At 46.0% G+C, this 144179-nt stretch overlaps 1 protein-coding gene across 1 annotated transcript; it reads left to right on the top strand.

Moving 5' to 3' along the window:
- Window positions 1-23363: 23363 nt before the first annotated feature.
- On the top strand, window positions 23364-115526 carry URI1 (URI1 prefoldin like chaperone). The gene is made up of 11 exons (XM_083164940.1): window positions 23364-23514; window positions 68153-68187; window positions 74585-74663; window positions 76406-76541; window positions 104460-104551; window positions 104657-104717; window positions 108509-108686; window positions 109058-109304; window positions 109517-109659; window positions 111473-111704; window positions 112275-115526. Exons 1-11 carry the CDS (start codon window positions 23443-23445, stop codon window positions 112458-112460), a joined length of 1461 nt encoding a protein of 486 aa, XP_083021066.1. The 5' UTR covers window positions 23364-23442; the 3' UTR covers window positions 112461-115526.
- Window positions 115527-144179: the final 28653 nt, after the last annotated feature.

Raw genomic sequence — 144179 nt, 5'->3', positions numbered from 1 at the left:
AAACTGCAGTTTTCAGCTGAAAATCGTCTAGTGTGTATGGGCCTTATGGGAGATTTTCATTTCGAAAGACTTTGACAAAATTTCTGATAGATATATCTTTCACCAAAGTAGTGCATACACACTGTGAAATTTTCCCAAGGAGCAAGAGATTTTCAGGAGGCGAAAGACTTTGCTGAAAATCTATCATATAAAAGGATATTTACATAATGGGCTGGGTTTGAATTCCAAGGGTGGGAGCAGCGGCCATTTTATTCAGTGCATTTCTGTTCTTGGGGCCTGATTCAGAGCTGATCATTGGGCTGCATATATTCAGAGCCCAGCATTCAGTTAAATGCCGCCCTGCCCACGGAAATCCCGCCCATGTGCATAGCTACAATTTTATTTGCAGCAGCGCATGTAGGGAGAAATCCATTCACCTGCACCGTTAGGGTGTATACGCTACTTCCATAATAAAACTGTCGTTACCACCTTTATGTTGAAAGATTCTTAGATAGTGGCCCGCTCCTTGCCCCGCCCCTTGCCCTAACTTATCATGGTTTTTTTAACCTTTGCTAAAATTCTATTATTGATTTTGCACACCATAATGACCATTACACAAAATGCCATAGAGCATGATGCCTATTACATATTTTACCACACACCATAATGGTTATTACATATTATGCCACATTAGTGCTGCTTACCTACATATTACTTGGTAGGGGTATCTTGCTCCATGCCAGAGGCTTCATGCTCAATGCCAGTGGCTAAATGCTCAATGCCAGCGGCATCATGCTTGATAACAGGGGGGGAGGGGGGGATTAAAGTGCTCATTGCCATGGGGGAGTTTAAGAGTGGCAGCCAGGCAGCTGGAGCGAGAGCGTTGCGCAGCCATGAGTAAAATAGCAGCTTACCTACTTGTTGGGCCAGCTATGTCTCCTGGCAGTGTGCATACACAGTGCATCTCAAGACCCGTACACCCGGGGCGATTGCAGCCGAAATTGCCAGGGATATGGTCGTTGCATGCTCCTGCAACCAGAAGCTTCCCCCGTTTTCATCAATGATCATCGCTGGCCGCTGTTGAAAATGGGACACTCAGCAATTTAAATACTGTATATCGCTGAGCGACCAATCGCTCCATGTGTACAGAGCTTCACTCTCAGCACAATTCTACATCAGCGGCTGCGGAGAGTGAGTAGATAGTGTTGGCGCCTTTGCCTGTTCCCAGACATTTTATATTCCGAGAACACCAACAATCTGGACTCCGGACACCTGCACCAGCCATGTATACGTTACCGCCATACTAAAATAGACATTGATGGCCAGTGGCGGAGGTAACATATACATAGGTGGCCTCCGCCAGCAGTACATACGTTGCCGCCATAAAAAATATACATTGGTGCCCAGTGGTGCCAGTAATATATACATTGATGGCATGTGTCAGCAATGTATATATATTACTGACTTAAAAACATTGGTGGGCAGCGACTGTGTGTATACTCCATACAGTGGAGCAGAGGGAGTGATGTCAGCTGGGGGCGGGGCGCTCTGTCAGGGGCGTGTAGCCAAGGGGAAGAGGAGACAGTGCTGCGTGCAGGAATGCAGCATGTGAGCCGGGCAGCGTGGGAGCGTGGCGGGGTGAGTATGAGCAGGGGGAGGGAGTGGGTGGTCAGCTGGGCTGAAAGTCTTTCAGCCCGGTTGCTGTACACATATAGGGCCGCATTTATCAAGTAATATTTGCGTCTCAATCCCAGAAAACACATGTTTTCGGGGGATAACCGCAAATATTAAGTAACCCCCTAATGTACCAAAGGGGGACCGCAATAGGAATCTCCGATCTCTGCTGCGACCCCCCCCCCCCCCCTGCAGTTTCTATGGGGGATGCAAAGCTGCCCGATGTATCAACATTAGGAAGCCCGGCATCGCACCCCTGGGCTATCGCCATTCTGATATGACGATAGCCCATTGTAGCCTATGGGTACACATCGCAGATGCGCGCGTGGGGGGGGGGGTCAGGGCATAAGCGCGCATGCGAAGACCCCCCGGCTTCCGGGTCAGGCCTTTGCAGGGAGCCCTGTCCCTGCGCCCTAAACATAGGTAAATACCGGCAGTATTGCGCGATACCGCAATGCGATGTCTGGCAATGTCACCGCGCCGGCATCGCTCTCTAATGATAAATGTGCCCCTTAGTGATGATGGCTGCAAAACATCATCACTAGTCATCATTACTAGTCGGCCGTTGCTGGGGCATACACACTGAGCGACCTTCAGCTGAAAATTGCCTAGTGTGTTTGGGCCTTTACATTTGGGTGTTGTGTGTTCAAACTGAAATCTAAATTGCAGTGTAAGAATAAAGCAGACTGTATTTTCCCTGCACAGAAACAATATAACTCCCCCAAATCTAACTCTCTGTGCAGATTGTACATCTGCCCCACCTGTACTGTATTGTTTTGGCCATTAAAGAAGGTATTTGCTTGTGCAAACTAACCAGAATAAACCCCTGAGTCTTCTGGTAACCAAAGATCTATATTTCTGAAGTAAGGCTTTGGGCCTTATTCAGACTTGGTCACCATTGTGGGAATTCGCAGATGGAGCGATTATTTATTGACTGCACATGTGTACGCATCATAGTGCACATGTGTGAGCCCAAACAGCGATATAAATAGCGTATGGATTGTCATTGCAATCCCCTCACAATCTGACTGACAGGAAGCCCACGTTTGGGAGTGGACATCGGACGTTTCTGGGAGTATCCGAAAAAAGGGATACGGTCACTAGGTCGACATTGAAAAGGTCGACATGCATTAGATCGACCACTGAATGTCAACAGACCTTAGGTCGACACACTGAAAAGGTCGACATGGCTTTAGGTCAACAGGGTCACTGGGTCGACACAAGCATTAGGTCAACATGGGGAAGGTCGACAGTGAAAAGGTTGACATGGGTTTTTCTAAAATGTTTACAGCCGACATGTGTCGACAGGCGGTATTTCATGCCCTACCATCTACTAGGGGTGTGGAGGTAGAATAGAATAGTGTGCCGAGCGTAGCAAGGCACCGTGTCCGAAGCATGGTGAGTGCTGCGAGCCATCGAAGGAGAAGAGGTGCACCGATACAGTGTCTATGTCGACTGTGTTGACATTCGGGACAAAAAAAACCATGAAAACCCATGTCTACATTTTGCTTTTGTTGACCTAATGACCCTGTTGACCTAAAGCCATATCGATCCTTTGAGTGTGTCATCCTAAGGCTTGTCGACCTTCAGTGGTCGACATAATGCATGTCGACCTTCCTCTGGTCGACCTAATGATCCACACCCCTGAAAAAATGCAGGCGTGCTCAGGTGTTTCAAGGGAGGGTATGTGATGTCCGCTCCGGCCCCGATCCGCCTGTCTCCGGCGCAGATGACCTTATCCACATTTGCACAGACTGGGAAACCATTCGACGGTTTGTGAAATCATTTGCATATTTGCACTGGGCCGGTTCTTTCCCTGAGGGTGATTCAGGCCTGTTCGCTAGATTGCGTGTATTCGCAGCCTAGTGAGCAGTAAACGCAGCCCCGTTCTCCCTTCATTTTTTTTTTGGACAGCAAATTCTTTGCCTATAAAAATATATCCTTCAAATATTTATTTTTTATTAAGAAATTAGCCAAACTTCCATCCCTGAGAATATAATCTCTTCAAACCACACAGATCAAGCTTCTATAAAAAATATAATTTCTATTCTCTTGAATGCACAGCGAGAAAAAAAATAAGAAAGAAAGAAACTCATTTAGGCAGAAAAAAAATTAGCATTTATGATTAACACATATTATACCTACATTGCATTTCTCTCTAAAAAAATAAAAAAATAGGGAGAAAAAAAAATCCTCGAAACATCATTTTTAATTAACTGATAAACTATTAATCACATTTTTGCAATGTTAGGTGACACATTATTCATTTAGATAGGATGACTGTGAACTTAAACTAATCACATCTGATTTGCCCACATAGACTTGATTGAAATACATTTAACTAGCACATACAGAAAGAAAATGTGGGTTTTTTTTTCCGCTAATCTTCAGAGTATGCTGCTGAGTTAATAAGGGCAATTTTTCCCCCCTTAAATGAGACCACCATTCCTTAATCTGCATATCAAAATCAAGGGCAACTTAATTGCAAAACACATATTCCTGAAATCTAATCACCGTACAACTTTAGGGTATTTTATTGAAGCATGCTAAATTATGGGCAGAATATTAATGACGGAGCTAATCAAACCCAATTAGTGATTTCTAACAATAGTCACATAAATATACAAGTCAGGTATTGAAATGCTGTAGGAAGCTGTAACCCTGCGTTTGCCGGGTTGGGTTCTGCTGCGCCGCTGGTTTGTTTTGCAATAAAAGTGTAGGCTCATTAAAATAGGCTTACAGCTAAGGAACGTGTATAGAAATGATGCCAGTTATGTTTTTATTTTCCTGCCGCAGGATGAGGCCATATTTCTCTCCGGCCCGCTGAATTCTAGAGGTACCTTTTCTTTTCCTATCATTTATTTTTATTTATTTGCTATTGAGTATAATAATAATAATAATAATATACGTGGCGGCATGCAAATGGATGTGTACGCTCCCACATCCATTCACATGCGAGCGTATGGAAGAAAAATCGTTAGATGGTCGCCGACCATCGATTGATTTTTTTAGACATTCACAAATAAAAGTCAGTTTACATTGTCTATTTTTTGACCAGCCATGTGACCTCAGGCGTCTGCCCCATGCAGGCTGCGACCCGCCTGCATGCACATGGGGGTGGCCATCGTTTTTCTGGACGCACCCACCGTTTTAGTTGGCATGATCAGGAAACACTGGGTGTCCCCACGCACCAGCCCCCTGTCTCCCCTGTCCACCCACTGACCGCACCCCTCGAATGCCTCGGCAACTGTGATAGGTGTTCACACAGCGGCCCTGCACAGGCGTATATTCTCCGGTATGTATATGCAGAGCTGCATCATTGTTCCTCACAAGCGAATTCACTGCCAGACGAATGAAGCTGATTCACCCCCTCAGTAAGGATCGCATCTGAAAGGCTTTTTGCAGCAGTTTGGCATAAGTGATACGTATAACCCTTTCACACCAGCCAAAATTCCCGGGTTAGCACCAGGAACTACCCAGGACTAGCGCTGGTGTGAAAGGCTCCCGGGACCGGTGTGCTAGCTAGCAGGGATGCTCCAGGGTCCTTACCGGGATACAGGCCAGTGTGAAAGGTACTTACCTGGCTTCCCGGCTTGCTGTCGCTGGCTTCGGTGCAGGAAGAGAGCACCGCACTGCTGCAGAAGCCACCGGTTTCTGCTTCCCGGGAGATGGACGTCCTTGCCGAAGCTGGAGCTGGGTCAGGGCTGGCACAGGTGACTCTCCGAGCAGCGCAGGTGACTCTCTGGGCATCAGCTCCTGTGTGCTGGAGCGGCACGCACACCCCCCACATCCCACTCACAGCTCGGAGCACCCGGCCAATCCCAGGCTGGCCCCACCAGCATCATCCCACTTACCCCGCCTCCCACCCCCTCACATCAGAAAATGCAGGGACTAGGCTGGTGTGAAAGGGGCCAACCCTGGAATGTCCCTGCATGATCCCTAGACTGTATTCCCGGGTAAGTCCCTGCATTTTCGGGTGTGAAAGGGGTATTAGCATACCACCCCCCTGCCTGCATTGGGATCGCATCAAACGGCAGTTTAAGAGGAACATTGTGACCATCGGTCGAGGTGTCCATCTGCAAATGCAGCCTAAGTCTAAACTAATTCAGGCTGCCCGTCGCAGGGCAGCCTGTAAGGCCTGGCCTCTCCTGGAAAATGGGAGGGGGGGGGGGGGGAAACGACATGCCCCATTTTCCAGATCCGGACGTCTCTGCCCCTGTCTGTTCTTGTGAACACTGCTGACTGTCAATCAGGCAGAGGCGTTCAGTATCCTGCGCTGTGATTGCTGGACCCTGGTCCCAAACAACGGTCAAGCTGAAGATTGTATCCAACCTGAATCAGACCCAGAGAACTGTAGATTTTAAAGTGAAGTCCAATTGGAAAATTCATGGCTGCCTCTAAAAAATCATCTGCCCCTTTTACTGTTGAAAATATATCATTGTGAAGCATATTCCGCTTATTACACCAGTTATCTCCAAGTCCGGCATGGAGTTCTATAATATCTCAGCATGCAAATAATTTGTTTAACTAGGGATGCCAATCCCGGAATCGGCGGGATCCTGGTATTTAGACCATTGGCCGTGATTCGAATCCTGGGTATGGAGAGAGTTGGTAAAATAACGAAGTATGAGGGACAGGACCCAGATACCTATCTGTTCTCTATAAAAGGATTGAACAAACTAAAAATGGAACAAGTGGGACAGGTATGGAAACAGTATGGAGTCAATAACATAGGACAGATAATGGATAAAAATGCAATAAAATCTTTCTCATCTCTGCAGGCGGAATATGCCATACCCAAAGGGATGTTTTTTAGGTATTTACAGTTGAGGAGCGTATTGTATCCTTATTATAGAACAGAAAATATTCAAATTACTGAGACACCAGTAAAAAAAATTCTGCAGAATCTGGGCGACAGGAAGAGAGTCTACAAACTCTATAAATTTTTACTGGGGTATACTCAAGGGGATGACCTCCCAGAATTAAGAACAAAATGGAGGACTGACCTCCCAGAAATTAGTGAGGATGATTGGAAGACAGCTCTATTAACTCCAAGTGTATCCACTAATTCCCTTAGAATACAACAAGTCCAAATAAATATTGTACATAGGACCTACATGACCCCGGTTAAGATCAGTAAATTTACAAATAGTTATTTGGATAGCTGTCCAAAATGTCGTGAATTAGGATGTACCTTTTTCCACTTGGTAGGGCAGTGCAAACAAGTCCAAATATTCTGGCAATTTTGATTGAACTTGGGGTTCCTACCCATAGTATCCAACCAATAAGCTGCATTTTGGGTATCTGGCCTAAAGCCATTATGAAAAGCGATTTAATACAGAATGCCATTAATCTGTGCTCAATAGCAAAAGTAATTATAGCTCGATCTTGGATGGCTAAAGAAGGCCCTGAGGTTAGGGATTGGATAAAACTGGTAAATAATACAATGGAGTATGTATATACAGTATGACGAGAAAATCAGTTAGGACATTTTTTAACATCTGGGGGGGATGGTACCATAAGGAGTTTGGTTAGGGAGGAGTTTGAGCTTATTCACACATAGGTATATATAATTATTCTTACTCTTATTAATTAACAAAGGCTTTAGATTAATATTATGATAGATAGGTTAGGAAATCCATAAAGGTCTTAACACTTGGTATAAAAGCACTTTAAAAAATATCACGTATAAATATAATATAGATTTGAATAATAATTTGACTATTAAGGTTAATTCAAAAATTATTCTGTCAAAGAATTGCACAAAGTATGTATTTATATGTAGGTGTATATGTGTGTATGTATATGTGTGTGTATATATAGGTACAGGTCGAGTATCCCGTATCCGAATATCCGTTATCCGAATTATTCCGAAAACCATACATTCCAGAAAGTGAAGAAATTTTTTTTTTTTGATAAAAACTCACTGGGGATATATGTAACAGCACTACTGAGGACATGACATGTAACTGGCACTATATATGTACAAGAAAATGATTGCTTGCCATTCAAATTCAGTATCTGAGATAGTACACAAATTTTGTTTCATGTTTTGAAACCTTGTTTTTTGAACAAATAAAATATATTTGTGTGTATTTTATGTGGTAATAAAATATATATGTGTGTATTTTATGTGTTTATACAGCATAAATGCAAGATACTTCAAAAAACATCATTGAAATATTAAAATATTCCGAAATACGGAATAATCCGTTATCCAAAATTCTCCTGGTCCCGAGCATTTTGGATAAGGGATACTCAACCTGTATATATGTATTTATTTATCACTTTTTCTCCCTTGTTTTTTCTTTTTTTTTTTTTTTTTGTTGGGGGGGGGGGAAATATCCCCCTGAGATATAGTCTTCAATGGAAGGCAATAACCAATCTCGAAAGGTTAAGATTAATGGCGGAGCAGTAATTAGGACTGTTGAATATAAGTAGAAGAAAGCTCAGATATAAGGGACTTTGGTCTTTAGGTTTTGCAAGATCCTTACATATCTGTAATAACAATATATCCTGTAACCCTGTAATGGTTGTAGTTTTGTATGTGATGTATGTATGTATGTTTGTATGTATGTCTAACTTTGTCTAACTTTGTTATTATCTTTATGTATTTATAATTAAATAAAAATAAAAAAAATAAAAGAAATGTTCGTGCGCATTTCATCCTTTATTGCTGGGCAGCGCTCAGCTCAGGCGCTGCCCAGCATCCAGGATGTGCGGCTGTGCAGCGTGATGTTAGAGGTTCCACTGCACAGTGATGCACCTCCCCACTCCCATTATGCTACATCCTCCCACCCACCTAAGGACTGCATCACAGCAGTTCTTGGTGCTGCGCATACAAAGATAAAATCGACCTGTTAAGGACCACCAACCAGTCCACAAAACAGGTGACACCTACATGGGTCCCATTAATAATTTATTTAAAAGTCGCTCCCTACCAGCCACGCGGACTGTTGAACCTTTAAATCTCAACTGGAGAGTTGGAGGCCACATCCATCAATGGTAAACGCAGGATTTCTATAGGGGTTTCCAAATGCAGTTCACAATATCCCTCTCTGTGGAACAAATGTGAAAGTATAAGGGCGAGATTCTCTATCACAGAAATGCGGTAAAAACCCCGTTATCTGGGTTTTTACCGCATTTCTGTATTCTCTAACCCCCCTTCGCAGTGTCAGCGCTGCGGAGGGAATCGCCAGAAAAAGCTGGCGATCCCCTGCAGAAGCCTATGGGCTTCTTACCGCAGCGATGTGTGAGGGATCCGTCACGGATCCCTCCCAGCATGCCCCGCGGCCGGAGCGTCGGTCTGCGCATGCGCAGACGGACTCCCGGGTCATAGACCCGGAAGTCCAGCAACGGCGCCGCATCGCAAGGGACAGCTCTTACCGCAAGAGCTGTCCCTTGCGTTAATGATCGCATATTTTAGAGAATATGCGGTCATTAGAAATGCGAATGCCGGCGATACTGGGCTGCGGATTTTAGAGAATCCCGCCCTAAGAGAGCAATAGAAGAACCTAGTAACCACTTTTATACTCTGGATACTGTATGGAATACAGTACTACACAAACATCATAGAACCAGTGCTGTACTTTCTAAGCTCACATTATCCCACCTCATGTTAAGGCTCCTGTCTCTTCTACCTGGCAGCTGCTCTCTGCTCCAGTGCACTGATTGAGGACTCAGATCCACACATACAGCAAACTTGGTAGAAGAAGCTGCTACCACTGGACATTTGCAGCAGCTCTGCTCTGTCCCACAAGCCCCGTACACATGGGGGAGATATATTGCCTAGCCATATATTGCTGAGCAATATATGGCTGAGCAATATATTGCTCAGTTTCCAGAGATGGTCGCTGATGAAAAAGAAACTGCCGGGGGAGCCCGGCAGTGATAATCAGCTGGTCGCAGGAGCATGTTCCTGTGACCAGCGATCACTACAGGGGTAAAAACGGGAGCGCGCACCCGGCGATATATCGCCGGTGCACACTCCCATTGTGGGCAATATGGTGGCTTAGCGACCATATTTCCCGCGATATTATACAAAATCGCCCCCGTGTGTACGCACCTTTACACTGCATGATGTGGCAGCAACTTCTCCGCACTCTCCTTGGACTGTAGGCATCCTGAACTACATTCCTGCAACTGCTGTTTAAATTGCTAAGTCTTTTAATGTAATGTGATATATTTTTGTATCCTATCTCCGTTACCTTTCCCCTATCCCCCCCCCACCCCCATCCGGTTGCATTCCACACCAACCTCTTTATTTGTTTCTTCTATTGCTGTAAATTGCTAAAAGTAATAAATAAAGGAAGCTAAAAGTAAGCCTAGAAATATGTAAATGCCGTTACTTAACACACCGCGATGCATATTATAGTGACATAACTGTATATAAATGTAAACCGCATACACATCTAAACTGCTGAATTCCCTGTTGCCCTTTAATTACAGAATATATTTAAACATTTCTTTGACATTATCATTGATTGTTAAATAGATACAGGTGCAGGCTGCAGATTGCTTCCCACTGACTGAACAGATCCTTCTGTCTGTGGCAGCGAGGTGCACATAACACAGACAGATTCTGGGGTGATCCGTCACTTTTCACTTATTGGTTACCAGAGGACAAACTTGAGATACAGGGGGGCTTTGTTCTAAGCCTTGGAGAGATATAATGTCGACAAAGATAAAAAATATCAGCCAATCAGTCCCTAACTGTCATTTTTAAAACACAGCCTGTAACATGGCAGCTAAGGGGGGATGCGGTCATTTGGTCTACAGCATGATGGTCGACAGTCATTAGGTCGACACCATTAGGTCGACATGGGTCTAGGTTGACAGTCAAAAGGTCGACATGGGGTTTTTCACTGTTTTTTGAGCCAACATGTGCCGACAGGCAGTATTTTATTCCCTACCATCCACTAGGGCGAGGTGGAAGAATAAAATAGTTTGCAGAGCGCAGCGAGGCACTGTGCCCGATGCATAGCGAGTGAATGCGGTGCTCTTGAAACTTTGTCCATGTCGACTGTGTTGACATTCAGGTAAAAAAACTGAAAAACCCCATGTCGACCTTTTGACTGTCGACCTAGACATTATCGAACTAACGACCTGCCGAACTAACGATCCATCGAACTAATGATCTGTCGAACTAATGAACCGTCGAACTAATGACCTTTCGACCTAGAACCATGTCGACCTTTTCTCATGTCGACCTAATGGTGTCGACCATCATGCTGTAGACCAAATGATCCCAAACCGCTAAGGGTTGTGTGGTGTTGTCATCTATCCTACCCACAGCTGCCTTTTTTAAACGCCATTTCTAGTTCTGTAGCTACGATATTATGTACATTCTATACCAGTGAAGGCTAACCTTGACACTCCAGCTGTTGCTGCACTACACAACCCAGCATGTCCTGCATCAGTTTTAACATGGACAAATAGTAACACTGTAGCAGGGCTTGCTGGGATGTGTAGTTCAACAACAGCTGGGGCGAAATGTAATAGGGTCCGAATTTGTGACTTTTGCGATAAAATCACAAAAAAATCGCACTTTTCCCGCACATTTTTTAGGGTGCGATTTGCAGGAAAAAAATCACACTTTTTGCCGCAAATTTGCATCTCATTAAATATGCGAATTTGCGACAAAAAATGCCATTTTAAAAAGCGCGATTTTGGAAAATGCCATAAAATCGCATCCTATTACATTTCACCCCTGAAGTCTACTTACCTGTGCTGCTGGAAGCCAGGGACGGGGACGCAGAGGAGGCAGTGCCTCACCGGTCATAAATTATTAAAAAACATATTAAGATGATATTTATAACACATATATTGTGTAATAGATATCTTTATTGTTTTTTTTTTTTTTATAATTTATGGGGTAACACACTGTGGGGAGGCTGGGACGCATTAGGAGCTGTGCATCCCGCTGACAATGGAAAACTGTCAGCAGTGTGGGGGGAGGGGGGGCTTTCAATGTGAAAGCTGTTCTGCCTCAGTGACAGGGACATGTCTTCAGCCTACATCAAAAGCAAGCCGGTGGGCACTGGCTGTAATGTGCGGTGGTGGTAGCAGGCAATCATGGTGGTGTTAGCGGGTGGCAGTGGTAGCATTCATTGGCAGCGGCCATCAGCGGCTGTGGCGGCAGTAGAATGCGGTGGCGGATAGTACTGTTCCACTTTGGAATTATGTGCATTGGACGGTTGAGGGGCATTTTTTTTCCATTAGGAATGCCAATCCTGGGATCTTTGGACTCCTGGGATTGAGCATTATTCAATCCTGAATCCCAGGATTGAAAAAGATGCCCCATAGTAGAAATACTCTAGATCCACTCCCCTCCATTTACTATTTAATACATATTTTATTTTTGCAGATGCTGCCAACTTGAGTTGCAATTCCCCAAAATAAGATTGTAGCAGAACAAGAATAGGCCACACCGATTGTATTGTGATGTTCCACCAATCCTGTCTTTCACAGAGTGACTGACAGCTGAGCACTATTGCGTTGTAGCGGTCTTTTAAATCGTCCACATATAAAGCAATAGACGTTCAATGCATAGCACCAAATGCAATGGTCCTGTGTACACTTTTTTCCTTCCACAGTAAAAGGAGTCGTCATAGTATTGTGGTTGGATACAATGGCTGTGTAAGGGAATTAATGTGTGCAGCCAGCTTTAAAATTAATTTATTACAGTTTCTTACAAAGTACAATGCAACTGTAAGGCGACAATGAGATGAAAGCAGATTATTAGGTGTTTGTCTCAAACTTCAAAATGTGTTTTATTGTAATCTTGGCTTCATTATATGATAACTGTGGTTTCCATAGCGCTGGTTTATGTTTTATAGAAATCTTTATCACCACCTTTGTATTCTTCTCTCCCACAGACTCTGTGTCCTCTGTTATATCTGTCACCTGAAAACAAGAGAATCTATACTTAAAGGGTCATTTGGGTTTACTGAGTGGGTGGGGAGTATCCGACCCTCGTTTCTTATACCCGACCTCTAGCAAATCATAGTTATATATTTTTATATTAAATGTTAATGGAGCCATCTGAATTATGCTTTCATATTGCTGCTTTTTTAAATGCTGTAATTATTAACCCACGCAGGGCTGAAGCTCTCCACAGGACCTGCTGCTACAGAACGGATTCGCTTAAAAGTAATCATTAAATATGAAAAGCATTAAATATAAAAACTGATGTTTTTTATTATCTGCAGAAAGTCGACATGGGAAATGTTGACATTCTGCACAGAGTGGAGGGCTAGGGTTAGGGTGGGGGAAAATAAGGGTTACGCACTAGGGAAGGTTAGGCTAGGTAAGGGTGGGTTAGGGTTAGCCGACAGGAGGGAAGGGTTAATGTTAGGCACTAGGGAGAGGGATAGAGTTAGGCTGTGGGAGGAGATGGTTAGGGTTAGGCACTAGGGGGCGGGTTAGGCAATAGGGGGAGGGTTAGGCACCAGGAGGAGGGTTAGGCACCAGGGGGAGGGTTAGGGTTAGGCACCAGGGGGAGGGTTAGGATTAGGCACTAGTGGGTGGGTTAGGGTTAAGCAGACGGGGGAAGGGTAGGATTAGGCACTAGGAGGAGGGTTAGGGTTTAGCAGAAGGGGGAGAGTTAGGGTTAGGTACTAGCAGGGGCGTCGGTAGGGCAGAGCCGGCGGAGCACAAGCTCTGGGCGCCAAGAGACCAAAGCTTTCCGGAGCTGTGCAACGTCGGCTCCCCTGCCCTGCTCGCCCGCTCCCCCACTGCTTCCCCCGCTCGCTCCCTGCTCTGCCCGGGAGAGATGTGCTGTTGACCATTATTTTCAATTAAGGATCACGCTGGACTGCTAGCCAATAGGTGCTTGCGGTCCAGCAGCCAATCAGAAGCAGCATTGATGGCTGCTGGACTGCGAGCGCCTGTTGGGTAGGGGTCCAGCGGGAGACTTAATTGAAAAAAGCAGGGCAGGCTCAGACATTGTGTAGCCAGGGCTGCAGGACGTGGGCTGCGTTGGCCGACACTCAATAAGACTAGCACTGCCCCTTTTTTCCTACCACATCACATGTTTCTTCTTCCCCCTCAGAAGTCTTCCGCCCTTGTCCTTCTTTCATCCATCATTAGAACAGAAAAGCTTACCTAATTCTCTCTGCACAAGTTATATCTGCCCCACCTGCAGTGCACATGGTTTTGTCCATCTGAGAAGGAATTTTCCTCTGAGAGTGAACCAGAATAAGGCCCCATATCTGTTGCAGCCTACCCTCTGACCCCTCCCTACCTGTTGCAGATTGCCCTCTGGCCCCTCCTTACCTTTTGCATCTAGCCCTCTGACTCTCCCTACCAATTACAGTTGTCCACCTGACCCTTCCCGCCTCTCTGAATGCCCCACCCCCAACTGTCACAGCATGCGCTCTGCCCTTCCTGTCACAACCTGCCCTGTGCTTCCTACCTGTTGCAACCTGCCCTCTCCCATATACCCAGTCAGGACTGGATCCAGGGAGATTCCCACAGATCCGCCGTATGCAGGCGCCACACACAGAGTTGCAGATGTTGTCTGCAATTGACACAATTGGAAGCACCAGTAAGTATTGGTGCGGGGGTTTGGTTATTTATTTCCAGCGGGGGAAAATGTACTTTATTTTATTGTATTTTTGTGTGTGTGGGGGGACAATGAATATGAATATAGGAAGCAATATATTCTGTGTTTTTTTCTTTGGAGGACCAATTTGTGTGTTTTTTGAAGCTCCAATGTGGGGGGGGGGGGGGCAGCATAGATGCATCTGTACCATTTTTGGGGCAGCTGCAGAACGTCCCATGCAGCCGCTATGAGACAAAAATTACAGCAATGTATCAACCTTCACAGCTAGGCTACCCTTAATGCCTGGATCTGCTATGTGATTGGCATTGCAGGGAAGAACTTTGGGCATTACGGTTTGTTGATAGGCTATGATAGGGGAGGGATATGTACTAGGGCAGTGGTTCCCAAACTGTGTGCCGTGGCACCCTGGGGTGCCTCAGGACACATGCAGGGGTGCCGCGGCTTGGTGCTGCAGGACCAACTCAAATTATTAATGGTTAATTATTCATGAGCAAAACCAGTGCTGGTGGCTTCCAATGATAGAATGTGTACAAACAGAAACAAATCCTGCCCTTTACCACATAACTGCCGCTAAGAATCGCATATAAACCCAATCTAAATAATTTTTTTTGGACCTAGGGGTGCCGTGAAAATTTTTTTGATTCTCTAGGGTGCCCTGAATCAAAAAAGATTGGGAACCCCTGTACTAGGGGGTTGTTGCTAGGCTACGGTAGGGGAGCATTAGGTACTAGGGTGGAGGTTTAGGGCTAGGCTATGATAAGGGTGGGGGTTAAGTACTAGGGGGGATTAGAGCTAGGCTACGATATGGGGATAGGTTCTAGTGGGAGGGAAGGTTTAGGTTAGGAACTAGGGGGAGGGTTATGTACTAGGGGGAGAGGATGGTTAGGTTAGGCACTAGGGGGAGGGTTAGGTTAGGCACTAGGGGGAGGGTTAGGTTAGGCACTGTGGGTGGTTAGGTTAGGTACTAGGGGGAGGGTTAGGCACTAGGGGGGAGGGTTAGGCAGCAGGAGGGGAGAGTTAGGGGTTAATGTCACTTACCACCAGGAATCCCCTGACAGCTAGACCCAGAAGTCAGCACCATAGCCGCTATCTAGCAAGTGAAGCCACTGCATCGGGACACACTGTTTTGCCAACTGCATACCGTGCACATGCGCGGTCTTCCGATAATCGCAAGCAGGTCTGAATCAATGTCAATGTCAACATGACAAGAATGTTGACACAATACAGTACAGTCTCTTACAGAAACTCGTGTATGTGAAGGTATTGGCTGTACTGGGGAGAGGCGCCTTCGATCTCAGCCATGACATGTGCAGAACTTGCAGAGATTGTAGTCACCACACAATGCAGGCAACTTCTGCTAAATACATGCCATAGAATAGGAATTATTCCGTTACAGGTGGGCTCCCGCAGGATTGAACATATGGAGGGTGCACAGAGAAGTAGGAGGCAAATTTATGGCTTTTCCGCAGTCATAAATGACATTACAAATCAAAAGTGCTGTAATGCAGTGAACTTTAATAATGTGTGTGGCAGGCACTGCGGCGGGTGGCGGTGTGTCTATAGGCCCCACATCTGTTCAACGCTGTCTAGAAGCAGCAATAGCAGGGAACAGAAGCTGGGAGGGTTCTCTGTCCTTTGTCAGAGCCACAGGTTTGTCCATGCAGCCTCTAAACTAGCAAGTACCCCCGGCAGTATCGGATCGGGATGGTGGGGTAGGGATATGGGGGCAGGGATACAGAGGGCAGGGATACAGGTGGCACTGTGGCAGAGATACAGGGGTCAGAGATGCGGAGCAGGGATATGGGGTAGGGATACAGGGGATAGGGATGCGGAGCAGGGATACGGGGGCAGGATACGGGGCAGGGATACCAGGGGTAGGGATGCGGAGAAGGCATACGGGGGCAGGGATACAGGGGACAGGGATACAGGGGGCAGCAGGGTTATGGGGGAAGAGATACAGGGCAGGGATATGGGGGTAGGGATACAGGGCAGGGATACAGGGGAAGGGATACAGGGGGCAGAGATACGGGGCAGGGATACGGGGCAGGGATACAGGGGAAGGGATACAGGGGGCAGAGATATGGGGGCAGGGATACGGGGCAGGGATACAGGGGAAGGGATACAGGGGGCAGAGATACGGGGCAGGGATGTAAAATCAAAAGTGATCTATATTTCTGGTTTGCACCATAAATCTCTCCAGCAGCTCTTTACCTGTACTTGCTGACTTTTCAATGGTGGTGGAGGTCAAAGTGGGTATCACAGGAAACATGGCGCAGTGAGTGCAGTTATCGCGCCCACTCCTCCATTGCACATTTTCACTACTTGCTAAAGCCCCCAGCTGTCATCGGGCAGATGTGACGCGCAGAGAGAGTTTGTGGGTAATTTTACTAACATCGAATTGGTACAAATGCAGCTATTCGTAGCCACTTGATCTAAAATACGGTCGGGACCGTGACCAGCTGAATTTTAATCAGCCGAATGCGGCCGATCCACCGTATGTATATAAAGCGGGGTCAGCCGTATTCAGCTGTTATGAATGGCTACGCCATCGATAGAACATGGCTGTATGTGGCCATAGTGTTCTATCTGATCAGCCAAATTACAATCATTCATACTGGTGAATTTGGATACGAATGTCAAATAGACCATGTTTTTTGGTCATATTTGATTGAATGAAGGCCCTTATTCGGATCTGATTGCAGTACAAATTTGTTCTCAAAATGGGCAAAACCATGTGCACTGTAGATGGGGCAGATATAACATGTGCAGGGAGAGTTAGATTTGGGTGGGGTGTGTTGAAACTGAAATCTAAATTGCAGTGTAAAAATAATGCAGCCAGTATTTACCCTGCACAGAAACAAAATTTCTCACACAAATCTAATTCTCTCTGCACATGTTACATCTGCCCCACCCCCAAGTGCACATTCAAGTCTGAATGTCTGAATGTTCCCAGTTGTGTGTTTATTTGCTTTGCTGAATGAGGCCCAGTATATGGAATAGAGAGCAGCAGTCTGCCTGTATACGGAATAGAGAGCAGCGGTCTGCCTGTATATGGAATAGAGAGCAGCAGTCTGCCTGTATACGGAATAGAGAGCAGCGGTCTGCCTGTATATGGAAAAGAGAGCAGCGGTCTGCCAGTATACGGAATAGAGAGCAGCGGTCTGCCAGTATACGGAATAGAGCGCAGCGGTCTGCCTTTATACGGAATAGAGCGCAGCGGTCTGCCTTTATACGGAATAGAGCGCAGCGGTCTGCCTTTATACGGAATAGAGAGCAGCGGTCTGCCTGTTTACGGAATAGAGAGCAGCGGTCTGCCAGTATACGGAATAGAGAGCAGCGGTCTGCCTGTATACGGAATAGAGAGCAGCGGTCTGCCAGTATACTGAATAGAGAACAGCGGTCTGCCTGTTTACGGAATAGAGAGCAGCGGTCTGCCTGTATACGGAATAGAGAGCAGCGGCCTGCCTGTATACAGAATAGAGAGCAGCGGTCTGCCTGTATACGGAATAGAGAGCAGCGGTCTCCCTGTATACGGAATAGAGAGCAGCGGTCTGCCTGTATACGGAATAGAGAGCAGCGGTCTGCCTGTATGCGGAACAGAGAGCAGCGGTCTGCCTGTATGCTGAATAGAGAGCAGCGGTCTGCATGTATAAGGAATAGAGAGCAGCGGTCTGCCTGTATGCGGAATAGAGATCAGCGGTCTGCCTGTATACGGAATAGAGAGCAGCGGTCTGCCAGTATACGGAATAGAGAACAGCGGTCTGCCTGTATACGGAATAGAGAGCAGCTGTCTGCCTGTATACGGAATAGAGATCAGCGGTCTGCCTGTATACGGAATAGAGAGCAGCGGTCTGCCAGTATACGGAATAGAGAACAGCGGTCTGCCTGTATACGGAATAGAGAGCAGCGGTCTGCCTGTATACGGAATAGAGAGCAGCGGTCTGCCTGTTTACGGAATAGAGAGCAGCTGTCTGCCTGTATACGGAATAGAGAGCAGCGGTCTGCCTGTATACGGAATATAGAGCAGCGGTCTGCCAGTATACGGAATAGAGAGCAGCGGTCTGCCAGTATACGGAATAGAGAGCAGCGGTCTGCCTGTATACGGAATAGAGAGCAGCTGTCTGCATGTATACGGAATAGAGAGCAGCGGTCTGCCAGTATACGGAATAGAGAGCATTGGTCTGCCTGTATACGGAATAGAGAGCAGCGGTCTGCCTGTATACGGAATAGAGAGCAGCGGTCTGCCTGTATACGGAATAGAGAGCAGCGGTCTGCCTGTATACGGAATAGAGAGCAGCGGTCTGCTTGTATACGGAATAGAGAGCAGCGGTCTGCCAGTATACGGAATAGAGAACAGCGGTCTGCCTGTATACGGAATAGAGAGCAGCGGTCTGCCAGTATACGGAATAGAGAGCAGCGGTCTGCCTGTATACGGAATAGAGAGCAGCGGTCTGCCTGTATACGGAATAGAGAGCAGCGGTCTGCCAGTATACGGAATAGAGAGCAGCGGTCTGCCTGTATATGGAATAGAGAGCAGCGGTCTGCCAGTATACGGAATAGAGAGCAGCGGTCTGCGTGTATACGGAATAGAGAGCAGCTGTTTGCCTGTATACGGAATAGAGAGCAGCGGTCTGCCTGTATACGGAATAGAGAGCAGCGGTCTGCCTGTATACGGAATAGAGAGCAGCGATCTGCCTGTATATGGAATAGAAAGCAGCGGTCTGCCTGTATACAGAATAGAGAGCAGTGGTCTGCCTGTATATGGAATAGAGAGCAGCGGTCTGCCAGTATACGGAATAGAGAGCAGCGGTCTGCGTGTATACGGAATAGAGAGCAGCTGTTTGCCTGTATACGGAATAGAGAGCAGCGGTCTGCCTGTATACGGAATAGAGAGCAGCGGTCTGCCTGTATACGGAATAGAGAGCAGCGGTCTGCCTGTATATGGAATAGAAAGCAGCGGTCTGCCTGTATATGGAATAGAGAGCAGCGGTCTGCCTGTATACGGAATAGAGAGCAGCGGTCTGCCTGTATACGGAATAGAGAGCAGCGGTCTGCCTGTATACGGAATAGAGAGCAGCGGTCTGCCTGTATACGGAATAGAGAACAGTGGTCTGCCTGTATACGGAATAGAGAGCAGCGGTCTGCCTGTATACGGAATAGAGAGCAGCTGTCTGCCTGTATACGGAATAGAGAGCAGCGGTCTGCCTGTATACGGAATAGAGAGCAGCGGTCTGCCTGTATATGGAATAGAGAGCAGCGGTCTGCCTGTATACGGAATAGAGAGCAGCGGTCTGCCTGTATATGGAATAGAGAGCAGCGGTCTGCCTGTATATGGAATAGAGAGCAGCGGTCTGCCTGTATACGGAATAGAGAGCAGCGGTCTGCCTGTATATGGAATAGAGAGCAGCGGTCTGCCTGTATACGGAATAGAGAGCAGCGGTCTGTCTGTATGCGGAATAGAGAGCAGCGGTCTGCCTGTATACGGAATAGAGAGCAGCGGTCTGCCTGTATCACCTAGGCTGCTTGATCTACATTGCGCAGTCAGTAGAGGGCTGCGATTTATGTCTGTGTAAGTAGTGATGTTAATTAGTTAAAAATCTGCAGGTGGATTGTTTTTAATTCTGATCATGCTCCGTCCTTGGGGTCCTGTAATAGGTGACACCTAGCGCTCCTCTCTGCATTCTAGCGATGCCCCGGGGTACCAGGATTTAGGGTCAGCGGATGAGAGATTTATGGCACATACTGACATCATGACAAGCACATTAATAGGGGCTCTCAAATGTTATATATGGACAGCTATAAATATCTAGTGTGAGGATCCCATGCGGGATTCAGGCTGCTCAGTGCTTATTACCAGGTCACCGGCACAATACACTTATGTGTAAATCCCCTGCATTAGCCGCTATTGCGATGAGATCTGAGTGGGCACAGAGGATCAGGAAAAGATATAACAGCCCTTCATATATAGAGGGTGATTCTGGTTGGCTCGCTAAGTAGCGTAAATTCGCTGCTTAGCGAGCCACCTAACCCCGCCCGCTGGGGAGAGAATGCCCGCCCCCTGCCGCCGTGTGAACATCCCTGCCGCATTGCGAATGGATGTTTGGCATAAGTCTTGACTGACCTATACTGTATTAGCGGCGTATGTCTGTGAGAATGGGGTGTCCTGTGACATCAGCTGCCCGCCCACAGCAGGCATCGGCCTGCCCGCATACCCAAGGGAACGCCCAAAACATTGGTCCTGGTGTGAATACGCCAGGGGGGCAATCAAACCTGAATCAGGCCCATTATCAGCTTTCTCATTGGCATCTGGATGCATTTGCAGAGAGAGGGGACCTAGGAAAACACATCAGTTACATGACGCGTAGGTCATAGGAAGCAGCACAAACTCGCGGCTTCCTATGACCTACGCTGGATTTTGGGGGTCTCCCCCAGATTTCCTTAACAGTGAGTGAGATTCTAGCGTGCCGCGAAGAGGACGGCCGGAGGTTTGATAATGTGATTCACATTGAATTGCATCATCGTGGTGCAGCTGCTAACAGTAAGGACAAGCCCAAATTATGCAAAAATAGAACAATGACCCCTCAGATGTGCGGTATGTACAGTAGGTACAGTGTGGGGCAGTATGTATAGTGCAGGGTACAGGGCGGGGCAGTATGTACAGTGGGCACAGTGCGGGGCAGTATGTATAGTGCAGGGTACAGGGAGGGGCAGTATGTATAGTAGGTACAGTGCGGAGCAGTATGTATAGTGCAGGGTACAGGGTGGGGCAGTATGTACAGTAGGTACAGTGCGGAGCAGTATGTATAGTGCAGGGTACAGGGCGGGGCAGTATGTACAGTGCGGAGCAGTATGTATAGTGCAGGGTACAGGGCGGGGCAGTATGTACAGTAGGTACAGTGCGGGGCAGTATGTATAGTGCACGGTGCTGTGCGGGGCAGTATGTATAGTGCAGGGTACAGGGCGGGGCAGTATGTACATTAGGTACAGTGCGGGGCAGTATGTATAGTGCACGGTGCTGTGCGGGGCAGTATGTATAGTGCAGGGTACAGGGCGGGGCAGTATGTATAGTGCAGGGTGCAGTGCGTGACAGTATGTACAGTAGGTACAGTGTGGGGCAGTATGTATAGTGCAGGGTACAGGGCGGGGCAGTATGTACAGTAGGTACAGTGCGGGGCAGTATGTATAGCGCACGGTGCTGTGCGGGGCAGTATGTATAGTGCAGGGTACAGGGTGGTGCAGTATGTACATTAGGTACAGTGCGGGGCAGTATGTATAGTGCAGGGTACAGGGCGGGGCAGTATGTATAGTGCAGGGTACAGGGCGGGGCAGTATGTACAGTAGGTACAGTGCGGGGCAGTATGTATAGTGCAGGGTACAGGGTGGGGCAGTATGTACAGTGGGTACAGTGCGGGGCAGTATGTATAGTGCACGGTGCTGTGCGGGGCAGTATGTATAGTGCAGGGTACAGGGCGGGGCAGTATGTACAGTAGGTACAGTGCGGGGCAGTATGTATAGTGCAGGGTACAGGGCGGGGCAGTATGTACAGTGGGTACAGTGTGGGGCAGTATGTATAGTGCACGGGGCTGTGCGGGGCAGTATGTATAGTGCAGGGTACAGGGCAGGGCAGTATGTACAGTAGGTACAGTGCGGGGCAGTATGTATAGTGCAGGGTACAGGGCGGGGCAGTATGTACAGTGGGCACAGTGCAGGGCAGTATGTATAGTGCAGGGTACAGGGCAGGGCAGTATGTACAGTAGGTACAGTGCGGGGCAGTATGTATAGTGCAGGGTGCAGTGCGTGACAGTATGTACAGTGGGTACAGTGCAGGGCAGTATGTACAGTAGGTACAGTGCGGCGTAGTATGTATAGTGCAGGGTACAGGGTGGGGCAGTATGTACAGTAGGTACAGTGCGGGGCAGTATGTATAGTGCAGGGTGCAGTGCGTGACAGTATGTACAGTGGGTACAGTGCAGGGCAGTATGTACAGTAGGTAGTAGGTACAGTGCGAGGCAGTATGTATAGTGCCGGGTGCAGTGCGGGGCAGTATGTACAGTGGGTACAGTGCAGGGCAGTATGTACAGTAGGTACAGTGCGGGGCAGTATGTATAGTGCAGGGTACAGTGTGGGGCAGTATGTATAGTGGGTACAGTGTGGGGCAGTATGTACAGTGTGGGGCAGTATGTATAGTGCAGGGTACAGGGCAGGGCAGTATGTATAGTGCAGGGTACAGTGCGGGGGTAATATGTATAGTGGGTACAGTGCGGGCAGTATGTATAGTGCAGGGTACAGTGCGGTGCAGAATGTGAGTGTGGTATAGGGTACCGACAGTCGGGATCCCGTCAGTCATTAGCCTGACGTTGGGATCCCGACTGCCTGGACTCAAACAGCATGGCGAGCGCAACAAAGCCCCTTGCTATGCTCGCCACCTATTCTATTCACCAGAATAGCGGGTGGCCGTCGGGAACCCGTCTGTTGGAGTTTTGACAGTCGGGATCCCGACGTCGGGTAAATGACTGTCGGGACCCCGTCCGGCCGCACCCGCAGAATGTACAGTGCAGGGTGAAGTGCGGGGGCAGTATGAACATTGCAGGGTGCAGAGAGGGGGTAGTATGTACAGTGCAGGGTGCAGAGGGGGGTAGTATGTACAGTGCAGGGTGCAGAGGGGGGTAGTATGTACAGTGCAGGGTGCAGAGGGGGGGTAGTATGTACAGTGCAGGGTGCAGAGGGGGGTAGTATGTACAGTGCAGGGTGCAGAGGGGGGGTAGTATGTACAGTGCAGGGTGCAGAGGGGGGTAGTATGTACAGTGCAGGGTCAGTATGTACATTGAGGGGGCAGTATTATGTACAGTGCAGTGACACGGTCATTAGGTAGATCCTATTTAGGTCAACGTCCATTGGGTCGACCACTGAAATAGGTCGACATTTTTGGAAGGTCGACACAAGCATAAGGTCAACATTGGCCAGATCAGCAGTCACAAGATCGACTTGAGTTTTTCATGTTTATCAACCTTAGCCATGTCGACCTAAATGGGGTCGAACAATTTACCCATACCAGGCAGCCGCAGCATATGTAGTACAGTACAGAGTACACTAAACCCCCCTCCCCGCGTGTGACGGTTCTCTGTGAGACATCTCGCGAGATGATGACGCTGCGCTGTATGTACGTATCTCGGAGTGAGGGGACCGGGAGGAGGCGGAACCAGGAGCGGGTGTGAGCCCGGAGCATGGAGGGCGCAGATGGGGGGAGGCGGCTCAGCACCCGGGAGGTGACCCGATTGCAGCAGGAGCAGAGCCAGGTAACCCGAAGGGAGGAGGGGCCTGCGCCGTGCACATGGGGTGTACACCCGCTGCACGTGATGATGGGTGACCCGTGTGCCCTCTGATACTGTGCCCTGGTGGTAACACTGCTCAGCCTCTCACATGGGGCCACAGTACTGATACAGGGGCCCCAGCTGTCACCCGTGGCCACTGTATAACATGTGCATCCAATCAGTGTCCAGCAACACCACTCTATATACTATACACTGCCCTGCCCCATCTGTATACCCCACCTATAAATACTATACACTGCCCTGCCCCCATCTATATACCCCACCTATATATACTATACACTGCCTTGCCCCCATATATATACCCCCACCTATATATATACACACTATACACTGCCCTGCCCCCATCTTTATACCCCCACCTATATATACTATACACTGCCTTGCCCCTATCTATATACCCTCACCTATATATACTATACACTGCCCTGCCCCATCTATATACCTCCATCTATATACACTATACACTGCCCTGCCCCATATATATATATATATATATATATAAATATATATACACACACACACATACTCACACACACACACACATATATATATATATATATATATAAATATATATACCCCCCCCACACACACATTATATATATATATTTCTCTTTCAATGGTCCTGGTGACACAGCTCAACACTGGGATGTAGGAGGGTCCGAAGGAGCCAGGCACCTATCCTAAAGCTTTAGAGGGTAGGCTCCTCCCCTACTGCATCCCTGGACTCTTCAGTTCGTGTTAGGTGCCCACTGGAGTGGGTGCTATTCTAAAGGGCTGCAGGAGCAGCCGAAGAATTAGAGTAGTTAGGGGATTTTTATTATTTTATTAACTTTTACCCTAGCTAGGTAGGCACAGTGTGAGGATTCTCATAGTGAATCCTCACACTGCTTGCGCAGCAGGAGCTGACAGAAGCGCGTCCTGTCAGCTCACTGTGCACAGGGGAGACACTGTCTGGTCTCCCTGTGCAGCGCTTATAGCCTTTTCTAAAAGGCTGCCTGGGCTCCGGAGTACCCTGAAACCGGCTCCACGTTTAGGTGGGGATCATGGGGGACAGGCGCTCCGTGATGGCGGCGGCCATTTTATGCGGAGCTTACACGCTGAGCTCCTAGATGAGAGGACAGCAGCGTTGTGACAGGCATGTTCCAAGTGATCCCCATTTGAGGGGGAGACACTGGAACTAGGAAATCCTACCTAAGGAGCGGCTTGCTGGGGGTGGTTGGCGCCAAAAGGTCACGGACCCCGCAGCAGCAGGGACCTGTGGTCTCTTCCTTCACTCTGACTTTGGCGCCTTTCAGAACGCTTGCAGCGGAGCTGAGCTGGCTTACTGATCCTGGCAGAGTGACTTGGATTTCCTGGGCATCGCTTCCCCGCAGTTGAAACCTACAGACAGATAAGTGACTGGGTGCATTGCTCTGTATAAACGCTTGTACATTGTTTGCACTGTGTATACTGATAGATATACATTTATCACTTGCATCATGTCTGAGCATCAGGCTGTGGTTTTGGGGGAGGGAGCCCTTAATGCACTGAGCGCGTGCAATGTTTGCACACAAAAATTTGTCCCTGAGCAGATGGCCAAGGGGGGCTTATGTATTACTTGCGCTGATGTGAGACCCATGGGCAGTGATCCCCATAGGGCAGAGCATATGGAACCTGCGTGGGCCAGGGCCCTAGGCAGGTCAGTAAACGCTTTGGTGCAGCTTTTGGACAGGCAGAGTGATGGGCTGGTAGAATCACAGAGACCTATGCCATCATCTCAGCAGTCGTCTGGCTCCTTGCCTCTTACCCAGGCAGATCCTGCACTTATCCAGGTGATGCAGGATACTGCAAAAGGCATTAACAGGTTCAGTGAAATGCTGGACAAAATGGATGATGTGGCAGGGACCCCTAGAAGGTCTTATGCTTTAACTACTGTGGTAGATGAAGAGGAAGGAGAGTATACTGACATCCCCTGGGATCAGGGTGATGATTTGGAAGAGAACTCTGCTGCTGGTATAGAGGATCTCATTGTAGCTGTGAAGCAGGCTTTAAAGCTGACTGTGGAGGATAAGACTCCTGTTAAAGGTGTTTTTAAGCGACAGCGGAAGGAGGCTGTTACTTTTCCTTCAGATGAGGGGTTACAGGAATTGTTAGAAGGGGCTTGGAAAACGCCTGATAAGAGGCTTCAGATGCCAAAACGATTCCTTAATCTGTACCCCATGCCAGAGTCTCACGCGGAGCTCTGGGAAAAGGTCCCAGTTGTGGACGCTTCAGTGGCACGTTTGTCCAAGGCTACTGTATTACCAGTACAAGGCGGTGCAGCTTTTAAAGATTCTGTGGATAAAAAGCTGGAGGGAAACCTCAAGGCTATCTTTGAAGGGGTGGGGTTTACCTTACGACCCCTTATTGCTTCAGCCTGGGTTTCTAAGGCCATGATAGAGTGGGCTGGTGAATTATGCACCATGCTGCAGGCTGACCCGGGTGCATTACTGCTTGCAGAAAAGATTAAGGCAGCAGCAGAATATGCAGTTGAAGCAGAGGAGGAAGCTATTAAAATGGCAACCAGAGTGTCCACAGTCTCCATTAATGCCAGGAGAGTGCTTTGGCTTAAAGCCTGGGAAGCAGACAATGAGTCCAAGAAGGCTCTGGAAACATTAGCCTTCAAAGGAAAGGTACTCTTTGGTACCGAATTAGAGGAGATTATAAAACAGGCCACAGGCGGCAAAAGTACATTCCTGCCGGCCTCCTCAGCAAAGCAGACATCCAGATTTTCTGCTTTTAAGCCGTCCTTTCGGCCCTCCCCTAGAGGTGGTGCGTCCTTTCGAGGACAGTCTTTCAGGGGAAGGTTTCAGCCCTCTAGAGGCAAGACACAAAAGTCAAAATTTGGCTCTTTTCACAAGAAGCCTGCCAATAAAGGAGAGGATAAACCCTCTGCATGACTGTCAGGGGCTTTGCCCGACAGTGACAAAAGTGGGCGGGCGTCTCACACACTTCAGGGACGCTTGGGCTTCTCTAGGCCAGGATGCCTGGGTGTTAGACATCATAACACAGGGTTACAAAATCCCTTTCAGAGGGCCACCTCCGAAGAGGTTCATTCCCACATCCTTACCAAAGGAGGCACGGCTGCGTACAGCTCTTGTGAGAGCAGCGCACTCCCTTTTGGAAAAAGGGGTGGTTACACTAGTCCCCAAGACAGAGTGGAAGAAAGGCTTTTACTCCACGCTGTTCCTGGTGCCCAAACCAGACGGGTCTTTCAGACCAATACTAAATTTGAAGTCTCTAAATGTTCATTTATGGGTAGACCATTTCAAAATGGAGTCTCTACGGTCAGTACTCCTGAGTCTGGACCAGGGAGAATTTTTGGCGTCCATGGATGTCCAGGACGCATATTTGCACGTTCCTATACACCCGGAGCATCAGACCTTGTTGAGGTTTGCCATAGGAGACCTGCATTTACAATTCCGGGCGTTACCCTTTGGGCTAGCAACCGCGCCAAGGGTATTCACAAAGATAATGTCAGTAATGGCGGCGGTGCTGAGGCTCAGGGGAATCACAGTAATACCCTATTTGGACGATCTCCTGTTCAAAGCAGAGTCAGCAGCCATGCTGCAGAGTCACTTGGCAGAGGCCATCAGTTTTTTGCAGGCTCACGGCTGGATTTTAAATTTGCAAAAATCTCAGTTGGTACCGTCACAAAGGCTCCAATTCTTGGGAGTCATACTGGACACCCATCTTCATCGGGTATTCCTCCCGGAGGTAAAGGCCAGGGATCTGGTCACCCTAGTCCAGGAGATTCTCAGGGCTCAGAGCATTTCAGTATGGAGGTGCCTCAAGCTCCTGGGGAAGATGGTGGCGTCATTCGAGACGCTTCAGTTTGCCAGGTTCCACTCTCGGAGGTTCCAATGGAACATTTTGTCAGCCTGGTCAGGAAACACTTTGACCATGAAATCCGAGATGATAGTGCTGTCTTCGGACACCCGAGAATCCTTGAAATGGTGGACAGAAGTAGATTCCCTTCAGTGGGGTCGGTCATTACAGACCTGGGACTGGTTGATAGTAACTACCGACGCCAGTCTCAGGGGCTGGGGGGCAATAGCCCTGGATCTCCGGCTTCAGGGCCTGTGGACGGCAGAGGAATCAGCGTTACCAATCAACATCTTGGAGCTGAGAGCTGTCTGGAAAGTGATTTCCTTGGCGGGAGACAGGTTACAGAACCTCCCTTTGAGGATTCAGACCGACAATGCCACAGCTGTGGCGTATCTGAATCACCAGGGAGGTACACGCAGCAGATTGGCCATGTGGGAGGTATCCAGAATCTTCCTATGGGCGGAACAGAATGTTCCAGCTGTATCGGCTATATTCATCCCAGGAATAGAGAATATAGAAGCCGACTTCCTGAGCAGGGAGGAGCTCAAGGAAGGGGAATGGAGCTTACACCCTCAGGTGTTTCAACAAATCACCGCGATGTGGGGAACTCCGGATGTGGACCTGATGGCATCCAGGATCAACCGTCAAGTGCCCAGGTTCTATGCCAGAACAAGGGATCCACTAGCGGAGGCAGTGGATGCCATGACTATTCACTGGCAGGGAGATCTCCTTTATGCATTCCCACCAGTACCAATGTTACCGAGACTTCTGAAGAAAATACAGGGGCAGAAGGTTCCAGTGATCTTAGTGGCCCCAGATTGGCCAAGGAGATCCTGGTACTCGAGGCTTCAGAGGTTGTCTGTGGACTCATGGCGTCTACCTCTGAGACCAGACCTTCTAAGACAAGGCCCGTTCAATCACCTGGATTCAGATCGATTGATTTTGACGGCCTGGCTATTAAAACCGCCATTTTGAAAAGAAAAGGGTTTTCTGAGGCAGTAGTACAGACGATGATAAAAGCCAGGAAAGCTGTATCTTCGGCAAATTATTATAGAGTCTGGAAGACTTACATTCGATGGTGTGAGAGAAGAAAGGCTCATACTTCTCATTTTAAGCTATCAAGAATGATGGAATTTTTACAAGATGGTTTTTCATCGGGCCTAAGCCTTCAGTCACTGAAGGTACAGATTTCGGCCTTGTCCATCTATTTCCAGAAAAAGATAACCATTTTGCCGGAAATTCAAACCTTTTTACAAGGAGTATCCAGGTTGAAACCTCCATACAAGCAACCAGTAGCACCTTGGGATCTATCACTGGTTTTGGAATGCCTTCAAAAGGCACCTTTTGAACCTTTAAGGTCGGCTGACTTTAAGTTTCTCACGTGGAAGCTAGTGTTTTTGTTAGCAGTAGCATCTGCTAAAAGAGTTTCAGAATTGGGAGCTTTGTCATGTAAATCTCCCTTCTTAATTTTTCATGATGACAGGGCTGTTTTAAGAACAGTGCCTCAGTTTTTACCGAAGGTGGTATCTACCTTCCATTTAAATCAGGAGATAGTTCTACCTGTGTTTCAACCCCCAGAGGGGTCTAAGAAAAGGGACAAGTTGAGAACTTTGGATGTTGTGCGTGCCTTACGCATATATGTGGACAGAGTGAAGAGTGTCAGGAAGACTGACACATTGTTGGTATTGTACGACGTACACAAAATTGGTTGGCCTGCATCTAAGCAGACTATTGCTAGGTGGTTGCGGTCTGTGATAGCCTTTGCATACACCAAAGTGGGTAGACCAGTACCGGCCAAAATAAATGCGCATACCACCAGGTCAGTTGCCACCTCTTGGGCGGTTCGACATGGGGCCACAGCTGAGCAGGTTTGCAGAGCTGCCACTTGGTCATCTGTTCACACATTTGCCAAATTCTATAGATTCCATGAGTTCGCGTCGGAGGACGCATCATTCGGGCGAGCAGTGCTGAGAGCTGCAGACCTGAGCGTACCCTCCCAAAGGACCGGCTCTGGAACGTCCCAGTGTTGAGCTGTGTCACCAGGACCATTGAAAGAGAAAAAGGGATTTTTGTAAGAACTTACCGTTCGAATCCCTTTCTCTGATATGGTCCTGGTGACACAGCGATCCCTCCCTTACGCTCAGTAAGTATGCCAGAAGTTTCATGATGTTCATGTTAAAATGGTTAAAAGTTAACAGTTTTCTGTTATAAAATGTGCATATAATATGTGCAGGCGTTTGTACTGAGTTATGTATTCCAGTGGCTTTGAAAGATTGAACTGAAGAGTCCAGGGATGCAGTAGGGGAGGAGCCTACCCTCTAAAGCTTTAGGATAGGTGCCTGGCTCCTTCGGACCCTCCTACATCCCAGTGTTGAGCTGTGTCACCAGGACCATATCAGAGAAAGGGATTCGAACGGTAAGTTCTTACAAAAATCCCTTTATATCCCTACCTAGGGCTGGCCATTGGTGCCTTTGCCATCGATGGCAAAAGTGCAACTGGCCATCGATAGGGTAAAACTATTCAATGGGTGACCAACGATAGTGTGGGCCAATCAAAACACGTGGACGAGGAGATATATATATATATATATATATATATATATAGCCCATCTATATACCCCACCTATATACTATACATTGCCCTGCCCCATCTATACAGTGTGCAAGTTGACCCACTTAAGAAGATGAGAGAGGTCTGTAATTTCCATCATAGGTACACTTCAATTGTGAGAGAGACAGAATGTGGCGAAAAAAACAAACAGCAAATCATATTGTATGATTTGTGAACAATTTATTTGTATATTTTTGTAGAAAATAAATATTTGGACAATTAAAAAGTTAAACTCAACACTTTTTAAAATAACCTTGGTTGGCAATTACAGAGCTAAAACATTTCCTGTAGTTCTTGACCAGGTTTGCACACAATGCAGCAGGTACTCTTCCATGCAGATCTTCTCTAGATCTGTCATGTTTTGGGGTTGTCGCTGGGCAACACAGAATTTCAACTCCCTCCATAAATTTTCGATTTGAGGTCTGGAGATTGGCTAGGCCCCTCTAGGACCTTGAAATGCTTCTTACGGAGACACTCCTTATTGCCCGGGCTGTGTGTTTGGGGTCGTTGTCATGCTGGAAGACAAAGAAAAAGATAAAGAACAGCGCCTCTTCACTACAATGAGATACACACAACCAATGGTAAAAATGAAAAAAATTATATATATTTAGATTAAATGAAATAGCACTTAAATACAATTATACAACAAATATGATTAAAAATGATTGCTAAGCTCACTCCTGGAAGAATAGATGGTATATACCATTGACTTGAGTAATTAAACAAGGGGTATATGCACATTACCAACAGACTAGATGGTGGGACACTGTCCATGAATGGGGGAGATGGAAAGAATAGCACAGCTCCTCTCTAGTAGCGCGGTCTTCAGATGTCAGACCGTTGGAGGTGACTGTAAATTAGTCCGGAAATTGAATCCTGAGTAGCCCAAGGGTCCTCTCTGGTGATGCGGTGCCGCTGAAGCCGCTGGAGGAAACACAAGGGTGCCGCAAGGTGATGGTGTAGTGTCCTTGCTTCTGATGGTAGGTGGTGCCCAATTTCACCTGGGGATATCCGGATGGTAGTACTGGATCAGGGGTTGTCTGTGGGTTTGGTGGTAAGTCTCCACAAAAGGGATGTGACCAGAAGGCAGAATGGCAGTCCTAGAACTTGAGGTTTTGAGTCCAGGAGTGAGTAAACAACTGACGCGTTTCACTACTGGCTGTAGCTTTATCAAAGGTGATCACCTTTGATAAAGTGAAGAGTAGTGAAGAGGCGCTGTTCTTTATCTTTTTCTTGTTAATAATAATATTATTAGGGTCTGATTACCCCTAAATTGAACAGCAGCCTCACCTAGAGGATCAGCTCCTATATAGGCGCCCTTGTCTTTGTCGCTCATAGAAAAAGACCTTGTTGTGATATCATGCTGGAAGACCCAGCCACGTTCCATCTTCAATGCTTTTACTGAGGGAAGGAGGTTTTTGGCCACATTCATCCTCTCCTTAATACGGATCAGTCGTCCTGTTCCATTTGCAGAAAAGAAGCATTAAAGCATGATGTTTCCACCCCCTTGCTTCACAGTGGGTATGGTGTTTTTGGGATGCCACTCATCATTCTCCCTCCAAACACTGCGTGGAGTTTATACCAAAAAGATCTATTTTGCTCTCATCTGACCACATGACGTTCTCCCAATCCTCCTCTGGATCATCCAGATGGTCACTGGCAAACTTTAGATGGGCCTGGACATGTGCTGGCTTAAGCAGGGGGACCTTTCGGGCGCTGCATGATTTGAATCCATGATGACATAAGTGTGTTACTAATGGTAACCTTTGTGACTGTGGTCCCAGCTCTCTTGAGTTCATTGACCTGACCCCCCCGTGTAGTTCTGGACTGATTCCTCACTGTTCTCAAGATCATTTATACCCCAAGAGGTGAGATCTTGCATGGAGCCCCAGGTCATGGGAGATTGTCAGTGATCTTGTATTTCTTCCATTTTGTAATAATTGCGCCAACAGTTGATCTCTTCTCACCAAGCTGCTTGCATATTGTCGAGTAGCTCATCCCAGCCTTGTGCAGCTCTACAATTTTGTCCCTGGTGTCCTTAGACAGCTCTCTGGTCTTGGCCATGGTGGAGAGGTTGCAGTCTGACTGTTTGAGGGTGTGGACAGGTGTCTCTTATACAGATAACCAGTTCAAACAGGTGCCATTAATACAGGTAACGAGTGGAAGATAGAAGAGCTTCTTAAAGAAGAAGTAACAGGTCTGTGAGAGCCAGAAATCTTGCTGGTTGGTTTGTGTCCAAATATTTATTTTCCACAAGAGAATATACAAATAAATTGTTTCAAAATCATACAATATGATTTCCTGGTTATTTTTCCCACATTCTGTCTCTCACAGTTGAAGTGTACCTATGATGGAAATTACAGACCTCTCTCATCTTTTTAAGTGGGTCAACTTGCACAATCGATGTCTGTCCAAATACTTTTTTGCCCCACTGTACACTCCTACTATATACTATACACTGACTCGCCCCATCTGTATACCCCCACCAATGTACTATATACTTCCCTTCCCCCATTTATATACCCCCACCTATATACTATACACTGCCCTGCTTCCATATATATACCCCACCTATATACTATACACTGCCCTGCTCCCATATATATATACCCTCACCTATATACTATACGCTGCCCTGCTTCCATATTTATATCCCACCTATATACTATACACTGCCCTACTCCCATATATTTACCCCACCTATATACTATACGCTGCCCTGCTCCATCTATATACCCCACCTATATACTATACACTGCCCTGACCAGCTGCCCCCATATATGTACCCCCACCTTTATACCATACACTGCCCAACTATATGCCCCCACCTATATACTATACACGGCTCTGCTCCCATATGTATACCCCACCTATATACTATACACTGCCCTTCTCCTATATATATATATATATATATATATATATATATATATATATATATATATATATATATATATATATATATATATAGCTCACCTACTGTATATACTATACCAGTGGTTCCCAAACTGTGTGCCTAGGCACCCTGGGGTGCCTCAGGACACTTGCAGTGGTGCCTTGGGTTGGTGGACCAAGATCAATTCATATTATTTATGGTCAATGTACCAGGCAAAACCAGTGCTTGTGGCTGCCAATCATAATATATGTGGACAAACAGGAGCAAATCCTGTCCCTCACCAGATACCTGTGACATATAAACACAATGTACTTAATTTAATATTTTTTTTTATGAATTTCTCGATAAGCAGCATTTGGCCTAAGGGTACCTTGAAAATATTTTGATGCTCTAGGGTGCCGTTATTCAAAAAAGTTTGGGAACCACTGTAATATACACTGCCTGCCTCTTCTATATACCCCACCTATATACTATACACTGCCTGCCCCATCTATATACTATACACTGCCCTGCCCCATCTATATATTATAGACTTCCCTGTCGCCATCTGAATGCCCCTACCTATGTACTATATACTGCCCTGCCCCATCTATATACCCACACCTATAGTCTATACACTGCCCTGCCCCCATCTGTATCCTGCCATGCTCCCACATATATATATATATATATATATATATATATATATATATACCCCAGAGATATGGGGATGTACAGCTGAGGACAGGGCAGTAAGTACAGAATTATGGGGTGTATAGATGGGACAGGGTGGTACGTATAGATGTGGAGGTGTATAGATGGGGCAGAGCAGTATGTTTAGATGTGGGGTGTATAGATGGTACAATGAAGTATGTATAGATGTGAAGGTGAATAAATGGTGGTAGGGCGGTATGTATAATAGTTCGGGGGGGGGGGGGGGCGGTATATCGATGGGAGCAGGGCAGTGTATAATATATATACTGCCCTGCTTCCATATATAAACCCCGTCTATATATAACATACAGTGCCCTGCCCCATCTATAATACACCCCACATCTATACATACTGCCTTGCCCCATCTATACATCCCGCTTCTATACATATTGCCCTGTCCCATCTATACACCCCCCACTTCTACACATGCTGCCCTGTCCCCATCTATACAGCAGTGTATCTATACATACGGCATTGTGCCATCTATACACCCCCACATCTATACATACTGCACTGTCCCCATCTATACATACTACCCTGCCCCCATCTATACACCCCCCACTTCTACACATGCTGCCCTGTCCCCATCTATACTGCTATGTATCTATACATACGGCATTGTGCCATCTATACACCCCCACATCTATACATACTGCATTGCCCCCATCTATACATACTACCCTGCCCCATCTATACACCCCCCACTTCTATACACACTGTACTGCCCCTATCTATACACTCCTTTCGGTACTTGTTTCCTAGCACGGCACCCATCGCATACCGTATTTAGTGGTGTGCTATGCGATCTTCCCGTTAAATTAACAGGAGTGCTTGTACAATGAAATATAGCATTGCATGCCAGCAAATGGCTTGCGATGTGATGTGATTTTTCATTGTACAAGCACCCTCATGGGTGCTTACAATGTTAAATGCACCCCCACTGTCAATGCCACCCCCACTATCAACGCCAACCCGAAGCGTGGCGAGCGCAGCGGTACGCGTCCTCTGACCTTTTCATACCCCCACTATCCACGTTGGCGTGGAGTTGATTTTAGATAGTGTGGTGAGCCACCGAGCCCGAAGCGTGGCAAGCGCACGCGGAATACAAGCCCGAAGTGTGACGAGGGGACGCGGAATACATGTAAAGTAATCAGTGTCCCCTCGCAGGGCTCGCTGCACTCGCCACCCTTCGGGCTCGGTGGCTTGCTGCGCTCGCCACACTATCTAAAGTCAGCTCCACGTTGATGTGGATAGTGGGGGTATGAAAAGGTTGGAGGATGCGTACTGCTGCCCCTCGCGGGCTCACTGCGCTCGCCACGCATCGGGTTGGCGTTGATAGTGGGGGTGGCGTTGACAATGGGGGTGCATTTAACATTGTAAGCACCCATTAGGGTGCTTGTACAATTAAAAATCGCATCGCATGCCGCTATATTGCATGTGATGTGATGCGCTTGCATAAGATGAACTTCGATCAAAATCGGGGGGCGCAGTGCTAGGAAACAAGTACCCTCCTTTCTGCTATACTTACTGCCCTGTCTATACACCCCCACATCTTTACATACTGCTCTTCCCCATCTATACACCCCCACATCTTTACATACTGCCCTGCCCCATCTATACACCCCACATCTATAAATACTGCGCTGCCCCATCTATACACCCCACAGCTATACATACTGCCCTGCCCATCTATACACCCCGCATCTATACATACTGCACTGCCCCATCTATCCACCCCTACATCCATACATAATGCACTGCCCCCATCTATAGACCCAGCATCTATACACCCCCAACTATATACTATACACTGCCCCATCTATTCCTTTTCTATAGCTTATTTCTTGTACATAATTATGTATATGTGCCCCTTATAGCCTAAATATCTTCCAGCTGTCTGTGGAGGTTCTCTGTGGCTGCTACGGCCCCACATCCACCATTTTACCCTTGAGGGTGTAGAAGGGTTGAGCTGCCCACAGTCTTCTGAGACGCTTATCGCCCACCCAAGGAAACTTTCCGCCTACATTAGAAAGATTATTTTAGAAAGCTAAGCATGGCATCCCAATGGTTTGGTGCCGCAGTGCGGAGGAGATGATGGTATGAGTGTGGCAAGAAAAAGCAAGAGCTTACAGTCAAATGGGGTGACACAGAGGGGAGAGACAGCGAGCATTGAGCAGTGGGTTTGGAGCTGGAAGACTTTGAAGAAGAAGATGGTCCTGAAAGCCTCTTTTGTCGATAGATTTGGAGAGTCTGATAGAGCGAGGGAGAGAGTTTCAGCGGTAGGGATCAACGCGGGAGAACTAAACAGTTAACATTTCCCTGCATTGGGAAAAAGAAGGGGGTGGCGTTTTAAGGCCCCCATATACTCTGTGATTTGGGCCCCGATTTCGGCGGATTGGGCCGTGAAATCGGCCTAAATAGCATGTGTCTGGCATCCTATCTAATGCGCAGTCCGTTGCGCATTGGATCAGACCCAGGGACCATACGTGCTGCACGTATTATTACTGCAATATAGGACAGGAGAAAGATGCTGTCACAATAAGTTTCCAGCACTTTGATGTTTGCATGTGACCTAATAACATCACGTGTGCAAATACACAACGGAAACAGGCGTCGCGAGCCAGCGACAGGAACTGCTAATAATCTCCTCTTGTGTGTAATCACTTGCAGTGAGCAGGATGTAAGGAGCGAGGCTAATCCCTATAAGGACACCCTGTATCTGGAACCCGATTAGAGGAGAGTACTGTCTGTAATGTTGGGATGCATTCCTCATACTTCTTTTTACATCTTCTTAAAGCCTTGTACACACCTTAAGTTGTAGCATGCTTGGCTGCCCTTTGTTGTCTCCGTGCCCAATGGTATTGAGTAGTGCTGGTCACTTGCACAGAGCAGACAGACTTTTTATGGGGGATCCAGTGAATTGTCAGTACCCTGGGGGCATGGCTGCGGACATTGGCGTTATGTCCTCTTCAAGTAAATGTTACAAAAGTTTTGCATCAATTCTTGAAAAAAAAAAAAGCTTTGTGGCTGAATGTTTATAGCGGCTGTATCGTGTCCTCCGTCCGTTATCGCTGAATGCTTCTGCTGGGTGGATCCCCAGGAACCGCGCCCCAACAAATGTCTGCGGAAGGGGTATGTGCTGGCTGGAGCACCTTACTTTATACTCTCATCAATATTGAACTTTGCCATCTACAAAAATTATTTTGCTCTCTTCAGTCTAGAACCTTGATGGCTAACCTTGACACTCCAGCTGTTGTTGAACTACACATCCCAGCATGCTCTGCATCAGATTTAGCATGGGCAAATGGCAAAACTGAAGCAGAGCATGCTGGGATGTGTAGTTCAACAACATCTGGAGTGTCAAGGATAGCCATCAAAGGTCTCTAGAACTTCTGATGCAGATTTAGGGAACACCCTCACGCTCTAGCTGCTGTGACACTACAGGTCCCAGCATGTCTGGACTGATGTCGACTTTTCCTGAAACACCTGGGTCTTTGGAACCGTCTCCAACACACGTGCGACCCTGCTTTCGACCCCTTTTTACACCCACATCACCTGGGTTTACCTGTTTTTACTGCACCACGATCCGGGTTGAACCCTTGTTCAACCCAGAACATTTGCCGGTTTGAAAATCCGCTTCTCACGGCCCGGGTCAGACCATTTACACTGCCTGCAAACCCGGGATTTTGCACACTTCCGTGCAAAAACCCAGGTTATTAGGGCTGTTGTAAAAGGGGTATCAGTTACCCTTAATGTTTGCTGTTCTGGTTCAGCTTTGGGGTATCTGGTTGGTTGACAGTTAGTTGGTCAACATCATATGGCCAACACAAGCAAAAGATCGGCATAGTGATAGTCAACACATGAAAATGTATTTGAAATTTCTCTATCATCCATATGGGATATTGGGGATTCGTCAGAACGTACGGGAGAAGAGAGGTTTCCGCAGGAGACAGGCACATAGAAGCTCTTTCACTGGGTGTACTGGCTCCTCTGGCCAGTTTAAGAAAATGGGCCCTCAGGAAAGGGAGCTCACTGTGAAGCTCCAGAGATTTTTCAGTTTTATTTCTTTATTATTTTGGGTCTGCTGTTTGGGCTTAAACAGCATTCCTGCATCGTGAGAAACCAGGGGAAGGGTTCAATTGCCGGCCTCTTTAGGTACCGAATTGACAATGCTGCAGAACCACTGTCCTGAGAGGGTGTTTGCCACTGCGGTCGCTTAGATGTCAGCGTAGCTCACCCCCAGCATGCCGCACACCCCTGGTTCAGCCCGAAGACATCTTGGCCATTTTTTTGTGTTATGGGCGTGCTGGTTGCATATCACCACATTAATACATTATATATGTTATATGTTTCGCATATACTTTTCCATTCCTTCGGGCACAGTTTTCATGTTGACTGGCTTGTGGGGAGGAAGTAGAGGGGAGGAGTCAGTACACCCAGTGAAAGAACTTCTATGTGCCTGTCTCCTGCGGATACCTCTCTTCTCCACATACGTTCTGACGAATCCCCAATATCCCATATGGACTCTGAGAAAAGGATTTACCGGTAGGTATTAAAATCCTATTTAAAAAAAAAATTTTTTTACACATTACCATCCACGCAGAGCACAGGTGCATGTGGTTCACTCAGCGGAGGGTCCACATGCTAAAGTGGTGACATTAACACAAAAACCCCTTGAAAACGCATCAACCTTTTTGTATCGACATTGTCGACCTATAGCTATAGCTCTGGGTTTGCCACTATTGAATTATTAGTTTCCCCAGGTGCCGTATGACGCACCAACAGTATCCCGACATCGGGTTCCCGACTCACAGGGGCTATTCTCCCTTGTGGGGGTCCACGACCCCAATAGAGGGAGAATAGAACCTGTGGCGACGTCGGGATCCCTCCTGTCGGAGCGCCATACCACAACCAGTTTCCCGATGCTGTAGACCTGCTGGTGACACACATTACCCCATGGGTTCTTCCGAAGTGCCAGATTCTGTGAGTTACTCCATGTTCTAAGCCCCGGTGGGCACAATGAAAAATGCATCCTCAGGGGCTTAATTAATGGGTTAGCAACCCACAATTGAATAATTTAAAGCTTCCGATTAACTAATTGATTCTGTCTCCTTATCCTCACATCAGTAAGCCTTGCGTAAGTGTGTCACGTGTCATGTATCGTTAGGCCTGATCTGCGGATTAATACGTATTCCTGTGCACCAAAACTTCTTATTCTAAATACACCATGGTCCTCTCTGTGTTGCACACATGCACAAACAAATGTAGGAAAACCTTATGGCACTTGTGTTACATGGGTTTGAAACACAAGTGCTGTTCCGATTGGGTCAGACTGTATCAGAATCGTTCCATCTGCAGCTGCCGGGAACAATGACATTCTATGAGCCTGTTTTCCTATACCATGTGATTTTGGCTAAGTCGGGGGGAGCGGAGTAAGTAGATTACGTCGGTATAAATGAATGTCCATAATAAGATCAAGTGTTTTAATTTCTATGCAAATACGTAAGATCTGTTTGGTGACCACAATATTATATTTTTACAAGGTTCTTATAGAGAAATGTATATTTGCAGGAGTTCTTACATGGCAATGGTTTCACATCATTTTTGTAGTAATGTAATGTGAAGGTATCCGGACTGATCATAGACTGACTCCTGATAGACAGTCATATGGTCCACAGGGTCAAAAGGTCGACAGGCAATAGGTCGACGTGAAAAAGGTTGACATGCATTGCGAGTGCATTGCGAGTGCAGCGAATCATGCGAGGGGACGCGGTACACTTAGACAGTGTCCATGTCGACCTATGTCCACATAGACACCCTAAAAAAATAAAAACCCATGTTGACCTTTTGACCTTGTGACTGTCGACCATTAGTGGTCTACCATATGATTGTAGACCTAGACACTGTAGATGATTTATACCATAACCAATGAAAGGGGGCATTTGGACAGGAAGACCGTATATAAAAATGCTGTCCCAATGCTAGAAATTTGCCAGTTCCAAAAGATGAATTTGCTAATGAGACTCTACTGCTTTCTCTGGAAACCTTTACAGTACAGATTTTTTGGTTCTTCTGATGTTCTTTTTATGTTCTAAAACCGTTTTTGCTAATTATTTTACTTTATTTCATTTGTTATTTTTTTTCAACAGTAAAAAGGTTGACATGAGGTTTTTACGTTTTTTTTTGTCCCGAATGTCGATGGGCACCGTCCCCGTGCCATATTTTCCAATGGATGTCATGTATGTATGTATAACACCGTACCCCCGCAAGTGTGTGTGTGTATGTGTGTGTGTGTGTGTGTGTGTGTGTGTGTATATATATATATATATATATATATATATATATATATATATATATATATATATTATATAATATATATACATACATATATATATGGGGTTTGATTAAAAATCCCGACCGACGAAATCCCGACAAGGGGGGATGTGGATCACCCCCCCTTGCGGGCTCGCTGCGCTCGCCTCGCAGCGGGCCCTCTCTACTCTCGGCACACTAATTTATTCTCCATCTATGGGTGTCATAGAGGGAGAAAGTGTCGGGATTTCGGGGGTCGGGATTCCAGAGTCGGGATTTTGAAAGCCGGGATTATAACTGCATCCCTATATATGTATGTATATATATCCCTGTCTCCTTTTGTAAAGGGCAATGGAATATGATGCGCTATATTAGAAACTGTTACTAAATAATAATAATAAATAACATATACATATATATATATATATATGTTTTTAGAAAGAAGCGCAGACTGATTCTATTTCTAGAGTAACATGTTGAAGAGACATTTTAATTATTCTACGCCCACCATCAGCGTATGAACCAGGAGATAAAATTAATTTCCAGATTAGATTTAGACATTACTGGAGAAATGCTAATACATCATTACCGGGACACACATTATTTTCTCTGCAAATGAAAACATGTAATCAGAGAGTGCGACGCAAACCCCAAACCTGGGAAATACGGCGACGGTTGTATTGCTTATTTTATGGATGTTACGGTATATCTGATTAGGCTTACCATACAGGCCCTTTAACACAGGGATGCTTATGGATTACACCAGTTCTGTGGCTGATTAAAGCCAGGTAAAATGCAGGCTTAAAGTCTGCAGCCACGGAACCTTTGTAATTCAGCTTTCACCTCGTCGTCAGAAGTGTTGACCCTTAAGGTGCTCTTTTATCTAGGGAGAGGGGAAAGTTGTAGGCGCAAGGTGGGGGCTTTCCAACGGGTGTGGCAGAACTGGGAATGGATCATTAGGTCACCACAATGTTGGTCGACAGTAATTAGGTCGACATGGGTTAGGTCAAATTTTTTGTCCTGAATGTTGACATGGACACTGAAACGTAGCACCGCATCTCCTCGCAAGACTCGCTGAGCTCGCCATGCTTCAGGCACGGTGCCTTGCTATGCTCGGCACACTATTTTATTCTCCCACCATGCCCTAGTGGATGGTAGGGCATGAAACACCGCCTGTCGGCACATGTCAGCTCAAAAGAAATGTGAAAAACCCCATGTCGACATTTTGACTGTCGACCTAACCCATGTCGACCTAGAGTCATGTCTGCCTTCCTGCATGACGACCTAGAGTCATGTCGACCTACATGCTGGTGACCCAATGACCGTATCCCCTTGAACTGCAGGCGCTGCAAACCTCTTCCCAAAGATGAAAGCGCACCTCAAGGGTCAACACTTCAACTCTGACAACTTGGTAAAAGCTGCCATTTTGTCCTGGTGTTGACAACAACCACCAGCTTTCTTCTCCGACATGTTTGCCCAACTCGTCAAGCATTGGCGCACATGCGTGGAAAGGGATGGGGGCTACGCGTTTTCACAAATAAAAAACGAGGCATTACTTTTCAATCCTGTCTTGTATAACTACCTTTTGGCTATTGTTATTGAGAACCAGCTTTGACCAAACCTTACTTTTTTCTTGGTATTCAGATTGCTGGCAGCACCAGGCCCCTCGTCTGCACCAGGCCCCCAGGCTCTGCACCTTTCTTGACGCTTTTGGAAAAGAAAAAAAAAAAGTCTCATATAAAACTAGATTTTGGCGTGTTGGATAAACGTATTTGATGTCTGGCTGTTTAGTTGTGTCTGAGAGGTCATTGGAGGTAGTTTGGTAAATCTGCTAAACACAAGTCAATGGGGTACTCTTTTCAGATGTATTCCTGATTTGTATATCAGGTAGGGTTACCACCTAGTCCCTTTAATTCCGGACACATGTTAATTACACAGGTTCTGTGGCAGTTTAAAATCAGGTGAAATGGAGTCTTGAAGTCAGCCAGCCACAGAACCTGTGTAATTAATATGTGTCCGGAATTAAAGGGACTAGGTGGTAACCCTAATATCAGGATATGCTCCTGTATATGTCCTTGGCATAGGACTGCCATAGGAATTGCTTCTTCTGACCAGGGTATCAGAAACACCCATGTACATCATTTGCTTTGCGTTGCCTATTGTTATGTACAATTGCATCATTTAGGAAATGTCATGCTGTATTGTTTGTCTTCTCTGCTGCCACCTTCAGGATTTCTGCTGCATTGCACAGCTTGTCTTCATAGGACGATACACTACACACCCATCTTGCACCTGCTCAAGACCTAAGCATCTTGCAGTTAGTTACTATATATATATTTTTTTTTTGCAACAAATGACACCTGAGAGTTCTGCATGAGCTTGCCATGCAGTGTATAAACAGAATATCGTATGTGTCACCTTGTATCTAGCGATTGGCTGGTTGTGCACTTCTAGAACTCATTGCAGCTGCTTTGCGCTTCTGTGTAACTTCTGGTGCATTTGTCTTTCTGACAGTATCCTCTGCTGGTCATCCCTGTGTTGCAGGTTTTCTGTATGGCTATTTGAAGCTTTAATATCATTTATGTTTTGCAATATAACATTGTACATTAATGGTGAAGTAGACACAAACCTCAAAGTTGAATGTTAATCACTTTGTTTTGGATGCTCATACATACAAAGGAAATGTGAGCTGTCCCGAATCACCCCCATACAGTGGAAGCACCACTGGGGCAGGGACTGATGTGACTGATACGCTGTATAATGTGTGTGTACATGTGATAGGGAATATAGAGTGTAAGTAGCACTGGGGCAGGGGCTGATGTGACTGATACACTCTCTGTAATGTGTGTGTACAGGTGATAGGGAATATAGAGTGTAAGCAGCACTGGGGCAGGGGCTGATGTGACTTATGCACTCTCTGTAACGTGTGTGTTTGTGTGTACATGTGATTGGGAATATAGGGCCTTATTCTGCTTGGAGCGTCCGGGCCGTACGCGTACGTCCCGGGGTTTTTTACAATCTGCGCATGTGCAAATACGCTAATGCGCCGGCGCGAACACTCCACAACGCTTACGGCCGGTGTCTCAACGTGCGAAAAAACCTGTACGCGAGCGTACGGGTAATGGGGCGGCATAGGGGCGTGTTGATGGGAGCGGCCGAAATAATGAGGGAAAATGGGCGTAAATATGGGCGTACACGAGGGTGTGCACCCAAAATGAGCGGTGCTACTACCGCACGATCGACTAAGGCACCGTTCGTTTCGGACGCCAAACAGGCGGCCGCCAACCGCCAGCTAAAACCACCCCTACAGATACCGCATGCCAGCGTGCGCCTGAGTTGGCTAATTAACGCTGATTACTACTCAAACACATACACCTGAATGTAATAAGCAATGCTGCAGTCTATTAACTACAAACCATGATTTCACTGCCTGCAAGCCACACATGCAGCACGCAAACACATTGGAAGCTTATGTTTCTATACTTCTCCACATTTAAAGGTTTGTTTAATTTAAGGTAAGAATCTTTGGTACTCTTTACCTAGAACGGCGCCCGTCGCGGGCATCGCGGGTACATTTATGCCTGCCCGCGACGCGACCGACGCGATGCCCGCGATTTTCCCATTGAAAACCATGTTAAACCTGAAAAATCGCGTCGGTCGCGTCGCGGCCGGCCATAAACGTACCCGCGATGCCCGCGACGCGATGCTCCCGATTTCCCATAGGAAGCAATGTTAAAAGCCGCGATGGACCCGATTTTAGTGTTAAATGCCTCAATCCACCCGATTTGGCCATAGGAATCAATGTTAAATGGGCTACAGAGCCCATTAACCCTTAAATGTCCCCCCAAATTTTTAACGCCACCCCACGATCAACGCCAACCCGAAGCGTGGCGAGCGCAGCGAGCCCGCGAGGGGCGGCGGTACGCGTCCTCCGACCTTTTCATGCCCTACTATCCACGTCGGCGTGGTGTGAGAATAGAATAGTGTGGCGAGCGCAGCGAGCCACCGAGCCCGAAGCGTGGCGAGCGCAGCGAGCCCCGCGAGGGGACGCGGATACCTTCACAGGTAAGCGCGTCCCCTCGCGGGCTTCACAGGTGTCCGTGGCCACGCGGACACCTGTGAAGCCCGCGAGGGGACGCGTATAACTGTGAAGGTATCCGCGTCCCCTCGCGGGGCTCGCTGCGCTCGCCACGCTTCGGGCTCGGTGGCTCGCTGCGCTCGCCACACTATTCTATTCTCAACTCCACGCCGACGTGGATAGTAGGGCATGAAAAGGTCGTAGGACGCGTACCGCCGCCCCTCGCGGGCTCGCTGCGCTCGCCACGCTTCGGGTTGGCGTGGATCGTGGGGTGGCGTACAAAAATTGGGGGGACATTTAAGGGTTAATTGGGGCTATTTGGGCTCTGTAGCCCATTTAACATTGATTCCTATGGGAAAATCGCGGGCATTGAGGCATTTAACGCTAAAATCGCGGTCAATCAGGCTTTTTAACATTGTTCTCTATGGGAAAATCGCGGTAATCGCGGGTACCCGATTTTGATGTACCCGCGATTTACCCGCGATGCCGCGATTACCGCGATTTTACCCGCGATGCCCGCGATTTCAATCGTGGGCGCCGTTCTAGGTAAAGAGTACCGAATCTTTTTATACGCTAAGGTAGGTATTTGCTAAACAGACACATTCACTACCTGCTTTCATAGACTTTACGCAGTTGCACACTCAATCTACACAAGTCGACATGTGTCAACGTGTTCACTCTAATACTAACATAGGTTTTGTATTTAGGATACAATAACATAAACCACATCTAACACCTACAAACGATGTTTCAGCAATGTTTGAAGCCCATGACCACTATTTTCCACACAATCTTTGTATAGTACCCAAAATTATGACCTGTACCACTATCTCATCTGCTATGATTTGGATTTCACTACACTCTGGATGTAAGATGCCACCAATCACATTATTGCACTCTCATCTCTCTAACAAAGGATTCCTACATCTGATTATGACACTGTCAAATCATATATATTTTAAAAGTTATGCATGTTTGTTCACAAGCTAATTTATCATGTTTGGCCCATTCACACATCTTTTTTTAGGGAGGACACATCTGAATTCCTACACAAATGTACCTTGTCACCCTTGTTTGTCTGCCTCACCCACTCCATGAGGAAAGCATTGTTCTGGACCTGCTTTTACCTACTACTGTAGGAGCTACCTCACCTGCACACAAACTGCTTTCTGACCTATTAAGTTGCTCTGCACATGTGCTGACACAAACTAATTAGCAGGGAAAAGTTGGATAGGAACATGGGAATGGCCATGGAGAGGGTTACACATGGGAAACTTCCACCACACTTCAACAAATGTTCAAAAATACCCTGGTCAGTAAGTACACATAAATCTAGTATTTGTTTCACACAAGAAATGACACATACCACAATTTAGATTTAATTTGTAAAATAAATTTATTTGCTGTTCAGCATCACAGCTTGACACTTTAATGTGAGAAATCAAAAAAACAAATAAAATAGACACACAAATAATAAAACAGCCAGAACAAGAGGTTGCATATCTCCAAACATGTGTTACCCTGCAAATGCAATGGTGAAAGAAATGGGGACACCAGAATACGTACTGCAACAACCAGGGTGAATACTAAGCAAGATACACACCACCAAAAAAAAATATCCTGCATTTGTAGAGGTCAAAATACGAACTTTCATGCCCATGGCACGCAAATGGATCGATGGGCAACTCAGGAAGCGGATGTCCAGTGCAATTTAAACCTTTGGCCTCCAACCACAGAGGAAGTGAACCAGGTCTCATTTGGGCCCTTTTTTGCCCCTTTTAGATGGGGCCTTGGGGACAGGGGCCTTTGGGTCAGCTGGCTTTCGGCGTCTTCCCCTAGTCGCCACAGGAGGGTCAGCCGAGGTGGAAGGTTGGGGAGCAGCTTGGGGTGGGGCAGCAGATGGGGGATTGTCCCTTAGGGACCTGGCGGTGGACAGCTGCTCCGCAATAAGTTCATTCTGGCGGCTGAGGTGTTGGCCAATGCTTAGCATGCCAGCCGCCAGAGTTTCATTAATGCGGTTCAACGCCTCAACCTGCAGCTGGTTTGTGGCCTTCCACTCCGCCAGAAAATCCGCCACCTGCTGCTGACGGATCGCAGCATCCACCCCTTGCTGCTCGATCCTGTCCAGCGTCACCAACAGGCTCTCACTCAATGTCTTCTGTGGCTGGGGCTGGGGGCGACGTCTTGCTGGAGGCTGGACCACCTGCTCCACCTGTGGCTCTGCAGAGGCCGATGCTGCCGGTACATCCTGACTTTCTGCTTCTGCTAGGATAAGAATTGAAAACAATGTCACCATCACATACGCAATAAAAAATATCTTTCTAAATACAATGCATTACTGTGACTTACCATCAAAAGCAGCAGCAAAGACCTCCACCGGGAGCTCACTGTCCATATTGGAGATCCCCCTGATCTCCCCCACATCGATGACGTCACAGGAGTCCAGCTCCAGGGGGGTAAACTCCAAATGGTCAGGCATAGGACCGCTCCCGGTGGACATGCTGTGGTTGTACCGGTCAGTCATCTTCCTCTTCAGGGCACTTTTGAAGTCAGTCCACCTACAAGTTTAAAAATACAAATATCACCATGAGATATGTGCACCACTGTGCTACGTGTAGGGTTACCACCTAGTCCCTTTAATTCCGGACACATGTTACTTACACAGGTTCTGTGGCAGTTTAAAATTAGGTGAAGTGGAGTCTTGAAGTCAGCCAGCCACAGAACCTGTGTAATTAATGTGTCCGGAATTAAAGGGACTAGGTGGTACCCCTAGCTACGTGACATTTCCTAGTGTGGGTGATCTTTTGTGCCATGTGTGGCCAAATATTTCTTTGATGGACAAAACCATGTGCACTGCAGGTGAGGCAGGTGTAAAACCCCACCCAAATCTGATTATCTCTGCACAAGTAACACCTGCCTCACCTGCAGTGCACATGGTTTTGTCCATCTAAGAAATATTTGGCCAGAAAGAGTGAACTAGAATAAGGGCCTCAGTTCCTGCTGGAGACTGCTGAAAAATTGCCCTGACAAACACACTAACCTTTTCTTCACCGCGTCCCAAGTTCTGACCACTGGTGCCACCTGGTTCACTTCCTCTGTGATCTTGTCCCAAAGGTTTCTCCTTGCACTGGCACCCGGCTTCCTGGTTGCCAATTCAATCCATTTGCGTGCCCTGGGCACGAGAATTCGCATTTCGGCCTCTACAAATGCAGGGTTTCTCCTTCTGGTGGTGGTATCCTGCTCAGTCATCACCCTAGATGTTGCAGCACGTTTTCTGGTGGCCCCAGCTCTCTCACCATGCACCTGCTGGGTCACACCTGTTTGGAGAGATGCAACCTCTTGTTCTGGCTGGTTGCTTGGCCCTTGTGGAGCTGGTGGAGGTTCACCAGGGCCTGTTACTGAGGGGCCCGCTTGATCTTGCAGGCGACTCCTCTCTTGGGCCCTCCTTCTCCGCTCCTCTTCCCTCTTCTGTAATGCTTGAAGCAGGGATTCGGCTTGTGCTCTCTGCAGAGCGTCCTCTGCTGCTGAATCGTCAGAGTCAGACATGTTTGCAGCAATTGTGGGCTGCATCTGACTGAATATTTATATGTTAATCTCCCGCCACGAACAAGGGGGCGTATATATTTTCCCGCAAGGTAGATGCAAATTTACGCCGATATTTCCCGCCGATAATTGCCGCTTAAATTACGCAGGTCTCAATGCACCTGATCAATCACCCGTATATGTATATACACAGGTTGTGGAGCATTGTGGGCTACATCGTGAAATGTGTGCACCTGTCATTCCAATAATGAGTGTTGTCAGCTGGTATCTGTTGGAGTTCGTGTATGCTTTGTGAGTCACATTTCAAAACATCACGTTATCATGCTTGCCTTGCATATGTAATGTGTATGAAATTGTCATACAGCAACATGTTGCATTGTGGCCCTTTAGGCAGCGTAGTTATAAGTAGAGGGTTGCGTGTATTATTTTCCGCCTACTGTATATACAGTACTCCTCTCCATGCATATCGGTGTATCGTGCCCCCTTTAAGCAGCGTAGTTATAAGTAGAGGGTTGCGTGTATTATTTTCCGCCTACTGTATATACAGTACTCCTCTCCATGCATATCGGTGTATCGTGCCCCCTTTAAGCAGCGTAGTTATAAGTAGAGGGTTGCGTGTATTAATTTCCGCACACTGTAAATACAGTACTCCTCTCCATGCATATCGGTGTATCGTGCCCCCTTTAAGCAGCGTAGTTATAAGTAGAGGGTTGCGTGTATTAATTTCCGCACACTGTAAATACAGTACTTCTCTCTTCATTGAATGCATGCTGTTGGTTGTGGTGTGTGTATATCGGAACGGTCCGCGTAAGTTTCTATTCGCATCCAGTTTGTTAATGTAAGAAGGATTAATAAAGTTAATACCAAACAAACAATTTTTTACACCAATCAGCAAGCACCAAAAGTGATATATGTACCTGCAATTAATAACTGCGCCATTGCCACCATGACTTCAACCAGGGCTAGGGCGTTTTCTACCCAGGAGCTATTGGCCTTGGTTGAGGTCATGGACCGCCGCCTGGGGCCCAGGGGCCCTTATGTATCTAACAGGGAAAAGCGGCGGGCATACAATGCTGCCCGGCGGCTAATTTTCGCCAGGACCGGCGTAGATAGGAGCCTGGCTCAACTGGAGCGGCGCTGGTCGGACCTGCGCCGGCGGCAGCCAGTGTTGCTCAGCACACTTCGCCGCCATATTGCCCGATGTAAGTTTTTATTTACTAGTATGCCTGCGTTATTTTGCAAATGTTTTCTGTACTTTTTATAAATGTGTCCCTGAGTATGTGGGTGTATATGGGTGTATATGGGGGTGTATATGGGTGTATATGGGGGTGTATATGGGTGTATAGGGGGTGTATATGGGTGTATAGGGGGTATATGGGGGTGTATATGGGTGTATATGGGGGTATAGGGGGTGTATATGGGTGTATAGGGGGTGTATATGGGTGTATAGGGGGTGTATATGGGTGTATATGGGGGTGTATATGGGTGTATAGGGGGTGTATATGGGTGTATAGGGGGTGTATATGGGTGTATAGGGGGTGTATAGGGGGGGTTTAAGGAGTTAATCAGTTTTTGGGTGTAGGATATCAAATAGTTTGCATGATAAATGTCTGAAATTTCACAGCAATGATAATTTTGAAGGTTATGAGCATGACTAATGTGAATTTTTCTTTCCCCCTTTTTTATGAAACCCAATCTTCGATTTCTATGCCATCAACATGAACATTTCAGCACGGGCAAGGGCACGCATTGAAGCCCGGGAGCAGGCAGCCCGGGACCAGGCAGCCGAGGAAGAGGAGGAGGAAGAAGAGGAGGAGGAAGAGGAGGAGGAGGAGGAGGAGGAGGAGGAGGAGGAAGAAGAGGAGGAGGAGGAGGAGGAGGAGGAGGAGGAGGAGACCCAGGGTGCAGTTTGCACCCACACAATTTCCCCATCCCCCACCCCCTCCCCAACCCCCCCCCCCCCTCCACAACCCCCCCCCCCCCTCCACAACCCCCACCCCCCCCCCTCCCCACCCCATTTCCAACCCCCCTACACCTCTCCACCACCCACCCCCAAACCTCTCCACTCCCCAGTCACACCCACTACCTCGGTCCAAACACCAGGACCATCCTCCTTGCTCCTGCCCCCCCCAACCACTCCACAGCCAACCAGCGGCGCCCAGGATGGCTCAAGTAGCCGTAAGTAAATAATGTGTCTAATGTTGACCTACACATTTCTACACATAAACAATCACAACAACCACATATGTGTATCCAACATCAACATTAGTTGCAACATATCACTGCAGGCCGACCATGAGGTGTGTCCTGTCCTTCTCCAGGAACAAGGGTCCCCTTGGTGGTTTTTTTGAGTGTGGCCATGCCTCACCCCTTGAATAATTGACATAACAGTACATCCAATGAGATATCCGACATTAGTGGTGTGGTAGTTATGTGGCTCCAGGTGTTGGGTAACTCCAGTTCCCAGCATGATGTGCAACACAGGGCCAGATTATAATGGAGGCGCAAGGGGTCAGTGCCCCTGGGACCCCCTCTAGCTAGGGGCCCCCTGTGGTTGTCATTTTTTTTTTTTTAAAAGAAAATGTTTAAGTTATGTTTTTTTTTTTTAGCTAAATGTTTTGTGCATGGGTGGGGTAGTGCTGCAGCTTCACCTATCTGCCAATGTGACAATGATTTATGGTGCTGAGCATCGGGAGGCAAGGCACACTGATTGCACAAGTGTGCAGTGCATTTCTGTGAGTTGACTAAGTCCCATGACACTTTGCACCAGAGGACAGAGGCTGAGAAGTTTGTGCTGAGCTCTGATTGGTGGAGCTCATTACATACTTCTCAGGTCCATGGAGAACAGCAGCAGCAGCTTAGTCATAGGAGGGTTTTTAATCAGAGGCAGCACTAGGACTGTGAGGTCTCCTCCAGAGTAAGGGGCAGAGGGACAAACACAGGCTTTTCATGTGGTGTGTGTATATATATATATATGGTGTCTATTATTATTCCGAGTGCCGCCAACCCCCTGTCTATATATATATATATATATATATATATATATATATATATATATATATATATATATATATATATATATATATATATATATATATATATATATATATATATATCCCCTGCAGGTAACCATTGACCAAGTTTATTCTGCCTTTACTCTGTGTTTTGACAGTATAATATTCGCCCATGCAGTGTGCGGCCAATAATGACAAGTGCAAGGGGGCCCCCCGCTCTAAAGTACCCCGAGCCCCCCAAAGGCTTAATCTGCCACTGGTGCAACTTAAATGTAGAGATTGTTTTGGTAATTGTGTGTGAGGCCATGCGGATGCATGCTTTACAAACATAGCTGTAGGCCTATAATTTGTACAGCAATGTCCTAAATTTAAAATAGTAAGGAGTGCTTAAGCCACAACAATGTCATAACCCTTAAATAGCACAGGCTAATTGTGAGGTTAGAGGAGAGTCCCCCAAAACCAAAGTACCAATTGGGATACAGCATACATTCATTGATGAAGGAGTAATTGAATTAATGTTATTTACTATGTACAGTATGTGCGTGTTAACATATTTTTTTTTAGTACTGTGTTTACAGCAGACCCATCTTCAATGTAGTTTCTAAATGTATGTGGCCTTCACACATAACTCTGAACTTTTTATTATGTACAAATACAACAAACATTTGTGTATGTTATATATTAATTTTTTTTTTTTATCCCTTCACTACAGACACTGAACAGCACCAGGAGGAGGTCGCCAGAATCATGAGGGAAATGTTCCTGACCCTCCTCTATTTATTTATTCTTTTTGGGCAACTGGAGGCCCTCATTTAATTTATTTTTATCCCCCCCCCCCCCCCTTATTATGTTTGTTACAAATAAAAGTTTCGATTATGTTATAAATTGCCTGTGTTTTTACTAATAAATATGTTAGAGGGCTTGTAAGGGTAGGTACATACAGATGTGTACTGTACGTTATACTTGTAATTTGAGGTGAGGGGTAATGATTGATGTGTGAATGTGTGTGCTTTTGAGTAAAATAATACATAGTGAAAATGCATGAATGTTTAATGTTGTTCGATTAAAACATCACACATAACATCAGGGTAGGTATACATGTTACACATTTTGGACAAAGTAATTGCGTACATAATTTAGTACATATACAGAAACACCAACATAACTTGATTTAAAAGTAACAGCAATATGGGGACACATAGATAGTGATTAAAATGCCACATTAGAACATAACAAATATACATGTAATGTGGGTTAAAATGTAGTTTTATTAGGTCTTTATTAAGGTAGACAATTGAGTTAATAGAAAACAATAATTGAATAACAAAGAGATTAATTAATCAATTGTCAGATTAGTAGTTGAGAGGCAAGATTTGCAGGTCCATATATGTGAAGGGTATGCCAGCGTGCACGGACGTACGCTCACTCTCACGAGCGGTGACATAAGCTGAGTTTTCCATTGAAAACAATAGGGACCCGTCCGTGCAAACTGGCGTACGCTCAGATCGCCGCAAGAAGGCGGTGGGGAGACGTTGGAAAGACGGCCGTAGACGGCGCCGTACGCTCAGTTGTACGCCTGTTGTCTGAGTGCAAGGGCTGGCCCGTCCGCGTACGTTGCCGTACGCTCATTTGTACGGCACTCCCCTTCTACGGTATTTCTGCCCGTACGTAAGCGGCTGATTTGTGGGTGGACTTAACCCTAACGGCCGCGTACGGCTAGCGTGCGGTAATTGTGAACGTACGCACGTTTGGCCGCTCCGATCAGAATAAGGCCCATAGAGTGTAAGCACCACCGGGGCAGGGGCTGATGTGACTGATATGCTCTCTGTAATGCATGTACATGTGATAGGGAATATAGAGTGTAAGTAGCACTGGGGCTCTCTGTAATGTGTGTGTACATGTGATAGGGAATATAGAGTGTAAGCACCACTGGGGCAGGGACTGATGTGACTTTTGCACTCTGTAACGTGTGTGTTTGTGTGTACATGTGATAAGGAATATAGAGTGTAAGCACCACCGGGGCAGGGGCTGATGTGACTGATATGCTCTCTGTAATGTGTGTGTGTACATATGATACAGAATATAGAGTGTAAACACCACTGGGGCAGGGGCTGATGTGACTTATGCACTCTCTGTAACGTGTGTGTTTGTGTGTACATGTGATCGGGAATATAGAGTGTAAGCACCACCGGGGCAGGGGCTGATGTGACTGATACACTCTCTGTAATGTGTGTACATGTGATCGGGAATATAGGGTGTAAGTAGCACTGGGGCATGGGCTGATGTGACTGATACACTCTCTGTAATGTGTGTGTACATGTGATCGGGAATATAAAGTGTAAGCAGCACTGGGGCAGGGGCTGATGTGACTGATACACTCTCTGTAATGTGTGTACATGTGATCGGGAATATAGAGTGTAAGCAGCACTGGGGCAGGGGCTGATGTGACTGATACACTCTCTGTAATGTGTGTACATGTGATCGGGAATATAGAGTGTAAGCAGCACTGGGGCAGGGGCTGATGTGACTGATACACTCTCTGTAATGTGTGTACATGTGATCGGGAATATAGAGTGTAAGCAGCACTGGGGCAGGGGCTGATGTGACTGATACACTCTCTGTAATGTGTGTACATGTGATCGGGAATATAGAGTGTAAGTAGCACTGGGGCATGGGCTGATGTGACTGATACACTCTCTGTAACGTGTGTACATGTGATCGGGAATATAGAGTGTAAGCAGCACTGGGGCAGGGGCTGATGTGACTGATACACTCTCTGTAATGTGTGTGTGGATGTGATAGGGAATATAGAGTGTAAGCAGCACTGGGTCAGGGGCTGATGTTTCTAATACACTGTAATGTGTGTACATGTGATAGGGAATGTAGGGTGTAAGCAGCGCTGGGGTATGGGCTGATGTGACTGATACACTCTCTGTAATGTGTGTACATGTGATCGGGAATATAGAGTGTAAGCAGCACTGGGGCAGGGGCTGATGTGACTGATACACTCTCTGTAATGACTGTGTGGGTGTGATAAGGAATATAGAGTGTAAGCAGCACTGGGTCAGGGGCTGATGTTTCTAATACACTGTAATGTGTGTACATGTGATCGGGAATATAGAGTGTAAGCACCCCCGGGGCAGGGGCTGATGTGACTGATACACTCTCTGTAATGTGTGTACATGTGATCGGGAATATAGGGTGTAAGTAGCACTGGGGCATGGGCTGATGTGACTGATACACTCTCTGTAATGTGTGTGTACATGTGATCGGGAATATAAAGTGTAAGCAGCACTGGGGCAGGGGCTGATGTGACTGATACACTCTCTGTAATGTGTGTACATGTGATCGGTAATATAGAGTGTAAGTAGCACTGGGGCATGGGCTGATGTGACTGATACACTCTCTGTAATGTGTGAGTACATGTGATAGGGAATATAGAGTGTAAGCAGCACTGGGGCACGGGCTGATGTTTCTAATACACTGTAATGTGTGTACATGTGATAGGGAATGTAGGGTGTAAGCAGCGCTGGGGCATGGGCTGATGTGACTGATACACTCTCTGTAATGTGTGTACATGTGATAGAGAATATAGAGTGTAAGCAGCACTGGGGCAGGGGCTGATGTGACTGATACACTCTCTGTGATGTGTGTACATGTGATAGGGAATATAGAGTGTAAGCAGCACTGGGGCAGGGGCCGATGTGACTGATACACTCTCTGTAATGTGTGTACATGTGATAGGGAATATAGAGTGTAAGCAGCACTGGGGCAGGGGCTGATGTGACTGATACACTCTCTGTAATGTGTGTGTGGATGTGATCGGGAATATAGAGTGTAAGCAGCACTGGGGCAGGGGCTGATGTGACTGATACACTCTCTGTAATGTGTGTACATGTGATCGGGAATATAGAGTGTAAGCACCACTGGGGCAGGGGCTGATGTGACTGATACACTCTCTGTAATGTGTGTACATGTGATCGGGAATATAGAGTGTAAGCAGCACTGGGGCAAGGACTGATGTGACTGATATGCTCTCTGTAATGTGTGTGTACATGTGATAGGGAATATAGAGTGTAAGCACCACTGGGGCAGGGGCTGATGTGACTGATACACTCTCTGTAATGTGTGTACATGTGATAGGGAATATAGAGTGTAAGCAGCACTGGGGCAGGGGCTGATGTGACTGATACGCTCTCTGTAATGTGTGTGTACATGTGATCGGGAATATAGAGTGTAAGCACCACTGGGGCAGGGGCTGATGTGACTGATACACTCTCTGTAATGTGTGTACATGTGATAGGGAATATAGAGTGTAAGCACCACTGGGGCAGGGGCTGATGTGACTGATACACTCTCTGTAATGTGTGTACATGTGATCAAGAATATAGAGTGTAAGCAGCACTGGGGCAAGGACTGATGTGACTGATATGCTCTCTGTAATGTGTGTGTACATGTGATAGGGAATATAGAGTGTAAGCACCACTGGGGCAGGGGCTGATGTGACTGATACACTCTCTGTAATGTGTGTACATGTGATCGGGAATATAGAGTGTAAGCAGCACTGGGGCAAGGACTGATGTGACTGATACGCTCTCTGTAATGTGTGTGTACATGTGATAGGGAATATAGAGTGTAAGCAGCACTGGGGCAAGGACTGATGTGACTGATACACTCTCTGTAATGTGTGTACATGTGATAGGGAATATAGAGTGTAAGCAGCACTGGGGCAGGGGCTGATGTGACTGATACGCTCTCTGTAATGTGTGTGTACATGTGATCGGGAATATAGAGTGTAAGCACCACTGGGGCAGGGGCTGATGTGACTGATACACTCTCTGTAATGTGTGTACATGTGATAGGGAATATAGAGTGTAAGCACCACTGGGGCAGGGGCTGATGTGACTGATACACTCTCTGTAATGTGTGTACATGTGATCGGGAATATAGAGTGTAAGCAGCACTGTGGCAAGGACTGATGTGACTGATATGCTCTCTGTAATGTGTGTGTACATGTGATAGGGAATATAGAGTGTAAGCACCACTGGGGCAGGGGCTGATGTGACTGATACACTCTCTGTAATGTGTGTACATGTTATCGGGAATATAGAGTGTAAGCAGCACTGGGGCAAGGACTGATGTGACTGATATGCTCTCTGTAATGTGTGTGTACATGTGATAGGGAATATAGAGTGTAAGCACCACTGGGGCAGGGGCTGATGTGACTGATACACTCTCTGTAATGTGTGTGTACATGTGATAGGGAATATAGAGTGTAAGCACCACTGGGGCAGGGGCTGATGTGACTGATACGCTCTCTGTAATGTGTGTGTAAATGTGATACAGAATATAGAGTGTAAGCAGCACTGGGGCAGGGGCTGATGTGACTGATACGCTCTCTGTAATGTGTGTGTACATGTGATAGGGAATATAGAGTGTAAGCACCACTGGGGCAGGGGCTGATGTGACTGATACGCTCTCTGTAATGTGTGTGTAAATGTGATACAGAATATAGAGTGTAAGCAGCACTGGGGCAGGGGCTGATGTGACTGATACGCTCTCTGTAATGTGTGTGTACATGTGATAGGGAATATAGAGTGTAAGCACCACTGGGGCAGGGGCTGATGTGACTGATACACTCTCTGTAATGTGTGTGTACATGTGATAGGGAATATAGAGTGTAAGCACCACTGGGGCAGGGGCTGATGTGACTGATACACTCTCTGTAATGTGTGTGTACATGTGATAGGGAATATAGAGTGTAAGCACCACTGGGGCAGGGGCTGATGTGACTGATACACTCTCTGTAATGTGTGTGTACATGTGATAGGGAATATAGAGTGTAAGCACCACTGGGGCAGGGGCTGATGTGACTGATACGCTCTCTGTAATGTGTGTGTAAATGTGATACAGAATATAGAGTGTAAGCAGCACTGGGGCAGGGGCTGATGTGACTGATACGCTCTCTGTAATGTGTGTGTACATGTGATAGGGAATATAGAGTGTAAGCACCACTGGGGCAGGGGCTGATGTGACTGATACGCTCTCTGTAATGTGTGTGTAAATGTGATACAGAATATAGAGTGTAAGCAGCACTGGGGCAGGGGCTGATGTGACTGATACGCTCTCTGTAATGTGTGTGTACATGTGATAGGGAATATAGAGTGTAAGCACCACTGGGGCAGGGGCTGATGTGACTGATACGCTCTCTGTAATGTGTGTGTAAATGTGATACAGAATATAGAGTGTAAGCAGCACTGGGGCAGGGGCTGATGTGACTGATACGCTCTCTGTAATGTGTGTGTACATGTGATCGGGAATATAGAGTGTAAGCAGCACTGGGGCAGGGGCTGATGTGACTGATACACTCTCTGTAATGTGTGTGTACATGTGATAGGGAATATAGAGTGTAAACACCACTGGGGCAGGGGCTGATGTGACTGATACACTCTCTGTAATGTGTGTGTACATGTGATCGGGAATATAGAGTGTAAGCAGCACTGGGGCAGGGGCTGATGTGACTGATACACTCTCTGTAATGTGTGTACATGTGATAGGGAATATAGAGTGTAAGCAGCACTGGGGCAGGGGCTGATGTATCTAATAAACTGTAATGTGTGTACATGTGATAGGGAATGTAGGGTGTAAGCAGCACTGGGGGTCTCCCACATCAGGTCACCATTCTGGGGTAAGGTGTGTAAATTTGCCAGGGGGGATTATGTTGTTTATAATAGCGCTCTTAATATTGGTGGCCTTACTTTTTGTGCTCAGTGACCGGTATCACTACTAGGGCCCCAGTCTGCTGTCCATCTGCATAGTGGGTGCCATGGGGATCATAGGGTCGACCGTTACCAGTTAGACAGTGTGTGACTCGACATGCGCAAGGTTAACATGGGAAAATGATCGACATGGAATTGCATACCCTCCAACATGACCCATTCCATTAGGTACAAAATGCTCTGTTCCTGGACCCTAGCAGTGGCAGAGGTTGGACTCCAGCACAGTCCAAATTTCAAAGCGGGAGTCAACTGTCAGTGAGTCAATGGACAGTGATGTTTGGGGTGGGAGTAGATGTGCCCGCCCTTTTTGAATATTGGACTGTGCTGGAGTCCAACCTCTGCAACTGTCACTGGCAGGGAAGTTCAGGAACAGAGCATTTTGTACCTAATGGAATGGGCCATGTTGGAGGGTATGGAATTGGTTGACACATGAAAGGTCAACATAAGCTGCCCCCCCCCCCCCCCCATGTCAGGGCCATCCCTGCGATGCAATCACAAAATAGTGCAATTACTTTGCTGTTACCCGCAGCCCCCCGGCTGTTACCCGCAGCCCCCCGGCTATTACCCGCAGCCCCCTGGCTGTGCAGCCCCCCAGCTGTTACCCGCAGCCCCCCAGCTGTTACCCGCAGCCCCCCGGCTGTTACCCGCAGCCCCCCGGCTGTTACCCGCAGCCCCCCGGCTATTACCCGCAGCCCCCCGGCTATTACCCGCAGCCCCCTGGCTGTGCAGCCCCCTGGCTATTACCCGCAGCCCCCCGGCTGTTACCCGCAGCCCCCCGGCTGTTACCCGCAGCCCCCCGGCTATTACCCGCAGCCCCCCGGCTATTACCCGCAGCCCCCTGGCTGTGCAGCCCCCCGGCTGTTACCCGCAGCCCCCCGGCTGTTACCCGCAGCCCCCTGGCTGTTACCCGCACCCCCTGGCTATTACCCGCAGCCCCCTGGCTGTGCAGACTAGCTGCGGAGCAAGGTGCATGTATGCCATGTTTCATGTTAAAACGTTCCGTCGCTGGTGCCCCTGACGTCCCCTAGATTGCCCTCACATCTTTCACAATACGCCCGCAGTGTAAGTGCTCGTGCATGTGCTCTGGGTCATGCTCATTGCTGTGAGTGATACATGTGATATCTAAATCCTGAGATACTCTGGTTCTCTGTTCTCTTTGGACAGTCAGATTGCTTTAGACCCAAAATCTGATAATAAGGCTGCATATCATTTGAGAAAGACCACTCAAGGGGCCCACATATGGGGAGATTTGCTTTGCTAGCTGTCTCAGAACGCTCAGTAAGATCGCTCAGCACACAGTGACCTGTCAGGTCTTCGGTGAGAACACTGGTTTTGTCCGGCGATTTAGATTAATATCCAGTAGTGTTCCTTCTAGGAACTGAAAACAGCAGGGCTCCGTGGTGCTGTCCTTAGTACATATTGTCATGTCGGTGGTGTATTTGCAGATCATTTTCTGGTGTCGTTGAAGCACAGTAAGGAAAGGTCTATCAGTCATCTGGTGGTTACATGGTCAATGGAATTATCTATTATAAACATGGATATATAATATGATGGTACTTATATGTTAGTTGGGCGCCCACTAAGCTATTTGCTTAGTTTTCCGCATCCGCTCACCACGCTTCGGGCTTGGTGGCTCGCTGCGCTCGCCACACTATATAACATCATCTCCATGCCGACATGGATAGTGGGGGTATGAGCATACTAACTATAGTGGGCGCCCAACTAACATATAAGTACCTTAGTCTGATTCTGTATAAAAAAAGAAACATTGTTTATAAAATACAATTTTATTTTGTTTAGAAAATGTTTTCACATCCTGTTACAATGTATAGTACATAATGTTGCTGATATAAAAGGAACCGCTGTTTCCCCCTAGTGGCCAAGTGTGATTATGGCATTTGGATAGTTACACTGCCTAGGAAGAGATTTTCTGAGCTTAAGAGCAGGTAACAGCTGATAATTGTGGATTCAGGAGACTGAGCTGGATGGGAAGACGGATGATCACATAATAGACTACTGATAAGGTTTCTGAGCTCTTCTTTTTTTTTTATTATTATTACACCATCCTTGTCCAACTTCATTCTCAAGGGCCAGTGACCTGCCAATGTTTTCTGATTTCTCTAATTAACAGGCAATCAATTAACTTTGCTGCACACGTCGCTCAGCAAAGTGTTTTGTCTCACAAACCTGGAGCCGCTGATGGCCCTCGGCGACGGGACTTGGACAAGACCTTCCCTCACTATTCATTTCACCCCTTCTTTGCCAGCTGTCCGCATGATCTGGAGATGTAATGTTGGCAGCGGCCCATGACACCTATTTATTTCTGACAGGTCAGGCAGTACCTTTGATATGTTTAGAGATCTGCGGCAAAGGGTCTGAGCCACCTGTCATTTTGTGGTCGTGCTTAGCATAACTAACCTTCAGGCGACCTCACGACCGCCAGGATTCCGACCGCTGGGATTTCATACCGATCCCGTGGACACGGTACAATTAGACAGTGTCCATGTCGACTATGTCAACATTTATCACATTGAACGCAAAACACTCATGTCGACCTTTTAACTGTTGACCTTCCCATTGTCGACCTGCTTGTATGTCGACTGGTCGACTTTAGCCATGTTGACCTATTTTCAGTGGTGGACCCATTGAACCTCTTTTCTCTTTGTCTATATCTTCTTAAACCTCTCTCGCTATTGGGGGAGACACATGGACATCTCCTGGCTGTCAGCTCACACTTCTGTTAATATCCAGGTACTTCCCTGTGTATAAGCGATGTCTGCGTGTCCAGATGCAGCCGCGTCCCCCTAGCAGGGTACCGGGATAAGGCGCGGGAGTGCTGCTGCAGAGAGCACATTTCTTCATTCGTCTCTGGAATCTTCCCCTCACTGCCTTATATCAGTGTGAATATGGCTGTCGCGTCGGCTGAACCGCTGCCACCGGCCCTATCTGTCAAAAAAAATATGCTTCATTCATTTGCATATTTGCTAATTAAAGTAGCTTCTTGGAAACATTAAGTAAAATATCTTCTGTAACCTTTATCACCGCAGTTAATGGATATAGTCTAGCAAATCTCATAGACGGCCCTTTAAATAATGTAAATGATTATGAATATGTAACTAGTTAATAGGCAGCAGTGAAAGGATTATCATGTTGAGGTTAATGAATGTGCTGCTCTTGTAGCATGGAAGACTAGGGGCACGCGTCATGCATGAGCAGTCTGATGCTGATTACAGTGTGTGCCATGTATGTATACGTGTGTTATGTATACACAGACTAATGACTGGAAGGGTGGGGGGTGGGGTCTCGCTTCCCAAACATATTTAATATCTGCTCGTTCCTGTCACCAGAAAGCAGCAGAGGGGTTAATAAGCGCCTTCAAATATTATCCATTGGGGAATAGGACGCAAATAATGTGCAGTAATTGGTATAAATACCTTTTACAAGGCAACAATTCCTGTAAGAACATAAGAGGATACACACTCTTACTGTCTGATAACAGCGGGCAGTAGCATGTAACAACAGCGGCTATGTAACAAATCTACACAACAGTCAGCTGCGTCCGAATACACATTTACTTGTCACTCTGTATTGTTACAAAAAGAAAACAATCGTTATTGTCAAATTTTATTTCTATGGCACCAGACGAGATCCGCAGCACCAAAGCATCGGTAAATACCCGACAGGATTGTACGGTTATACATTGAACAGTATAGACCGATACAGACAAGAAACTATAAACTTAGATACAAATGGGCCCATTTATCAACAAGTTAGCTATTTAAAACTCTTTGGTGGTCACAGGGGAGTGATGTCTTGTTTCTGCACATGTGCGTAACAATTTATGCGCATGTGCAGGCTATGTTGGTGAACGGACGCGGCGACTTGCTTAGTTGCCGGCCCACTGGCACGGAGCAGGGCACGGGTCATGTCCATGGGTCACCCAGCAGTTTGTGGGCATTCCCATGAAAACGCTGGCCGTTCCCATGCAAATGACCGTGTGATGCGGGTGCTGGGGGCGAGCCGCTGACGTCACCAGATGTCAGATGCCCGCCCTGTTCACGTAGCAGGGCGCCTTACATCTGAGTCACCAGAGAGTGACTTAGATTTGCAAACGCTTAAGAAATCATTCAATGGTCGGTGATCATAGAATGATTGCGGCCCCGCACGAAAGGGGACATTCGCCATGAGATCGGTGGGCGGCGTTTAGTTGGCTAGCAAATCTGCAATATTCACAGCTTTGCGAGTCAACCAGAATGACCTCCTTTGTGTGTGATAAATGGTGCTCAGTCAATGAGCTCCCAACAGACATTTGTTTGAAAATGACCATTGGGGGCTAATTGGCTGAAGCATCATTTATCATATGCAAGGAGTTTTAAATGGCTAAAACGTGTTGATAAGTGGGCCCCTGCAAAATACTAAGCAGAGTATCCATCTTTGTGGGTGACACATAACTGAGTAGGTAATTGGAACGGTGGAGGATGGCTTCACGCTACACAAATAAATTAGATTCCATACCCTTAAAAGGAAAGGCTTTTTTACAGTCAGTGCAGTAGGGATATGGAAATCTCTTCTAGAAGAGGTTGTGATGCCGTTGGACAAACATTGATTAGAAAAAAAAACATTCAGGGGTACTACCTATAATAACCACTATTTAGTCAAAGTTATAACAACATGTATATATCAAATAGGAGATGACAAATCTAGGTCAAAGGTTGAACCATCAAGGACATACGTCTTCTTTCAACTTCAACTACTATGTTACTAAAATGTATGGTTACAAATAAAGCGGGAGGAGTGAGGGCCCTGCTCGCAAGAGCTTACATCCCAAAAGGGAATGGGGGAATACAGTGTGGGGAGCAGAGCAGTAGGTGCATAGTATGGAGATCTTGGGGAAGGTATGGTTAAATGCATGGAACAGGTGAGGCACGTTTTAAAGGCTGGGTGGCCAGGAGATAGTCTGAAGGTATGGTTGAATGCATGGAGCAGGTGAGGCACGTTTTAAAGGCTGGGTGGCCAGGAGATAGTCTTGTTTATTGGCAGAGGACCCACCATAGGTTGGGAGCAGCGTTGGAGCAGTCCTGGGGGGTGGGAATGAAAGAAAGAAATCAGGATGAAGAAGAGGATATGGTTGATCAGGACATAAATCCCAACTTTCCCACTGTACGACAGTCTTACTCGTAGCTGGGACAGAGCCCTAAAACTAGGACTGCCCTGCTGTAATCAGGACAGACCCATGGTCCCTTAAATCTGCCTGATCCTCTGGTGCTCGTACCGCTAATGCTATAACCCGCATAAACCGCAACATTCTCAATATGTGACAGAACGCATCGATCCCAGCCAGCAGCAGCTATATGATGGATGAATGCTCTGCGGTGCACAGGTAAATATTTCAGCCTCTCCAATTCAAGGTTGCATTACCATATCCCCTCATCAATGCAGAGAACGCTATATTTCAGGATGGGAGACTTCTAATCATCTGAGAGTGAGTGACAGCCTGACCGCCCCCTTCCCCGAGACTGCTGTATGTTAGTTCCTCAGTAAGCACCGGGGAAGTGTTTGTTTAGCTGCGGAGAACTGTGTAACTTTTCCTCTTCTTTTGGATGCACGTACCAATGTGCTGGCAGATGTTATGCCAGCCGCGCGTAAATCTCCTGTCTGTGGCGTGAAATAGGCACCGGAGCATCGTTTTGTGCCGGAGTTACACGGCAGCTTTAAAGATCAATGTAGATTTATGGTATCTGTGTGGCGCGGCATCCTACCGTCACATATGGGTCTCCCACCGAAGGAAGGCGGCTATACTGATTTATGTACCGCGCTTTCTGGAAGTAGCAGTTGTTGGTCTGACTCGTCACAGGCTTACGTCTTATGTGCACAATTCTATATGTGTGTATATACAGTGTGTGTGTGTATGTATATATATATATATATATATATATATATATACGGTACTGCCCAAGCTAAAGTTGTTCATTAAATATCGCAAGTATAATAATTTGTGTATAGATCATGTACAATATTTATAGGAGATACATACAGTATATTTCTATTTATAAAGTAGGATTTCCATTCACCCCCTTTTCTTTCTCATTGACTTGTGGTATTATGTGGAGATTTGGAGACCTATTGGTCTCTCGGTAGGTGCTGACCACTATTGGGTGACCGTACGTATAACAAACGGTAGCAGCATTCTGATTACAGAGACTGGACATGAATATTCTGCATAGTGGGATTATTGTGCAGTGGCGTCTCGTACATACAGATTCCATGCAATGTATAGAATTTTTTTAAATTAAAAAAATGACCTGTTACATTTTTACCGCAGATCTTCTCCAGACACAACTTAAAGCAGCTCTTCCCTGTACACAACATACCGCAGCTCTTCCCCGTACACAACATACTGCAGCTCTTCCCCGTACACAACATACTGCAGCTCTTCCCCGTACACAACATACCGCAGCTCTTCCCCGTACACAACATACCGCAGCTCTTCCCCGTACACAACATACCGCAGCTCTTCCCCGTACACAACATACCGCAGCTCTTCCCCGTACACAACATACCGCAGCTCTTCCCCGTACACAACATACTGCAGCTCTTCCCCGTACACAACATACTGCAGCTCTTCCCCGTACACAACATACTGCAGCTCTTCCCCGTACACAACATACCGCAGCTCTTCCCCGTACACAACATAATGCAGCTCTTCCCTCGTACACAACATACCACAGCTCTTCCCCGTACACAACATACCGCTGCTCTTCCCCGTACACAACATACTGCAGCTCTTCCCCGTACACAACATACCGCAGCTCTTCCCCGTACACAACATACCGCAGCTCTTCCCCGTACACAACATACCGCAGCTCTTCCCCGTACACAAGATACAGCAGCTCCTTCCTGTACACAACATACTGCAACTCTTCCCCCGTACATAACTCACCGCAGCTCTTCCCCGTACACAACATACCGCAGCTCTTCCCCGTACACAACATACCGCAGCTCTTCCCCGTACACAAGATACAGCAGCTCTTCCCCGTACACAACATACCGCAGCTCTTCCCCGTACACAACATACCGCAGCTCTTCCCCGTACACAACATACCGCAGCTCTTCCCCGTACACAACATACCGCAGCTCTTCCCCGTACACAACATACCGCAGCTCTTTCCCGTACACAACATACCGCAGCTCTTTCCCGTACACAACATACCGCAGCTCTTTCCCGTACACAACATACCGCAGCTCTACCCCGTACACAACATACCGCAGCTCTTCCCCGTACACAACATACCGCAGCTCTTCCCCGTACACAAGATACAGCAGCTCTTCCCCGTACACAACATACCGCAACTCTTCCCCCGTACACAACTCACCGCAGCTCTACCCTGTACACAACATACCGCAGCTCTTCCCCGTACACAACATACCGCAGCTCTTCCCCGTACACAACATACCGCAGCTCTTCCCCGTACACAACATACCGCAGCTCCTTCCTGTACACAACATACTGCAACTCTTCCCCCGTACATAACTCACCGCAGCTCTTCCCCGTACACAACATACCGCAGCTCTTCCCCGTACACAACATACCGCAGCTCTTCCCCGTACACAAGATACAGCAGCTCTTCCCCGTACACAACATACCGCAACTCTTCCCCCGTACATAACTCACCGCAGCTCTACCCCGTACACAACATACCGCAGCTCTTCCCCGTACACAACATACCGCAGCTCTTCCCCGTACACAACATACCGCAGCTCTTCCCCGTACACAACATACCGCAGCTCTTCCCCGTACACAACATACCGCAGCTCTTCCCCGTACACAACATACCGCAGCTCTTTCCCGTACACAACATACCGCAGCTCTACCCCGTACACAACATACCGCAGCTCTTCCCCGTACACAACATACCGCAGCTCTTCCCCGTACACAACATACCGCAGCTCTTCCCCGTACACAACATACCGCAGCTCTTCCCCGTACACAACATACCGCAGCTCTTTCCCGTACACAACATACCGCAGCTCTTTCCCGTACACAACATACCGCAGCTCTACCCCGTACACAACATACCGCAGCTCTTCCCCGTACACAACATACCGCAGCTCTTCCCCGTACACAAGATACAGCAGCTCTTCCCCGTACACAACATACCGCAACTCTTCCCCCGTACACAACTCACCGCAGCTCTACCCCGTACACAACATACCGCAGCTCTTCCCCGTACACAAGATACAGCAGCTCTTCCCCGTACACAACATACTGCAGCTCTTCCCCCGTACACAACATACCGCAGCTCTTCCCCGTACACAACATACCGCAGCTCTTCCCCGTACACAACATACCGCAGCTCTTCCCCGTACACAACATACCGCAGCTCTTCCCCGTACACAACATACCGCAGCTCTTTCCCGTACACAACATACCGCAGCTCTACCCCGTACACAACATACCGCAGCTCTTCCCTGTACACAACATACCGCAGCTCTTCCCCGTACACAACATACCGCAGCTCTTCCCCGTACACAAGATACAGCAGCTCCTTCCTGTACACAACATACTGCAACTCTTCCCCCGTACATAACTCACCGCAGCTCTTCCCCGTACACAACTCACCGCAGCTCTACCCCGTACACAACATACTGCAGCTCTTCCCCGTACACAAGATACAGCAGCTCTTCCCCGTACACAACATACCGCAGCTCTTCCCCGTACACAACATACCGCAGCTCTTCCCCGTACACAACATACCGCAGCTCTTCCCCGTACACAAGATACAGCAGCTCTTCCCCGTACACAACATGCCGCAACTCTTCCCCCGTACACAACTCACCGCAGCTCTACCCCGTACACAACATACCGCAGCTCTTCCCCGTACACAACATACCGCAGCTCTTCCCCGTACACAACATACCGCAGCTCTTCCCCGTACACAAGATACAGCAGCTCCTTCCTGTACACAACATACTGCAACTCTTCCCCCGTACATAACTCACCGCAGCTCTTCCCCGTACACAACATACCGCAGCTCTTCCCCGTACACAACATACCGCAGCTCTTCCCCGTACACAACATACCGCAGCTCTTCCCCGTACACAACATACCGCAGCTCTTTCCCGTACACAACATACCGCAGCTCTACCCCGTACACAACATACCGCAGCTCTTCCCCGTACACAACATACCGCAGCTCTTCCCCGTACACAACATACCGCAGCTCTTCCCCGTACACAACATACCGCAGCTCTTCCCCGTACACAACATACCGCAGCTCTTTCCCGTACACAACATACCGCAGCTCTTTCCCGTACACAACATACCGCAGCTCTACCCCGTACACAACATACCGCAGCTCTTCCCCGTACACAACATACCGCAGCTCTTCCCCGTACACAAGATACAGCAGCTCTTCCCCGTACACAACATACCGCAACTCTTCCCCCGTACACAACTCACCACAGCTCTACCCCGTACACAACATACCGCAGCTCTTCCCCGTACACAAGATACAGCAGCTCTTCCCCGTACACAACATACCGCAACTCTTCCCCCGTACATAACTCACCGCAGCTCTTCCCCGTACACAACTCACCGCAGCTCTACCCCGTACACAACATACCGCAGCTCTTCCCCGTACACAAGATACAGCAGCTCTTCCCCGTACACAACATACCGCAACTCTTCCCCCGTACATAACTCACCGCAGCTCTTCCCTGTACACAATATAGTGCAGCTCTTCCCCTTACACAAATTACAGCAGCTCTTCCCTCATACACAACTTACTGCAGCTCTTCCCCATACACAACATACCGCAGCTTTTCCCCGTACACAACTTATCGATACTCTCCCAATACACAATTTACCGATACTCTCCGTATAAATATTTTCTTCCATCAACTTTTAGAAACTTTACCAAACAAAATCCCATTTCACTATGCACACCTGTGCAGATTATTGCACAACTAGTCCCTATAAGGGAATGGGAATGATCTGCAGATCCCTAGAGAGGCTAGCTAGGTAATGTGCAAGTAAGCACAGAGTAAAACTGGATCCTTATTTTGTACAAGTTTAAGTTAATGCATTTAGGGTCTATAAAAGGGGAAATGTGGTTCTCTCACCCCTGATGCAGCTCACAACGTGTTAAGTGACCGTTACCCACCCATGAAACCCCCCCTTATTTCTGGAGCCACAATCTAATTTCACTTGCTGCAAATATTATGTTCATTTGTTTGGAAGTGTTTATCTGAAACGTCCTCTATAAAGATATAATTAGGCCGTATGTCACTCTAATAGGGCTGTTGCTGTTAATATTTATAGAATTCCGTTTTATTTTTGTTTTTTAATAACTGAGTTAACCTTTTATGATTTCTACTTTGGTTGCTTTTATTTACAAGAACATTAAATATATATTATTTGCCTTTTCCGAGCAGCGAGAAGAATTGCCGCAGTCGTTCTACAGTTTAGGATATTTCTTCTTTATAATTTTTCTTATCAAAAGTTCCCATTTTATTGACTGTATAAAAAAAGCAAAACAAATTTTTTTTTTTTTTTTTTAAATCACCCAGCAAACTGAGACCTCTTCAGTGTCCTCGGCCCGGAGATAGCGGACACAAGTGACAATGTTTTGCGCTGTTATCTGCCGGCTGTAGAAGGCTGCGATAAAGTCTTCTGCTGGGAAATGAACGATCTCCGGCCTTTGCCGTGACAAATAAAAATGTTTAACCAGGACTCCTGGAATACCCGCTCATGTCTCTGATACATTGATATTGCCTCCGAGTACCTTTATCCCCTGTTTTCTCACCAGCCGTTATCTGTTTTAATGACAGGTGGTCAGCAGCTGTCAGGAAAAGATCCAGCACTGGTAAGTGTAAAATGCTGATAAAAGAATAACATTACTGGGTTCCTATCCGTAATCCTTAATTCTGTCTGTGTTCTACCTGCTGTATTGATGTAGACGCGTTCTTCTATTGAAAATAATATTGCTGTCTACTTAATGGCCTTTGTTCTTTTGTATATTCAATTTTGCATAGCACTTGCTTTTCATGTGATGCATGCTTTAAAGCGACAGTCTTTTAATAGCACTTTTTTTTTATTTGTTTGCCTGCATATCTATCTTGCTGCAAATCATTATCTTCTGTTCAATATCCCACCTGGAGGGCAGAAAAATATGACTGACAGTGTATCTCAGCATATCATGTGATGAAAGATGGGGGAAGATTTTATGGTACAAAGAGCTCAGAGGGTCTGTTCCAAAGCCTCTCTGCTCATTTATTTATTTACAGTTTATTATATAGCGCAGCAGATTCCGTTGCGCTGTACAATAGTAGACAGTGATAAAACAAACTGGGTAACAACAGACAGACTTGGGGGTAGGAGGGTCCTGCTGCAAGCTTACAATCTATAGGGGCATAGGATGGAAACTCAGGAACAGGCACCAGTAATAGCAAAGCAGTCCCACCAAGTTACAAGTCCAGAAGAAAAGCTATATAATATATAAGTGCCTCAGAGGGTTATGCGTGTGGTACTTAAATATGATAGGCTTGCCTGAAGAGGTGAGTTTTCAGGGAATGCTTGAAAGTTTGGAGGCTAGTGGAGAGTCTTACTGAGGTTGATAGATAGATTTTAGTATCATCTGCATACAAGTGATACAGAAATTCGAAAGAACTGATTAGTTTGCCAAAAGAGGAAGTATAGATTGAGAAAAGCAGAGGACCTAAGACTGAGCCTTGCGGAACTCTGACAGAGGTAGTGAAGAGGAAGTAAGTAAGTTTTATTTTTATAGCTCACTTTCTCCAACAGGACTCAAGAAAGTAGAGTCAGAGAAGCTAACACTGAAAGAGCAATTAGATAGGTAATATGAGAACCAGGAAAAGGCTGTATCATTTAGACCTAGGGAGTGTTGTGTTCGGAAGAGAAGAGTGTGATCCACAGTGTCAAACGCAGCAGAAAGATATAGAAGAATAAGTAGCATGTAATGGCCTTTAGACTTAGCAGTTACCAGATCATTCACCACTTTAGTCAGTGCTGTCTCAGTGGAATGTTGGGAACGAAAGCCTGAATGAAGTGGGTCTAATAGGGCGTTAGAGTTAAGAAAGTGTGTGAGCCGAGAGTAGACAAGTCTCTTGAATAGCTTGGAGAGGCATGGGAGCTGAGAGATAGGATGGTAGTTAGAGAAGGGTCAGAATTGTGTTTTTTTCAGAATGGGAGTAATCACTGCATCTTAAACAGAGAAGGAAAAGTACCGGTAGCAAGAGAGAGCTTGCAGATTTTAGTTAAGGTTGGCATAAGCACAGGAGATAGAGTTTTAATGACTTGTGCAGGTATAGGATCAATAGGAGAGGTAGAAGAGTAGGAAGATATGAAGAGTGTGGATACTTCCTTTTCATTTGTGGGCTCAAATGAAGAGAAAGTGCCAGAGGGTTCAGCAGGGGAAAAAGTGGGTTAGAGGTTGAGGAAGAGCATACCATTTCATCTCGGATGTTATCAATCTTGTCCTTAAAGTAGGAGGCAAGTTCTTGTGCACTGATGGTAGCTGGTGGGGGAGGAGGGGCAGGGTACAGAAGAGACTTAAAAGTGTTTAAAAGTCGCTTAGGGCTGGTTGCATGAGAAGAGATGAGAGATTGGTAGTATGTTTGTTTGGCAGTGTCCAAAGCATTGTTGTAGGAGTGGTAGCTAGTCTTATATATTTCAAGGGTCTGGTACAGGTGGGAAACAGCAGAGTCAGGAGAGGTAAATGTAGAAATTAGTGAGAGCTAATAGGATTGTGATCAGAGAGAGGGAAGGGAGTGTTAGTAAAATCAGAGACAGCCTGGTGAAAACAAGGTCAAGGCAGTGGCCTTCCTCATGAGTAGAGGAGTCGGACCACTGGGAGAGGCAGAGAGAAGAGGTTAGAGAGAGGAGTTTGGAAGCCTACAGAGATTGTGGACTGTCAATAGCAATATTGAAGTCACCCAAGATGATGGTGGAGATGTCACATGATAAGAAGTGGGGGAGCCAGGCAGAGAAATCCAGAAATTGAGATTTGGGAAGCCCAGGTAGGCGAGTGATAGCAGCAATACGCAGAGAGAAAGGGGTAAAAATCCTAATAGAGTGTTTCATTGCTATGAAAGTCCAATGACACTTCGGGGGAAATTTACTACGCTAAATACGTATAAAAAAAAATTTGGATTTGTATAGTAAAATATGAATTTTCTTTAGGTGAATACGTATTTTCAGGATTTACTATCCTGAAAATATGTTAATTTGTATTCATGGCACATTCGTATTTGTACTTACAAAAACGAATGTATACGCCATCGATAGAATACGAATAGGAATGACCATTCAAAAGAGAAAAATAAATAAATAATAAAAAAAAAAATGGTGTTGGGTCCCCCCCAGCTATAACCAGCCCCAGACTCACAGAGCCGGTCCTGGATTTAAAAAATGAGATTTTTTCTTTGCGTAGGGTTATTTTTTACAACCAGCACCAGGCCCAAGGTCCCCCTATTTTAACAACCAGGCCCAACCAGCCAGCAGGGTAATACAAATCCGCCCGGCCAAAGCATTAACCCCCTGACCAGTCAGCCTGGGCAGGGGCCCTGGGGGAGTGGGTACCCCCCAAATGTTCCCCCCTCCATAATTTACCTACCCAGGCTGAAGCCTGGGGTTGTCCCCGATGCCCCTGGGCTTTGGGCATGGGGCTGATTAAAGTATAAAAAATAGAATTAACTATTGTATATTGCTGGTGGACTATTAGTCCTAACAAGCCTCCCCCGCATGCAGGGAGCTGGAGAACCACAAGTCCCAGCATTCGGGGCATTAAAGGGCTCGCTGGAACTTGTAGTTCCAAAACAATATACAAGATAAGACAAAGAGAAAGCGGTTGCGCACTTCGATGCACACCTATTTTTGTTGCATTTTTAATAAAGTATTTTATTATTAAAAAATGTCCCTTCGTTTTTTTTTTCTTTTATTCACAGAAACTCAGGGTCATTCAAACAATTAGACACGGTGAAATGAGAGATTAAAAAGACATCACATATAACACATAACATACATTGGCCCTTATTCTGATCTCGGCGGTACGGCCCGCGTGCGGCCGTACCGCCGATGTTTTCACTCTGCACATGCGCAGAGGTCACTCTGCGCATGTGCAGGCGAAATCGCCGCACAAAAAATGTATACGCCGCAAAGGGGGCGTATAGGGGCGTGAGGGGCTTAATAGCCTCATTACCCTATGCATACGCCCAGCGTTTCATGGGCGTTCCCATGCAAACGCGGGGCGTATGCATGGTAATGAGGCTATGACGCCAGTGATGGGGGCGGCAAGCTGACATCGCCGGATGTCAGCTCTCCGCCCCCATACAAGCTTTCACACGGACGATTGTCCGTGTGGTCTAAGCTTGCGGGAGCTGGTGGAGCGTGCGGCCCTGCCTTCGATGGTCGCCGACCATCGAATGCAGGGGGCAGCTCCCACCATGGTGGAGGCGTACGCCCCACCATTTTCATGCGGATCGCCAGCCGTCCGCGTACGGACGGCCGTGGCGATCCGTATTGTAGGCGGGGATTGGTTTGTGCGGCCGGAGCAACGTATGCGGCTCCGGCCGCACAGATCAGAATAAGGGCCATTGTGAGGGAATAGTTCTTGGAAATTTAAGTGAGAAGATCGTGTATTAAAATTCCAGAACCTGGGTTCTGAAATTTTAATACACGATCTTCTCACTTAAATTTCCAAGAACTATTCCCTCACAATGTATGTTATGTGTTATATGTGATGTCTTTTTAATCTTTCATTTCACCGTGTCTAATTGTTTGAATGACCCCGAGTTTCTGTGAATAAAAGAAAAACGAAAGGACATTTTTTAATAACAAAATACTTTATTAAAAATTAAAAATGCAACAAAAATAGGTGTACATTGAAGTACGCAACCGCTTTCTCTTTGTCTTATCTTGTATATATCATTGGTTGTAAAGATAGCACCCCCACCTGGTAAAATTCAAAACAAGGTGGATGAAATACCCGTACATAAGGGTGAAATAGGTGGAGTGCAGATCTACCCCCCCTCTAGTTCCAAAACAATACAAATAGTTAAATAAACACACACACACACCAGAATAATAAAACTTTATTACATACAGCCCACTCATACTGATACTTGCATATGTTGAGCCTGTAGGTAGCCCTCCGTCCATCTGTCCATCCATCCATCCATCCATTGGTGTGTCCTGAAGAAATCCATAGGAGTACCTGTGGAAGCAAATTATACTCACAGGGCTCCTGTGGCGTAGATCGGTTCTCTTGGTTCCAGTAGCATCCTGGTGGGGGGAGAAAACAACCAAACCGATTTACATGAACCAAGCCGGACTATGGAGGAGACACCGGAGGATGTTTGTTTACCTCCGGTGGCTCCTCCTCCCAAATGCCGCTATTGGCCGCCTAGCGAACCATCAGGAGCCGCTAGGCCTGAGTCCTGCTGGAAGTATGGCTTAGCATTTATTTTTACGTAGCGGTTCCAAAAATTGGAACGAGGTTACGCTGATATATAAACAATGATGAAATGCACATTACCCCTCGCCTACTGATTCTTACCAATGTGGGAGCCTTCATCAATATCTCCCCAGTTTAGTTTCAAGTGAAAGCACTAGGATGACAGAATTGTAAGTTTTTTAATGTTTTAATTGTGCGGATTAATGAGGAAATAACGTCCTTTTAGAACCGAGAGCTAAGGATCCTTGGCGCATCGGAATTCCTGATAAGTCCCGCTTTAATTATATTTTTTTCAGACACATTATTAGACTAGTTCAAATGGGTGAACGGTTACTATTACATTATGAGTTCCTTTACCCGAGGCAGACGGAGCCGGCTAAATAATGAGTTTATAAACTGTGATTAATCTTGCAGGCCATAGTAGGTAGCAGGAGACTAAACAGAGCTGTGTTACTTGTATTTGTTTCTGTTCCTCTCCCAATTATTCTCCTGTGCCCGTAGCTGGGATATTAGATTTATAAGGCTATTTTCGGAGTGGCGCTGCTGGAACACCAGAGGCCATCACTGGATGGGCAACCTCATTAGCTTATATCTGTCCGAGAAATAGCCTATTAATTTAAAGCAAGGGGAACGTGAATTAATATATTATTATTCATATTTTGTTATTAATCTATAAAATGAGCATGATTAAACAACAGGTATCTAACCATTGTTTATGCAGGCAAAATTTGTGCCCAAGGTAGATAGTTGGCTTGAAGTCTTATAGGTAACAAATCACATTTATGAAAATTTGTGGCATGAGAATTGGTATGTTTATGTAGTAGGTATGAGCACAGCTATATTTTTTTGTATAAAATAGAAAAATAACCTGGAATTACCTGCACCTGAATCAATATCCCAACAACTAACCTGCTACATGCACTGTGTGATATCGCCATCCAGTCACACACTAACCTGCTACATGCACTGTGATATCGCCATCCAGTCGCACACTAGCCTGCTACATGCACTGTGTAATATCACTGTACAGTCACCAACTAACCTGCTACATGCACTGTGTGATTTCGCCATCCAGTCACACACTAACCTGCTACATGCACTGTGTGATTTCGCCATCCAGTCGCACACTAACCTGCTCCGTGCACTGTGCAATATTGCCCTCCATTCCCACACTAACCAGCTACCTGCAACAAGTGATACCGCCATCCAGACACTCAGGGTGAGATTTAATAGGATGAGAGATTCAGAAAGTGAGAGATTTGGGAAGAAATCTCCAGTTTTTTTAAAGCGGCAATCACTTACACTGCAAAATCAAACTGGTTTTGCAGTGTAAATGATTGCCGCTTTAAAAAAACCTGGAGATTTCTTCCCAAATCTCTCACTTTCTGAATATCTCATCCTATTAAATCTCACCCACAGTATCCTGGTACATAGACTGGGTGACTGTGCTGTGCTCATTTTTTTGATATCACCAAAACAGATCTTCAGTAAAATGGTGCAATACAACAGCCGGGTGCTCTTTCGAGTTTTCTAGCAATTTCAGCAAACTGGGACAAATCTTGATGCAAATTTTGCCCCTTCCCTCTGCAATGACAGTGTAGCATTGGGATATAATACAGTGCTTCGTACATGTCCAGTGGAATTGTCCATCTGTTATTTCCAGTACCATGTAATACAGAGACCTCTGTGCTCTGAGCATTACAGCTAACATTATTAACCAAAGCAGAAAAGTTAGGACTTTGATTTGGGTCCATTGTGTCTTATTAATGTCATTATCTGCTCCCTGCAGGAAGAAGGTAGAAGGTGACTATGATGCACTTCAGGAGCGGCTGGGCACATTGCCTGATAAGTTATCGCACAATATCATGGTAGGTGTTTATCCGGATTCGGTATCAAATCCCGACGGTCAAAATCCCGACAGGATCATAATACCGGCAAGGACAAAATCCCGACATTTAAAATCCCGACATTTAAAATCCTGACCGGGTCAAAATACCGACTTATAGAATGTACAGGTGAAACGATCTACATGACTTTCCATCGACAGGTCGCGCGGTCGACATGGGTTTTTTCACTGTTTTTATACCCGAATCTCAACACAGTCGACATGGACACAGTTGGAAGTGAACCGCAGCCCCTCGCATCGCTCGTTTCACTCGCAATGCTTCGGGCACGGTGCACACTATTTTATTCTCCCACCACGCCCTAGTGGATAGTAGGGCATGAAATACCGTCTGTCGACACATGTCGGCTCAAAAAACAGTGAAAAAAACCCATGTCGGGACATATATGTCGGGATTTTGTCCTTGTCGGGATTTTAAATGTCAGGATTTTGTCCTTGTCGGGATTTTGACCCATTCGGGATTTTGTCCTTGTCGGTATTATGACCCAATCGGGATTTTGACCCTGTCGGGATTTTGTCCTTGTCGGTATTATGACCCAATCAGGATTTTGACCCCGTCGGGATTTTGACTGCATCCCGTTTATCCTAATATTAGTATTCCCATTCCAATTAGAGATTGGGGCGGTGCATTCAGCTTTGTGTTCAGTTGCACGGGTTGTTAATCGCAGGCCAGCGTTCCACAGGCAAGCAGCCCCAAGGCAAAAGCTACTGTAACTCTTGTTTCTGATCACACCCTCCGCAATACGCATCCCACGGCTAACTGAATCTATCCCTGGGTGATGTTGTTGAGGCTGATACAGTTACAGATACGTCATCTATCCAGCCTCAATACGCAAGCAGAGGCTCAAAGACCTGGCGCATTTGGAGGGGCCATTTGCTGTAGCAACTGTTATGTATAAGGACCCACCTGTAGTTCATTTACTGTTAATAATAATTATACAGGTCGAGTATCCCGTATCCGAATATCCGTTATCCAAATTATTCCGAAATACGGACTTTCCAGAAAGTGAAATTTTTTTTTTTTTTTTGCTAAAAACTCACTGGGGACATTTGTAACAGCATCACTGGGGACATGATATGTAACTGGCACTATATATGTGCAAGACAATGATTGCTTGGCATTCAAATTCAGTGCTGAGATAGTACACAAATTTAGTTTCACGTTTTGAAACCTTGTTTTTTGAACAATTTAAATATATTTGTGTGTATTTTATGTGGTAATAAAATATATTTGTGTGTATATTATGTGTTTATACAGCATAAATGCAAGATACTTCAAAATACATCATTGAAATATTAAAATATTCTGAAATACGGAATAATCCGTTATCCAAAATTCTCCTGGTCCCGAGCATTTTGGATACGGGATACTCAACCTGTAATTTAAAAATAAATGATATGTGTATTAAGACGTCAGCTGGTCCTTTCTGCCAAATGAGCATTCTAGGTTGTCATCCAAGTAATTTGAAATAAGTAATGAAATAAATATGACAGTGTGCAGTGAGCAACTCATGAACAAACACAAGAAAGTACAGATTGTTCACTACAACAATGTAACAAAATACTCTTATTTAGTATGTTTGGTCCTCTGTAATACACGGCATAGGGATGTCTCATAGGATTAGGGCTGAGATTTCTGTCTGTATGCTGTTGCCCGGTGGATCATCATTGACCAGTTTCCATCTTTCCGGACATTGTTTTCTTCAGGTACCGTTTGGCCCTCTTGCTTTTATGCCCGGACGACTTGTCCAGACGAACGAAGTAACCGTTTTACTGGGGGACAATTGGTTTGCCAAATGTTCAGCAAAACAAGCCGCTACTTTAGTCGACCACAGGAAAAAACGTGAGTATTCAGAAATGATGGCTTATGCTACAAAGACGTGTTTGTTTCCCGACATACTGACACACTTAGGTGATTTCAATGCTCTGACGGCGATTTCTCGTCGGTGAGAAGTGCCGATAACTCGCCGTCGGTGTATTCAATATTTCCCCTGAGGCGAATGAAAATGGCAGGCATGGCAATTTAAAATGACGAGGTTCGTCACAAAATGAGGCGGACTCATTGCATTTGTAGCAAATCTTGCCATTTAAGGAAACCTCGCCGTACAAACCCCTCGCCGGCAGTATTATAAAGCAACAATCCTAAAAAATGACAAACGTGTCACTGTGGAAGGCTTTAAGAACTTACTGTGAGCTTATTCAAGCTGCTATAATTGATTGGAAAATCTGCAGCATTATAAGTGTCATGCAATTACCATGGCAACCACAGTCACATTGTTAAGAGTAAAATGTCCAATGTAATTCACTGTCTTCTGTTCAGATATCCTCTCCAATAAACACCATACAGTATAGCATAGTATAACGTATCACTTCACCCACTGTACTTGCATCGATGCCACCTGTGGCTTCGTAATGTTCCACTATGGGATATAACTGTGTAGAAAATTATCTTCTAATAATAACTTATAATCATCCACAAAGTACAGGTTGAGTATCCCGTATCTGAATTTCCAAAAACCGAAATGTTCCAAAAATCGTGGTTTTTCAGAATATTTCAGGGTTTCTTTTTTGTTTGTCGTTCCCCCCCCCCCCCCCCCTTCCCCTGCCCCTTTTTTGATACTTACCACGTCCTCTTCTGCGGCATATCTGGTCCCAGGTATGCATTGTGCGGGCGTGCCGTTGATGTCACCAGCGCGCCTGCAAACTCGCACAATGCGCTCTTGGGACCGCTGAAGAAGATCCTGAAGGCCGCCATGGATGCCAGGGGACCATCGGGGGGGACCAGGTAAGTATGTTACAACCTCAACCTGTATAAGTCTCGGACGATGTTAGCGAGAGGTTAGTAATTATTGGATACTCAGGGGTAAATTTACTACAGTCCCTTTATCACTTCACCAGGCTTAATAAACATTCCCCATAAGGGGCGGATGCACCAAGTTTCAAAAAGGAGAGTGATAATCAGCCAGCCAATCAGCACCTAACTGTTATTTCTCTTTCAATGGTCCTGGTGACACAGCTCAACACTGGGATGTAGGAGGGTCCGAAGGAGCCAGGCACCTATCCTAAAGCTTTAGAGGGTAGGCTCCTCCCCTACTGCATCCCTGGACTCTCCAGTTCGTGTTAGGTGCCCACTGGAGTGGGTGCTATTCTAAAGGGCTGCAGGAGCAGCCGAAGAATTAGAGTAGTTAGGGTTTTTTTATTATTTTATTAACTATTACCCTAGCTAGGTAGGCACAGTGTGAGGATTTTCATAGTCCATTTTATGCGGAGCTTACACGCTGAGCTCCTGACTGAGAGGACAGCAGCGCTGTGACAGGCATGTTCCAAGTGGTCCCCATTTGAGGGGGAGATACTGGAACAAGGAAATCCTACCTAAGGAGCGGCTAGCTGGGGGTGGTTGGCGCCAAAAGGTCACGGACCCCGCAGCAGCAGGGACTTTGGTCTCTTCCTTCACTCTGACTTTGGCGCCTTTCAGAACGCTTGCAGCGGAGCTGAGCTGGCTTATTGATCCTGGCAGAGTGACTTGGATTTCCTGGGCATCGCTTCCCCGCAGTTGAAACCTACAGACAGCTAAGTGATTGGGTGCATTGACTTTGTATAAACGCTTGTACAATTGTTTGCACTGTGTATATTGAGATATATATATATACGCTTCACTTGCATCATGTCTGAGCATCAGGCTGTGGTTTTGGGGGAGGGAGTCCTTAGTGCACTGAGCGCGTGCAATGTTTGCACACAAAAGTTTGTCCCTGAGCAGATGGCCAAGGGGGGCTTATGTATTACTTGCGCTGATGTGAGACCCATGGGCAGTGAACACCATAGGGGAGAGCAGAGTGAACCTGCGTGGGCCAGTGCCCTAGGCAGGTCGGTAAACGCTTTGGTGCAGCTTCTGGACAGGCAGAGTGATGTGCTGGTAGAATCACAGAGACCTATGCCATCATCTCAGCAGTCGTCTGGCTCCTTACCTCTTACCCAGGCAGATCCTGCACTTATTCAGGTGATGCAGGATACTGCTAAGGGGATCAACAGATTCAGTGAAATACTGGACAAAATGGATGAGGTTACAGGGACCCCTAAAAGGTCTTATGCTATGCCTAATGTGTTAGAGGAAGAGGAAGGAGAGTATACTGACACACCCTGGGACCAGGGTGATGATTTTGAAGAGACCTCTGCTGCTGGTATAGAGGATCTTATTGTGGCTGTAAAACAGGCGTTAAAACTGTCTGTTGAGGATAAGACCCCTGTTAAGGGTGTTTTTAAGCGACAGCGAAAGGAGGCTGTTACTTTTCCCTCAGATGAGGGGTTACAGGAACTATTGGAAGGGGCTTGGAAAACCCCAGATAAGAGGCTACAGATGCCTAAAAGATTCCTTAGTCTGTACCCCATGCCGGAGTCTCATTCTGAACTCTGGGAAAAGGTGCCTGTTGTGGATGCTTCTGTGGCACGCTTATCAAAAGCTACGGTATTACCTGTACAGGGTGGTGCAGCTTTTAAAGATGCTGTGGATAAAAAGCTAGAGGGAAACCTCAAGGCTATTTTTGAAGGGGTGGGGTTTACCCTGCGTCCCCTTATTGCTTCAGCCTGGGTCTCTAAGGCCATTATAGAGTGGGCTGGTGAGCTATGCACCATGCTGCAGGCTGACCACGGTGCTTTGCTGGTAGCAGAAAAGATTAAGGCCGCTGCAGAATATGCGGTGGAAGCAGAGGAGGAAGCTCTTAAAATGGCTACCAGAGTATCCACAGTCTCCATAAATGCCAGGAGGGTACTCTGGCTTAAGGCCTGGGAAGCGGACAATGAGTCCAAAAAGGCCTTAGAAATGTTAGCTTTCAAGGGAAAGTTACTTTTTGGTTCTGAGCTTGAGGAGATTATAAAACAAGCCACAGGCGGCAAGAGTACGTTTCTGCCGGCCTCCTCAACAAAGCAGTCATCCAGATTTGCTGCTTTTAGGCCGTCCTTTCGGCCCTCCCCTAGAGGTGGTGCGTCCTTTCGGGGACAATCGTTCAGGGGAAAGTTCCAGAACTCCAGGGGCAAATCCCAAAGGTCCAAGTTTGGCTCTTTCAATAAGAAGCCTGCCTCTAAAGGAGAGGAAAAACCCTCCGCATGACTGCCAGGGGATCAGCCCGGCAGGGATAAAGGTGGGGGGGCGTCTTACACACTTCAGAGACGCTTGGGCTTCTCTAGACCAGGATACCTGGGTCTTAGAGATTATTACCCAGGGTTACAAAATCCCTTTCAGAGGGCGGACTCCAAAGAGGTTCATCCCCACACCCATACCAAAGCAGGCGCTCCTGCGCACAGCTCTTATGAGAGCGGCTCATTCCCTTTTGGAAAAAGGGGTGGTAGTCCCGGTTCCCAGGGCAGAGTGGAAGAAAGGATTTTACTCCACGCTGTTCCTGGTGCCCAAACCAGACGGGTCTTTCAGACCAATACTAAATTTGAAGTCCTTAAATGTTCACCTTTGGGTAGACCATTTCAAAATGGAGTCTTTGAGAACTGTACTCCTGAGTCTGGACCAGGGAGAATTTCTGGCGTCCATGGATGTCCAGGACGCATATCTGCACGTTCCCATTCACCCGGAACATCAGATGCTGTTGAGATTTGCCATAGGAGACCTGCATTTACAGTTCCGGGCGTTACCCTTTGGCCTAGCAACCGCGCCAAGGGTATTTACAAAAATAATGTCTGTGATGGCGGCAGTGCTGAGGCTCAGGGGAATCACAGTAATACCCTATTTGGACGATCTCCTGTTCAAAGCAGAATCAGCAACACTGCTTCAAAGTCATTTAAAAGAGGCCATCAGTTTTTTGCAGGCTCACGGCTGGATTTTAAACTTACAAAAATCTCAGTTGGTACCATCACAGAGGATCCAGTTCTTGGGAGTCATACTGGATACCCATCTCCATCGGGTATTCCTCCCGGAGATAAAGGCCAGGGACCTGGTCAATCTAGTTCAGGAGATCCTCAGTGCTCCGAGCTTGTCAGTATGGAGGTGCCTCAAACTCCTGGGGAAAATGGTGGCGTCATTCGAAACGCTTCAATTTGCCAGGTTCCACTCTCGAGTATTCCAATGGAACATTTTGTCAGCCTGGTCAGGAAACACTTTGACCATGAAGACGGAGTTGATAGTGCTGTCCGCAGACACTCGGGACTCCTTGAAATGGTGGACAGAGGTAGATTCCCTTCAGTGGGGTCGGTCATTACAGACCTGGGACTGGTTGATAGTAACTACCGATGCCAGTCTCAGGGGCTGGGGGGCAGTAGCCCTGGATCTCAGGCTGCAGGGCCTGTGGACGGCAGAGGAATCAGCGTTGCCAATCAACATCTTGGAGCTGAGAGCTGTCTGGAAAGTGATTTCCTTGGCGGGAGACAGGTTAAGGAACTCCCCCTTGAGGATTCAGACCGACAATGCCACAGCTGTGGCGTATCTGAATCACCAGGGAGGTACACGCAGCAGATTGGCCATGTGGGAGGTGTCCAGAATCTTTCTATGGGCGGAACAGAATGTTCCTGCAGTATCGGCTATATTCATTCCAGGAGTGGAGAATATAGAAGCAGACTTCCTGAGCAGGGAGGAGCTCAAGGAAGGAGAATGGAGCCTACACCCTCAGGTGTTTCACCAGATCACTGCAATGTGGGGAACTCCGGATTTGGACCTAATGGCATCCAGGTTCAACCATCAGGTGCCCAGGTTCTATGCCAGAACGAGAGATCCGCTAGCAGAGGCAGTGGATGCCATGACTACCCATTGGCAGGGAAATCTTCTTTATGCATTCCCTCCTATTCCGATGTTAGCAAGACTGTTAAAGAGGGTACAGGACCAGAAGGTCCCGGTGATCCTTGTGGCCCCAGATTGGCCAAGGAGGTCTTGGTATTCGAGGCTTCAGAGGTTATCAGTGGATTCATGGCGTCTACCTCTGAGACCAGACCTGTTAAGACAAGGCCCATTCAATCATCTGGATTCCGATCGATTGATTTTGACGGCTTGGTTATTGAAACCGCCATTTTGAAAAAGAAAGGATTTTCTGACGCAGTAGTGCAGACTATGATAAAAGCCAGAAAGGCTGTTTCTTCTGCAAATTATTATAGAGTCTGGAAGACTTATATTAGATGGTGTGAGAGGCAAAAAGCTCACACATCTCACTTCAAATTATCAAAAATGTTGGATTTTTTACAAGATGGATTTTCTTCGGGCCTAAGCCTTCAGTCGTTGAAGGTGCAGATTTCGGCCTTGTCCATCTATTTTCAAAAAAGAATTGCCATTTTACCGGAGATTCAAACTTTTTTACAAGGGGTATCCAAACTGAATCCCCCTTACAAGCAACCAGTAGCACCTTGGGACCTGTCACTGGTTTTGGATTGCCTTCAGAAGGCACCTTTTGAGCCTTTGAGGTCGGCTGACTTTAAGTTTCTCACGTGGAAGTTAGTGTTTTTGTTAGCAGTAGCATCTGCTAAGAGGGTGTCTGAGTTGGGAGCCTTGTCATGCAAATCTCCCTTCTTAATCTTTCACGATGACAGGGCTGTTCTGAGAACAGTGCCGCAATTTTTACCGAAGGTAGTCTCTGCCTTCCATTTAAATCAGGAGATAGTTCTACCTGTGTTTCAACCCCCAGAGGGTTCCAAGAAAAGGGACAAGTTGAAGACTTTGGATGTTGTGCGTGCCTTACGCATATATGTGGACAGAGTGAAGAGTGTTAGAAAGACTGACACTTTATTGGTATTGTATGACGTACATAAAATTGGTTGGCCTGCATCTAAGCAGACCATTGCTAGGTGGTTGCGATCTGTGATAGCTTTTGCATACACCAAAGTGGGTAGGCCTGTACCGGCCAGAATTAATGCGCATACCACCAGGTCAGTTGCTACCTCTTGGGCGGTCCGACATGGGGCCACAGCGGAGCAGGTTTGCAGAGCTGCCACTTGGTCATCTGTTCACACATTTGCCAAATTCTATAGGTTCCATGAGTTCGCGTCGGAGGACGCATCATTCGGGCGAGCAGTGCTGAGAGCTGCAGACCTGAGCGTACCCTCCCAAAGGACCGGCTCTGGAACGTCCCAGTGTTGAGCTGTGTCACCAGGACCATTGAAAGAGAAAAAGGGATTTTTGTAAGAACTTACCGTTCGAATCCCTTTCTCTGATATGGTCCTGGTGACACAGCGATCCCTCCCTTACGCTCAGTAAGTATGCCAGAATTTCATGATGTTCATGTTAAAATGGTTAAAAGTTAACAGTTTCTGTTATAAAATGTGCATATAATATGTGCAGGCGTTTGTACTGAGTTAATGTATTCCAGTGGCTTTGAAAGTTGAACTGAAGAGTCCAGGGATGCAGTAGGGGAGGAGCCTACCCTCTAAAGCTTTAGGATAGGTGCCTGGCTCCTTCGGACCCTCCTACATCCCAGTGTTGAGCTGTGTCACCAGGACCATATCAGAGAAAGGGATTCGAACGGTAAGTTCTTACAAAAATCCCTTTTTTTCAAACCCAGTCAGTGACATGCCAGTTAGGAGCTGATTGGCTTTTTATCACACTTTTTAGTGAGTCCCAATTCGGTGATAATAATGGATTAGATGTAGGAAGCACGGTACGTTTAAGTGCGTTCTTCCATCATACATTTCCCCGGCAGTGTGAGGTAATTGCCATAACAAGTAATGTGACAGACCGCGCTTCTGTTTTTCTGTTGTTTCTATCACGTCTCTAGAAGGTTTCCGTTTTCCTTCTAGTGGAGGTAGCGGTCTGTCAGGCTGAGGTATATTATCCCAGGGGTTTGCGTCCGATTTTATTCATGTGTTTGAGGGTTACTGGGTCAGCGGCTGGCACCCAGCATGTTGGAGAGGTGTCTTGTGGCCCTTTGCACAGCGTTGCAGCCTATTCTGTGTTGAGCGCGTGCAGAGGTCACACCCTCTTCAGTCACATACCCCGCACCAGTCATGGGGCAGGTGCTGGGCGTTACTGCTGTGGCTGGCGGCGGCGAAGACACATAGATACATAACAATGTTATTTAGAAGACTGGCTGATGTCAGCACCTCCGGGAACAGAGAGCCAGCAGAATTGTGACCGTATCACATGCGCGTTTTCACCTGCACCGTATATGTCAATGCATACTTAGTATCTCCCTAAGCTCAATGAGTAAAGTCCTGGCTTTCAGGCACCAGATATGGAGGGTCCCTGATGTCTGCCGTGGTCTTGGGAAACTTCCCTCACTCCTGCCTCCACCGTTCTGCCTATGGCACTAACCCTGGCTCTCCGGTTCAGGCAGAGCCTTGGCACGATGCAGAAACACAGGTGAACCCTGCGGTAGAGAAGTAGAACGCGTCTCCTGCCCCCCCCCCCCCCCCCTCCTCTTGCTGCACAGTAGGGTGAGCGGAACTTTGCAGGGGTGATCTGGCCTGACGAGTTAAATGCTCACAAGAGTGAATAGTAATGAGCGGCAGCCGCGGGATTTATTTATTTATTATTGGCGGAGAAGGAAGCAGCTGAGACGCGCCGCTCCCCGCCACTTAACCTTCCCCTCTTGATTAGGGAAAATGTTAATCAGGCTCCCAAACTCTCCGAGCTGGAGTCTGAATCCTGCCCGGGCATTGATACGCCCCACACCAGGGAATATACAGTTTATCTCCTCTCTAAAGTTAGACTCCGGCGACTCTGCTGTCTCCTTAGAATAGAGATACTGTTTAATTCTGTTCTATTTAAAGACCGTAATAAATAAATAAGGCATAAAAGCAAAGTCTGACCTGGAAGCAACACACGTCTCATTTCCTACCGGGGGACCTCTGTTCTAAGACAGAATAAGGGGGCAGATGTATTAAGCCTTAAAAAGAGATAAACACGAGGGTGATAGAGTGATTAAACATCCATCCAATCAGCTCCTAGCTGACATATTTAAAACACATCCTGTAACGTTACAGTTGAGCTGATTGGTTGGACATTTATCTCTCTTTATCACCTTTGAATTTATCACTTTTTAAGGCTTAATACATCTGCCCCAAGGTTGTGCAATGATGTGTCCCAACCTTTTCTGGGGACCTGTCTCGTGTCTGCCGTGTGAAGTGGTTACACAGATTCAGTGACATGCTGCGAAGATCCGGGCTACGATGTACGGTAAGGCAGATTGTTGGATGTGTTTTACTTGGCCACTCTGCCTTAGACCTCGCTGGAGGCCATTACTCTGAGATATCCTGATTCCGACACATTTATGTCTGTCATTGTGACTAGTATTATTATTATTGTCGCTGATTTGTAAGGCACCTCTGCGGCACCAGATGGGGTGAAATCGGAGCATCCAGAAAACCGGGCCAGTGAGATTTTTCCCGTGAGTTTGGAACTATATTGGATCGCATCAGATCGCATGCGATTTACATGCGATTTGCGTGGGGTGCGATCTGAAGGCAGTACAAAAAGTTTGTGCAGCACATACTTTTTGTACTGTGTGATAAGATGCCCGCGGGAGCACGCATCGCATCACACGGTGCAATCGCACCGTGTATGGGCACCTTAAGTCACACACGGTGTCCATCTTGGATGTAGTTTCTTGTTGTTTTATTGTGTTTACGTTGGAGTCGGCGATGGTTCTATTGGTGTTCCGAGCATGCGTCTTCAAACAAAGCAGCGAATCACAGAAACTGGTTAACCGGCACCTCCTGCCATGTATGGATCATGGGGTCGATAGATCGGCTTGCACAAGGTCTACATTGACAGGTTGACGCATGAAAAGGTAAACATGAGGTTTTTTTCAGTGTTGACTTCTGAGCCCGTGGACCAGTTAGTGTAGCGCTGCCCCTCACTTCAGACCACTCTCCTGTCCCCATTCAGCGTCCGCTTGCATGGTAAAAGAATGAAAGTCCAAAAGTTAAGAAGAAAAAAAAAATGTTGAAAAACTCACGTCAACCTTTTACTTGTACCGACCTCGTGCATGTCAATCTTTTGACATATTTTAGCATAGCAGCAGCAATTGTGCTACCTCCGAATCAGCCCCACAGCCACAGAGGCAGGGGAAAGGGGGAGACTTATGAATGTTTAAATCACATGACCTAATCTAAATGTTTTTTTATGTTCCAGCACAAACATTTGGCACTTGTGATTTTGCGTTCACCATGCTTGTGCACAGGAGTGCGATGAGAGCGATCGATCCGAAATAAACATTAGATTTCTCCCCCTTCCCTGCGCTGCCGGGAGGTGCTTCATGTGTATTACAGCTAATTGTGGGGCTGCATATAATGACTTTTTATACGGACATGCCGCCGCTCTTACTGACATTATTATACAGCGCTGGCGGGTTAGTATGCGGTGCCGCTATTTCTGGGGTTGGTTGTTAGCGACCATGAGAGGTAACCAGCCATTACTGCATGGATTCTGGGCTGCGGGATTCATTTGTGGGATTTAGGCCCATTCATTAGATAATGTCAAATAAGTGGCCTTTATTACACCACGATAAGTAACATAAGAGGCGATGAAACGCGTTCCTGTACATTCAGAGTAATCCATTTACTAAGCATTGGAGAGAGATAAAGGGGTAGATGTATGAAACAGTGATAAGGGACGAGAAGTGAGCCAGAGGATAAGTGGCCCATGGCAACCAATCAGCTGCTCTGTATAACTATATGTTATGAAAATTGAATGTTACTTCAGTGCTGATTGGTTGCCATGGGCCACTTCTATTCTGTCTCACTTCTTCTCCCTTATCACTGCTTCATACATCTACCCCAATGTACTAAACAATCAGCCCCTAATTGTCATATAACAGGCAGTGGGCAGATGTATTAAGCCTGGAGAACAGAGAAAGGGCTGTATTCAGTGCTGCCAGCGAGGGGGTAAAACACTGGCTGCTCACCCTATTCAATGTTCTGGGGGAACCCTCGCTGTCAGATGACAAAGTGGATTCCCCCAGACAGCAAGGTGAGTGATCCTCACCACGAGCCTCACTGTTTTAGCGACAGCAAATGCTGTGTACTGACCGTGTGAGCTGTCACAGCTCGCAAAACACATTGAATATTCCACAAAGAGAAGGGTGATCACACACCAGCCAATGAACGGTGTTTGAAAATGACAGTTGGGAGTTGATTGGCTGGTGCTTTATCTCTTTTTACCATGTCTCCACTTCATCACCAGTTTATCTCTTCTCCAGGCTTAATACATCTGCCCCTGTGTTTGAAGAAATTACAGGAGCTGATTGGTTGATAGATTAGGGCAGTAGTGCCCAAACTGTGTGCTGTTGCACCTGGGGGTGCCTCAGGATCCAGGCAGGGGTGCCTCAGATTGGTGGTCAAAGACCGATTCAAATTAATTAATGTTAATGTAATGGGCAAAACCAGTGCTAATGGCTGCTAGTCATACAGAAGCGTGTCTTTCACTACATAAATAACACAAAAGATGTTCTAGAAACACAATTCATTTAATTTTTACATAACAAATTTTTGGCCTACGGGTGCCATTTCATCGTAGTCGCTGCAGCTGTTGCTAGACCCCCGTGCCCTCACAACACTACGTGTTTTATACGCTATTTGATTGATATTGGTATTAATCAGAAAATATTGTCCTGCCGTTAACCCTTCCATAGCCTCACAAAGCAATCTTTTAATTTTAGGGCACAACCATTATAATTAAAATGCTATGGAGAAAGTTATCTGGGTCAGTGAGAAGTTGGCTTCCGTACGCTTCCTCTTTGTAGCCACTGCAGCAACTAGCCTAGAACGTGTTAGGTCACAGGATTCAGGTGGAGATCACCCGCTCTTTACCGTGTCAGACAATTGTGTTAGCAAGACTGATTTCATTTCACTTGTCGCAGAAAAAGATGTTGAAACGCATTTCTGGAGAAAGACTCTGCGGTTGCTTCAGGGGAACCCCCAGGTAAGGGTGATCCGTACATCGCAAGAACAGTATAATAGGATAATCCCAAGACACACAAGCCCTACAAGGGCTAAGAATCCCTGCCAGCTCCTTCTGCGTACGTCACGTCTGATCTCCACTTCACATTTGTCACTGTGGCTCGAGCTCAGCTTTAATAGACAGACTAGATCTGCGTTTTGATTTCACTGGAGATTAGCGAAACAGATTTGCGATACTAGAATAATTGTCTTTTGGAAAAAAAGGCAGCCCAAACTAGGCTTTATTCCAGCCGCAGATCGCCTAAAAGGGGACGGGGGCTGCTGCCATGTGACGTCAGCCGCCTGCCACGTGCGGACATTGACCTGTCTGTGTTCCCAGGGGAGTACCCAGCCTTTTCATGGAGATGCCCATAAAATGCTAGGTGTTCCCCTTCAGCAGCCCACTGGACCTCGCTGTCCAGAGCAAACGGGTGGCGAGTGTGAAAATTACCAAAGCTGTTCGCTCCAGGGTTTGCGCATAGGTGCAAACCCCCACCCATTGGACAAGGGGCCTAATTCGGACCCAAACAAATGGGTCTGAATCATCCCCTTGGATTGATATTAGAATTTACAGAGACCATTTATTAGCACAGGACCTAAATGGCACACCCTATGCAATGAGGCTTGTGTGTGTAATATATATATATATATATATATATATATATTAACGTGAAGAGGCGGCACTCTTAGGTCTTTGAAGAAATATTTCAGGCGAGAGAAACACCATAACTTATATCAACGTTTCAGTTCTATTATAAACTTTCGTCAGGATAGTTTATAATAAAACTGAAACGTTTATATAAGTTATGGTGTTTCTCGCCTGAAATATTTCTTCAAAGACCTAAGAGTACCGCCTCTTCACGTCACTATCTACCCTCCTCCTGGATTGGAGTAATTGAGGAAGGCACCAGGGCAACTACAAGTAAGAAGGGATTGAGAAGAGCAGCTACTGCATGTGTTTGGAGTGTTAGATAGAGAAGAGCAGCTACTGCATGTGTTAGGAGTGTTAGATAGAGAAGAGCAGCTACTGCATGTGTTAGGAGTGTTAGATAGAGAAGAGCAGCTACTGCATGTGTTAGGAGTGTTAGATAGAGGAGAGCAGCTACTGTGTGTGTTTGGAGTGTTACAGTATATAGATAAGAGCAGCTAACAGCATGTGTTACGAGTGTTAAAGGCCCCCATACATAGAGCCGACTTGTCCTAAGGACAAGTCGGACTCAATTCTCCTCCGAGACGCCCGGCAGCTCCCCTGGAGGCTCATATACGATTTAGGACTACATGTGCCATTTTTTACATGTGATAAATTGCATGCCATTTATCACATGTAAAAAAAATAACAGGGAGCTGCAGGGCGGCGAGGAGCAGTGGGGGTGGGCGGCGGCAGCGTCTCTGAAATGAGTGGCCGGCTGGGGAGGAAGCAGTGGGGCAGCAGCGTTATCAGATCAGTCAGGGCGTGCGGCAGTGACCATCAGTCTCCACTGTCCAGCGGCGGCTATTACATCTTTAAAATAATGTGTCAAATGACTCCGGCTTTTGATTGGCTGAGATAGAGCACTCTCAGCCAATCAGCGGCTGCGGAGGGAGGCTACTGATTGACTGAGAGTGCTCTATCTCAGCCAATCATTAGCCGGGCAGTCATTTGACATGTTATTTTAAAGTTGTAATTGCTGCGGCTGCTGCCCGCCCGCTACGGCGCTGGACACAGTGGACACTGATGATCATTCTGGTCACCGCCCCCCACCCCAGCACTGCGCCCGCCCCACCGATTGCAACGAATCTTATGTCCCACCGGTCCGACCCCTGGGGCCGGGTCCGATACACACGGGACCGCGCATCGGACCCGATGCCATGTCATGAAGAAACGATTTGGTCCGATTTAAGGGGCCGATTGATCGCAATCGGCCAAAATCGGACCAAATCGGCTCGATGTATGCCCACCTTAAGGCTGCCATACATCTACAGATCGATTGTCAGATTGGGCTGGTTGGAACAAAATCCTGGTAATGGATGAGAGCAAATGACAGTTGACCATTTGCTTTGAATTGCTGGAAAACTGCCAAAAACTGTCACTCAGATATTACCAGGTTTTTGTTCCAACCAGCCCAATCTGACAATCGATCTGTAGATGTATGGCCACCTTTAGATAGAGAAGAGCAGCTACTGCATGTGTTAGGAGTGTTCAATAGAGAAGAGCAGTTACTGCATGTATTTGGAGTGTTAGGAGAAGTTACTGCATGTGTTTGGAGTGCTAGATAGAGAAGAGCAGCTACTGCATGCATTAGGAGTGTTAGATAGAGAAGAGCAGCTACTGCATGTGTTTGGAGTGTTAGATAGGAGAAGTTACTGCATGTGTTTGGAGTGCTAGATAGAGAAGAGCAGCTACTGCATGTGTTAGCAGCTACTGCATGCGTTAGGAGTGTTAGATAGAGAAGAGCAGCTACTGCATGTGTTTGGAGTGCTAGATAGAGAAGAGCAGCTACTGCATGTGTTTGGAGTGCTAGATAGAGAAGAGCAGCTACTGCTTGTGTTAGGAGTGTTAGATAGAGAAGAGCAGCTACTGCATGTGTTTGGAGTGCTAGATAGAGAAGAGCAGCTACTGCTTGTGTTAGGAGTGTTAGATAGAGAAGAGCAGCTACTGCATGTGTTAGGAGTGTTAGATAGGAGCTTTTGCCACCCATTCTTAAAATGTTAGGGACTTACTCAAAGAGGTTACCTTGACGTAGTGGGTATACCCATAAACCTGGCCAAGATTATGCAAATAAAAACAACCTAATTCTTTCTAACACAAAACTTTGTGAGAGACTGTTTTTTACCTCATTCCAAAACTATATTCCATGTAACCAATGCAAACCACTCCTGAGACAGGCCAGAAGTGCAGATATTTTTATATATAACCCCTCATCCTCACCCACATAGTGATTCTGGTGCACAGGACCCTCTGTAGTCTTTCCTAGATTTCTCGTTGGATGGCCAAGTCATCTAGTTGCTGTCTGATGATCGTCTTGTTAGTTTATTTATCATCCAGTCATCGGTACCAATCGTTTGCTTGTGTTCAGACTGACCCCGGCTGCCACCTTCAAACTCTGTTTGTTGCCCATTTCTAGAATTGGGGGGCAGTTGAAGTCTATTGGGGTCACAACTCTGAGAGCCTGGACGCTTTAAAGGGAACTATTCCCTTTTCTGTTATGCAGATATTTGGATGCCGAGGTCTCCTAGTATGTTGCAGAATCAGGAAGCCAGGTTACGGTCATCCACTTTGGCAGAATAGACTAAAGAGCTTGACATCCTCTCCGTACCATTAGGTTTAAAGTAGATATAGTCCAACAAGTATAGATTATACACCAGGCTTATCCTAACCTATAATGGTGGTCTGGTAACCCAAAGACTGAAGTGTCGGATCTACCCAGGCATGCTTATGTCACAAAACAGCCCCCCCCCCCCCTCCGCCCGGCCATGTGAGCTCCGTGAGAGCCCCCCTCCGCCCAGCCATGTGAGCTCCGTGAGAGCCCCCTCTGCCCGGCCATGTGAGCTCCGTGAGAGCCTGGCCATGTGAGCTCCGTGAGAGCCCCCTCTGCCCGGCCATGTGAGCTCCGTGAGAGCCTGGCCATGTGAGCTCCGTGAGAGCCCAGCCATGTGAGCTTCGTTAGAGCCCGGCCATGTGAGCTCCGTGAGAGCCCCCCTCTGCCTGGCCATGTGAGCTCCGTGAGAGCCCCCCTCCGCCCGGCCATGTGAGCTCCATGACATCCCTCCCCTCTGCCCAGCCACACTGTCCCCCTTTTGCCCATCAACCACAGAGGACATTATGGATGTGTCACCACTGGGGGGGGGGGGGGCAGGCATTGTGGACGTGGTACTGTGGAGGGGGGCATTACCTGGGGCATGTGTGTGGCCAGGGGAGGTAGAGGTGCTGGGTGTCTTATTAGAAAGAGGGAGATTTTGGCTGTAACTGAGTTTTCACCAGCTGTACCTGCCTGCTATCCCTGGCAAAGAGCATTTTGACCCCTGGCATCACGCATGCAACCCCTGGCAATGAGCATGTAGGTAAGCGGCACTTATGTGACATAATATGTACTAAGCATTACAGCGTGTGGTATTATATGTAATGGGCATTACAGTGTGGCTTAATGTATAATGGGCATGCCGTTGTTTTGTAGAATGTGTAATGGGCATTACAGTGTGTGACATAACGTGTAAAGGGGATTATAGTGTGTGGCATAACATGTAATGGGCATTATGGCATGTGGAATAACATGTAATGGGTGTGTGACATGTGTAATAGGCATTGCATTGTAAAAAATTTCCACGCCTTCGGTGCGCACTGCCCCTATTCTTAGTTTGTCTGGCTCCTACACTTTTATCCTGGCTCCCTAGATTTTTAAAAGATTTTTCAAGCCCTGTTATAATAACGTAATTTCTAATAACAATTTGTACTGTATGTTCAAATCACATCGATTCCTTTAAACATGCCAGGGAAATTACTTCTGTTCAAACCCACTGCGAACCTCATACTTCTTATTTTAGCCTTTCCAAGAATACAAGTCCCGATTCAAAAATTAAACTTTTCCCCTAGAAGACATTGGCCCTTATTTTTGTCGCTCCTACGTCCTATGCTGCAAAGTACCGATGTTTGTCACTTTGCACATATGAAGAACAACATTGCACTGTCAGTGATTGACAGCTTGATGCTCTTTGCGGGCAAGGAGGAGGTGCCGGCGGCAGTCTCAATTTCTGAAAATGGATCATATCGATACCGTTTAGGGGAAGGATCAGCGCTACTCACATTTGCACAGACTGGAAAATCCTTTCGATTTTTTGGGGATTGCCTATGGATTTGCACCAGGCGTTTTCTTGTTCCGTCTGGATGGTGAATTGCAACTTTTTAGATTAGCACACCATGCTGAATTAGGCCCTTAGTCGCCACCATCCGTTGCACCATAAAAGTTGCGGCACACCTATAGCTGGAGAAGATACGGACTTGAAGTGAAAAATGCCAATATTACCACCTGCTCGGGTCTGATACGCCACCGTTCAGGAACGACCGGCACTTTTCCAAGACGTCTCTGATACTGTGCGTCGTCCTCTATGTAACGCAGGCGTTGTAGAAGTTTTTAAGGATTTAAGTGAAGTTGCATCAGAATCGCTCCGATCCATGACCATTGGCGTTACATGAGCCTCTGGATCAGACTCTGCGTCCCCTGGAATTCTATAAGCGATTTTTTTTTCTAGCAAAAAATATTGCAAATACATTCCGTAAGCGCCGCGCACCTTTTATATTTGTGGTTGTAGGGGAAAACCATCTGTGTTTCAGAGAACACAGATCTAATGTGCCATCCGAATGACAAGTCAAAATACAGCGCTAACCTTTCAGGTGTAACCGGATTCCGCTGCCAAATCACCGCTGTGACAGGGTGGCTGTATTCAGGTGTCAGCCTGTCACATACGGTAAAGCGCTGACATTTCATGCAATACTGGAGTTATTTGTAGTGTAATGGGACATATTTCCTCCTTGGCATGTTATCACAGCGCTCCGCTTCAATCTAAAAAAGATTCTGCTGTGCGTACAGCTGAATAGTTCTGACTCCCACTTCCCCTGGCATTTCCAGGTCTGTCTGGAAGATGTTTGCTAAAGCCACCAGCTATCTTATCTCTCTTTTTTGGCTTTGTAATAATGAAACGGGGGTACGTAATTACCTCCTCTACATCGTGCTGCCTTCCAAAACTTTCTCGAGATGCTTTTTGCACATATTAAGCCATTAAAGTTCTTTAAAAGACTTTGATTTTATTCGCCAAAAATAGAAATAAGACAACTGCATTGCAGCATAAATATCCTGGCACAAGGAAAAAAATATATTCAAAACTACTTAGCATGAGAAAAGAAATCATCGGGAGAGGAGATGGGTGAGGGGGTGGGGGGACCTTCTTATAAAAGAGCAAATTACCAGGATTATTGAAATAAGGAATATCAAGCCGCTCCTCATTGATTGGTATAAGATAGGAGTGAGAATCATTTGCTAGGGTTAATAAACCTCAGAGAACACGGCATTGACAGGCGCGCAATTAAGACCCTCAGATAAATCCTTGAAATCAGTAATATGATTGATTTGGTGTCTATTTAAAAAGTTTCGCAAATGAAAAGGAAAAAAAAACATGTTTTATTTGTTATTCTAATGTTATTTTATATAGAAAGAGGCCTTGGCATCAAAGAGGGAAGTATTTGGAAAGTTTCAGTGCAGCATGTAGCGCTTCGGTCCTGTGGGTGTTCTTGTAGTCGTGTCCAGCCCTTTGGGTGGTTTTGTCCTTGGTTCCTGGCCATGTGATTGGCCCTTCTCTGTGGGTGTTCCTCTAGTACTTTCCCTCCTGATACAGCCTTCTGAGTACACCTGTAGTGAATTGGTTCCTGGTCTAGATCTATGGGTGTCCCTGTAGTGCCCTTGTTCCTGGACCAGCCTTGGGGGTGCACCTGTAGTATCTTGGTTCCTGTTCCAGTCTTGTGATTGATCCTGTAGCTCCAGATCTAGCGCTATGGGTGTTCTTTTAGTGCCTTCATTTCTGGTCCAGTTCTGGTAGTTCTCCTGTGGTACATTGGTTTCTGGGCTAGCATAATGGATGGTCCTGTAGTACCTTCATTCTTGTTCCAGGCCTATGGGTAATTCTGTAGTGCCTTGGATCTTGGTGCAGTCCTATAAGTCTACCTGTAGACCCTTTCTGCCTGGATCAGCCCTATGAGTGTTCCTGATGTGTTATGGTTCTTGGTCAAACTTTAGAGTTGTTCCTGTAGTGCCTTCAGCCCTATGGGTGTTCCTGTAGTGCCTTTATGCCTGGTCCAGCCATATGTGTGCTCCTTTTCTTGGTTCCTGGATAAACCCCTATGGGTACTTCTGTAATACCTTGATTCATGGTCTAGCTCTTTGGGTGCTCTTGTAGTACCTTTGCTCCTGTTCCAACCCTGTGATTGTTCCAGTGGTGCGCTGGCTACTGGCAACCCCCTATTCTGTTCCCACAATGCTTTGAAATTTGCTCCATCCCTATAGGTGCTCATGTATTGCTTTGGTACATGTTCTTACCCTATGGGTCTTCCTTGGTTCTTGTACCTGCCTTTTGGGTGAACCTTGTCACGATCCCGGTGTTCAAGCAATTCATCTTACCGGCTAAGTGCCTGCGCAGGCTCAGCTTGCGTTACAAGTTCCGATACAGCGGCATCCTGAGCGCAGTGCGCCTCCGTGTCAGTCATCCGGCAGTCCTCTCAGCGCTGCTGAGTCTGCGGCTGTGCGGTGCACCGCTCTCCTCACCTGCAGTAACAGTATCCTTTGCTCAGTAAATCCCGTGTCCGACGCCATTGCTCCCGGCCACAAGCATGGTGTTCACAAACATACTTTCCCGCCTTAGCCAGACATGGTGGCTGCCATGATGTTCCTCCAATCCGGCAATGAGTTGATCTCCCAGGTTACCTGCCCGGCCAATCCAGGCCAAGCCATGGGTATAAGTATCCTGGGAGCTCTCATCTCATTGCTAGTGCTTCATTTGTCATCCTGCTATGCAAGTGTTGTCTGCTGGTATTCTTCCTCTGCTGCAGTGTTCAATCCAGGTGCTCCAGGTTGCTGAACGGTCCAGGCTCACCATCGCCTGTGTCCATCCGGGCTCACCATCGCCTGTGTCCAGCCAGGCTCACCATCGCCTGTGATATCGGGTTCACCATCGCCTGTGTCCAAGCCGGGTCTGCTGTCCTGTGCCATCCAGGCTTCCCTGTGACATCACCTGTGATTCCACCTGCCGCATACCTGCTTACCAGTTCCAGCCTAGCTCAGATGTTCCATCATCGATCCTGACCGATACTCCGGTTACCTGTCTGCTGTCTCCATCCGTTCCATCCGGATTCCACAGCCTTTAGCTCATCTCTGCATCTTTGGTCCGATACTCTGAATAACCTCACTCCATCCGATGTTCCACCATCTAATCCATATCGGTGCAAGTAGCTCTGTTTCACCTTACCAGTGACTGTCATTGCCATTCCATTGCTTACCGCTGCTTGTACCATCTCCATCCAATAAACCTGTTGTATTTTACCTGCTGCCTGATTCTTCCTCTGGGTGCACTGTTGTGCTCATATGCACAAGGGTCTCCTACAGCCTGCCCGGTTCCAATACCGATCTAGACCTCCACCAGTGGTCTTTGTCTCATCGACTCAGACCACTGGTGTGACACTCCTGTAGTGCCTTGGTTCTTGTTCCTGCCCTATTTATTGGTCTTCCTGTAGTGCTTTGGTTCTTGTTCCTGCCCTATTTATTGGTCTTCCTGTAGTGCTTTGGTTCTTGTTCCTGCCCTATTGGTGCTCCTGTAGTGCATTGGTTCTTGTTTCTGCCCTAATGGTGCTTCCTGTAGTGCCTTGGTTCTTGTTCCTGCCCTAATGGTGCTACTGTAGTGCCTTGGTTCTTGTTCCTATCCTAATGGAGCTTCCTGTAGTGCCTTGGTTCTTGTTCCTGCCCTAATGGTGCTTTCTGTAGTGCCTTGATTCTTGTTCCTTTCCTGTGGGTCTTCCTTTAGTGCCTTGCTTCTTGTTCCTGCCCTATTGGTCTTCCTTTAGTGCCTTGGTCCTTGTTCCTGCCCTAATGGTGATTCCTGTAGTGCCTTGGTTCTTGTTCCTCCCCTAATGGTGCTTCCTGTAGTGCCTTGGTTCTTGTTCCTGCCCTAATGGTGCTACTGTAGTGCCTTGGTTCTTGTTCCTGCCCTAATGGTTCTTCCTGTAGTGCTTCAGTTCTTGTTCCTGCCCTATGGGTCTTCTTTTAGTGCCTTGGTTCTTGTCCCTGCCCTAATGATGCTCCTGTAGTGCCTTGGTTCTTGTTACTGCCCTATGAGTCTTCCTTTAGTGCCTTGGTTCTTGTTTTTGCCCTATGGGTATTTCTGTAGTGCTTTGATATTGGCCCAGCCTTGTGATTCTTTCTATAGTGCCTTGACTCCAGGTCTTGCCCTATGGGTGCTTTGTAGCGATTAAGTTCAAGTCCAGTCCTGTGGGTTTGAGCTATGCCCAGAAGATGACTGTATTTGTACTAATTATTTCTCACTTTTTTTGCTTTTTTTGGAAAACCACTAATTCCATGTTTATTCTTCTAGCTGCAAGTTCACACTGAAAATTAATTTAAGAGCATTCTCTTGTTTAATGGTCACATATATGTTATCCTGTAGACCTTGTGTTCCTGGCAAACAGTCCTTACTCAAAGGGTTGTGTGTGTGAAACTTGAGATGTTAGAAGGATAAGGTGTTGTATCTTCTCGTGGCCTACAGGTGGCACTGCTGCTGCTATTTATGAAACAAACATGAAGACTAAATTAATGACTTAAGCCGCCTAGACTTTAATATGAGATACTTTACCCAGAAACTGAGTTTGGACACACTCTTACTTATTTATAAAAAGTTGCTCCTTTTTATGTATCAAACATGTATTTTGTGTTGTAGGACCTTGCATGAGCTCAGACTTGCAGTCAGGCAAGCATCGGTTAGATAAAGCAGACAAGGCTTATGTCCTGCACAGTTCTCTTTACCAGTGTGGAAGAATATGCCAGGCAGGAAGCTTCTACTGCGAGCTGCCTTTCTTCAGCAGCCAAGACTGTCCTAGCTACAGCAGTTTCTGTCCTGCATCTGGTTCCCCCCATCCTGCCCTAAATCTGCAGAGCATGTGGGAAGGCGTAAGCCTCTTGTCTCACACGTGCCAGTAACAAAGTGGCTTCTGCAGTGGTCTGCGCAGTGCGTGCTTCTCTAGTGGACGTGGCTTGGCGAGTCACAGATCATCTGTTCCTGGTGGTAGCACAGTCTCAGGACGTTACAGACTAGTGTGGTTTCCACTAGTTTTTAGCTAGTTTTATGGTGGCTTGTCTTCTTCCTGTTACCATGGATGTATTCACTGAACCAGTCTGAATGTTGATAAAATGCATAAAAATAAAGAATTTAGCCCAGGTAACCGGAGCCTGTAATCAGGGGCATTGCACTCTATATACTGGGCGGACCTCTTATCCATAGCTTCTCCCCTGTAGCATTTAGCATTATGCCAAATAAAGACCTGATCAACTTCATCTGTGGCCTGTTGGACGCTTTGGCCACCACGCTGCAATATTGCCATCTCAGAGCTGCCTTCATTAGAATCATCCAGTGGTCAGAAGCACCCGGTAAGTAGAAGGCATCAACATATACTTGCAAACTTATAGAACAAACTACTTGCACACACACAGGCATTGGATAAGAGAAGGGCTCAATCATTCTGGACCACCTCTCCGGCGGTGTTCCTGCTGTGATCTTCTCAGGAGCTGGCACATGTGTAGTGGAGCCACATTTAGGGCGTACCTGCACACCTGGGCGGTAAAGACCTCTACTCATGCATTGGATGCAGATCAAACACCTTTGCCAGGTCCATTACGCCTCAGGGCCCTGTAGAGGTGGGAGCACCCCCTGCTCCCGCCTCTGCCCGGAAAGCCACCAGTCTCTGCTAGTTGAAGTTAGGTGGAGCAGTGGCGACATTTGTCTTGTAATCTCCCAAAGGTTCAAATCCTCATATATTTAGGAAACTTTATGGTCCGGGACCATGAGATGAGGGTGAGGATAGGGCCACACTGTCTGCACCAACCTACGGTAAATAGGTATTTAAGTGATCACTAGCAGTGTATTCTTTTTTTGTAGGGCATAGATTCTATAGTTAAATGTGGAGTTGTGCTGTTAACTCTTTTGCCTCCCGAGTACTCAGCCCGTAAGGAGCAGTAAATAGGGGCAGACGTAAGAGGTAATTGAAGGTGTTCTTGGCAATCCGCGCTGAGTGCTCTTTGAGACGTTAAGCTAAACCTTCCCGCTCTAATATCCACACTGGAAGCTTGTAAGAATTCCCAGCTGTGCCAGACACTTGTGGTTTGATCTCAAGATTCACAGATGACTCGTAAATGGTTCCCCGTGCTGGGTAGTGCGGGCTCGCAGAGGACAGATAACAATGCAGCCTGAGCTGTTTTCTGTGTTCTGCTAATTAGCCGCCACCACCGATCTGACAACACACCCTGCTTGTAAGAGGCTCTGCGTCTCCTCCCGGTCACCCTACTACACCAGCAGCCCCCCCATCCCCGTGCGCTGCAGCAAGCTACGGGTTAAGCACAGCCATGCTAAACAGCTGTCAGCTGCAATTTTTAATAACCTCCCACTTTAGATCAGGCCAAGGCTTCCGCATCTCGAGTATTGATATTTTTTTAAAGATCCCAGTGGGGGATGGTAGGGTTAAAGTATGTAAATTGCCGGAGCCTCTAATTTTATTGATTTTTTTTTCTTCTTCTTAAGACGCTGCTAGCAAAAGAAGCCATCTCATTAAGATGCATATATAATAAATGTCACACGGGCGCAGACTGGGCTGTTGGGATTGCGCCTCCTTAAAATGACAAATGCAGGGCGGATGGTCTTAAAGTATGGGCATTGTCTCAAGTGTGATGAATGGGACTTTAGCCTCTTAAACCCACTTTAAACTCATTTAAGCAGATTTGCATCGTATCTTTTATATTACTGTAAGATCGGGGAGAAAAGCGCAAGATAACATTGCCCGGGGAGGCCTGGTAAGGGGCGGGGAGATGGAATATGGGATCAATAGCATGTCATTGTAAGTTTCGCGAGCCCCTTTCTTGTCAATCAGGAACGTCCGTAAAAATTCACAGACCTTGCATTTTAGGCTAGCGCATAACTTGAGTGCTACCAATCCAGACATCGACTCTACGTCCTGCTCCTAATCTGGCGCTGTGGCTCTATGCACAGAGCAATCTCAGCTCTAGATATTGTCGCCATATTTACTACTTCTCTCATGTACAAGAGTGTGTATGTCTCTAACAATATCCATACACATTATAAGAAGTGCAGAGAGTTTGTGGATGATTCACAAGGAGCTAGTGACATCACTGGCCATTTGTGGGCTGGTACGGGAGACTGCAGGAGACGATGATGTCACAGCGGCAGGTGACTGGCATTAGCAAGCTGTTTGCTAATGTGGCAGGGCGTGACATTGTATTACAATGGGACCAGATGATAGCTGTATGGCTGCAGTTGGTACAGTACAAGATTGTATCTGAACATATTGGGCACCACCTTACAGCATGAATGTGTCTGGCAGTGGCTGGCCAGTCTGGGAACCATACTTGCCGTCTTAAACACGTCATTGATAACAGTCTATTACACAGGTGGACATTTGCTGTGTGTAGACAATATTGGGCATGTATTTAATATTTCAAGTAATAACCCCCACGCATGTACTTTGTATGTCCTTCTCATGTTTACAAAGTGTATGGGTCAGGTCACGCGTGCGCTGTACAATGCGGCTGCACTAAGATGAGCCCGCTCAGTGTAACGGAGATGAATCGGGCACAACATTATCCGGTCACACCATTCAGAGTGAATCACTTTGCCCATGCATTTCTGTGTCTCTTCCACCATAGTTTGTACTTGGCAAAGACTGGCAGTTGACTTCTGACTTGATTGGCGCTCTTGAATGTGTCAGCTCAAATTTAGATTTATTTATTTATTTACAGTTTCTTACATAGCGCAGCATATTCCGTTGCGCTTTACAAAAGGAGACAGTGATACAGCAAACTGGGTATTTACAGACAGTCAAAAGGTAAGCTCTTCTGCTTGTATACCTCTGATTGTACACACACTGTTGGTGCTTTGGAGTACAGGGTCCTAGAGCCAGCAGGGGAATAAATTTCAGATGAATACAGTGCTGCCAATGGCACAGTTTGTGCATTCAAGCCTGTGACTTACGGACTGTTATAGCTATATGGCAGTGTGCACTGAGCAACTTGTTGATTTTAATCTTGCACAGCACACCGCTCCACTGCCATAGTATATCAGGAATGCTTTTATCTTTTACATCAAAAAGAAAACTGATATTCAGTATTAAAGCAGACATGACCATAGAACATAAGTAGACAAGGCTCTCTGGGACTTGTAGTTCCACAGCAGCTTGCAAGCCACACCTGCCTCGCTTCCTTCCGACGACTTGTCCGACTGCTCTCCTTGGTGGCTAAATTCTATTCATGTAACCATTTCCTCTTAACCGCACCGCAAGATAATATATGCCTAAAAATCTCCTGGCCGGTGATTTAACATCATTGTCCCTTCATGATCCTCTACCCACCTGCCATGAATTTTAAAGTCGCGTGCCAATTCAAGGTTTCCACCGACAACGCACAGCTTCACAGTGCCCCCCCCCCCCGCCTCTCTCCTCCCAGAAATCCGTAAGCAAGTCCGATTTTTGTAAATAAATAAATAAGTTACGGGTTTGCTCCTCGACCGACGTTGTCTTTTAATATTTTCCAGCCGTCTTAAGGGTGGGGGGAGAAAAAGCTGGAGAAGAAAAAAAAAAAATAGAAAAAGTTATTGATTTGACCTCCTACCTAAAATAATGTTCTTTAGATCTAAAGCTGGTTAGACACATTATCTAGCTGGGCTCAGCGAAGCAGAAACATTCCACAGCCTCAACCTTTTCCCTGACCCTCCGCTTTTAACAACTGCCGACACCGTTTTTGTGCGTTATGTGACCATGCACCGATGAAATCTGTCAAACAGCTTCTTGAGTTATTAGGCTGTCTGAGTCTGACCTTTCTGCAATCAAAGATATATGACTTAAGGGCTCGGATTTGCCATGGCAACCGGCCCAATTTGCTGCCGTGAGAAAAGGTCTAATTGTTGCAGAAATTTAATGATCTACAGCGACATCAGGGCTGTGAGATTTTATGAACTGTTTACACCGTAATTTTCATTTTGTTAATGCCATCCCTTCTTTTTTTCACTCTCTCTCCTAACCCCCCCCCCCCCATCTCCCTTTTCTTTTATTGTAACCCGTTCGCCTCTGCTGCAGCAACAGCTGTCTGGGCGCAGAATGAGCGCAGCAAATCAGGCGGTTGTTTTATTGGGATGAGATTATTGCAGACTTGGGTGTATTTTTTTAACCCTTTTTTTTTTCCTGCCAGATATTTGTAACGCTTTTATTCATTTTTTGTTTTTGCTTTTTTAATGTAAAAAAAGACCCCTGTATATATTTTTCTTTTTAACAATGATTTATGTAAAACGACGTAGATCAAGGCTACAAAATGTTTATATGCATTACAAATAAATACTAGGAATAGAATGATATGGGAAGGAATGAGCGATCAGGGCAGACGGACGGAGGAAGGGAGGGGGGTGAGGATCGGAGGGACTGGTGGCATCTTTTTGCTTGTCGTCTATGACGTGCCGGTCGCCCTCTATGCCTGTGGACGGTGACCTTAATAGGGTGGAATAATGGCAAGAATTAGTGCACCAGACAGGAAGGAAAACACAGCCGTTGATAAAGGCCTTTCCCTGAATGCTGCAGATCAATGTCCTGCACCACAGCGAGATTCGCTCTGTCACTTTGGCGGAGGCATATCAAAGCTCAGAGAGAGGTAAAGTACCAAGCACTCCGCTTCTGAGTGTGATTTTTTGAAACACAGGCTGTAACATGGAACGGATTGGTTAACACTTCCACTCTCGCCACCGGTTGATACATAAGCCATCCATCTTGTGTCCTTGCTGCCATTCAGTTGGCCAGTAATTGTAGTCGCGGCTCATGGAGGCCTGTGTGGTCAGCCGGGAGTTCTCAGGTATAGCCAGTTCATATAATAATGAATGATTAGTTCAACTGAGTTTACCATCCCTTAAGCATGAGCCGGGAACGATCCTGTATAGCGCTGAACCGTATTTGAAGCGATGGATCTGTAATATCGTTTTCACGCAGCAGCGGCCGAATAACCGGGCAATTACCCGGTGTTTGAAGCGCCTGGTTATTCAGCCTCTCGCTGTCAGACCCCCTTCACACAGGAGAGCAAATCTCCGGGTCTAAAATTCAGACCCAGAGATTTGCTTTATTACACTGGGTTTTTGCCTGTGTGAAAGGGTCGATCCGGATCTTAAACTCCGGGTCTCCGACCCTGGTCATTTGCAGGGTCGGAGACCCGGAGTTTAAGATCCGGATTGACCCTTTCACACAGAAAAAGGACCCTTGTATTTCATGAAATTCCCGGGAGGAATTGCTTCACCCGGGAATTTCATTTTCTGTGTGAAAGGGGTAGAGCACTGACAAAGCGGTAATCCAGCTGAGATTGGACATACCGCAAGCCCATGATTAGTCATACGTTCACACCTATGCTGCGCTAATCGAGGAGGTGGCCTGCTTTTATTTCTGTGCCCTGAATGCAACGCACAGGTGACATTTCTGCTGAACTTTGTCACTTCACACAAACATGCACTGGTCGCGGAATAAACACTCGTTATTCTCCCAAAGCGATATCAAAGAACAGAAATCTGCTCAAGGAACTAGAACATAACTGTACTTCCCATTATTGGTAGGATGGATCCCTAATATGGCCAGATAAGGTATTGGAAAGTGCGTTAAAAGCTAATTGTGTTACTGTCCATAATTAGCTTAGATAGAAATGGTGCTGTTGGCACCTGTAATGCGGGTGCCAGCTTTATCGGACACAGGGGGGTTGTCTCTACCTGTAGCACGCCGTAAGTGGGTGTGGCACAAAAAGTTGACATCCGGACCCTATCTGCAGCCAAAGGCCGGCTACGCTTCAGAACGATGTTTCACCCATACTCGAACCATCTCGGGAATGCGCATATTAGGCATGCGCACTGCTCAATAAGTCTGATATGCCCGGTAACGACAAATCTGGGGCCTCTTTTACTTTAGATACCGTCTGCAGCTTTCGCATAACTGCACAGCCACTGAATCTGCCCCACATACAGTGCATTTGTACTTATTCCTGATAGCGCACAGGTTCTCAATGTTGGTCCTCAGGACCCCACACAGTGCATGTTTTGCAGGTCTCCTCACAGAATCACTAGTGAAATAATTAGCTCCACCTGTGAATCTCTTAAAATGTGTCAGTGACTAATGAGTGCGCCTGTCGGGTGACCTGGTAAATGTGAACTGTGTGGGGTCCTGAGGACCGAGTTTGAGAACCCCTGCGATAGTGGAAAGAGTTGGTCCTACAGAAAGGGATCTGTCGCTCTCTCTCCCCTCCCCCGACTCGCTGAACTCGTCTATCAGTAAATCCCAAACACATCACTTTGCTGAGTAATAAGTAGATGCAAACACGCTAAATTTTGTTCCATTGTAAACACCGGTTATACACAGAAAATACAATTTCCAAACTGCAGCATGTAAGTCAGACGCCGACGGCGCTGAGCAAATGCGGTTTTCGCTTCCATAAAAAGATTACCGCGTGCTGGAGAGCAGAGAAAGTCTGCTGTGTACACAAAGTCTGCAAATACACAATTGAAATGGATTTGTAACGTGCGACATTATCATCTGCCTAGGGAGCCGGCTGCATTTCTCTAGGTGTCCGAACCAAACTCTAAACTCCATCCAGTAAAGGCGTTCAGTAATCTAGTTTGTGCGCACTTTCTTACTTGTGCGTTGTGCGGTTGTTATAAGTATGGCATTATAGATATCCGTATTTATGTGTAAATGAGTACATCGGGCTAAACGTGCCTTGCCGGAGGTATGTGCGCCGCTTAAGACTCTTTCTTCCAGGCATCTGCAAGCCATGGCAATTATCGCCGGAAACGGTTCCCAGTAGGATTTAAGTTACAGGAACATCGATGAAAGTAACACGTGATCGTAATCACACAACAGCAACTGATAGAAATAGTATTTAGGCAGGCAGCCTGAAGCTCACATCCGATATGGCACTACACCTCCCAGCATTCACTGCCACCATTTTGTTGTTAGGGCATGCTGGGATGTCTAGTGCCAAGAGTTGCCTATCCCTGACCGAAGATCAAGTCCATAAAGTTTCCTGTCTACAGCTTTGCTGATTATTGCACCCTGGTGTGACATGAACGCTTCTCTCTCTCTCTCTATTTCCAGATGTCAGGAAAGCACTGGAAGACTTGCAAGATGTCGCAAAGAACTTTGAGTCCAGGGTTGAGTTTACGAAGGACCTGCAGAGAATTAGCAATGTAAGCGGGCAGAGGTGGTGGTGGGGGACGCCAGGCATACTTTACATGAGATAAATCCGTACGTACAAGTCCACAGATTACCGACCTCTGTTCCTTTTATCGCAGGAATCCGGCGAGTTCTTTGAGATCCGGGAAGAAGCCAATGAGGGAATCGTGTCCACAAAAGGTATTACCGCCAGCTGCCCGGCAAGTGGTTTGTTCTGATCCTCTGCCGAATTACGCTGGGGTTACATTGCTGTTTTATGCTCATTTATCCAGAGAGAACCACTGTCAGTTTAAGTTTTAAATGGGTTTTCCAGAACCCTGTGTTCTCCTCATCCTCCTTTATGTAGTGGCAGCAAAGGGGCTCATACGGAGCTGGGCGTGTGCACAGAACTCGGCTGTTACGTAACGTCTCATGTTGAATGTCGGCGAAGCTGCAGGCTATGCCAACCGACGTATAGAGAGTAGACTGGTGCAGACAGATGGTGATGAGGAGGAGTACAAACCCAGGTATACAGATAAGACAGGTGCAACGTGAGTTAGTTACCATGTGAATAGTCATGGGTTCGACTCCCACCATGGCCCTAACGGCTTAGAGTTTGTATAGTCTCCCTGTGCTAGAGTGGGTTTCCTTTGGGCACTCCAGATTCTTTCCACATTTAGGGTGGGAAAGGATGGATTTTTCATTGAAACCCACTAGAAAATGAGGGGTAGATGTATGAAGCAGTGATAAGGGAGGAGAAGTGAGCCAGAGGAGAAATGGCCCATGTCAACCAATCATCACTGAAGTAACATCTATAATTTGCATAATATAAAATACATTACACATACAGAGCAGCTGATTGGTTGCCCTGGGCCACTTCTCCTCTGGCTCACTTCTCCCTTTTCACTGCTTCATATAACTACCCCTCTGTCTCCTTAATGTCCACAACACCCAAAGTTCACGGTAGTGTCTATCCACAGTGTGCGGCTACCACTGTACAGTATATGCGTCATCTGAATAAAAAACTGTTATTATTAGAATGATAGCTTAGCAACCAATCAGAGCCACCCCACTGTCTCTTGTCGGCAGGACTTGTCGCACTGCATATGCCATCATGTCTTGTTTATCAAATTTGATTATAAAGCCCACCCAAACCAACCACCCCCCCCCCCCTTTTTTTTTTTTTTTTGCAGTTTTATTAGTTAAAATCCATTTGGTTCAATTATAGGGGCAAAAAAAAAGTTTATTCAATCTGTACAGATCAATAAATACCAAATTGTACAGACCAGCGTATGACAATAGATAATAAGAGGAAGACAGGGGAATTGTTTTGTGCATCTGATCAATATTTTAAAATAGGGACAAATCTGTGAGACGAGCGCTGTCCCTGGAAATTAGGGAGCATGGGTAAGCGCGCGTCAGTGTGCAGAACATGTAAATAGAATACATTTCCTACATGCGCCTCTGATTCCTGTCCTCCCTGCGATGCTGCCTGCTTTCATGTCAGCCGCCGCTGTTTACCGCATTGATCTTTTGCTCCGTGCCATCAAGGCCGATTGTTTTAAGAGGGATTAAAATTCATAGCGGAGCTGAAGGAAGATTCTGTGTTGCATCTTCTATTACCAGAGCAGGATACTTGTAATGAGAGTAAAGATTTTAGATGGCAGTAGAAATAAACGAGTTGTATAATCACGGCAAAAAAAAAAAAAAACCCCGCAAGAACAGTGCTGGAGAAAAGAGGTTTTTCAGCCCCACCGACCTTTGAAACTCTGATCATTTCCATCGTTACAGGGATAGGCTGTAATTCTCCATCATACTCCTATTATGGTGGGGCGATTGTGGCCCTCCAGTATAGTTCTAGGTCAGTGGTACCGGGATCCTTTTGCAGACGCCCCTGACACATTCTCTTGTTGTAATTGTAGCGCAACTTTATTTAAAGGACCACTAAACCAATAAGCAAGGTGCCTTAAATAAAAGAACCACAAATATTATATGAAGGTATTTTGAGCGTTGTGGGGTACAGATGGTCATTAATGGTTTTGATCTTTCGTCTGGATGGGGGTCACTCATGGTTCTGGTCTGCACTTTTGTTTATTAACAGTTTCTTATATAATGCAGCACATTCCGTTGCGCTTTAAAAAAATGAAAAAGTGATAACACAAACTGGGAAGTTACAGACAGTCACAGAGGTAGGAGGGTCCTGCTCGTAAACTTACGCTCTATAAGGAAATAGGCATTGATACACAAGGATATGTGTTATTTATTGCACAATGGTCCATCAGATTGCAGAGGCTCTCGGTGGCTGTATGATACAGTGACCCAGCAATGTAGGGAGGGTGAGAGCAAAAATAAGTGAGGTATACGGTAGAATACCAGTGACTGACAGAGCAAATCCACAGATGATGAACATCTGGCAAGGAAGATTAGCCTCACAGCTGCATTCATGATGGACTGTAGTGGTGAGAGTCTGTATTGGGGAATGCCAATAAGGAGATAATCAATGCGGGAGATGAGAGCATGGATTCAAGTTTTAGCAGTGTCTTGTGTAAGGTATGGGCATATTTTGTATGGTTTTTGGAAGAATTTAGTATTATTTTGAGACTGATTAAATGTGAGGAATAAAGGACAGTTCAGAGTCGAGGATGACCCCTAGGCAGCGAGCTTGTGGAGTAGGATTGATTGTGGTGGTGTTAACAGTTATGGAGATATCAGGTTGGTAACTACTCTTGGCTGGTGGGAATATAATTCATTCTGTTTTGGAAATGTTGAGTTTGAGGTGGCGAGATGACATCCAAGATGAAATGGCAGAAAGGCATTCAGAGACACGGAGCAATACTGATGGTGACAATTCCGGGGAGGATAGATAGATTAGGGTGTCATCAGCGTACAGATGATGCTGAAGTCCAAAAAGAGAGGCGGTATAGATTGAGAAACGCAGAGGACCTAAGACCGAGCTCTGGTAGTGAAGAGGAGGAGGAATCAGAGAAACAAAGATTAAATAGGTAGGATGTGTCCACATGCATTTATCCTTCATGCGTTACAAGTTGTGTTATACATAACACATGAGCTCTGTGTGACTCTGTAGCGTTGGGTGTAATGTTTTACAACTTTTTACGTCACATTTATCTCATTTTCAAAACGGTGTACATAGGACGCTTCTTCTACTTAAAATTATATGCGGCATGCATATATTCTGTGTGTCACTGCTGCTGTATCTGCATATGGAATAATACAGTGTTTTAATCAGCAAAAGCTGCTTGTGCGTCGTATTTGCTCCGTTTTGCAAATGAGATGCTATTTAATGGAAAAAGTCACAAAAAAAGACTTCCAACGGTACTGAGTAGTGCAATGGTGCGGCTTGGAGGGCCGATTACCATGAAAGGAGGCTAGATGTACATGGACACATCTGAAGGATGAGAACCAAGAAACAGCGGTGTACTGAAGACCTGAGGATAGACACCGGTACAGAGGGACAGGGTCTGTGCACCATGTAAGAGCAATGGAACCCATCGGTGGCAGAACTATTTACCATGGGTTTGCTCTATAAATAATGGAGAGTGTATGTATATATATATATATATATATATATATATATATATTACTGTATGCAAAGATTAATGCAAATGTAGAATTGTTCATGTAGCATGGAGTTAAGAGTTCTGACATCTTGCCAACTTTGAATGCAGGGGGGGGGGGGTTAATTGCCTGTGTCATTTATTTTTATGCGATCTCACAACGGCAGAGATATTTTTACCATCCTCACTCTGCAGCTGCTTCGTGCAGAAAAACAAAACTTAAATGGAAGCTCTGTTTTCTAGACGCGTGCTGAGCACCGTGTTGTCGCCCATCAGAGGGCTTCATCCTGTACAGCTGCATAGGTCACCTTCTGCGTCTCGGTGTCTCTGAGCTGGGGTAGTCGCTGACCGTCTCCTTATAGGCATCAGTCTCTCAAACACACCAGGGATAATAGTGATGCTCTCATTTCTGTGCAGGTAAGCAACGCACCGCCCACAGACCTCACTCAAAACCAAAGGCCACAGACAGTTCTCAGGTGGATTTTCGGGAAGGAGGAGATGAAGGGTCTAAAGATGGATTCGTAGACAATACAGATCTGTGGGCCAGGCTGGAGGAGCTGGAGAAGCAGGAAGAGTTGCGAGGAGAGCTGATGGAGTAAGTTTCCTAAGGGGTGGGGGTAAATTTGAGCTGGATGCATCAGCTGCATACGTGGGAGGCAGCCATTAATCATGAGAGTACAGTCCAACAATTCAAGAAGAGTTGGGCATATGACAAACTCGGCCTACAAAATGGCTCAGTTGGGTTTAGTCTACAAAATCGGTGCCTCGTCAGGGGGACAAGCTCCTTAAATTAATGTTTATAGTTAAAATGGAGCAGTTCTTGATCATGGCTACCTGGTTCTGACCACCTCCTGCAAGATAGGCGGTGGACAGATAGCAGCCACCATGTTGGGTTAAATAGCTTGGTTGGGTCCTTCTGCATTTTTTTTTATATGCCCCCCCAATATTTCTCCTCTATTCCTACAGAATGGCCGACACTCATCCTTTCACCAACGGCTCATGTTCTGAGGAAAACAAGGAGAACGTAAAGACTGATCTGAATGTGGAGCAAGATCACCTTGCTCAGGGCAGCCCTATAATATCATTGCCAACGATGGATCCCGCTCCTGTCAACGGGTCCGGCACTCATCACAGTGATGAGGAAGAGGACTTGGAAAGTAATAAAAGCCCTGTGGCCACCATACATTTTCTCCACACCGTTGAACCAAAAAGGGTGCGTGGTGCACAAATGTCTGTGACTCTTGGCTCATAGTTGAGTGGTGTAAAGGAATAGATAAGGACTTGCTGCCTGTTTTGTCCTTCTCAACTTCCTCATCTCTTGCATCCATCATTCCCTTTCTTCACCTTTCAATCCATGTGGTTTCTTTATCAAAAATCATTGTTTTGTGTTTAAGTCTTGGGTTTTTCTTTCTTTTCCTTGTCCAGGTGAGAATAAACACTGGGAAAAATACAACTTTAAAATATAGCGAGAAGAAAGAAGAAGCAAAAAGGAAAAGAAAAAACAGCAATGGAAATGGGCACTGTGCCCCAGAACTGCCAGTTATAAAAACCCCGGCCGATATCTACAGGTAGGGTCTCTGTCCTGAGCATTGCCTTCCTGTAGACTAGTTCTATGCCTGTGTGTGTACTGATGCTCTGATTGTAGTCACCTTGGTTTAGGAAAGAATGAGCAAGTGCTCTGATGGTTATAGGATAGTCCAATTATGTGAGCTCTCTGATTCGCTACAGCAGGCATGTCCAAACTATGGCCCTCCAGCTGTTGTGAAACTACAAGTCCCATCATGCCTTTGTACAGTTTTGCTATTAGGGAATGCTAAAACTATGGCAAGGCATGCTGGGATGTGTAGTTTCACAACAGATGGAGGGCCACAGTTTGGACATGCCTGCGCTACAGGATAGTCTTGCCCTTTAAGTGCTCCGATGCTTTGATTGGCTACAGGGTAGTCTATGCCTGGCAATGCATGGATTGTTGGCTACTCGATAGACTGACGCAAGAGTGCATGGATGGGGTTCCCAAACTCAGTCCTAGGGAACCCAAACAGTTCATGTTTTTCAGGTCTCCCCACAAAATCACAATATAAATAATTAGTTCCAACTAATGAATCTTTTCAAATGTGTCAGTGAGTAATGAATACACCAGGGTACTTGTAAGGGAACCTGTAAAATGTTTAAGGTCTTGAGAACCAGTAGGCTTCTGGATAGTCTGGCCCTTTAAGTTTCGGCTACATGGCAGTCTAGTCCTGGCAATGCATGGATTGGCTACAATGTAGTTTTGTCTGTGAGTGCTCTCATTGACTGCTCTGTAGTCTGACCCAGTGAGTGCATGGTTTGAGTTCTCAAACTTGGCCCTCAGAACCCCAAACAGTTCATGTTTTCCAGGTCTCCCTGCAGAATCACATTTGAAATAATTGGTTCCACCTAATGGATCTTTTCAAGTGTGTCAGTGAGTAATGAATATACCTGTGCACTTGTTAGGTGACCTATTCAATGTTTTGATGTCCTGAGGCCCACTAGCCTACCGGATATTCTGACACTGTGAAAGATCTAATAAGCTCAGCAGGGCTGGCCAAACAGGTCCTCAAAATCTACCAAAAGTCTGTGTTTTCCAGACCACCTAGCTGGTGCACAGGTGCAGTCATTACTAACTCACATTTTCAAACATACTGCATTCATTCTTAATCGACACATTTTATAAATCTACAGGTGGCCTAGGAAACATGTACTGGTAGATCTCGAGGACCAGTTTGGCCAACCCTGGGCTACAGTATAGGTTGGCCCTGTCAGTGCTTGGATTGGTTACAGGATAGTCTGACCCTGTGATTATCTAGGTTGTTCTAGACCTGTGTTTGTTCTGATTGACTACAAGTTCGTGAAATAGTCTGAAGGTCCTGAAGATTTGATTGACTAATGTTTGTAATTGCTTTGATTAGCTGCAGATTGGATTAGCCCTTTAACTGATCTATTGCACTGGCTGAATGTTGGTCTAGTTCTGGGACTGTTCCAGTGTTCTGATTGGCTACGGGTCAGTCTAGATCTGTGATTAGTCTCTGAGTGCTAATCGGAGCAAATATTCCTTTAAAAAATGTCAGCATTACAAGAGCTATTTTCTTTCTGTTTCTAAGACCATGGGCCCACAGAGCTGTCCTGGAAAAATATGAGCTTGGGAGGCTGTTGTATTATTATTATTATATTGCGTGCTGGACAATGGGCTGTCCTGCTCCGGTGAAAAAGCTGCACAGGATTCCAGCCGGTAGATATAGGATCTGGTATTTCATGGAGTTTTATATTGTTTTATATTGTTTCACTGGGAACCTGATAAGGGGGTGCATGCTTTCTATAGCACGCACGTACCAAGCCTGAAGGACGTTCTCTGCTTTCCAGAGTGTTTGTGGACGTGGTAAACGGAGAGTACATCCCACGGAAATCCATCATGAAGTCCCGTAGCCGCGAGGACAGTGTCTGCAGCGATACCAGCGAAAACAGCTCCCATGAACTGGACGAGAGAAGAGGTTTCCTGCGGAACATTAGCTTTGAAGACTGCACCTTCAGCGACCACAGCGAGGAGGAGGATCAGACTCATAAAAAGCCTTCTCCAGTGTATGGACCATTAGAGGTGAGGGGCAGCGTTACATGTGTATCCTTGTATCCTGCACTATACGGGCCATTTATCATAGGTCCAGAGATATATATATATATATATCCGTCATTCAGGGCTTGGTACAATGCCTTCTTTTAAAAGGTAAGTTACCTCCTCATAGAACAAGATAATAGAAATAAAAATGGTTTCCGATGGGGTGGGCCATCATGTGACCTCAGCCGCCCACCCCGAGCGGAGAACATCGGGATCTCCATAAATTGCTGGACGTTCCTCCTGATGCCACCCCCCTACCCGATCGAACCCTTCGACTAGTGTGATACTCACCGAAGGAATTGCACAGTTGGTCTGCGCATGTGTAGACGTCCCACCAATTTCAACCCCTTCCAAACCAAGCAGAACCAGGCCCAAAATTGCCTTATACCGAAGTCAGGGTCGGTATACAAAAATCTATAGTATAGAAAATCTTTAACCTTCCAGAAAATCTAATTTCCGCTATTTTACTGGCCGTTTCTGGATTTACTGCTTGACCAACAATCTGGGTTTACCCATATGTATAATGTAATGATTGTAATCATTGTGTTCTAGGCTTTTTCGGGAACCGTAATAGAAAAGGACCCTTTCTCTATAGCTGTGCCAGTGACAAGTATTGCCCACCCAGCCCTGCCCACCATCCAAGAATGGAGATCAGAAGAAGTGACCCCCGAGGTCCCCGAAGAGGGGACAAAAAGAGTGTCAAAGTTCAAAGCGGCAAGAATACAGCTGAGCAAATAACATCCGTCCTGTCCTCCCATCACGTAGACAGACACATGCAGGTCTGGGTTTGTGTCTTTGTTACCAGTTCCGTCTGTACTCGATGATTTTGTGTGTCCTCGCTATCAAGTAAAAAGGTTGAGATGATCATTTTGATAATTTTCAGAAGAAGTCTGATTTTTTTTTTTCTCTCAATAGATATGCAATCCATTTGAGTGGTACAGTTTGCACCTTATTTGTGATGTAACGTTACGGAAAACCCCGTTACCCATCCTGTGACTCAGGACACTGTACCCAGCGCCACCACTGCGCTGGACGTATCACTCTCTATGAAATATATTTTTACGTTGCCATATTTTCTTTTTTAATTGGGACAAGCAGTCCTTTAGGTCAACAGATAGTTCAGCTCAGGATTACATTTCTACGTAATTTAATTTCTATGACACACCCAAGCTCAAACAGGGATATCCGTAAAACATGTACTGTGTGTCAGATTCCAAAGCTCAGCCCTGTGTTAAACGGCAAAATAAAATAGTTATTGCCTGACCCAATTCAGGTGATTAAATATTTTGTGACTGGAATGTTTTTGTGAAGACCTCGGTTCTTTACTTTTTAAGGGTTTTCCGTTTAACTGTCTGTTTTGCTGCATAATACTTTGGATATACAACGTTGAGTCACATTATTATGACCAGCAGCTAATAGCCAGGGTAACCACAATGTGCAGCGCGCACAGCAGCCAGACAGGCTGGGAATGACCTATTAAGGTGCTGGTAGGTGGGTACAGGTATCTGGAACCATGCGGACTGCAGCGCATCCCACAGTTCCTTGAAGGTGCATGGCAGAGGATCCATATAGCAGACATGATGAAGCAGGTGGTCTCACAGATGCTAAATTGAGGTCAAGTCTGGGGAATTAGGGGGCCAGTGAAGTACTTGGAAGTTTTGGTCATGCTCATCCAACCACTGTCGGACATGTCTAGTAAGACAATCCGCATATATGGGGGTACGTGATCTGCAAGGATGTTTCATGACCAAATCGGTCACATGGAGAAGTGGGCCCAGAGAATGCCACGAAAACTATGCCCAGACCAACTTGTGTTATTCCAGAACTCGTTTCAGGGTGTTTTTTCTCCAATGTTCTTTGCCTGACACGCCAACGTCCAGCCGTTCAATCAAGCAGAAAACATAACTCAACGGAGAAGACAACAAGTCACCAATCAGCAGATCTTCCAACACTGCTGTGCAAATTGAAGCCTTTTCCAACTATGCACCTTCATAGGTATAGGTGAAATTTGGAGCCCCATATGCAGTAGGGTTTACTGAACTGTCATTTAATACACACGTCTGGTAGACCCCAGTTTAATTTTGACAGTGAGCTGTTCCACTGTAGGTATCTGTCGGCCCTCAGACATCTCCGTAGCCAACATTGAGCTCTCACATCAATGACACGTGGTGCTCCACAGTTTCCATGTTGGTTATCCGCAATGGTGCCATTGGTCAGGATACACCTTCACCACAGCAGCATGGAAACGTTCACAAATTCGGTCTGTTTCAGGAATACCGCCACCCAAAAGCCGCTATTGCAACTCGGATTAATCACCCCTGTTACCCATGACAGCAGTGTATCATTCTTATTATATACCCACCAAGCTAGCTCACCACACATGATGTACTTCATGGGCTACCCGCTGCCGCTGTCAAATGGAGGAGGTGGTCATAATAATGTGACTCGACCGTGTATGAACTTAGAGGCGCGTTACCAAGCAAGATGCAGTGCAAATCAAGGAACGAGAAGGAAGCCGTTTTTTAGGACTCAAACCTTCACTGATATTGCTAGAGTAACATTGACTTCAAAAGTTACTGACACCCCAGTGTAATCAGCCTAAAACAACCAACCTCTAACTGGTAGGGCGCAACCAGGTCACCAGTCAGCAGTGCCTTGTAAAGTGGACTTTTCACCTAGTGGCGGCAGACTTTTTATGGCCCTGTTGAGAGAGGCCTCAGCGATGTCACTAGTTCATGTTGAATTGATAGGCTGCATTCTGGTGAAAGTTGGCTCACCCAACAAAATGGCTTTATCCACGGTGTCCATTTGAAGTAATTTTTTACAGGGTGGTATCATTTTGAATGACCGATATTAAATGTGTCACCAAATGGTTATGGTGACTTCATTTATATATTGGGATTGAATATCAGTACAGAGCACTCTGACACTGACTCCTCCCTAGGCCTGTCCTGTCAGACTCCACCTTAAGCGTACATATGTGCAAAGCAGTGCACCAATTACATCTCTATACGTCAGCATTTATGCCACTGTCCACTTATTAACAGTGACAATACATACTCACCTTAGGTCACAAGTGTAATCCAGGCCTTAACCTCCAGGGACTCATGTCCTGATCTCAGTGACCTCTTTGTCCTGCTTATACACACCCCAGTCCCTAAGATAATTCTGGTCAACAGACCTGCAAAACATATATACAAACAGACCGAAAGAATACTATTGAATTCAAGATTGTAATTGCACATTTGAATAGAATCTTTGTAATAATATTTACTCTTTTGTAAAAAGGGGACTGCCTTACTGCTATTCCCATAAAATGGCCACCGCGGCTGTTGCACCTTTCCTTGTAATATGGCAGGGGCTGGTGATGACACCTTTCTAGGCCCCCCAAAAATGTCTTGAGGATGGATGAGCGAGTTCTATACCTGAACTGTTATAGGCCTTGTATAGTCTGCTTTCTCTGAAAGATAGTAAAAGTCATTTTAGTTAGTAGAATGAGCAAGATTACATGTGACGATCTCCCTTCTCTGCATTGTTAATCTACAAAATTCCTGTGAAAGAGCAAGAACTTTTTCTATCCCATACTTATATTTCCATGTGAGCGAGCTTTCTGTACCATTGCTCACACAATTCAGCATTTTAGACATTCACTCGGAAGCTTATCAAAGGAAAAATAGTGTTTTATAATAGTATTTTTTTCCAAAGAAAAAATTTCTTGTGAACATGAATTAAAGTGAATTGTTTGAATTCTATTTTTCACAATGTTACATGTAAAAGAAAATAAAGTTTCTACTGTGAATGTAAGCAGATTGTCTTGTGAACATGTATTTCCTGCTAGTATAATTTATGATATAACTGTCAAAGGTGTCAGGGGTAGATTTAAGCTCAGTGAAGTGATAAAGTGTCTGTTTTTTATCACCGGCCAATCAGCTCCTAACTGTGAAGTTACAGGCTTGGTTTGAAAAATGACAGGTAGGAGATGATTGGCTGGTGATAAAAACAAGACACTTTATCACTTCACTGAGCTTAATAAATCTACCCCTCAGTCTGGCAGCTGCACAGTGAGAGCTGCAGGGAGGCCCTGCCCCTTCCGTCCATCCCTCCCACCACAGCTCTCACTGGCTGCCTGAAGAGACACATCCCTTCCAAGCCAAGCTCCCACTCCCTCATCTGAGCAGAAGAACGCAAACTGGGCCCCCATGTAGGATAAATGTTTCCAAAAAGGTAAGACAGAGGGCAGGAAAAGGGAGAGATGGCATAATATAGGTCAAGATGGAAAGGAGAAAGAGGTGGGTGGATGGAATGAGGTGGGATGAAGAGGAAGGGGAAAGGAGAGGGAAAAATGATGGGAGAAATGGTGTTGGAAGAAGAGGTGTAGAAAGAGTGATGATGAAAGTGTGGAAGAGAGAAAGGAGAGATACCAGCGAGAAGTTCTATCTGGGGAACAGTTTCTTACCTGTCTTTTGTGCATGTTGGTGCACTAGTATTCTGCCCACCAGGCCAACAGAACAGCGAATCACCTGCTGGCATGCATTCTATTTACGGCACCTTGTTACATCTTCTGGTCCTGACGAAGGGTGAATACCCGAAACGGCGTAGACCGTTAAGAAGAAATAAATCTCACTTTCATTCTCAAGTCCCGAAGTGGCGCCCATCATTTGGAGAGCATATTGGTGGAGGCAGCGCCACTGGGGAAGGCACCCGGGCACACTATACAGATAGAAGTGGGGAGTGCCGGACACACGAATGATATATATATATATATGTATGTATGTATATATATATATATATATATATATATATATATAAATGAAGAGAAAACACGTCACTCCGGATCTGGTGTGAAACAGCAAAAAAGTTTACTGCGTAATGTCTACGCCCTTTCGGGCTGGGCCCGTCTTCAGGACAATGTCCTGAAGACGGGCCCAGCCCGAAAGGGCGTAGACATTACGCAGTAAACTTTTTTGCTGTTTCACACCAGACCCGGAGTGACGTGTTTTCTCTTCATTTATACATGTTGGTGACCTGTCGCCCTCAGCACGGGCACCCGGGCAAGTAAATTAGCTGGAGCTGCCGGACATAACCCACTATATATCTATATATTTATATATATATATATATATATATATATATATGTGCAGGACCGGCACACCGTTTCCAGAAAGTCAATTACCGGGGTGCAACCGCCAAAGGTAGGTATGTAGAATGTGGAGAAGCGGCACTCACTCGGATTCAGCAACAAACTTTAACACCAGTCAGGTATGTTTAGCAGATAACGTTTCGGAGTATCAATCCTTTATCAAATAAAAAAGCAACATAGAGTGACAAGAAAACACGCTTACCTAAATAGGAGAATCAGAACAGGGTCCACCTGCGTGATCTGCTGGGCGGGCGTCCACCATGCTCAAACGTACTTCCGGGCGTCCTGGCGCTCCAGGGAGCGTACACTACGTGAAAGCTTCGCTGGTTGCCTGGCAACCCCCGCACCGCATCGCCGCTGGTTGGTCCTGCATGTAAACAAACAGACAGTGTTAAATTCCAGGCATTACATCAAGGTGTAATCATCTACCAAATAGCAGTACAGGTAACTATTGTGTTGACCTGTTAGGAACAGAGGATCTATTGCGCAGCACTTGCTTTAAAAAATAAGCAAAAGAGCTACACATCTGCACAAAACATGTAAAAACAAAAAAAGGGGTAAAGAGACCGAAAAACTGTTCACAGGAACATATTAAGAGACCACTGTTCATTAAGGCCTCTGGGCCACATCGTGTCGAGGTTGTAGATCCAGCGGCTCTCCAACTGGAGAAGTCTTTTTGCCCGATCTCCTCCTCTTAAACTAAACGGGACCTGGTCAATAATAGTATATCTAAGGCTGGCAAGGGGATGTTTAGCCAGCATGAAGTGGCGCGCCACTGGTTGGTCATGCTCCTGATTGCTGCTCTGATAGCTGCCCTGTGATTGGCTATCCTCTCACGTAGGGTCCTCACGGTCTTACCTACATACTGTAGCATTTCCCGCACGGGCACTTTATCAAGTAAACAATAAACGTACTGGTGCACATCAAGGGGTACTTGATGGAGAATTTTGTTCCCAAAATCCCTTTTTGGGAACAAAATTCTCCATCAAGTACCCCTTGACGTGCACCAGTACGTTTATTGTTTACTTGATAAAGTGCCCGTGCGGGAAATGCTATGTAGGTAAGACCGTGAGGACCCTACGTGAGAGGATAGCCAATCACAGGGCAGCTATCAGAGCAGCAATCAGCAAACAGGAGCATGACCAACCAGTGGCGCGCCACTTCATGCTGGCCAAACATCCCCTTGCCAGCCTTAGATATACTATTATTGACCAGGTCCCGTTTAGTTTAAGAGGAGGAGATCGGGCAAAAAGACTTCTCCAGTGGGAGAGCCGCTGGATCTACAACCTCGACACGATGTGGCCCAGAGGCCTTAATGAACAGTGGTCTCTTAATATGTTCCTGTGAACAGTTTTTCGGTCTCTTTACCCCTTTTTTTGTTTTTACATGTTTTGTGCAGATGTGTAGCTCTTTTGCTTATTTTTTAAAGCAAGTGCTGCGCAATAGATCCTCTGTTCCTAACAGGTCAACACAATAGTTACCTGTACTGCTATTTGGTAGATGATTACACCTTGATGTAATGCCTGGAATTTAACACTGTCTGTTTGTTTACATGCAGGACCAACCAGCGGCGATGCGGTGCGGGGGTTGCCAGGCAACCAGCGAAGCTTTCACGTAGTGTACGCTCCCTGGAGCGCCAGGACGCCCGAAAGTACGTTTGAGCATGGTGGACGCCCGCCCAGCAGATCACGCAGGTGGACCCTGTTCTGATTCTCCTATTTAGGTAAGCGTGTTTTCTTGTCACTCTATGTTGCTTTTTGATTTGATAAAGGATTGATACTCCGAAACGTTATCTGCTATACATACCTGACTGGTGTTAAAGTTTGTTGCTGAATCCGAGTGAGTGCCGCTTCTCCACATTATATATATATATATATAGAGAGAGAGAGAGAGAGAGAGAGAGAGAGAGAGAGAGAGAGAGAGAGAGAGAGAGAGAGAGAGAGAGAGAGAGAGAGAGAGAGAGAGAGAGAGAGAGAGAGAGAGAATTTGGACTTTAAGGAGAGGGAGAGGGAAGCAGGAACCCATGCAAGACGCAGCATCTCTGTCACTTTCTGTATCACTGCCCAGGAACGTCATTTACATTTCTGCTACCGTTCGTCCAAATCTGCACTGCCCCGATGTGTGTGCAGAATCGGGATGCATGCACAGTAACATCACCATTGCTGCTTCCGACAATAAGAACCAACGTCGCCTCCTGTTGCTAACTTTTTCGCTTATTATCAACTTTTGCAAACTTCGCTTTTAATACAATCACAGGATTGAATCTCAGAAAGTGAAATACAATAAAAATCGATACGTGAAAAGTCTGGGCCTTCGGTAAACAAACACTTAAGATTTAACTGATGTTTCCCCCCTGTTCCGTTGTGTTTTGACCCTTATTTGTCTGACACAAGTCCTCACACCCCCCCCCCCCCCCTCCCCCGCATATATGTGGTGTTGCAGGAGGCGAGAGGCTATTCCTCGCTTACAAGTCTCTACAAAGATTTTTGTTTCAATAAAGTGAGTCCAATTAAGTTTCAGTCAGGAAATGTTTGCCACAGATTTGATTCCCAATTTGAGGAGCTGACGACCTTTAACACTTCGATAATCTTGACTTCAGCACTTAGCACATTTCTGCAGGTACATTTTGAGTATTTGGAGAAATTGAGCTGGGAGCAAATGCCAGAGGGGCCGACCGTGTTGTTCCTGTGATGTATGAATGATTGCGGATCAATAAATTAATGGTTCTCTTATAATAAGTGCCCTCATTAACCAATTCATCTCCCGACTGCTGCCGATAAACAACGATTGCTTCTGCACAAAATAAAGTGTAAAACAGCGGACGGGATGTATAGGGCCCGGTATTAGAGAGGAGTGGGTCCAGATGCAGACTCCGTGTGGGCTGTGGGCTTAACACAGTGGGGGGTGTGTATGTGTGTATGTGTGTATGTGTGTGTATATATATATATAATGTGAAAATTGGATGAGGGGCGCCACTTGTGTGTCCTGATAGGGTGATTTTAATAAAAAAATTTTTTATATAAAATATATATATATAAAAAAAAAAAAGGTGGACGTAAATATATTCAATAAAGTGCTTTTCTTAGAAAGATTCTGGAGGCTAGGAACACCCTGGGTGTTCCTAGCCTCCAGAATCTTCTTTTTAAGATAAGCACTTTATTGAATATATTTAAGTCCACCTTTTTTTTTTTTATATATATATATTATATATAATTCTTGTACTGTATTGTTATAAATAAATTATTTTATAGTTATATATCATCGTATATACAAAATTATCTTTGACCATATATCTCCGGTTCCAGATTGCTACAAAACAATTAGTCGCCGCTTCTTTATTCACTGTATACACACATATATATATATATAATATCTCTCCAAATACTTCTCACCTCTATGAGGTGAAATACCTTCAGTGACCATTAGAGGCCACTCAACTGATCAAATTACCCCTTTATGTGCTAATAGTTGTAACAGAAAATTAAAGCAATTTTTGCAGAGACACTGCACTGGTTCACCTTTGCTGGATATGGAGAGAGGGAGCTGCGAAGACAGAGATTGGAGGTAGGAGCATATAGGGACTGGGGGGTGGGGTGGAGAGTTTGTGAGCTAAAAACTCACAGCTCAAAGTGAAAGTAAAAACGGTCACAGCTCAAATTAAAAGTACATTGCAGAAGCTGTCATTTTAACAGGATTTTAAATAGTTGCAAATAAAGACCTAGTCAACTTCATCTGGGGCCTGTTGGATGCATCATAAGTCACTGAGGGTCCGATTTATTAAGCTCGTGAAGTGATAAAGTGTCTGTTTTTTTATCACTGGCCAATCAGCTCTTAACTATGAAGTTACAGGCTTGGTTTGAAAAAGGACAGGTAGGAGCTGATTGGCCAGTGATAAAAAACAGACACTTTATCACTTCACTGAGCTTAATAAATCTACCCCACGGTCTTTGTGCCAGCCTTGGTCTAGGGTTTACATCCGTGTTTCTCAAACTCTGTCCTCCATAGATCCCTAACATGTTTTCAAGATATCCTCTGAAATAATTAGTACCAACTCTACAGTCCAGAGTTTCCCAATCTCCACCATAAAAGTCCAGGTTTCAGGATATCCATGCTTGAGTTCTGATGGTTAAATCTGATTGACCAAGGTCAATTAGGTCCCCTGTGCTCAAGCAGGCATATCCCTAAAACCTGTGCTGTAACAGCAGAGTTTGGAAAAGTTTGCTAGACAATTAACGCACCTGTGCTCCAGCTGGATGACCTGGGAAAAGTCGTACTGCTAGGATTCCATGAAGCCCAGTTTTGAGAAACACAGATTTAAATGGTCATTATACTGTATCACATACAAAAACGTGTCTCCTTTGCTGCTCAAACTGGCTTACACCCATTTTAAGAAATGTTTACAAAAACGGGTTGAAAGCAGGTTTGCAATAGTTACCAGGGTACATTGCAAACACAATCTGCATTCGGATTAATAATAACACAGAGCATTAACCCTACCTATTGCACTTCCACTGTTACAACTGACCCAAAACCCCTTTGTTCCAAAATTTATAATGTCATGTTGCAATACATTTTATTATCAATGTCCGTAAAGTGGTTTTTTTTGTTTGTTTGTTTTTTTACCATTCTTGTGCTTCAGTAAATTGGTTTAAATGCCAATCATCTGATCTTCAACAATTATCAGCAGTTTGTACCGAATGGGCCTGCACACGCGGAGATTTCAGCCGCCCATTTTCTAAGTGATCTGACTAGAGTGCTTAGAAGATGCCCGTACAATGCTCCGTGTGTAGGGGCGATAGCGATGCACTGTGTTCGGAGCGATCTACATTGCTCAGCAAAATCTCCCCGCGTGTAGGCCCATAAGGCTTGCAGACTGATAAAGTGTAGAGTGATAAAGTACCAGCCAATCAGCTCCTGCCTGCCTTCTTACAGGATGTTTGAAAAGGGCCAGCTAGCGGCTTTTTCTTGCTTCTGCACCATCCATGTAGGCAGAGAGGGCGAATATACTGTGCCAAGTGTAGCGAGTCCGAAGCATAGCGAGAGTTTGCATTACCCTAACTGGGGGGCCCAAAAAATGTGAAGAACTCATATCGACCTTTGTATCGGTCTACCTTTTTCATGTTGACCTTTTGACCCTTACAACATTGAATTGAAGCTCACACTGAAACATCAGGAGCAGGAACCCGAGCATGTGATATCTATGAATTCTGTGTGATTTTATTGTCATGGGAAAACATTGACAAATGTTTGATGGTATCTTATAGAATAAGGAGGGTAATTCAGGTTGGCTCACAAAGCACATTTGGTTTGCTAAAGGACAAAACCATGTGCACGGGGGGGGGCAGATGTAACATGTGCAGAGAGAGTTAGATTTGGGTTGGGGGGGGGGTGTACTTCAAACTGATATCTATATTGCTGTGTAAAAATAAAGCAGTTAGTATTTATCCTGCACAGAAACAAAATAACTCTCCCAAATCTAACTCTCTCTGCACATGTTACATCTGCCCCACCTGCAGTGCACAGGATAAGGTCACTAGGTCGACAAGCATTAGGTCAATATGAATGAATGTCGACATGACTGAAGGTCGACATGCAGGAAGGTCAACATGGGTTAGGTTGACAGGTTCATTAGGTCGACACAAGCATTAGGTCGACATGGGGAAGGTCAACAGTAAAAAAAAGTCAACATGGGGTTTATTTTTATTTTTTTAGCTGACATGCTGATAGGCAGTATTTCATGCCCTACCATCCACTAGGGCTGGGGTAGCCAACTCCAGTCCTCGAGCTACCAATAGTTAATGTTTTCCAGGTCTCCTCACAGAATAACAAGTGATTAGCTCCACCTGTGGCTCTTTTAAAATGTGTCAGCTAGTAATGAGTGCACCTGTGCACCTGCGAGGTGGTCTGGAAAATGTGAACTGTTGGTAGCTCTGGAGGACTGGAGTTGGCTACCACTGCACTAGGGCGTGGTAGGAGAATAAAACTGTGCTGAGCGTAGCGAGGCACCGTGCCCGAAGCATGGTGAGCGCAGCGCTACGTTTCAGTGTCCATGTTGACATCCAGGACAGAAAAGGTGAAAAACCCCATGTCGACCTAATACTTGTGTTGACGTAACCCATGTCAACCTAATGCTTGTCGACCTAGTTGCTGTCTATCCTATGATCCATGCCCCTGTGCACATGGTTTTAGTCCATTAGCAAACCCAATGTGCTTTGCGAGCCAATCTGACTCACCCCCAAGATCTGTAAGGTCACTGTTTTAATAAATTTGTAAAATATTGTGTACTGGAAGGTATACGGGTGCATATTGAACATACATTTGTAATCAATATACAGATGGCGGGGATCGCCTGCATGTCTCCGCTGTTGATCACCGGCGCAGAACGCGCTCCATCTGACTGGGACGCACGTGCGTCTTACACGCACGCGCGTTTCAGTTTCAGGACGGTGCTGCTGCGGTTCCCTGGCCGTCTCCACTTCAGGGAAACGGGCAGGGATAGGGGGGACAGCGGGGAGGCGGCGGAGAAAGCTCCGTAGCCACAGGGCGCGCACACCCCTGGCGAGAGCCGGCTGCTGGCGAGGCTGGCGATTCTATCTGCAAGGAAGAGGCCGGCTCCATCTGTATGAGCAATCATTATTATTATATATACATACATACATACATACATACATATACATACATACATGGGAGGGAGGCGCGGCACTCACAGTCCAAAGAACGGCAACTAGACAGGTTAGTCAGCAACGTTTCAAAGCTACAGTATATTTGCTTTTTCATCAGGCTCACAAAAGATAGAATACGTTACATACCTTTTAAACCCCAGTGTGCATGTGTGATGCCCACGCCACGGACACTGCCGGCGTGATGTCATCATATGGCCCAACGTGCCATGCTCCCATCAACCGTACACTTCATTACAAAACACAAACAACATACATACAACATTACTTCCTACATGATGGAAATTGGTTACAACTGAATGGCTGCTCAATGGGGACTAATGCCACACCGGCATATGCCAACATTTACATGTGTTTTGTTGAGTAGTTGCCGTTCTTTGTACTGTGAGTGCCGCGCCTCCCTCCATGTATGTTGCACTGATCCAGTGATGGCACCCAGCACGGAACAAAAGCTTGTAAGCAGTGGAAGTTGTGCCGGTCTATTGTTGTCTATTGCGGGATTCTGGAAAGGTGATCCGATATCCTTGACAGGGCACCCACGTGAAATCCTTTATTGCTCCATTTGTTGCATGTTTGTCTATTGGACATACTGTTGAACCTTGGATAAAGAGGACCAAGATACGCATGCTGATACTGCTTAACAGCAAACGATTACGTCATTATATCTTAATTTTCCGCTGTAAGTGCTCTCCCTGCTAAGATGGATACTGAAGCAGATAATATCAACAGTTGATATATACATCCCAGCTATCCCATTGGGGACATCCACAGTTTTGCTGAAGCGGAAGCGATTTTATGTAATCCAGATATGATGCAACTATTGGAGCCCCCGTCGACTTAGACCTTATACCGTGATTTGCTCAAATACAAGAAAAAAGAAATTCATTTCTTATATCATTATATCATGGACTGACACTAAGCGACTACTACAAGGCTAAAAAAATAACCCGAGGTCTACGCGTCAAAAAATCCCCTATATTGGGCAAAAAAGGACCCAAGCTTCTGCAGGAAATGGGTATCAACACTGAATAAGTGTTCATTTGATTGAATGTAACTCATTATTGATTATGCAAACAAAGAAGCGACATCCCTGAAAGCCAAGACTGAGCAATTTAAGGTTCTACACAAAGCCACATTGGATCAGGATGAAACCATGAACTGGTATGAACAATTATCTAACCAGATTAATACATACAAACGGGAGCTGACACGTTTAAAAAAAAGAAAAGCGAGAAAAAGTTGATGCGGATTACGAAAGCAACACTGTTTATCAGTGGACTTCCACTAACAGAGAAGGCAAACGACCATTCTTCAGACAGCATTGATACAAAGGGTACATTACGTCAGATGTATCAATGACAACCCTTCTTCAAATAGCGAGACAGAACCTGAACCTAGAAGAGGCCGTGGTCGTGGCAGGATATATCCCACTGTCCCTTTAGGTGTGACAACTCGCCTAAGAAACCCAGAAGGCGCCGTAAATACACCCAAAGGGGGCGCCAATGGGAGAGGAAGAGCAAGTGGCAAAAAGCTGCCCACCCCAGCGAGAGTTTAGTTGTCAATCTCTCCTCTTACCAGCTCTCTAAAGAGGAAATTGGTGTTTTGTCTAAAGGACTGTCATATGTCCCTACAACCAAGTTGGAGGCTCTTGAATGGCAAGTGGAAAAACACACCTTATGTTTACAAAAATAAAACTAAAGGAATTTTTCGCAAAAAATCCTTTACCTTTTACAGGAGGTTACAAATCAGAATTTAATTCCTGGGCAATTGAGGAAACTCCAACCCTGGTACACTTTTGATTCCCAATTGACGAATCCGTCAATAAAAACCTATATGCGCCTCCTTGGTGAACAGGTGGATGAGTATCCTATGAATACTCCTCAGGATCACTCCAATTTATCTATGGAGGAACGGAACATTTAAAAAAAAAAATTGGCCAATAACCAAGATTTAATATTTAGACCTGCAGACGAAGGGGGAACCCTAGTTGTCTTAGACCTTATTAAATATAAAGCTGAACTTGACTCGCAATTGGCCGATGCGAACACGGATGCTTCATAGGGACCCCACTTTGGAGTATCGAACTGAACTAACTAATCTTTTGAAGAAAGCAGTGCCTGATGCCATTATTGACCAGTCTTTGATGGACACACTGATATATTGTCTGCCTAAAATACATAAGACAATGGTGGACCCTCCAGGCAGGCCCATCATTACCGCTAGACAATCCCTATCACAATGTACATCAGTCTATTTGGATGCTATCTTGCAACCTTATATTAGGAGGCACGAACGTTACCTACTTGATACTACCACTTTACTCCAAAAATTACAGGCTTTACCCCCCTGGTTGATGAAGTATGGTTAGTGACTCTTGATGTTAAAAGTCTCCACCGCCATCATCCCCTCACCATGCGGGATGATGGTGTAGAGACTTTTTTTACTAATCAATTAGATAATCAGGTACCTCACATTCATTTCTCTATGTTATTACTTAAATTCATACTTACGAAAAATCACTTCCTACATGATTTTGAAAATTTTAGTTACAACTGAATGGCTGCTCAATGGGGTCTAATGCCGCACCAGCATATGCCAACATTTACATGTTTTTTGTTGAGCAAGTCATTTTTTTCAATAATCCAGAGATTGCAGATAGGATTATTTTGTATCTTAGATACATTGATGATTTGCTCATTTTATGGAGGGGCCCCATTGAGCCACTTAAACATCATATTGATAAACATAACATAGATCCTAGTCCAGTCAAGTTCACTATGACATTTGATCCACACACCATACATTTCCTTGATGTTGCTATTCATTTGAATGATGGCAATATCACAATTTTACTTTTCCAAAAAGAGACCGATAGGAACAACATACTTCACCATACTAGTTGTCATTCTGCTAGTCTTATTAAAGGTCTTCCATTCTCCCAGATGGTGAGAATCAAACGAATTGTGTCTGATCCAGTTGATGCTGATGCAAAAACCGAAGCTCTGATTGATAAATTTATCGAGAGAGGCTACAAGAGGGATCTCCTCCAGGCTAATTACAGGGTATCTGTTATTCCTAGAGAGGAACTCTAGTTATCTAAGAAGCGCCCGGAATCTGATAAAATAATACCATGGGTCACTAAATATACACAAGCTAGCAAAACACACGGTTAATGTCTTGCTACCGGAGGGGTCCAAATCTGCTTGACCTATTGGTCAAAGCGGATATTACTAACTTGAGTCTCCCCCCTAAGCCACCTCCCTGAGGCTGCATCCGTTGTACCTCCATGGTGTGTGCATTTATGATACCGGGCCAGCTGTTTTATTACCCTCACCTTGGTACCAAGTACAACATAAGGTTCATATTGAGTTGTGAGACTAAATATGTTGTCTATCAATTGATTTGCCCTTGCGGGTTAGTGTATATCGGGAAGACCGAAAGATCATTTAAGGAGCGGATGACCACCCACCGCTCCACTATCCGGGCGGCATTAGCAGGGGGAAAATGTGATTTACCTGTCCCAAAACATTTTGTAGCCATGAGACATTCATTACCATCATTGCGATAACGCATGATAGACCACATTCCCTCCAGTTTGAGGGGTGGGTATAGAGGTCTCAAGCTCCTACAATGTGAAACACGATGGATCCATCATCTGGATACAATTTTCCAAAAAGACCTTAATGAAAATTTGGGGATTATATGTTACATAAATAATTGTCATCTATCTGTTATATAGGATACTGTGCCCTGGTGTTTTTTACTCTTATGCTTCATTTTGGCTATTCATCTTACATGTATTCCTTTTCAGCGGTTCAGATGTTATTTATTTAATGCACTGTATTGCTCTTTAGCTAGGATAATTATGCGCTTCTCATTTTAGCAATAATGATTACTTGCTGATTATGCCGTGGTTCAGTATAAATGTATGTGTGTGTATGTATATATATACTGTATATATATATATATATATATATATATATACTGTATATACACACACATACACAGTATGTAGGGTTGTACCTTTGACAGTTACCCACAGACATCTCTCCTACCGGTCTATAATTGCTGGAGAGACTCCGCACATGACACGTGTAACAGATGAAGACGGGTGAGCCTGTCAGACGGGCGTGCGTCTGCACTGCACAATATTTTTGCCTTACAAATAGCTGCCTTGTAACCCACATTAACCCCCGATATGTGAATCGTGCCCACTCCCGCTGAGCCTCCTCAATTACGTCCAGTAAATCATTGCAATCGTTCGTACTTCTAAATAACCTGCTCTGGCCGGGAACGCGTTAGCGCACTATCACAAATGAGTCCAGGGCTGATAGATGGCCTGCCTGGGTTAATTGTTCACTCCGCACCAGCAGATTAATGGTGTATTTCTAGCAATGCAACCGAAACCAATGGGCACTACGTATTGTTCTGCTATAACATTTAAAAAACACACTCTCGTAACTCAGTGTAGTTAGGCTCTAATTGGTAAAACATTTCTCCTGAAGGGGAACTCTACCCAGATGCATATATATATATATATATATATATATATATATATATATATATATCTTCATTCTAAGTTGGTCGATTATTGGCAATGATCTCCACAGGGTACTTTACAATATTTGCCCTGTCTAACCCTCACTGTAGAATACTACAAGACTTTCCTGTTTACTCAAGCATTTCTGTGATTCCCTTAAGAATCGTTTATTAACAGCTTTTATGTACGTTATTGTTCCTATACTGTACTACATTCATTTTATCTGAGTCCTATTGCAGAAAGCACGCTATATAAATAAAATTATTAGGTACTTGTGTAATAGCAGGGCGCCCACTACGCAAATTGCTACGTAAGAAAATCGCATCGCATACGATTTTTGTGTGCGATCGCATGCGATGCGATTTCCCTATGTAATTTATTCACTTCACTCTGGCCGCGAGTGCGATGCGATCGCACCGCAAAATCGCATACGATTGCATGCAATTTTATAGGGTAAGATGCCATTGACTGTTACACATTTGTATGAGATGCACTGAGATTTAGGCACCCCCGCACTATCCACAAGAGGGGCGGCGTAACGCGTCCTCCTGACCTTTTCATACCCCCACTATCCACGTTGGCGTGGAGATGATTTTATATAGTGTGGCGAGCCCGAAGCGTACATGTAAGGTAATCCGCGTCCTCTCGTGGGGGTTGGTTGCACTCGCCACGCTTTGGGCTCGGTGGCTCGCTGCGCTCGCCACACTATATAAAATCGACTCATTATTATTATTACTTATTGTTTGATTGGCTGTCCCTTGGCCCCATCTCTATGGCGCAGTGGAGACCATTGTCACTTGTGCTTGTTTCAAGGTTTCTTGTTTTATCTAGGCAAACTAATTATTGTAATTGTCATTCATTAACACCCCCCCCCCCTCACACACACACACACACACACACACACACACAAGGGTTTCATAAGTGAAGGAAGGAAAGTGTAAGCGGGCACTGCTCATTATAGTGTACATTCTAAAGAGGAGGAGTAGACAGGGGAGATGGAGAGACAGTGAAGCAGAAACATGGAGAAGTTGGTTAGGATGAGAGCTGGAAGGCTTTACTAAAGAAGTGAAGTTGGATATGAGAGTCCATATTAAGTTTTGGGGAGGAAAAGAGTTCCAGTGGCAGTTAACATTACTGGAGAAATCCTGGAGATGGGAGTGGTAGGAGGTAATTATAAGGGATGAAATGCAATGGTCATTGGTGGAGTGGGCGGGCGGGTGTTTGGATGGAGCGGAGATCAGAGATGTAGAGGAGAGAGGTTTGTGGGGCTTACCGACTGGCTGGTCTATGGTGGGCAAAGCTTGCAACTTGAAATAGTTCCATGGTTTTGGTGCTACGTGAGTATATACTATACTCCCACCTAGGGCTCGAGTTGGCCCAGACTGTCCTGGATTAGTGTCAGCTATTTTATGTATTTAGTTTCCCCTGGACAAGCAAATAGATGTGGGCTGGGAACAGATGGGGTTGGGCAGGGGGCACCAAAAATTATTTGGTGGATAGCTGGAATGATTACTGGATGGGCATGCCACCTGTAGCAATAGGATCTCTGCACGGGCCACATCCTACAATCCTAGTCAACCTGTCGCATTTCAGGGCAATTCTGGCTTCCTACCCCGCTGAAGCAGAGACTTGGTCTCTTCCTGCTCTGTGTGCTGGCGCCATTTCTCTCCATACTGCGGAGCTGAAGCCTGGCTGTTTCTTCACATTGTTAGAAGGTTGGGGGGGATCGTCACAAGCTAGAATGTGAGCGGTAGTTACACTGAATATTTAAATATAAAGTATTGAAAATACCAACATGGGACCAATATTAGACAAGGATTGTCTGAGGTACTAGGTTGGTGGTGCTCCCAAAGAAGTTCAGCACAGAAGCTGTATAGAGAGTGGATGTCCTGAAGGAGGGACAAAGGGAGAACAAAACAGCTTTTTGAGGCACGCTTTATTACAAATGGAAAGGTAAGTATAATGATTCGATTAATAAATAACTTTTAATGGGTTTCACTTAAAATAGGTATGCGCGTCAAATAGGCGGCGTCAAGAATATGAGAATTGTAGACAAATTAATAGTATGTCAATTCTACAAAACAAAATAAATGATAGATAATAATATAATTCTTTACTAAATAGTAAGTCACAATCACTATTGATTGGCGAAGATTTTTTACCTGGGGGACCACCCCAATTTAGTTGGACGTCTGAAAATTGGTTAGGTAAATAATATGTAATACAGTACAATGCAAGTGGGTATTACTAATAGATGAAGGTACCTGCTACTGGTTTTAAGGGATAGCGGGAGAGAAAAGAGTAGAGCAATGGTCTTTCCTGAGGTACCTGATGTTGTGCGGTCACCTGTTACTGATACGACACCAGATATTCCCCATCAGTCCCCCAATGAGTACTGATCTGGCCTATGACTGTTTAGCTGCTGAGATCAGACGAGATCAGGCGGCTCAGTGAAGTATGGTCGTATACTCTATCTGGCGGAACAACACAGGGATGGCATGTTGGACCGACAGTCACTTCTGCTTTCCAGGGACAGCAAAGGACCACAGCCTGTTACATGAAGTATTGCAGGATGGGTCTAGTCTGACTGTGGATGAGAGAGTGATGAGTAGAAGAGGTGACAGATACTGAGATTATTGCAATAACCAGGTCCTTCTGCTATCCTCCATCATATAATAATATCAGATGGGGGTTGAGAGTGATGACCTGGTAGTGCTCAACTCAAGAAATAGAGGACCGAAAAATTGGTATGGAGAAAGGTAAGTGATGTGGGCCTTTGGTGGAGGGATGAATGTGCCCCCCCTATTCGATAGGTCTAACTGGTGACATGAAGGAATTACATGAACACCAGAGTAGATTTGGGGGTTGTGTGGTACATTTCTGTGTTAGGTCAGTCACAGAGGGACAGTAAAAGTCCAAGTCCCGGAGCAAGTGCACTGATGGTCACAGAGATGACAAATACCACAGAAAAATGGTTTTAGAGTAAATTATATAACAGAGATACAGTGACAAGTACCACAAAAAATGGCTTTTAGAGTAAATCTATAACCAATATAACCAAAGTTATCCTGTGCATTTAAAGTTTCCTGCGTGGGATACTCAGTTCAAGTACCAAGCGGAGTAATTCCTGCTGTACTAATAATTACTAGATATAGGAAGCATACATTGAAGACGGTGATATACTTAGAAATAGTAGGCACAAGTGCGTCAAACGCTGCAATGCAGGTGGGCTTTAGCGGAGTAATTCCTGCTGTACTAGTAATTACTAGATATAGAAAGCATACATTGAAGACGGTGATATACTTAGAAATGGTAGGCACACATGCGTCAAAGGCTGCAATGCAGGTGGGCTTAGAGATGTCCTATGAGATTTGAAAACCTAAACATGGATATCATTCTGCTGGTAAATAAACGTTTAAGTGGGTACACAGATGAGAGAACTGAGAAAGGTTTCCCTATTATCGTGTGCTGTTCACAACCCTGATTTCACTCAGCCAGTTAAACCAAGGTGAAGTATGCATACAGGTGAGGGAACTGCACAAGGTGTCCCTTTTATCATATGCCGTTTAATCCCAAGAATATAATATAGACCCCAACATTGGTAGCATACTGATATTTATCACAGATAACAGCGTTGGTGATACTGAGATAGTATTAACGTCAGAGATAACGTTAAATACAGGCACTGGAAAACGGTGGTGCATAGATATCACCAGCGCAGCATAACGTGAGAAGAAGGTTACTACACAGGGGAAATACCCTGTGTGGTGACTGGAGTGGGTGTGAACGCGGGGTACCTGGCGGGTCAGAGCCCGCTGGTGCTAGTCCGGTCTGCTCGCTGATTTCCGTCTGTGGAAGGGTTTCACTCAGGGCAGGCGGGGAGGCGTCTTTCAGGCGCTATGCCAGCGTGGGAGCTGAACAGCTGCCGCCGGATGATCCGTCTGTGGCGTCTATGGAGGATGGAGTTCCACACTGAGAGGTGACGTCAGGGGGTGGTCCCGAGGTTAACGTCTGACACGTGTTTCGCCGGGGAGGCTTGATTCACATTACAGAGGATAACATTTCTCCTGGAAAGCGCTATCCCCGCTGAGATCTCTGACAGCAAGCAGACAGATAAGTACACTGTATACTTTGCTTTGTGCTTTGCCTGACATTGTGCACCGTGGGTTAAATATGACTGACACGTGTGATGATGCTGCTGCTGGGGGGGGGGGGGGGGGAGAGCGCGGGGCATGTTGTTGGACTGCAGACTTTGCGGGGGAAATTTAACATGTGAACAGATTGATCAAGGGGCCCTGCTTGTGAAACTGTGCCCAGTGGTGCGCAAGCCCAGAGGTCTGAGCAACAAGAACCTGCGTGGGCTGCTGCGTTGGGGGGGTCCACGAATGCCTTAGCTGAGGCTCTTAACAGGCAAAAGGATAACTTCTAAAGTCTCCTGGCCCTAGTTCCTCCTCTCAGACTTCTATGGGATCAATTGCACCTTCGCAAGGGTACCCCATGTTATTGCAGGTCATACAGGACACTGCACAGGGGATTCATAAGATGAATTCACTTATGGAAAAGTTTGCAAAACCTCCTGAGGGTCCTTCCTCTAGGCGGCCTTCAACTACACCTCCTCTGTTATCTTTGGATTCTGATGATGGTGTGTGTGCAGATGATTTAAGTTGGGAGGCTGATGCTTCTGTCCTGGGCATTGAGGATTTAATCCTGGCTTGTCTGAGGAAGACAAGGTGCAGGCTCATTGTGTATTCAAAAGAATGCGTAGAGATTCTGTTACATTCCCTTAGGTATGAAGGTATGGTTTCCTTGTTAGGGGAAGCTTGGAAGGTTCCAGATAAAAAAGTGATTACTGTATGTCCAAGAGGTCTGCAAATATGTACCCCATGCCTGAGGAGCATGTAAAGTTGTGGGAGCAGCCTTCAAGGACCCTGTAGACAAAAAAGTGGAAGGATGTCTTAAGGCAGTTTTTGAAGGAGTGGGCTATACACTCCACCCCATTATTGCTTCAGCTTGGGTAGCCAAAGCTATGATTAAGTGGGCTGAGGCTTTGAGAGATCAGCTGCGGCCTGATTCCGAGGCTTTTCTATTAGCAGAAAAACTGAAATGTGCAGACGAGTATATCACTGAGGCTGTGGATGAAGGCGCAAAAATGGCGTCTAAGGTACAGGCGGGAAGAGGTAGATTCCCAGCTGGTAAGGGAAAAGCTTCCAAATCCAGATTTGGAGCCTTTGGTAAGAAGCAGGTGTCAAAAGGAGAGGAGAAGTCCTCTGCATGACGGGGTGGAGACTCCCCGTTCTGGTTTCAGAGTGGGGGGGTCACCTCCTGCAGTTTCAGGACAAGTGAAATATTCCATCCTCAGACCCTTGGGTTCTTTCAATTGTCTCAAGAGGCTACCAGATAAATCTCAGGGGAGATTCTCAACGGAGATTTCTTCCAACTCCTTTGCCAAAGGTAGCCAGTTTGTGCACAGCCCTTTTGGGGGCGGCATTGGCTCTCAGGGAAAAGGGGGTTGTGGTCCCGGTTCTCAGGAGGAACGCAAGAAAGGTTTTTACTCCATCCTTTTCTTGGTGCCCAAACCAGACGGGTCGGTCAGGCCTATACTAAATTTAAAGTCTTTAAATCAGCACCTGTGGGTGGATCACTTCCGCATGGAGTCCCTACGCTCAGTGCTTGGCAGCATAGACCCAGGGGAATTTTTTGGCATCCGTGGATATTCAGGATGCATATCTGCATATACCCATATGCAAAGAACATCAATCCTTTCTTCGCTTTGCGATAGAGGAGACTCATTTACAGTTCCAGGCTCTACCCTTTGGTCTGGCAACAGCACCAAGGGTATTCACAAAGGTGATGACTGTCATGGCAGCGGCACTCAGAGGGATAGTGATTATTCCCTACTTAGATGATCTGCTATTCAAAGCAGAGTCAGAGGAAAAATTACAGGAACATCTAACAGTAGCATCACAGTTCTTGCAGGACATGGGATGGGTACTAAATCTGCCTAAGCCCATTTGATTCCCACACAGAGATTGCTGTTTTGGGGAGTAATTCTGGACACCCACTTACACCGCGTATTCCTACCAGTGTCCAAAGCAAGGGACATCCGTCAGCTGGTGATGATACTGCAGGCATCAAATCCTACGGTTTGGCAAGGGGTGAAGCTTCTTGGCAAGATGGTGGTGACTTTCGAGACACTCCAGTTTGCCAGGTTTCATTCCAGAACTTTTCAATGGAACACCCTTTCCTGTTGGTCAGGGAATGCGAAAACCATGAAACAAGAGAGATTACTTCTATCTCAGGAGACAAAGGAGTCCTTAGGAAGTCTCACGGATTTTCAGCTGGGGAGAAATCAATATTCCTGTTCTGTCTGCTGTGTTCATTCCAGGGATCTGGAATATAGAGGCGGATTTCCTCAGCAGAGAGGACCTGCTGGAGGGGGAATGGTCATTACATCCGGAGGTATTCCAGGAGATTGTGAGTTTGTGGGGGCTCCCAGAAGTGGATTTAATGGCATCCAGGAACAATTATCAGTTTCCAAAATTTTGTTTCAGGACCAGGGATCCAGCCGCTTGGGCGGTGGATGCCATGACGGTTCCGTGGCAATTTCACCTGGTTCCTCCATTCCCAATGATACCGCGGGTGCTGAGAAGGGTGAAGACTCAACAAGTGCAAGCCATTCTGATTGCACCAGGCCCAGGAGGTCGTGGTAGTTGGACATTCTGAGATTATCAACAAACTCTTGGCCCCTTCCTCTGCGACAGGACCTTCTAAGACCAGGGCCGTTTCTGCACCTGAACCTAGCTCGGCTCAATTTGACGGCCTGGCTTATGAGACCTCCTTACTGAAAAAGAAAGGATTGTCTGATGCAGTTATTCAAACTATGCTTAGGGCTCGTAAGCCAGTGTCTGCTGCAAATTATCATTGAGTCTAGAAAATTTACATCAGGTGGTGTGAGCGTCAGAAAGTGCACACCTCCAGGTTCAAGGTGTCCAGATTGTTGGATTTCCTTCAGGATGGTTTCTCAACAGGTTTGGGATTACAGTCCCTAAAGGTTCAGCTTTCCGCTTTGTCCATTTTCTTCCAAAAAGGATAGCCTTTTTACCTGAGGTTCAAACTTATTTGCAGGGTGTTACCAGGTTAAAGCCTCCATATATGTAGCCGGTGGCGCCTTGGGATTTATTGTTGGTTCTGTCTGTATTGCAGAACCCACCTTTTGAACCATTAAGATCGGCTGACCTTAAATATGTTACTTGGAAATTGACTTTTTTTGTTAGCCATTCTTTCGGCTAGACGTGTTTCGGAGTTGGGAGATTTGTCCTGTAAATCTCCACATTTAAGTTTTCATGAAGATAGGGCTGTGCTTTGAACAGTACCTAAGTTTTTGCCAAAAGTATTTTTTTCCTTTTCATTTAAACCAGGAGATTGTGCTCCTGGTATTTTCTCCTCCAGAAGAGGCAAAAAAATAGGGACAAATTAAGGAAGTTGGACGTAGTTCGCACCTTGCCAATTTATGTGGAAAGGGTAAAGGCCCCCATACATTAGGCCGACTTGTCCTAGGGACAAGTCGGACCCAATTTACCTGCGAGCCGCCCGGCAGCTCCCCGGGAGGCTCACATACAATTTGGCACTTGATGTGCCATTTTTACATGGGATAAATCGCATGCGATTTATCCCATGTAAAAAAAAACCCGGGGAGCTGCAGGGCGGTGAGGAGTAGTGGGGGCGGGCAGCGGCAGTAATGGGGACGGGCAGCGGTGGTGGGGGCGGCCAGCGGCGGCGGTGGGGGGGGGGCGGTCAGCGGCAGCGGGCGGCGTTTGCGGTGAGCGCAGTGTACTTACACATAGCAGCAGCGGCGGGGACGGGACGCGCAGTGGCGGCTATTATATTTTTAAAATACTTGTCAAATGACCGGCCGCTCTCTGATTGGCTGAGAGCTCTCCGGCCAATCAGAGAGCGGCCGGTCATTTGACAAGTATTTTAAAAATATAATAGCCGCCACTGCGCGTCCCGTCCCCGCCGCTGCTGCTATGTGTAAGTACACTGCGCTCACCGCACACGCCGCCCGTCCCCACCGCCGCTGCCCGCCCCCACCACCGCTGCCGCTGGCCGCCCCCACTACTCCCCCGGTGTCTGTATGCATATGCCTGTCAGGTGGCAGGCTATCCCTATAGATTGTAAGCTTGCAGCAGGGCCCTCCTACCTCCATGTCTGTCTGTTGTTACCCAGTTTGTTTTATCACTGTTTACTATTGTAAAGCGCAACGGAATCTGTTGCGCTATATAAGAAACTGCAAATAAATAAATAAATAAATAAATAAATATGCATACAGGGAGGTCGGACGTGATCGTATGTACAGACCGTCCGACCTCCCTGATCCGGTCCGATGCGCACGGGACCGCGCATCGGATCGGATCAAATGTCACATACCTACGATTTTGGGCCGATTTCATCCGATTATCGGCACAAAGTGACGAAATCGGATGAAATCGTCCCAAAATCGCATAGTGTATGGGGGCCTTTAAGGACAGCCGCAAAACAGATCTGTTGTTGGTTTTGTATGATGTGCATAAGAGAGGATGGCCTGCTTCTAAGCAGACTATTGCCAGATGGTTAAGGTCAGTAATTGCCTTTGCTTACACCAAGGTGGGTAGTCCTGTTCCTTCTCGGATTAATGCACATCCCACCAGGTCAGTTGCTTCCTCTTGGGCTGTGCGTCATGGGGCTACAGCGGAACAGTTGTGCAGGGCTGCCACTTGGTGCTCTGTTCACACCTTTACCAAATTTTACAGGTTTCATGAGGTCCCGACGCAGGACGTTTCATTTGGACGGGCAGTGAACCCTCCCAAAGGACTGGCTCGTGAACATCCCGAGGTTAGCTGTGTCACCGGGATGGACGAAAGAGAAAAGGGGATTTTTGTAAGAACTTACCGTTTGAACCCCTTTCTCTGAGTCCAATTTTTGAATTGTGGGAGGAAACTGGAGTTCCCGGAGGAAACCAGAGCAAGTACGGGGAGAATATACAAACTCCGCACAGTTAGGGCCATGGTGGGAATCGAACACGTGACCTCAATGCCGTGAGGCATTAATGCTAAGCATTACAGCATCTGTGCTGCCTAGATAGATAGACATATAAATATCTAATTTAAAACAAAGTAGGTGCAATATGCTCTAAAACATATAATGGTGTATTATTATGGTATATTATTATTTTCATTTATTTTTCCTTTAATGACCTTTACCACCCAATAAATGAATACATATTTCTTGAGCTTGCACTTCATACTGCTGACCACTAGGGTGAAGCAGAGAGCACAATGAAGGAACAGAGAGCTGCCACTCAGTGATTAGAATTCATTATTCATTTCTGTTATAGGTGGGGTGTGCAGACACAGTTACAGTAATAATTACCAAGACTCCAGTGTTTCCAAGGCAACCATTTTTTTCCTTTTTTTTTTCTCCCCTTCATTCATGCTGTTGCAGAGAGTGAACCTGTAAAGCATGACATTGCTGGATTTGGAGGTCTGCTTACCTCCTGCTGCTAGAGGCTGGAGGTTAGTTACAGCATCATAAGGTGCTGTCAGGCATAAAACAGCCCCGGCTGGGATTAAAGGACCCAGCGCACACAAGTGCAGGGCCTTCCCCACCACCAAATCACTTTTAAGTAAGAGGGTTATAAAAATGCAAATTCTATTTTCTGGCCGGCATTACCAGTGCGATCACGGATTCATGGCGAGGTGTAAAACATTTTATGGGCCGGTTTCTTTTGTTTTTTAATAATGGGACCCGTAATATTAGTCTTAGCAATAAGACGGCGTCTGGGTTTCCTAAAGAGCCGTAAAGGTTTTTATGAAACGTGTGTGTGTGTGTGTTTTATATTTCATTTTTCAAAAGTGTTTCAAAAGTGTGAAGTTTTCCCAAAAAAATATATTTAATCAAATTAAATCATAGAGAACAATGGCATCTTATTATTTTTATTTATTAACAGTTTCTTATATAGCGCAGCATATTCCGTTGCACTTTACAAAGGGGACAGTGATACAACAAAACAGGGTATTTACAGACAGTCAAAATGTAGGCATCTTGGCGTTTGCATGGGTTGTACAGTTCCGTTCAATGGGCCTGATTCAATACGGTACATAAATTGCTGCAATTTTTTGCAATCGGCGCATGTGATCTCAGTTTAAGCATGGACAGGGGGGTGGTGATCATTGGGTGGGCGTGGTCTAGAAAACGCAGGTGTGTCCGTACTATGTGTGTGTGGGGAGGGAGGGGGGTGTGTGGTGGCTGCATGACGGCACAACATTATTGTGCATGGCCAGGAATGCCGTCAGAAATTGTGGGGCCCAGGACAGACCATATAGGCAGGGCCGCTTCTCCCACCAGAAAAATGCCCAACCCAACATTTAGATGATGGGCAGAGAGAGGCAGTAGGTAATGGGCAGAGAGTGATGGGTAGAGGCATTGCGGTGGGCCCTGGTGCAATGTATCACCACTAGTTCTGCCAGGTGCGGGTTCCTTCTCTGCACGGGCATCCATTGTCAGCACAAAAAGAATACCGACAGTTTTTCAGGCGATCCTTAATATACTCTTCTCCCAATGTATCACTGAGGGTTGCTCATGTAAACATGTAAGAAGAAAGATAAACAATATAGTGTAATAACATTTAAAAACACTAAGTTATGTGGTTGTAGTCACTTTAAGGTAGGAATCGTACCCTCTTGATAGTCCACTAAAATAGTAGACACAAATCGCTTGTTTGATAATAGGTCTGGAATGATAGGTCCTCGAATGGATCCTTCAGGTTTGTCCTTGTATGTTCACCATGTAAAACATTGAAAAAATGCCTCCAATGGTGTAACACCGTTTTATTTTGCACAAATCCAATAAAAAGAAGTACAATGTACATAAAATGGGTATAAAAAGTGGACTCTCACCAGAACATTTTGTCCACAAGAGTAGACATAAACAGCATGAGATGTTAACCACAGGCGTCCCTGGATACTGGTCAATGTCCTGGAGGTCCGTCCACGAATTATCAGCCCCTTCCGCCTGGTGTAACACCGTTTTATTTTGCACAAATCCAATAAAAAGAAGTACAATGTACATAAAATGGGTATAAAAAGTGAACTCTCACCAGAACATTTTGTCCACAAGAGTAGACATAAACAGCATGAGATGTTAACCACAGGTGTCCCTGGATACTGGTCAATGTCCTGGAGGTCCGTCCACGAATTATCAGCCCCTTCCGCCAACGCGTTTCAGACACAATGTCCTTTATCAAGGCATGGAGACCTTATCCCTTGTCTGGGTATTTATACCCAAACACTCAATTCCACAAAACAAATCTATTTCCAGACACAGATTCCTAACTTCTATTGCATCCTATACAATCAATACATATCGCCGGATTTTTTCTCCTGTTTTTGCAGGAGTTTTCTTCACTTGTTGGCGCCAGCTCTCCGGAGCTCAGCGCGTGTGACCGGAACTTCCTTGCGTTCCAGCGTGTACCGGAAGTCGGACGCCGCGTGCGTTCCACCGCTACTTCCTGTATCACGCTGGTGCGCTGTCTGCAAAGATTCAGATGTCCTCACTCTGTTAATGGGTTCCGCTTATTTTTCAGTCATATTGCGTTCCCATAGTGACCATATCTTGTATACTTTGCGTTCCAGCGCCATTTTAGGAAGCGAATTTCATTGATGACATGTGAACCACCAACCATTATTATATGAAGAGAGAAAATGTGCATTAGTAAATATGCATCATAAAGGGGAATGCAATAAATAAATATAAATATAGATGTATATATAATATAAAATGGAGAGAATAAAAACATGACTAAAATCTGATATAAAAATGTTTAAAAATTTATAAAAACCACTTCAACTCAAAGTCTTTGTTTAACCCATTGGGAATCAGTGTTTTATATTGATAAATCATGCTCGACTCACATTTAGCCAATTTGGTTGCAATATTACCCCCCCTTTCTCCCACACTAATTTTTTTAAGGGCTGCAAAATTCTTTATACATTTGGGGTCACAACCGTGTTCTTCCTTAAAATGTAAGGAGAGCGCATGTACTTCAAGCCCCTTTTTGATGTTTCGTATGTGTTCCCCCACCCTGATTTTCAGGGATCTGCTGGTGCGGCCCACATAGAATTTCTCACATGTACACTCCACAATGTAGACAATGTTAACAGAGTGGCATGTGAGAAAATCTTTAATATTGCACTTCTGCCCATTGATGAGTAGCTCTGTGAGCTTACTACCATTGTCAGCAGTCCTACCCTGATGGCGGCCCTATGCATGACACACATGGCCCAGTCTAGATGCCCACAGCTACCCCAGACCATGAATCCTGGCACAGTTCTCCCACAGCAGGATGAGACCAACCTGCACACAAGCCTGCAGAACATTGGACCAAGTGTGGGAGTCTGTGGAGCAGTAGAAGAACCTGGTTCCAACCCTGGACATTCATGTACACATTGGTCTTTATATACGCTGGATACTATATGGAATACAGTATTAATATATAACACTATAGATGGTGTATAGTATAGGCTGTATCATACATTTACATAATATAAATAAGTGGTCAGGAAAAGGTTAAACATCCCATAATAATTACACAAATATAATAGAACCAGTGCTGCACTTTCTAAGCACACATTCTCCTACTTCATGATAAGGCACCTGTCTCTTCTTCCTGGCAGCTGCTCTCTGTTCCTTGAGGCCTTAGATGCTCACACACAACAAACTTGGTAGAAGAAGCTGCTACCTCTGGGCAGGTGCAAAAGCTCCGCTCTGTCCCTTACACTGCATGATGTATTATATGTCAGTGCTATTGCTGTCATAATTTAAGCAACTTGCCAAGAGGACGGAGGTGTCCTGGCAACCGGGTGTTGCCTTGTTTAGTGGCGACCAGGCAATGGGCTTTGTAAGGTGATCTAGTCACCTGTGGAATGGCTTTGAATTGTACACTAGCCAACATAGTATGGTATCTGTAATTGTACACTAGCCAGCAGATAATGGGGTCTGTACTGTTCACTAGCCAGCAGAGTACGGAGTCTGTATTGTACACTAGCCAGCAGAGTTTGGGGTCTGTATTGTACACTAGCCAGCAGAGTACGGGATCTGTGTTGTACACTAGCCGGCAGAGTATCAGGTTTTTATTTTGCACTAGCCAGCAGAGTACGGGGTCTGTGTTGTACACTAGCCAGCAGAGTACGGGGTCTGTGTTGTACACTAGTCAGCAGAGTACGGGGTCTGTATGGTACACTAGCCAGCAGAGTATGTGTCTGTGTTGTACACTAGCCAGCAGAGAACGGAGTCTGTATGGTACACTAGCCAGCAGAGTATAGTGTCTGTGTTGTACACTAGCCAGCAGAGTACGGGATCTGTATGGTACACTAGTCAGCAGAGTATGGGATCTGTATAGTATACTAGCCAGCAGAGTACGGGGTCTGTGTTGTACACGAGCCAGCAGAGTATGGGATCTGTGTTGTACACTAGCCAGCAGAGTATGTGTCTGTGTTGTACACTAGCCAGCAGAGAACGGGGTCTGTATGGTACACTAGCCAGCAGAGTACGGGGTCTGTATGGTACACTAGCCAGCAGAGTATAGTGTCTGTGTTGTACACTAGCCAGCAGAGTACGGGATCTGTATGGTACACTAGCCAGCAGAGTATGAAATCTGTATAGTATACTATCCAGCAGAGTACAGGGTCTGTGTTGTACACTAGCTGGCAGAGAATGGGGTTATTACCGCACTTTTTATTTGATACATCCCAGTCTCAATTTTATCACGGTAACACTGATTGGTGCATCCATATACACCATGATAAGTCTCACCATTGCAACTTCAGTCCTATGGCAGCTGCAGTGTCTCCATCTGACCACAATAGCCTATGCCTGTGGCTTGTTGCCGGGGAGCACCGCCATGTGCAGTGACACGCCTGTGACACTCCCATAACACGCCCACTGAGCAGACCATTTTCGCTTGCACCACTAGCCACTCCCAGTCCCCGCCAAGGAACGCCCATCATAATTCTGCAACATCTCTGATACCGCGCTCATAGCTGTTCTTATCACAATAATTCTGAAATGCTTTTTCAATAGTAGACAAGTACCGGTGATGGGATCACCAATCCAAACCATAGGCCACTTATGAATTGCGCTGTCACCCCAATTTTAAGAGATTACAATGCAAGCGGATAGGGAGAAGTACTGTAACTTGTTTAAAACTCTTTTAAATAACTTTTGATGAATAATGACATTGCTGTAATGCTGCAATACGGATGATTGGTTTGTATTATTATGAGGAGGGGGCTTCGGAACATTGACGGCATTGGAATTTACAATAAATAAATAAATAATCACCCTCCGATTTCGGCAGTAAATCATTTGGGAGCCGGGTTATACCCTCAAAATACAGTGCGCCAATTATTGCTGGGATGTTGAAACTCATAAATTTGAATTTTGTGTGTATACACTTTGATTGCTAATATAATGAATGCTTTTCTCGGGAAAACAGATTGGTTCGTTTGGGTAATATATTCATTATGTGCGATGAAAATGAAGAGCATTAACTTTAATTCTTTAATTGATCCTTCCGCACTTACATGAAATATACATATCCTTTAGAACTTTGGAAATGGCAGGGAACATTTAGACAACCAGGTGATGTGATTATTTAAATGCCCCTGAAAACTTTTTAAAGTGCATTTATTTATTTATTTATGTATCTTTGTATATTATTATGGACTGCGTAGCGAGTTCCTAATTAGCTATAATATTCCGGTGATAACATTATTTAAATAAGTCTTTAATTGCAGTGTTTGAAATGATACGTCAGCCTTCGATGGCTGAACTTTCTCGTCAGCTTCTATCGCAAGTTAGTTGGGAAGATTTAGGGATGAGCCGCATTTGCTTGTTAAGCCCCTTCGTTTACCTCTTGCACTGCCTCCTGATACTGAGAGTTCACCTAATTAGGAGCCTGACCCCCTTCCTCTATTAGATTTAATATTTTTACTCAAATTGTCCGGTGTGCTCCAGTTTATTAACGCAAACCCAGCCAGTAAGACGTACTAAGGGACTGAGATGAACGCAATAACGATTTTGGGGCTAATTGTATTAGCCCCTGCAGATGACCACAAATTGCAGTTCACGATTTTCATCAATCTGCCCATGCGCGAGGAAGTGAACTGCAGTTGCATTGCAAAATATGTGACCAAAGGAGCAGGGGGCGGTGTGCGTTTGTGGGGGGTCCGTACTGAGCGAACATAGTTACTTAGAAGGTTGATGTTTGATTGATGTGTGTCCGTTGGTTGCATTTTTGCATCCCAGCAGCGATCGGCGATGCCAGCGGTGGGCGCCTCAATACAAATGTCAGTGGCTGTGATCTTTGCGTACATTCTCACAGCTGCTAAGTACAGATCGGAAGCCACGCCAGCATTTGTGCGCCTTTCTGAATCAGGCCCTGAGAATAATGTGCACAGCAGGCCATAATATATATATAGCGTAATGCTCACCAAACCATGACCATTCTAGCCATGTTACCCCATACATGCTCACGTGTGCCACCATATCGCGCCAGAGACCCATTCCATATAGATCCACAATGCAACCATATAGTTATATAGCATGGCAGATGCATCATGCATTGCAGAGTGGAGAAGTGGATCAGTGGAGAGGTTGGCCATAACAACCAATCAGCTTCGAGGTAGCATCAGAGGCAGAACTACCATTGGTGCAGCAGGTGCAGTGCTCCAGGGCCCTAAGAAATAAGGGACCCACTGCTGCCCCTGTCACCCACTGTTTTTCCATGAACTCTGCCTCTCTCTGTCACATTCTGCCTCTCCCTGTCACCCACTGCCATGTTGCATATTGTGAACTTGGGTTGAGGTGAAGGAGAGGGCCCAAATTATATTTTTGCACCTGGACTCATCACACACTGCTGCAAAGGAGACAGATGCTAGAGGTGCATGAGTACTACTAGTGTGTCTTCTCGTGGCGTCGGCCATTTTTGGAGGGGCGCATGGTCTCTGTAATGCTGTCAGAGACTCTGCACCTCTGCGGTGCCATTCACACCCTCATTAATG

The sequence above is a fragment of the Crinia signifera genome, chromosome 11 (genome assembly GCF_055691185.1).
Source record: "Crinia signifera chromosome 11, ASM5569118v1, whole genome shotgun sequence".
Lineage (NCBI taxonomy): Eukaryota > Metazoa > Chordata > Amphibia > Anura > Myobatrachidae > Crinia > Crinia signifera.
Note: the sequence above shows the minus strand (reverse complement) of the source record. Positions and strands in the feature narration are given on the sequence as shown.

What these genes read in the sequence shown, in the direction of transcription:
- URI1 (XM_083164940.1), top strand. Translation starts at nt 23,443, where the DNA reads ATGGAGGGCGCAGATGGGGGGAGGCGGCTCAGCACCCGGGAGGTGACC. An exon ending in GGGAATCGTGTCCACAAAAG is followed by an intron (nt 104,718 to 108,508) that starts GTATTACCGCCA and finishes ATTTCTGTGCAG; the next exon opens with GTAAGCAACGCACCGCCCAC. An exon ending in TTGCGAGGAGAGCTGATGGA is followed by an intron (nt 108,687 to 109,057) that starts GTAAGTTTCCTA and finishes CTATTCCTACAG; the next exon opens with AATGGCCGACACTCATCCTT.